The 144,179-nt window shown below is 37.8% G+C and overlaps 2 protein-coding genes across 2 annotated transcripts; both read left to right on the forward strand.

Moving 5' to 3' along the window:
- The first annotated feature begins 23,475 nt into the window (after window positions 1-23,475).
- Window positions 23,476-56,171, forward strand: LOC105470042 (carboxypeptidase B1). Its single transcript, XM_011721752.3, has 11 exons — window positions 23,476-23,584; window positions 23,692-23,767; window positions 30,197-30,321; window positions 36,738-36,837; window positions 36,926-37,027; window positions 37,876-37,977; window positions 40,850-40,960; window positions 41,049-41,139; window positions 41,784-41,986; window positions 53,412-53,496; window positions 55,799-56,171. Exons 1-11 carry the CDS (start codon window positions 23,514-23,516, stop codon window positions 55,984-55,986), a joined length of 1,254 nt encoding a protein of 417 aa, XP_011720054.2. The 5' UTR covers window positions 23,476-23,513; the 3' UTR covers window positions 55,987-56,171.
- Window positions 56,172-61,466: 5,295 nt separating this feature from the next.
- On the forward strand, window positions 61,467-93,815 carry LOC105470043 (carboxypeptidase A3). The gene is made up of 11 exons (XM_011721753.3): window positions 61,467-61,575; window positions 61,685-61,760; window positions 65,164-65,288; window positions 74,660-74,762; window positions 74,863-74,964; window positions 75,999-76,100; window positions 77,750-77,860; window positions 78,734-78,824; window positions 79,840-80,042; window positions 82,476-82,560; window positions 93,124-93,815. Exons 1-11 carry the CDS (start codon window positions 61,508-61,510, stop codon window positions 93,309-93,311), a joined length of 1,254 nt encoding a protein of 417 aa, XP_011720055.1. The 5' UTR covers window positions 61,467-61,507; the 3' UTR covers window positions 93,312-93,815.
- The last annotated feature ends 50,364 nt before the right edge of the window (window positions 93,816-144,179 follow it).

Raw genomic sequence — 144,179 nt, forward strand, 5'->3', positions numbered from 1 at the left:
ACCTTAGTTTCTTAAAACTGTCTGGTCATATCTGATTCTATGCACATTTTCAAACATGACCTTCCAGTCAAAAGCCTTGGCAATATAAGGAGTGTTTCCAATTGCATTCTGTTATAAAGATAATAAATTCTTATTGAACTTATAAAAATAACTATTGCCATAAAACAGAAATACTTGTAATAGCTTCTGAATTCTCAGGAGATCAGGTAAGGAGAAAAAATAAATGTTTACAAAATTCTGTTTACAAAAAGTATACTTTATCAAATTAATGTAAGCTATAGATAGTTCAAGACAATAAAATAAAAGGTTTCCTTAATCTGAAAAACAAAGCATTAAAAACCAGTAATGTTTCAAACAAAGAGGCCATGAAAAATTTACCCTCATTACTCCAATCAGTTCCATAAAATTAATTCTTGTTCTGTTTGATCTCGGTTAGCAATTTTGTGAACCCATCAGTTCCTTTATTAGAATTCTAGAAATTCTTGCCCAGTCCAATGGTGTGATCTTACAGTTAGCAGAATATGTACTCGTCAGAGTCTTTTCCATGAATCGCCTTGAAGATGAAACACTTCAAGATTACAGTTGCTTGCAGAAACTTCCAGGAAAGTACCAGAGTAAAACAATTAATTAGCTGTGAATGACAATATTTTCAATGGCCATAGTTAAAGATCTGATGAGAGTTAACTATAATAATGATGCAATTGACAAGAAAATTTATTTGTTTCTGTGACAGCATTTTAAGATAACTAGGATTTTGTCTGATAACGTTATACAAACTTCTAGGAATCAAATTTCTAGGAATTTCATATAATTTCTGAAACACATATTAATAACATATCCACATAATTCGAAGAAGGTGAAACATCATTTATCTCTTTTTGTTTCTTTCCAGACAGCCTGTCACCCAGGCTGGTATACAGTGGCTCAATCGCAGCTCACTGCAGCCTCGAACTCCTGAGAGGATCCTCTCACTTCAGCCTCCCAAGTAGATAGGACTGCAGGCACATGCCACCACACCTGGCTAATTTTCATTTTTCATTTTTTTGTAGAGACGGTGTTTTACTATGTTGCTCAGGCTCGCCTTGAACTTCTGGCGTAAAGCCATCCTCCTGCCTTGGCCTCCCCAAGTTCTGGGATTATAGGCATGAGCCACTGCACCCAGCCCATTTCTTATTTGACAATGCTTCCTATGCAAATGTAACATATCAAATAAGCCTAATTAATTTAATATGTCTCTTGTTAGGGAGAATAAATTTTTTGAGATAGTCAAGGGGCTCATCTGAAAAATCCTGAAGTTAATTCTAGGTTAAAAAATACTTAATTTAGAATTTGATTTAGGGCATTGGTAAAAATGCCAAAATGTTCAAATCACTTGAATCCATAGGATTACAGATCACTGTGAAATAATAGTCATTCATTTAACTAGAATGAGAATTAAAATACTTCAAAGGCAAATACAGAAAGTTACATAGCTGCAGGAAAAAAAAAATTTGCCCTTTTAATACAAAAGACTCAGTTGTCTTAAGTAATCAAAGACCTAATAATAGAAAACACAAAGCACAGAAAATTATTTTGATAAGACATAAAATCTTTGTTTTCTAGTCAGAGCCCTCTAAAGGTAAAAATCTTTCAGTGTCTCTTATCAAGAGCAGATTTAATGTTCTAAGGACTTTGCTTTTTTTACAGAGAAAAGCAGCTTCTAGTTTTATACTAGTAAGTTGTTGATAGTAAGACTCATTTTTAAAACTCTTATAATACATTTATTCAATTTTAACCAGCTTCAGCACAAAAGATAGTCGCTCCCTCTTTGACCCCTCCTCTCCTCCCCCACATAACTTTCTATATCCTTTCAGTTTTGTCCTTCATGTTCCTTTTTTATTCTAAAATAACCATTCCTTTCACTTTAATACAGAATTAATTACTCTCTTTTTCCTTTAACAAAACAGATCCTCTTATAACTTTCCTTACCAAAAGCACATCTCATTTTCCTTGTATACTTTGCACCCAAGAGTTGTTTCCCTTAATATTTCTAGTAGTTTTAATTATATATTAATCCAAATTTTTAACTCTAAGTAACTTTAATTTCTAGAAACATGTTCTTCCTCATAGTGTAATTTTTTAACTTGACACAAGACATGTTTAATAGCAGACCCAAATATCTTCGGCTTCTCTATACTATATGAAAACAAAATGCCAAAAGTATACAAATTTAAACTTACGCTTAGTAATTAGTGCATCAGTATTTTATCTTATTTGGAAATGATCTAGATATTGAATAAGTATCTATTTTTTAACTTAGCAAAACTTAAGAGTGTAAGTTACCAAAGAGATTTACAAAACTGTTTTTAAGTAGATATAACATAAAACGTAATTATTGTTTGAAAGCATATTCATAAATTCTTACCCCACTTACACCTGTTTAATTCACTTATTCTTCACAATTGTGCTTGGATTACCCATGAAATTTTCAGGGACATCGTTCAAAGTTAAGCATCATTTCAAGTTATTTCCCCATTAAGTATTTTCACTGCACATGCATGGTAGGCAGACATCATCAAAACAACAACTTAAAAGTTACATATATTGGATTTTTTGTTTGTTATTATTAAACTAACAATATTAATGTAGCCTTATCTACCAAAGACTTATCCAAGTCATGTGAACTTGAAAAGCATCTGGGTTAGTTCCTATACTTCTGGCAGTTTTAGGAATATTTAATTTTTTATATAAGCACTCATTTTTCTTTAAGCCAATTAAATAGAGCTCTTTTACAAATTAATTTTGGCAATGCCATCCAGAGTTAGGAAAATATCACATATACTAACATACATACAAAGACATATATAGACATAGACAGTAGTAGATCTTATAGCTTTCATTCTAAAACTTTAGCCACGTTCCAGGTACTATAATACAAAACTCACTAGTTTATAAAAGAATAAGCAGAATCCAAATTGTTTCTGACAAATGGGACAAGCCAGGGTTACCTGCTCAGATGGCCAAACCTTTCTACCACTATTTTTGGGAAAGACTTAGATTTTTTTATTTGCTCAATTTCCAAATAGCTTTTTTTCCTTCTGATGAGTCATCTCCCTGAAGTCTGCATTTCAAAAGGAGTGGTTCTCAGGTAAGACAAGATAGAACATTTATATCTCAAAGGTACAGAAAAAGAATGTAAGTTTCTCTCCAAGAAGGAGCCTTGGGGCACATTTTTCTATCATCAGAGCTCAATCCTGTGGAGGCTGTTGACTAAATTTTAAGTGCCGGTATATTTCCAGTTAACCTTTGTAGTCTTGGATAGCTGCTTTGGGGGATCCTGAGATCCATGAGAGCAGGATTCCAAAGCTCAAGTGACCAAGAGGCTAGAGTGGGAGGGAAAAGGTCCATCAAGGGAGGACAGAGGGATGGAGGAGGCAGAGGCTGAAAGGAGACATATCAACAATGTAAGGGAACTGATGAAAGATTTAAGGCAACAAAAGAAAAAAGAAGAAATAGAAGCAATGAGAAGGAAGAAGCCAACTTGGGGAGATCTTAAGTTCTTAAAGAAGCCAATAAAGTTCCATATTACCCTTAACAAAATTTATGCCAACAAGAGAGAAACCTGAAAGTGGGGGCAGAACCTACAGTTAGCAAGGGTTTGAGAAGAAGGGCTTCCCATGGAGGAATTCCTATGGGAGAAGCAGGATCAAATGGAGAGAACAGAGTGGCCTTTAAAAAGTTGCTCCTATCAGGCTATAAATATCAGAAACCAAACTTTTTTAACCAAAGGTATTATCTACCAAGCAACTCAGGATCAAAACCAATAAACCTTTTATGGCTTAACCACAGATATACTAGCCATCTCCAGAGGTGCAAAGATACCATCTCCGTGATTTAAAAGTTCACTTTCAGACATAGCCAAAAGAATCAAAGATCTCTGTTGCCACAGGTGGTTAAGGATAGTGTTTGTGTAAAAATGTGTCCCAGGGAATGTGGGATGCTTCCAATCACAGCCCTGCTAATTTGAAATACCACACATGCATTTTACTGGGATAGAATTTTCCCAGCACTAACCAAAAGCAATGAAGGTTGAGACGATGAAAGCCGCCTGTGGACTGGGACCTATTATTAAGACAAATTCCCCTGAGAGTTGGCACAGCGAACACTTTGTTTCTCAGGTTCCCAACCCAACTAACTTCCAGACACAGGTTGACACCTGCAACCCCACCCCAATGCCAGCAAGGACCAGAGAAAATATTTTTACCAGTCATAAAGCCAAGCTCTCAGGACATAAACAAGACAAACAGGAAAACGATGGTTGTACATTGAATGAAAAGGATCAATAACAAATGGGTACCCCAAGATAGAGAATCACATTTCGAACTAAATCATGCAAATGTTTTCCTCCAGCTAAAATGAATTTGGAAAGGAAAGGACAGGATAAATTTTTACTTTGCTCTCTTAAATGGGCACTACAGATAGAGATCAGGAAGAGCTGACTTTGATGTAAATTCTTACCCTTTTGCCTGCTTCTGCCATTTCCTCAGGATCCCATCTGTGGACTCTGAAGCAAATGAGTGTCCCAGAAAAATCCCATCTCCTTGTCACCAGAAATTCAGAGAAAGGAATAAGAACCTCTCTAGGTTCTTAGTAGGAACAGACCCATTACAAAAGACAGGTTAACAAGAAGTTTGTTAACATGTATATTTCACATATACATGGGAGACACCCAGGGAATGAGTAGTTGAGTAGTTCTCAAAGATGTGGCTTTGAATTTCAGCTTATATCGCAGATTTAACATAGAAAAGTACAAATAACCAACAAAAAAATGGTTAAGTAAGTAAAGCTTGTTAACTATAGATTCCTCCAGCATCACCCCCAGGACTATACGTGTTTAAAGTTGCCGTCAGTGGTTGTTGTTCTTCGTAGAACAGGGGCAAGATACCTTTTGTCTTTGTAAATCTTTGTTCTGCTTGTAGGCAAGTAGATGGAGGGTACAGAGTTTTCCTGTATCTACTTATTCTTAATTGCCTTCAGCTCAACAATTCTTTATATTTTGGAGTGGCACGTACTGGTCCCCCACACAATAATAGTCCATAATTTCTTGCCTCTGAAATTTATTTCAGCCCCATATTCAAACTCTCAGAGACATTCTGTCTCATTTTAAATAAAAATGCATCATTCACTTCAGTCTTGAAACTATCCTCTTTTAAATCACCCAGTGAGCATTTATACATTTTTAAGAATTCTGTAACTTAGAAATCAGCTAATGATATTTGCTCTTAAGAATGAGAAAGAAAAAAATTTTCCTTGAAATGTGTGTTAAACGTGAAAGAAAAGAAAACATAAATAAGGAAGAATGTTTAGTGCTTGCCCAGATTTTTCCTCCTTTTATTAGGTAGTCCAAAGTCCAGAATGTGTTAAGGTCTATGGGAAAATGTCAAGTATACCAAGAAAACATTTAGTTAGATCATAGACAATAACCAGCAAGAAACAGTTCCCTCTTCTTCACTTCCCTTTGAGGATATAACTAAAATAGCAAGAAAACAGAAATAAGTTCATAGCACCTAGTTGCCCCTGCCCAACATGTCTTCACCTGGAAAGTACAGAGAGAATTGAGCCAAAGAGAGGTAAGAAATAGTAAGAAAGCATCCAGTCCCATTAACTATGGTCACAGCTTCTAGGCCCAGCTGTACCGTGCAGGGAACTGTTTTCCTGGGAGACTGGCAGAGCTTGCAGATGTCAGAAGGAACAAGTACCAAGGAACTTTAAAGAAACCAAGCTACCTCCATTCAAGAAAAGCCTCCTACTCAGTAATTGCTGCCCTCTTAATAGGCCAACTGCTGTTGCCTTCCAGCTTGTCACATCTCAACCTCAACTCCTCAGATCATGCTTCAGGGCTTTTTTTTGCCCTGGGTACCGTTGTTCCACTTCATCTCACAAATCCATAGCTGCCTCCAAGGCCACCAACCTCTGCTCTGCACAGTTCCAGAGAATAATCTATTGCAGCAAGCAATGTGTTCATGCTGGCATTTAAGTGCCTCATTGTCTCTGGTATTGTCCTGTTATTTAATACCTTAATAGGTTCTTAAAGATGCTGCTGGAGCCATTCAAAAGCCATGGACAATGTCTAAGCTAAACATTCTACATATATACCTTTATTCCCTGATTTGTGTCTCCATCTGCATCCACAATCATGCTGAAGTTCATGTAAACCATAGCTTGATTTGGAAACAGATAATCATGTCAGTAAACCAATGGACCAGTGGTTCTCAATAGGGAGAATAGGATTTAGCCGTGAGGAAACATTTGGCAATGTCTGAAGGCATTATTGGTTATCACAGTGATATCACTGATATCACAATGATATAGTTTGGCTGTGTCCCCTCTGAGAAGAGGGCTACCATCCTCCAGTTAAATTGGACTTTAACTAGAAGTCCAATTAAACCTCTTTTTTTCCTAGTTTCAGGTATGTCTTTATCAGCAGCATGAAAATGAACTAATATAGTAAAATGGTACCAGTAGAGTGCGGCATTACCGAAAAGATACCCCAAAATGTGGAAGTGACTTTGGAACTGGGTAACAGGCAGAGAGGTGGGAACAGTTTGGAGGGCTCAGAAGAAGACAGGAAAATGTGGGAAAGTTTGGAACTTCCTAGAGACTTGTTGAATGGCTTTGACAAAAATGCTGATAGTGATATGAACAATAAAGTCCGGGCTGAGGTGGTCTCAGATGGAGATGAGGAACTTGTTGGGAACTGGAGCAAAAGTGACTCTTGTTATGTTTTACCAAAGAGACTAGCAGCATTTTGCTCCTGTCCTAGAGATTTGTGGAATTTTGAACTTGAGGGAGATGATTTAGTGTATCTGGCAAAAGAAATTTCTAAGCAGTAAAGCTTCAAAAGGTGACTTGGGTGCTATTAAAAGCATTCCGTTTTGAAAGGGAAATGGAGCACAAAAGTGAAGAAAATTTGCAGCCTGATGATGCAGTAGAAAACAAAAACCCATTTTTGAGGAGAAATTCAAGTCAGCTGCAGAAACTTGCATATGTAGCAAGAAGCCTAATGTTAATCCCCAAGGCCATGGGGAAAATGTCTCCAGGCCATGTCAGAGACCTTCATGGCAGCCCCTCCCATTACAGGCCCAGAAGCCCAGGAGCGAAAAGTGGTTTTGTGGGCCGGGCCCAGGGTCCCCATGCTGTGTGCAGCCTAGGGACTTGGTGTCCTATGTCCCAGCTGCTCCAGTCATGGCTGAAAGGGGTCAATGCAGAGCTTGGGCTGTAGCTTCAGAGGGTGGAAGCCTCAAGCCTGGCAGCTTCCATGTGGTATTAAGCCTGTGGGTGCACAGAAGTCAAGAACTGAGGTTTGGGAACCTCCGCCTAGATTTCAGAGGATGTATGGAAATGTCTGGATGCCCAAGCAAAAGTTTGCTGCAGGGGTAGGGCCCTCATGGAGAACCTCTGCTAGGGCAGTGCTGAAGAGAAATGTGGGGTCAGAGTCCCTACACAGAATCCCTATTGAGGCACTGCCTAGGGGAGCTGTGAGAAGAAAGCCACCATCCTCCAGACCCCAAAATGGTAGATCTACTAACAGATTGCACCGTGAGCCTGGAAAAGCCACAGACACTCAAAGCCAGCCCAGGAAAACAGCCAGGAGGGAGGCTGTACCCTGCAAAGCCACAGAGGCAGGGTTGCCCAAGATCATAGGAACCCACCTCTTACATCAATGTGAGCTGGATATGAGACATAGAGTCAAAGGAGATCATTTTGGAGCTTTAAAATTTGACTGCCCCACTGGATTTCGGACTTGCATGGGCCCTGTAATGCCTTTGTTTTGGCCAATTTCTCCCATTTGGAATAGGAGTATTTACCCAATACCTGTACCCACATTGTATCTAGGAAGTAACTAACTTGCTTTTGATTTTACAGGCTCATAGGCAGAAGGGACTTGCCTTGTCTCAGGTGAGACTTTGGACTGTGGACTTTTTGGTTAATTCTGAAATAAGACTTTGGGGGAGTGTTGGGAAGGCACGGTTGGTTTTGAAATGTGAGGACAAGAGATTTGGAGGGGCCAGGGGTGGAATGATAGGGTTTGGCTGTATCCCAACCCAAACCTCAATTTGAATTGTATCTCCCAGAATTCCCACGTGTTGTGGGAGGGACCCAGGGGTAGGTAATTGAATCATGGGGGCGGATCTTTCCCGGGCTATTCACATGATAGTGAATAAGTCTCATGAGATCTGATGGGTTTATCAGGGGTTTCTGCTTTTGCTTCTTCCTCATTTTTCTCTTGCCTCTGCCACGTAAGTAGTACCTTTCACCTCCTGCCATGATTACAAGGCCTCCCCAGCCATGTGGAACTGTAAGTCCAATTAAGCCTCTTTTTGTTCCCAGTTTCGAATATGTCTTTATCATCAGCGTGAAAACGAACTAATATACATACAACTTGAGCAGGTGGTTGGGTGGTGCTATCGGCATCTAACTGGCAGAGTCCAAGAATGCTCCAAAATATCCTACAATGCACAGGGCAGTCCCCAACAACAAAGAATGATCCAGCCCAAAATGTCAACAGTGCTAAGATTGAGAAACCCAGTAGTAATCTAACAAAATATTACTTATTCAGTAATTATTCTCATTTCTCATGTCATACATTCTTGAATAGAATTGCAGCACCTGACTTCAAATATTTAACAATGAAAAGAACCAGAATATGAGCCTGTTCTGCACACCTGCCATGCATACATTTAAAGCATATACAGAGTTCAGCAGTATCAGATAAACAAAATGTCACAAACATTGTCTACTCATTTTTTGGTTTGTTTTTTGGGGTTTTTTTTTTAAACAGTCTCGCTCTGTTGCCCAGGCTGGAGGGCAGTGGCACAATCTCAGCTCACTGCAACCTCCACCTCCTGGGTTCAAGCGATTCTTCTGCCTCAGTCTCCCGAGTAGCTGGGATTATGGGCGCCCACCACCATGCCCGGCTAATTTTTGTATTTTTAGTAGAAATGGGGTTTCACCATGTTGGCCAGGTCTCTAACTCCTGACTTCAGGTGATCCACCCACCTCAGCCTCCCAAAGTGCTGGGATTACAGGAGTGAGCCACCGCACCTGGTCCGACTCATATTTTGTTTAATTTCCAAAATGCATGTAAGCTACTGATATGCATAAATCATTAACAATTCATTTCATAAATGCATAAAATAGTGAAGGCACTAAGAGTTACTATCCATCTGTCTCCAGAATGGTTTCTCAGCCTCACTAAACCCTTTTCTTCATTGAACGTAATATCCCTCACTGTAACCAGGGAGAATGTATGAAGTCCCTCTTTCACATCAGGAGATCTGAGCTACACACCTGACCCTGTGTGGCCAGAATGGACAATATTCTGGATCCTCCTGGTATCTTTATGATGCTCCTACACTGAAGTATTGATTTTCGTGTATATTTGTTAGAAAAAAATGCTAAGAGGAAAGATAAGCAAACAAATGGTTTCAAAAATGGGTATAATGCAAGAGTGAGCAAGTGGAGAAGGAAGAGGACTGGGAGCACAAAGAAAGCGAGAGAGATTTTTTTAATCCTTTTTTAAATGCTTGTGTGAGAGATGTTGGGGGTAATTGGTTCAGCTGTGTTCTTCACCCTGCCTCTGAAACCCTGCCATGGCCGACAATTTGTGACTTGGTCCATATTTCTCTTGATCAACCTGTCACTCTGTCAGTTAAAATTTACCATCAAACACAACTTTTACCAACTGCTACCCTTATGCCCATTGGACTTACACCAGCTACACTTCCCAACATTTTATACTCTGAATTAAATTGTGTGTGAAAATTACCTTTTATTGACTTTAGTGAGTGCCTTATACAAACAACTGAGGGCTGATTTCAACTGCCCACTGCCAAAATAGCCCTCTGTCCCATCTGTTGGATGCACATATCATTAAGACTTTTATTAGCCTCAGAAATAGAGAACTCATTTTATGGTGTTAGCTAAAAAACCTGCAAAAGTCCGTGAAATGCAGCACTACTAGTCCCTGGTAACCACTGTATCTGAGCAAATGTTAAAAAACCAGGTTGGCATCAATATTAAAAGATAAAACCGTGTCCAAATGAGAGCACCAAGATGTAATTTTGTGTCTGTAAATTCATACTTTAGACTACTCAAGGAAAATAAACCTATTGCCCTTCCAAGAAATGAAGAGTTTTAAAAATGTAGGTGTTGAAAAGAATAAGAAAATGTCTTATTCTGTTTATACTGATTTGTTAAGAAAAATACTTGTCAAAGGACACAAAATTTAAGTTAGACTGAAAAAAATAAGTTTGAGAGATCTCTTGTACATCATGATGATTACAGTTAATAACAATATGTTGAATATTTGAAAATTGTTGAGAGTACATTTTTAATGTTTTCATCACCCAAAAAAAGACTAGTACTTGAAGTAATGTCTGTGTTAAATATCTTAGCCATTCCAAAATGTACATACTATAACAAAACAAGTAATACACCATAAATATATTTAATTTTTATTTGTAAAGTTATTTCTAATTTACAAATAAAAATTACATAAAAGAAATAAAGGGAAATTTCCTCAGAAGCACCAGGAAAATGTAAATTCTTAATGAAACCACTGGGGAGTAAAGACATGGCTTAAGAGTTACCATCAGAAGAAATCAAGAACTTTCTTAGAAAAGTAGTAAGAGGTTTAACCATTAGGGGCCCAGGGAGAAGTAATGATCTTTTACCAGAAGAAGAGAATAAAATCATGGAAGCCTAATATGGCTTTTTACAGTTCTGCTTACAATTACGCATTAAACAATTTACCCCTTGCAGATGAGTTCCTAAAGCCTGCTGAGATGTTGCACTCGGAGAAACGAGTACATGCTGTTTTTTCTTCTGTTGTGGTTTATTTTTATTAAAACAAAAACTTACAACAACTAAAAAAAAAAAAATCACTTTTGCTGAATTTTACTCTTTCCAAGAAGACCAACAGCTTGGATGAACATTTGTCCAATGTTTGTAGTAAGTCCGACCATAAAAGACAATGGCTTAGACATTCATGCCCAGTCAATGTCCTATGGGCTGGAATTCATAAAATAAAGGCAGCAGATGGCATACCTAAATTTAATTTGCTATTTGATTTATCCTTGTGTTACCACTCTGAAATGCAGATACCGAATGTTTATCTAATAACGCTGTTAGAAAACACAAGACCATGCTTCAAGCAAGTTTATCATGGAATCTGATGCTAGACCATCAATCCTGAGAATGAAAACTGAAGCCCGTCCACAGAGGCACTCTCCTCTGACTAAGTCGGACCTGTCAACAGCCAGTACTCTATGGTTCAGGGAAGGCATTTCATGTGGTTTAGAATCACTATTCTGGCTGTAATGCAATACCAGAGACCATCAAGAGGAAGAATATGCTTTTGATTCTGTCATTCCCATGTGAAATTAGAGGGGATATTTTTGTGTGCTTGGGTCTTATCTCCTAATGTTCACTGAGAAAATTGATGGTTGTTTAATTGTTGTGATCACTTTTCCTTGTGAGTTCTTCTCTTGAACATTATGCTACTGTCTGATTGTCCCTTGGCATGTATACATCACACCAATATTCTGGAACACCACATAATAAAATGAAAACTTTTTGAGTCTATGTTACTGCTCTGGCAGCTGTCAAAATAATTCTTGCTGACATCATGTTGAACAGACTTGCCTCGGAGTCAGATCAATGTTGGGGAGCATCATGCAGTGCTGCAAAATTAGGTCATTAATTGTGAAGCAAGCACAACCCTTCTTGCATTTGGAGATCAAAATTCTGACATAAAAGAAAATTGAACAATCAAAAACTCTGTAATCATCTTTTAAATCTCAAACAAGTTGTCAATTTAGTCATTTAATTTCCAGAGTTCTTTGGAAGGATTTTTATCACATAAAAGTATGGTAATATAATACCTCATTTTCCAAAGGAACTGTGAAACATCCCAACATTAAAAAATTTCACTCTTAAAGGGTAAAAATCCATGTCCTAACATCCACTGCACTGATCATATTTCTGAGCACACAAATGCCAACTTTTTCAAATGACTCCAGGAAAACTTATTGTCAACCTGTTTCTCTCAAGTATCAACCATGCTGATTATAGGTTTGCTTATAAAATTACCTCGTGGTAATACAGTAGGAAGAAACTAGAGTCTCAATGATTTAGAATTGGAAACAGAAAAAAAAAAAAGGAACCCAATCTGGTGGTTAGAACTGGATTGCCAAATGACAGCATCACCAGCATTATCTGTGTGCCTGGGGCTTGCCCTTCCAAACTAATTTTTAAAATAAATTGAAATTGAACTGGAGCCATGCAAAGTAGAACAAAGACCTTTCTGAAGATTCATATCAGGTAAACAGTAAACAGGTTGTCAGAAAATATTGACATTTGAATTGACTTTATGCTTTTATTTCCTATCCAATATGGCATTTTATATTCTTAACATTTATTTATTAAAACCCTGCCCTTTCCTCAAAAGGTTTTAAGGAGCTTTAATATTCTGTTACAGCATTTTAAGAATAAAAATAGTTTCCCCTTACCTTATAAACTGGAATAAAACAAATATTTCTCATATTTGAATTAAAAGTAGAAATGTACCTCTTCTTATACGTTTGTTTCCAAGAAAGATATTAATTTGAAAATATAACATGTAATTTATTTAATAATTCAAAATACCTAGGAATTTTTTTCTAAAATTTATTACCTATTACATGAATCAAAGATCAGAATCTTAAGATGGCCTATGAGAATTAACAAAGATAAATGTAGGAACAAAAATAGATTGATTTATTTGGCAGTATTCCAGTTTACCTCCCCACTCTTCTGTCCTGATTAATTGCCCTCAGTGAGGAGCTGGAGCCTAGTTATGCTGTTTTCTTAATTCCTGTTGATGGAGTGTTGATATAAGAATAGAAAGAGAACCAACTGCCTTTTAACTAGTCCATTTTTCATGTACTAATCAATCATAACTTCTCCATTTTAATTATCTCCCAAATTCCAAATAGAGATACGCTTGGAGTTTCCAAATATTTGCATGATTAAATATGTTTTCCTTATTTCAATAAGGAGCCTCAAATTGATGACTCAGGTGGTAAGATTTATGGAATGCAGCAATTGTGTTTATCTCCCAGCTTTCAAAATACTGGTCTGCAATTCAGTAACAAACAACAGTCCCACCAGAGATATGCAGACTATGCCCATTAATGATGATGATCATGTTGGAAATAAAAATAGAACCATATACCAACATTAGTAGATGCCAAAGAGTAAACCCAGCCAAGAAAATGTTTACTAGCATCTCTTTTCGTATCCATAAAAAGACAGTTTATTCAAATATTAAGTATAATTATACAAAACTAACAGGCCATGGGTGCACCTGTATAACATTTTCAGGTTGTTTTTGCCGTCCTTGGGGCAATACCAGCAGATCAGGTCACCAATCAGTTATACCCATCAAGTTACAAGGTAATTCTGTCTGCCTCACAAACAACTGGACAGTTCAGTTAAGAAAGGTCTATAAAAGGAGAATTTTTACTGAATCGACTGAAGCAATCAGTTGTTTTGATTGGATGCAAACAAACAGAAGTTAACTCTTTTCTGAAATTACTCCCCATTTAGGAGCTTGCCTCTTCTACAATATAAAATCCTATTGCCTTTTTAACACCAGAATTGAAGCAACAAGGTTCTATTTTCATAGTAATTGGTCTAGGAATTGATGATAGAATATGATGATGATGAAGAAGGAGGAGGAGGAAATAATGACAATAATAATATGAGAGGAAACATAATTTCTCCTCTTTCAATTGGGATGGATCCCTATAACAAACGATGGATTAACAAGAGAAAAACAAGCAGAAGTTTATTAACGTGTATACATCATGTATACATGGGAGCTACCCAAAGCAAAATGAGTAAATATCAAGAATATACATCTAAGAAGGTAGACTAAATACCATCATCCAGTGAAACAGAGAGAGGTTTACTATGCAGGTTTCAGTCAATACTTCTCTATTAATAATACTTCTAGTGATTTAGAGTCATCCTTCTCTTCCTGGCACAAAGCGGAGATACCATACAAAGGGAATTTTTTCAAAAGATGTAACTATTTTTACAAATGGTAACTTCTACTCTAGTTTTAGAGTTTCTCCTATGTCTCTTGTTTCCCATAATAAACTCAAAATAATCCTTAGGCTAAAGAGGCATATTTTGAGGTGGCATATTCGGTTCTTCTACAGTCATATTTTGGAATAGCATTTTCTGAACTTCATCAATGATAATGATAATAATGCAGGATTTCTTTTTTCAATTTTAGATTCAGGGTGTACATGTGCAGGTTTGTTACACAGGTGTAGTGCATGATGCTGAGGTTTGAGCTTCTGATGATCTTGTCACTCAAGTAGTGAACATAGTACCCAATAGGTAACTTTTCAACATTTGTCCCCCTCTACCTTTCCCTTTTTGGAGTCCCCAGTGTTTATTGTTCCCATATTTGTGTCCATGTGTACCCAGTGTTTAGCTCCCACTTATAAGTGAGAACACGCAGTATTTGGTTTTCTGTTACTGCATTAATTTGCTTAGAATAATGACCTCCAGTTGCAATGAAGTTTGCTGCAGAAGACATAATTTCATTTCTTTTTTATGGCTGTGTAGTATTGCGTGGTATGTATATACAACATTTTCTTTATCCAATCCACCGATGGACACGTGGGTTGAGCTCATGATTTTACTATTCTGAACAGTGCTGCAACACACATACAAATGCAGGTGTCTTTTGTTAAAATGATTTATTTTCCTTTGGGTATTTCCCCAGTAATGGGATTACTGGGTCAAATGGTAGTTCTATTTTTAGTTCTTCAGGAAATCTCCAAACTGCTTTCCACAAGGGCTGAATTAGTTTGCATTTCCACCAACAGTGTATAAGCATCGTTTTTTCTCTACATCACCAATATCTGTTATTTCTTGACTTTTTAACAATAGTCATTCGAACTTGTGTTAGATGGCATCTTATTGTGATTTTAATTTGCAAATGATGCGGGATTTCTGAAGGAATAATTTTCAGATAAAAATGTTCCTAGTTGTTTACAGACAAATTAAATGTAATAGAGTTTAACTGAGCAAAGAACAATTCGTAAATTGGGCAGTCTCCTGAGCCAGAGTAGGCTCAGCAACTCCGGCACAGTCACATGGTAGATTTACGGACAGAAAAAGAAAAGTGGCATACAGAAAATGGAGGTGAGGTACAGAAACAGCCAGACTGGTTACAGCTCAGCATTTACCTTATTTGAACATGATTTGAACAGTTAGCCCCCTTTGATTGGCCAAAACTCAGTTATTGGCACAAGTGTAGGTTACAGTCTGTATACACCTCTATTTAGTTTGTACTTTAGTACGTACAGGGAAACCTATAGGCCAAACTTAAAATATGTTAAGTAGTCAGCTTTAGGATTAACTTGATTTAGCATATTCAATATTTAACAGACACAAATACATGTACAAAGTACTTGAGCTTCTCCCAGTAATTGGAACTTCCTCTGACTTAACACAAAGTACTCATTCTCTGATTTCTCTCTCTTCCCTGGTATCATCTGGCCATTTTAACAGAGAAGAAGACAGCCTTCTGTTTACTCCTTACCCATCAGTTCTAAGCAGCACTCAGGTTGAGAAAATGGTTTTTCCAGAATCATCATTTGGCCCAGTTGTTAAACTCACACCCTAAAACAAAGAAAAAGAAGAGCCAAGAGAACTACTCCTTTAGTTTTTTTGCCTGTTTGCCTGCCTGGCACCGCAGGTATTAAAGAACACAATTAAGCCCTTTTTATGTCTGAATACCCCACAACACTTAGCTCAAGAACCTTACCATTGAAATCACAATAAATTCTTTGGTTTTGAACAAAACAGACCACGAATCCACAGGGCCAGATCTTTAAGTTTACGTAATTGTGATTATGTACTCTGTCTAAAGCGTCCCAAAATGTATTCTCAAAATAACTGGTCTGAATTGATGATTTTGAAGAAAATATTCCACAGCCAAATGCACTGAAATCATAGGAGTGGTCATAAGTCTTCTAATTTTAGCTGGACTTTGTTATCCAAACCCTCTACTGTGAGACATGCTTGGGAAGTAGCTGTATGGCAGAGTCCCTTTTTGATGATTTGTAATGCATATTAAAGACTCCAAGAAACCTTACACTAAAGGAGTTTGTTTTAGTTTAAAGCAAATATATTTGACCTCAGAACCCTTTTCTACTTAATATTACGGAATGCTTGGGGAAATCCTTTTCCAGAAATTGAGACATCACGTAGGATAAATTATCACACCGTGGACAGTTTAGAGAGTTTCCAAAATCTCACGCTGTTACATGAAACACAGACAGACACAAAGGTGCCGCTTGCCTTATTAATCACCAAAGCTTTAAGTAAAAAAGAAATGTAAAATATGTACATGAGACAGAAAGAAAAATTTCAAAATCTATGGAAAAAATATTGCGTGCCTGTAGAAGCCAAGGAAAAACTTCCCCTTCGCATTCTGAAGTTTTGCTGAAAAATCAACTCACAAAATGCAGATAACCTGGAGAAAAGAAAAACAGACCTATTAATGTGTATACAGGGAAGAACTACAGACTGATTACTCTCCACCTTCCAGTGGGGTTCAGAAGGTCAAATGCATCTTGAGGATACAGAAAGAATGAGGGCTTGGACTATGACAAAACAGGTTATGGGAGGGGAAGAAGAGGCAAGGCTAGCAAAAGTGGCCTTGTTATGCAGATGAAACCTCACAAGTAGCAGCCCTCAGAGGGAAGAGATAGCAAATGTTTCTTTCAGACCTTTAAAGGGGTCAGACTCTTCAATTAATCTTCCCTAGATCTGGACAGATGAGAGAAGGAAGGCCTCAGAGAAAAACTGGCTGCATCAGTGTGGATTCTCCACAGATGTAAACCTCCCCCATGAAAGACCTTGCAGGGTTACTTCTGTTTGCAGGCCTTCTGAACAGACAACTCAAAATATGTCAAAGAAGTGTATTTGGGGGAAAGATATTTTGATTTCCCTCACACCTAACAAAAATATTTTTTTTTAATTACTACCTGAAAATCTTAATTGCCCTCCCGTGGAATCACAGTGTATGGATTGAGATAAACTTTCCAGTGTGTTTACAGTTCCAAGTACAGCACACCACAAGCCATCCACAAATAATTATGTCGTCCTTTAGTGGATATTGGCCACTCTTTTTAGCTGTCCAGATCTGAACCCCACTCCCTAAGACTGGGGAATGCTCTAGCTAAGGAGTCATAGTAGGCAGAGACACTTCTTACCATCAAAGTTAAAGTCAGACTCTCACTTTCCCAGCCTCCTAGTAGCAAGGGCACTGACCTACGACTTGCACTTTGACTTGGAAGCTGGTGACAAACAGAAGTGAGGACTGCTCAAGATCTCTTCTGCAAAGGGTCGCAACAGCAGCAGCAGTAGTAGCTGCATTAAGTATTTTGCATGAGGTTTATGCCAGAGTCCTAGGGATGATCCCATTACGCTGGCCTAGCAAGCCAGCACATCCCACCATCCTGACCACAAGAATTGGTTCCAGATAGAGAGGCACATGTCCAAGAAGGTCCACTGAGATTCAATCTAAATATTTGGTTTAGCATTTGGTGGGGAAAGCCGCGCGCGTTGGCTCACGCCTGTAATCCCAGCACTTTGGGAGGCCGAGGCGGGCAGATCACGAGGTCAAGAGATTGAGACCATCCTGGCTAACATGGTGAAATCCCATCTCCTACTAAAAATACACACACACACACAGAAAAAGTAGCCAGGCGTGGTGGCAGGTGCCTGTAGTCCCAGCTACTCGGGAGGCTGAGGCAGGAGAATGGCATGAACCCGGGAGGTGGAGCTTGCAGTAAGCCTAGATTGTGCCACTGCACTCCAGCCTGGGCGACAGACCGAGACTCTATCTCAAAAAAAAAGAATTTCGGGGAAAAAGAAATTATCTTTTCAATAGGGTTACCAATCCACTAGGATACAAAGCTGTACTTATTAGTGGCCTTCCTGTAACTACATGACACAGGTGACCAAAATATAGAGGCCTAGGCTTAACAAATATTGTAACTGCCCAATGGGTTCATTTTGCTTACTGCCCAGATAGAGTCAATTTATTAAGACAGAGGAATTGCAATAGAGAAAGAGTTTAACTCACCCAGACCTGGCTGAATGGGAGACCAGAGTTTTACTATTAGTCAAATCAATCTCCCTGAAAATTTGGAGATTGGGTTTTATTTTTAAGGGATAATTTGTTGGGAAGGGCGTCAGGAAGCAGGGAGTGCTGATTGGTCGGGTCAGAGACGAAGTCATAGGGAGTCAAAACCATTTTCTAATGCTGAGTCCGTTCCTGGAGAGGGCCACAGGATCAGATGAGCCAGTGTATTGATCTGGGTGGTACTAGCTGATCCATTGAGCACAGGGTCTGAAAAATATCTTAAGCAACAATCTTAGGTTTTACAACAGTCATATTATCCCTAGTAGCAATTGAAGAGGTTTAGAGTCTTGTGGCCTCTAGCTGTAAGGTTCCTACGCCATAATTTCTAATCTTGTGACTAATTTGTTAGGCCTACAAAGGCAGTCTGGTCCCCAGGCAAGCAGGGGGTTTATTTTGGGAAAGGGATATTATCATATTTGTTTCAAATTTCAACTATAAACTAAGTTCCTCACAAAGTTAGTTCAAGCCTACACTGAGGAATCAGGAATATACAAGAACAGCCTGGAGGTTAGATGCAAAATGGAGTTTGTCAGGTCAGATTTTTTTTCACTGTCATAATTTTCTTGCTGTTATAATTTTTGCAAAGGTGGTTTCAATATCATCAACTAAACCTGTGATGTCAGCATTATTGCTAAACTTTTTAGTTATATAAATAACAAGTTCTCTCGTTTAGCTAGTTTACTTTTAATTTTGGTTGCAAACAAGGGGAACTTAGGGAAGTGAAGTGAAGAAAGAACCCAAATTGGGGTTGATGGATTGCAAAAGCTGAAGCTAGAAAGACATTAACAAAAGCCAAATCCAAAAGGCAAGGTCAGTGGGGAGGAAAATACATAAAACAGAACAGTGAGCAATGAGGTTATAATCTGGAAGAATCAGCAACAGACTAAAATGTGGTGTACGAAGCAGATTAAGTTATGATAATTTAGAACAAATCCATGAATAAGCAAATGTTGTGATGTATCATTTTTGTGGTACCCAAAGCATAGTGTAAAAAAGACATCCCATATGTCTATGACCATACCACCCTGAATGCACCCAGTTAGCTGATCTTGGGAAAAAACATTTTATGTGTACACCACTCGATCATTAATTCTGAAAATAGAGAAGAGTCTAAGAAGCTAAAAGGAAATTGTCAATTCTAAGAATACATACATGGGTCAGAATAAGATGATTTTATGACTTCAGATAAGTTTATAATTTTTATTTGATGTAAATTTTCATAACCAAAAGGGAATTCTGGAAGGTATGTTTGCTATTAACCCAAGGGAAGAATAAAATTTGACTTTCCTAGGAAAGCAATATTTGTCTGAATATTACTCTCCCTATAATGTAATTACTGAACAATGTCAAAATAATCTGGCTTTCTTGTGAAAATGTCAGATTGTCATTATTTCTATATCCTTCCACTCAACAAAGTACCTTGCACTTGCTAAAGAACAAATTAAAATGAATGAGACAGTTTGATATTTCGAGGAGCTTATAATCTCAGGGAAAGGAGAAGGTTTCACAAATATTCAACTAGACTACAGAAATAAAGAAACAATATGAAGAAATAAAATCAAAATACTATGAGACTGTGCAGAAAAGGAAATAATTAACACCCACAAAAGAAGCAGACTTGTCAAAGTCAACGAATTGCCTAAATTTTCAACTTTTTAATCAGTTGTGTTGATAGAGTATCAATATATAGACCATTTATATCCTTCATATCCAGAAGGTTATGTAATTGGGCTTTAATTTGTTTAATAAAAACACTTTCATCGAAGCATTGAGAACATCAACAAAACAGCTGTGGCTTTTTTTTTTTTTTTTTTTTGCAATTACAGCATGGTATTCAGTTAACTGAACAATGATTATTTTATATAAACTGCATCAGAGACAACTGAAGATGAAAACACTACCATCCTCATATATAACTAATTTGAACTGTGCAATGACAAGAACCTACATTAAATTTCCACGCCCATTTACAACCCCAGTACTGTAGCAGGCAACGTTAGTGTCTATTGAAAATGCCACCAGGACAGAACAATCAGAAAATATATTTAGTAGTGTGCTAACCATACAGAAAAAGATAGTATAAATAGTTTAAAAACATATCTTAGGCAGGCTTACCTTTCATTTTTTTCTTTCAAAGGAATGAGGGTTTACAGGGGATTTAAATGCTTTATAGACAAGGGGAACAACTTGTACTAGAGCCAACTTATCATTATCTTCTTCATCTTCATTTTTTCATCTTTCTCCTCCTCATCCTTTTCATCTTCCTCGTCTTCCTCCTCCTTCTTTTTCTTGCTTTTTTCAGAGTTAATGACTCCCTTTTTTGCTACATCAGGCTTTCCTTAGCTCAGTGTGCAACAATATCCTTTTCATATTATTCTTTCAGTTTCACAGCCTTTTTTTTTTGTAAGGCTGCTTGTCATCTGCAGCAGTGTTATTTTCTATCTCTCCCAGTTTCTTTACAACATTGCTGATGGATAGGCCGAGATGTTCTGCTTTGATTTGGGGGCAATACTCAGAACAGAACAGGAAAAAGGCTGAAGGTGGCCTCTTGGGTGCATTAGGATCCTTGAACTTATTTTCCCCCTTTTAGGAGGGATATAGGTTTTCATTTCCTTTTCACGAAGGCTCTGTCTGCCATTGCCATGTATTCAAATTTTCCTTTCTCTTTGGTAGAGAGGGTCTTCCATTTCTCTGAGTACTTCTTAGAAAACTCTGAGAAATTGACTGAAGCATCTGGGTGCTCCTCCTGGCAAATTTGCACAAAGAATGCATACGATGACATTTTGTCTCTTGGCTTCTGAGGATCTCCTTTGCCTATGTTTGGTTATTTTTCCCGTGAGGCATGCAGTTGTCTAGTGCCTGACCAACTCTCACTTGTTCTAGCACTTTCTCTATGGATCTCAAAGTATGGTAATGGCTCTTTAAGTTTAAAAAAAAAAAAATGTTGTACGCAGATTATTGCCTCAGGTGAAATGGAACAGTCAATACTGAAACTTAAGGAAACAGCTGCCTGTCTTTCTAAGGCAGACATTGATGGTTAACTATTGTTAACAATATTAACTATTGCACAAACCCTACCATGGCCTGCAAGGAGGAAGTCTAGGGTAATTCTACCATCCATAACAACCCTGGTCAGTGAATTGGGGCTCACCTTAATGCCTCCCAGGGCTAACATGGTGTTTAGTGCATTTTATGTGTGTGTATAACTTAGGATCCAATCTAGGACGTCTCTTTAGTCTTCTTTAATCTGGACTAGTATCTCAGCCTTTATCTTTCATAATATTGACATTTCTAGAGGGTAAAAGTCAGTTTTTGTGGAGGATGTCCCTAATTTTGGTTTGTCTCCTTGCTTCTCATGATAAACAAGTTTTTATAAAGGTTAAAGAGCCATTACCATACATTGAGATCCATAGAGAAAGTGCTAGAACATGTGAGAAAAACCTTTTCAACAAATAATAGTGGATCTACTGAATATCCATATTTTAAAAATGAATGATTCTCATATCTTACACTAAAGACTCATATCTTACATAAAGACCTCAAACTACAAATCTCTTATAAGAAAAAATAGGTGAATGTGTTTGAAACCTTGAGATAGGCAAAAATTCCTTTGAAAAAATGTGAAGGCATTAATTATAAAATAAAAATGTTGGTAAACAAGCTTTATCAAGATTAAAAACATCTGTTCATCAAAAGATAACATTGAGAAAATAAAAATGCAAGCCACATACCAGGAAAAATATTTGGAACACATATTTCTAACACAGGACTTGTATCCATACTATATAAAGAACAGCTACAACACAAGAATTAAAGCACAACCAATTTCTTTAAAAAGGCAAAAGACTTCAATAGATGCTTCACAAAAGAAGATTTGCAAATGATCAATAAACACATGAAAAGATGTTCACCACTACCAATCATCAGGGAAATACAAGTTAAAATAAGAATTAGATACCACTTTATACTCATTAGAAATACCAAAATTAAATACTAAAAATAACAAGGTGTTGGAGAGAACACAAAGCGACTAGATACTGATGGAAGCTTAAAATGGTACAAACCACGATGGAAAAAATGTTTAGCAGAATCTTATTGTGTTAAACTTAGATTTACACTATTGCTTAACAATTCCACTCACATGTTCACCCCCCTTAAATGAAAACATATGCCAAGTAAAGAACTTGTACAAAAATATTTATTGCAGCCTTATTAATAATAACACAAAATTGGAAACAACACAAATATCTCAACAGTAAAACAGCTAAACAAATTATGACATATCCATACAATGGAATATCACTTATTAATAAAAAGTAATAAACCAATAATGCCAACAAAGCCAAGCACAGTGGCTCATGCCTGTAATCCCAGCACTCTGGGAGGCTGAGGCAGGCAGACCACTTGATGCCAGGAGTTCAAGGCCATCCTGGCCAACAGAGGGAAACTGTGTCTCTACTAAAAATACAAAAATTAGCCAAGCATGGTGGTGCATTCCAGTAATCCTAGCTACTCTGGAGTCTGAAGCACAAGAATCACTTGAACCCAGGAGGTAGAGGTTGCAGTGAGCTGAGATCACACGCCACTGCACTCCCACCTGGGCGACAGAGCGAGACTCTGTCTCAAAAATAATATTAACAGTAATAATGGTAATACAAACAAAAATACTGATAAATCTCAAAAACATTATCTTGAATGATAGAAGCCAGAAACAAAGGAATATATATAGTATAATCTCATTTACATTAATTTTAATACAGGCAAAATTAACGTATAAAGCTAGAAATCAGAGTAACATTTGCCTGAGAGGAGTACAGAAATAGACTGGAAAAGTGCACAAGGGAATTTGTTAGGGTGATGAAAATGTTCTATATCTTGTTGGAGATGTTTATTACATGGGTTTATACATTTGTCAAAATTCACCAAACTTTACACGAAAATCTGCAGAATTTATTGTATGTAATTCTCAATTCAAAATGGAAAAAAATACAAAATAGATTTTATTTAAATCTAATTTACTCCCAGGCTATTCAAGTTCTGATATCCAAAATAAGTTGAATTTGAGAGTGTTTACTCTATTTCCACAGGTGTTGAGAGAGATACTCTCTCAGACTTTACACAGCTACCAAGGCAACAATGCCAGGAAAACTATTAATCAAGATATGGTAGCACCTGTTTGCAATCAGGAGAAGAAAGCAAAGAACACTCTGGATTATAAAAGCAGATGAGACCTACCCACGAGGCCTAGTCAGACACAATGTTGGCGCTCTTGGTTCTGGCAACTGTGGCCCTGGCATCTGCTCATCATGGTGGTGAGCACTTTGAAGGGTAAGTAAGCCATCTTTAAGGAGCAAGTCCTTCTTCCTTACTAGCCCCAAGATTTGGACACATCACTCAATTTAAATTTTCTGTGCTTCTACTATCTCACTATTCAGCGAAAAGGTGTTCCGTGTTAACGTTGAAGATGAAAATCACATTAACGTAATCTGCAATTTGGCCAGCACCACCCAGGTAAGTAACAATTTTGATTTGCTTCACATGTAATTTAAAATCTTAGATCGCACTGTGATTCCAACAATGGGAAAAAAAACATGAAATGTTAACTATAGCACTTTTGGTAGCAAGAAATAAAATCTTGGAAAACATTTAATGCCATAATGTCTTCTATTTCTGCCTAAATTAGATTGCCATAAGCCCTGTAGCATTATAAATCCATGGTAACTTTTAAAAGAGCTGACAGAGTGACAACTGGATGAGTTGGAACTGTCACGAAGGTCACAGAACATCTAATGTGCAGTCACTTTCCTTCTAAGGCAAAAGAGAAAAATGATCAACCTGGATATTACTGAAAAACTGGGCTTTTGTCCAACTTCAAATTCATTTCCACATCCCATGTATCATCTGTCCTCTTTGATTTTCTTTCATTCCAAATCAAACAGCTTGGGTTTGCATGACCTTGATTCAGGTCCCCCTAATGATATGACATAAGGGGGAAAAAGAAGGTAAAAAGCCATGAGTGATTTTCATACTTCTCTTTTGCTTTCAAAAAACTGACATCTCTGTGCTATTTTTTTTTTATCCACTATATACGAGGTGAGAACTGACATTTTAAACTGTATATATAATATAGCAGGAAGCTATTGCCGACCACAAATACAGTAGTTCCACTTGGGCCAATGCCATTTTTTCATAAATATATAAACTAAAATAATCTGCTAGCTTATACACACACACACACACACACACACACACACACATACACATGTATAGTCATTCTGTAGCTTTTAAGGCCTAGAGGAAGGAAGAAGAAGGTGGATAGTGTCATAATCACAGGCTCAGAAGTTCAGAATTGAAAGAAATATAAACTCATCTATTCTGGCGATTCACTCAAATCCAGAATTTCCTTCTGGGAAACAGCATCCGCAGTTGCTACCCCTGGTAAAACCTGTTTGAGTAATTCCGGGAATAGTTCGTTTACTACTTTTTGGAATAGCCCACTTGCCTTGCAAATCATTCCAACTGTTTGCTTCCTTATTCTGAGCTGAAAACTTCTTTCTCTAACTTTGACCTGTTGGGCTTAGCTGAGCCAAATATCATGTTACCTCTAAGATTTATCTTTTTCAGGCTTTCTGTAATTTTTCTTAAAACTGGTTTACAGACTCTTGATCATTCTGCTCACCTCTAGATACAGCTCAGTCTTTCTGTCTACATTTCTTTTTTTAAATGTAGTTACCAGAATTGACAATGGACCTCCAGGTGTGCTCTGATTAATACATACTACAGGGCCGTTGCTTGCCTTCATTTGTAAAGCAGACATTTATTAATGGTGCCTAAGATTCCTTTTAGCATCTTGGGCAGTCATAGAACACTATAAGCTTATATTAAATCTGTGTTCAATCAAAACCATTAGGTAAATTTTTTTTCCTCACATGAATCACCCTCGAACAGGGTATCCCTCCTTCTGTGCTTACCTAATTGACTTTTTTCACCTATATGTAGCATTTTAGATTTACACTTTTAAGATTTATCTTGATAGCTGTTTTCAGCATGTTGAGATCTTTTAGGAGACTAATTCAGTCATCCAGGGCAATAATTCTTCCCCCTAACTTTGTATCTCCAGCGAGTTTGATAATCATGCCTGTTCAACTTTTATCCTTGTCACTGATAAAAGAAAATATTAAGTAGGTCAGGAGTCACTGAATTAGAGGCTTTCTTCATGTTTCACTCATTCAGTACATATTTATCATGAATCTCCAATGTACCAGACATAATGTTAAGCACTGAAGTGATTCGTTAACCTAGTCTCCTTGCATGAGTTTACTCAACTACCCAAACTGGTGGGGTGTTACCTAGGGGTAACTCTGCCTGACGCTTTCTGGTTTATAAAGAAAGATATCAATGCAGAGACTTCATCAAATACTTTACTAAGATCAAGATTCAACATTCTACCAAGTTAGTGCTGTCATCCAAAAATAAGGTGAAGTTAATTGGGCCTGACTTATTCTTGCTTTAAACTATACTGACTCCCAGAGACCACAGCTTCCTTTTCTCAGCATTCACAATCCATCTGCTTCCAGTTTACTCTGCAGCTTTGCCAGAATCCATGCCAGGCCCCAGCAGCTCCTGCTTCTGGGCTTCACCTGTTTTCTTGTCTATAAAATCTAAAACTTGCTCCCTCTACTCCCCAGTGAGCCCTTCAAGCTCTGATTCTTCCAAGATTGCTGAGAAAGTTCTGCAATCACATCTGCAGTATTTTTTTTTAATTATCTAAAATTCAGCATTTCATAGTGGTCAAGAGCAGAGAGTCTGGACTCAGACTGCCTGGGTTCATTTCCTAGCCCTACTACTTGTTAGTCAAACTTGGACACCTCTCTGGGTCTCAACTTCCTCATTTGTAAAATGAAGACGATAATACTATTTTATGTAGGGGATTGTTGTGAGATGTAAATGAATTAATATAGGTAAAGCACTTAGAACTTAAATAGTAAGAACTACATGTGTTTGCTGCTATTACTATCATTAGGTCTGAAATTTTGAATACAATTTATATGGCTGGTATAATCAATCACCTATGTCCTCATCTACCTTGGGCCTCAATGTTCTCTTTCCAAAGAAGGTATTTCTGCTTAAATCATAACATGAAAAACTCTTTACTTATCCTTGTGGTAATTTCATCTCTCAGTAGTAATCGAATAAACAAGGGATAGTGTAACTCTCTCTTGGAAAACACAGAAGCCAAAAAAGAGTTAAATAGGGCTTCTTTCTTTCCTCTGGCTGCAGACATCATGGTTTAGCTCCAAGCAGTTGGACCCAACATATTTCTTCTTTATTCTTTTATTTTCAACATGATTGAAATGAGATTTTATTCTCCTTAGCAATTATGGGAACAGCATATTCTGGTCTGTAGCCTTCCTGATAAGATCATTACAAGGGCATCCAGTCTTTGTATTCATCCTTGGCCATGTGTCCTTCCTCTCAGCTTTTGAACATGTCCTTTTAAATGCTGAATATATTGGACAGATTTGTAACCACACTGTACTCCAGTAGCCCCTCTTTTCTCATCTATAATTGAATAGTAAGGATTTTATTTTATCTCCTCACAATCAGGGTTGTACTTTTTCCTTTATTGGAGGCATTCACTATAAAACCTATTCACTTTTCTCTGGACTGTCTTGAAGTCTGTGTTTCTCAAATTTAAGGTGCATTTTTCTCTATACCTAGAGTAACATGGTTACTGTCTTCCAATGTTCTTGTCATTCCTACTGTACCGGTAAGTTCCTCCCTGCTGTCTGGAATTGGGCCTTGAGTAGAAGTTGCTTTCTTTTCCAACAAAAAAGGAAAATTTCACCAAGATAAATGAAAAGCCTATCAGATGTTTGACTTATAGTCAAATGCAACATGAAGAAACAAATTCATGCAAATTTCTGAAGAAACAAAGATCCCCAACACCAATATTTATATTTTTATTGGCCAATCTTATTCCCAGAAAAATTTCAGGTTGGCATGCTACTTTATCTTGCTTTTGGGCTAGCTTTCCGAGATATTTTAGGAAGGATTCTTTAGTTGTTAGGCAGCCGACTGATTAAATTAATATAATGCTATCATTTAAAGATATCTCTTAATCATCCAATAAATGTTCTGTATGGTTCTTTGTCACATTTATAATTTTATAACTTCAGTTTTCTAACTTCATAATGTATAGTTTAATTCCCTACATCTACATCCTATATTTTACTCCATGTTTATATTTCAGACATACATCTCATTCACAAGGTCTTAGTAATTTCTGAAATTTATCACCTTATTACTTTGACTTTAATACCTGTATTCATATTTGGTGCACAGGTAAACACCTGTGAGACTATAGCATCACTCCTGATTTCTAGCCATGTTTCTCCTAGGAAGTACCAGAGACTAACTTCAGTATAGGGGGTCTGTGTCACACACGCGGCACTCCAGAGAGTTCTATGTTGACAGATTTGCTAACTAGTTTTCTCCATATCAAACTGAAATTTTTAAGCAACCTCAGGTTAGGTCTGTAAGTTTCTGTCAAACATATTTATGAGATTTATTTGCCCCCTCTTAAAGAATCCATAATGCTCATACCGTAATCTTAAAAGTAACACTTTCTCTACATATATACATATACTCTTCTAATACTTGGCAGAGCTAGGACCAATGGGTAAGAGCTTAGGAGGATACAGATGGCAATTTTCAGTTTGATATTAGAAAGAAAACCATTTATAATCAATTAAGCTGTTCTGAAGCGGCACTAGATATACACAAGGTTCTGCTAGAACCACCACCAAGAACATCATGCAGGCATTTGATGCTTTGAGTGGAAAGCTGGCATCTTAATATAGGCTCTTCCAAAGTAGACCCCGAGACAAAGATTCAAGGGAAAGAATTTTGTCTGGGAAGCGCAGGGAGCCCTGGTAAAGAAGTGGGGAGTGCTACATAGAAGTAAAGGCAGCCAACAAAGGAAACGGTGTTAAGCCAGCTACCAGAGGACAACTGGAGGTAAACCCACAGGGAAACGCTAGGAATGTGTACAAACAACACACTTCAGAATTATCCCACCTAAGAGGTGAAGGAGTTGGAGTAGTTCAACATTCGCTATTCAGGATTATTGGTTGAACCACAAAGAGTAATTTCCTTGGTACCTCGTGTCTACCTGGAGCTGAGAATTTGACTTTTCCCAGTTCTATAGGAAAGAACCCTCAGGCACAGAGAGCAGATCTTAGCAACGGGAGTACACGGAGCACACTAAAAGGTCCCCGCAATTATGTACCAGCAGGACACTGTCAGGTCAGCTACAGACACGTGGAGGACTCTATGTGTTTTGCCAATTCTCAACCTTGTCGTCTATAATAAAGACATCCCTCCCTCTCCCACCACACCATAGAATGACAGGTGTTTCTTAGGAACAAAATTCAGAGCTAAGGTTCAAAAATACGCTTTCTCTTATAATGTGCTTATCTTCATTGCCCTTCTCTCCACAATGTTGGCTAACTAGAAGTTGTCACCAGTCCCTTGCTTTCTCTGTCCTATTCTTAGCATGTCTTTATACTTCCACACTTCATTGAACCCTCTCATCCTTGACTCACTAGGTCACCTTCTACAGCCAATCCTTATCCAAACATTGATACTCTCTCCTTTCAATCCCTTTGTGACACTCACCTCACCTCATGCTTTTTTCTTCTGGAATGCCAGTATCCCTGCCTCCCATGGCCCTGACATTCCTTATGGGCCTGCTTCATGACTCACCACCTCTAAATATCTACAGTGGTTTGAAGCTTGCCAGGACAGAATATAGGTTACTGGGAGCCCCACAAGTGTATCTGAAACTGAGATGTCTTATAGTATTACCTCGTCAGTTTCTGCTGCACAGCCTCTAAGTCTGCGCAGACTCCCTTCCAAGTTTCCAAGCAGTGGTCCTAAATAGCACCATCAGACACATTTCTAGCCCCAAAGCAATGTGCAAACATCTGAACAGAGATTGGCTGAGACACAGGGACAAAGAAAGACCCAATGTCAGGCTGACCTCAGACTTCTAGGCTTCCACTTAGCACAAGCAAAGAAGAGAAAAACAGACACCTACAAGACGCAGTATGTTTTAGTTAATATTTTTCCACTGAAAAGTGATACTTAAAACCACACATCCACAGATTTTTTAAAAAATGCTGTTTTGGGCTTCATATTCTCTAACGTCTCCCCTATAAAGACAAAGGCCGTGTTTGATTTGCCCACTAATGTATTCCTAGTCTCAGACACAGAGCCTAGCATATCATAGGTTCTCAACAATAGTTGATGAGTAACAAAATAAATGAAAATGTCGGTACATGACTGGATCCCCAAGAGCAATTTGTTTCCAGCCACAGTGCCAATATACCCATTGTGAAAAGATATCATTTTTCTTCCTGATGTATCCACCAGAGGTCAGGGATGCTCCTGGTTCCGCATATTACTGTGACTTGCACAGAATTGAGTTCCAAGAAAAACGCATAAGTCCATTAAAAAGTAAAATAGCTTTACATTTCTCCATTAATTTTTGTAGTTCTAGTTAATTCATCATTCATCTAACACATAGATCCATTACCACAACACTACTACCCCAATAAGCTAGTGATCCAGAAAATCAATAAATAGAAAAGAACAGTTACAGAATACAACTAACTAGCATTATGGGAAATGATTATATGTTTTTTCATGTTCATTGATAATCAATCAAGGTTATATATGTATTTGTAAACAGTTTTATCAACATCTAACTGCTTGGTTCCAACCCTTGTTCACTCAAAGGAAATATTTTCAACAAATTTCATGAATGATTTGATTTTGAAAATAACTCAATTGAGTAGAGCAATAACATGCTCACAGATGATCATTCACCCATTGAATTATAGGTATCCAATATAGTTTATCTTGCCCTTTATTCAGATTGACTTCTGGAAGCCAGATTCTGTCACACAAATCAAACCTCACAGTACAGTTGACTTCCGTGTTAAAGCAGAAGATATTGTCACTGTGGAGAATGTTCTAAAGCAGAATGAACTACAACACGAGTAAGTTTATGTTTTATAAATATTAAAATTCTCTCCCATGCATGCTTTCATCTGAGCCTTTGAATAACTCTGGGAGGGTAGAAATGAGACCAAGACCATGCCTTCCCCAGGACCCCACAAATAGGTAACAGCAGAGCTGGCCCTGGATTCCAAGTCTTAAGACTTCAGTTCTGATGGATTTTGTGTTTAGCTATTGCTCTAATGAAAATGGTTTTTATTCTTGAATCCCAAGTCTTCTGCCAGATATCTGACTTGGTCCATTTTACAAGCAATGTATAGAGTACAGGCCTAACCAATGGATACTCTATTCTCAGCCAGACATAGTTTTAACCCCAAATCTTATCAGCTCTTCTTTCCAGGGTATTAGCCAGACCTATTGTGAGCTATGAGGGCTACTTATGCATTTTTAGCATAAGGATAAGGATAAGTATAGAGTCAGTCTGACTCTATGTCTCAGAATGGTCTCAGAATGACCCTTCTGTCCTTTTTTCTCTAAAGTCCCACCACTATGTCTAATGGTAGGAGAAGGCATGGAAAGAAAGATGCAAAGAAAAGACTAGAGTAGTTGGCTAAGCTGATCCTGTCTCCCTCACTGAATACCACTTTGGTTCATCTAGGTCTTTCATGACAAGAATGTCTTCCTAAGTAAAGGCAATTGTCCATTTGCTGATCCAACAAATCAATATTGAATGTCTACATGTATCAAGTTCCAATAAGGACAGATATGGCCTCACATCCTTTAGGGGAAAACAGACTTTAAATAAGGAATTGTGGTAGTATTTAATAGATGGTAAGAAGAGTAAAGAGCTGGAGTTCAGAAGAATAGACCAAGTCTAGGGGTCAGGGAGGGCTGTCCTAGGAAATGATTCTTCAGCTGAGAACTGAAAGATGAGTAGGAGTTGATTAGCCAGACAAAGACGAGGAAAAAAAAACCATACTTTAGGCAGAGAACAGACCATATGCTAGGGCTTAGAAGCGCGAGAGACCATGCTAACCCAGGACATTTGCATAAGAGGGAAGGAAGAAACAAGGTCTCTAGTACAAAGCAGAGGTCCTCTTCCAGTGGGTGGATTAGGCAGGAACAAAGACAAAGTCTTGGGCTCTGGTCCTGAACATTCGAATGTTTATCCAGCAATCCCCCATCACAAACTCAAGTCTTCATTATGTTTTGGAAAAATGTAACCTATATAATTTTAACAGAAATTTTTCTTGTTTTTCACATCGTAAAAATGTAAAAGAATAGTATCCGTGCCGGTGAAGATGTCAGAATTGTCACCTATAAAATCTGCACCTCCATTAGAGAAGTGGTGTAGCATAGTGCAACAAGTAAAGGCTTTGGGGAAAAAACAGACCAGATTCTAATCCTGGCTTTGCACATTGCTGTGTGGTTGTGGGTAATTTGCTCAACCTTTCTGAGCTTCAGCTTTCTCATCCATAAAATGAAGACATAATGCCTCTTTCAAAGGGCTGTTGTAAAAATAAAACAAAACAATACATAAATAAATTACAACTGGTATTATATTGCTGAGAATGCTACTATGGCTTACTGTTGTACAAAGAGGGAGATTATACATTTTTTAAGAGTCTACAGAAACTGCTATGTTTAACCCCATTATCATGCCTCACAAAGCTTAGTTATGTGCTTTCTGCCTGAGGGAAGTGTCAAAATGTGACCTTAAGAATTGACTGTCTTTTTACAACACAGATATAATCTAGTAAGTCTCAAAATGTGATTAAGACTCATGTCTATAACATTTTGCTCTTTTTATTATACTGAAAAGGACATCTAAAATTCTAGTCCTTGGAGCCTTCAGAAGCATTCAAAAAGATCAGTTTCTTTGTAATTCTTTAAGAAAAACAAAGATCAGTGACCATAGATTAACTCTAGCTACCTGAATGATGTCTTAATTCTACCCTTATCACAAAACAGTAAAATGGTTTCTGATAGAATTTCAATCTCTATTTATAATCGGATAGAAAATTCCCTTTCCTTTTTAGTGGTGAACTTTTTGGGAATTGTGTATGAATGTTGTCTCATCTAGAACATAGGACATCCCCTGAGGGCTAAGAGCTTGTTAATTTTTGCTTCTCTGTTCACTGCTTAGCACATTTGTAGCGTATAATTTTTGAAATATTAAATAATAATGAGTCCCTGGAAATCCTGGAGAAGCATACCAGCAATATCCTTGCTGGGGTTGCAAACAGTCCCTGTGCATCCCATTATTACCTCATATGGTAACTAACTTGCATTTAGACGATTTCCTGCTGGCAAAAATTTGCAGTAGTGTTTGTATATAACAAGAACCATCCGCTGCACACAAGTTCTACCAAAATAACTTCTCAGATTTTTCAGTGTTTCCAACCCTCTTCACCAAGACCTGTATTATTTGGCAGCTTTAATCAGATCCTAAATTATCATAGGAAAAAAATCAAAATGTGTGCAAAAGAAAGATAACTGTAGTTTTAAATGCCAACGTTTCACCCTTAGTAACAGAAAGACTAGAAATCAGATAGTGTAAATTTCCAACTTATGGTTATGAAGCTAAGTTGACAGAACCTTTAGGTGGCCTGCCCTCCATGGAATTCCTTGCTACAGACTGTAGAAAGATTGCCTTTGCCCTACTTGATCCAGGGAGACTGACTGTTGCTCAAACATATATCAGCATTTTTCTGCATATTTCAGAGGTATACAGGAAGGTGTCCTAGGATAGCAATAGGCACGTAGTAATGTTCTTTAATAGCAGTGGGCACAAAATCCAGGTACTGATCAAATATTCCATTTTCCAGACATCTGAAAGGGGGATAAAACTGAGTCATGTCTTTCTTTACTTCTCAGACATTGCATTCCTTGCTTTTTTGGGAGTCCCAGTTATCTAATTTGCTTGCGTGTTTAAAAAAAGAAAAAAAAAAAAGGAGAAGTTGGATGGCACTATAAAACGAGCATATAAAAGTATAAAACACTATACATGCTTCTCTATTTTGGAGCTGTGAGGCATTGTTTTAATCTTCTAGAATGGAAGCTCATTATTTAGTAATAATATTTTGTAATATAGCTAAAGTAGTACTTTGTCCTAAATCTAATAAAATCAAATAACCACAGAACTGGGAAGGATTATTTGAGGTCAGTCCCCCACCTTCAAGCAAAAGTCAGCACCACATTTCAACCGCACTCTGATGCTCTTTTGCAAGTTACTAGAGGATATTTTTACTCTTGGGTGTCATCTTCAATTTAACTAACTGGTTTTTTATGCTTCTTTGTCCTGGATATTGATGAAAATGTTTAATATTTAACATAGTAATAACTCCAACAGAATGTCTCTTAGTACCAAACGAAATGCCAGCCCCCACACAGTCACCGATCCTCCTAAATAATTTAAACTCAGCCGGTCGCGGTGGCTCACGCCTGTAATCCCAGCACCTTCGGAGGCCGAGGCAGGTGGATCATGAGGTCAGGAGATCAAGACCATCCTGGCTAACACAGTGAAACCCCGTGTCTACTAAAAATACAACAAATTAGCCAGGTGCGGTGGCGGGTGCTTGTAGTCCCAGCTACTTGGGAGGCTGAGGCAAGAGAATGGCGTGAACTTGGGAAGCGGAGCTTGCAGTGAGCCGTGATTGCACCACTGCACGCCAGCCTGGGTGACAGAATGAGACTCCATCTCAAAAATAAATAAATAAATAAATAATTTGAACTAAAGGGTTGGGTACAGGTAAGAGGATAGCAATATGTCTGGAAGCTTTGAAATGAAAGAGGATGTCATTTTCTGGTTCCTCTTGGATTTTTTTTTTCATTCCGAGAAGCTCATCCTTACTAGGTAAGATTTGTTCTTTCACATTATGATATCGAGACATAATTGTCTTCTTAGCAGTTTCTGTCGGTTGATTTTTTGTTGTCGTTGTTTCCAGGTTTTTGTCTTGCTTGGCTTGCTTTGTTTTGGTTTGGTTAGTCTGTTTTTGGTTTTTTGTTATCCTTGAATATCATTTTCCTGAACTATCTATTTTTTAGTTTTCCTGAGTTATGACAGTGGTAACTGGCAAATTTTTATTTTTTTCATAAACTTGGAAGACATGTATGTAAATGACTAAGGCTTATGGATTGGAATCAAGCCACAGCATTTTGGAATTGAAAAGGATGTTGAGGCCGGGCGCGGTGGCTCAAGCCTGTAATCCCAGCACTTTGGGAGGCCGAGGCGGGCGGATCACAGGGTCAGGAGATCGAGACCACAGTGAAACCCCGTCTCTACTAAAAATACAAAAAATTAGCCGGGCGCAGTGGCGGGCGCCTGTAGTCCCAGCTACTCAGGAGGCTGAGGCAGGAGAATGGCGGGAACCCGGGAGGTGGAGCTTGCAGTGAGCCGAGATCGCGCCACTGCACTCCAGCCTGGGCAACAGCGTGAGACTCCGTCTCAAAAAAAAAAAAAAAAAAAAAAAAAAAAAAAAAAAAAGAAAAGGATGTTGAATATTTACTAATCAAATGACCCCATTCTAAAACTTATGACATTAAGGTCCAGGGATCAGATGACTTTTCTAAAGCCAATTTATGAGTTGGGCAAAACTATGACCTTGATCTTTTGATTCCTTATTCATGATTCCTTCTACTTCCACCCTATTCCTTAACAATTCAATTGGGGTAGTGAATGTAATTGGGGTAGTGAATATAGTGCTGACTAAAATCACTGTTCCTAACTATAGCAGACTGACTGACATTCCCCAAAAAACTCTATATCCTAATCCCCAGAACATCTGAATATGTCATGTTTATCACAAAGAGGAATTAAGGTTATAGATGGAATTAAGGTTCCTAATCAGCTGATGTTAAAATAGGGAGATTATTCTGGATTGTCCTATAGGTCCACTGTAATCATGGATCTTTAAAGTGAAAGAGAGAGGGAGAAGAGGTCACAGTGATTGGACGTGAGGACTTTATCTGCTGTTGGAGCCTTGAAAGTGGAGAAAAGGGTATGGGCAAGGAATGCAGGTGACCTCTCAGAACGAGAAAGGGCAAAGAATTAGATTCTCCCCTACAGCTTCCCTCTTGATACCTCTTTTTTAGCCACACCTCATTTTTATCCCAGTGAGACTTATGTTGGAATTCTAACCTACAGAAGTATAAAATAATAAATTTTATATATTTTAAACCACTAAGTCTGTGGCAACTGACAGCAGCCATAGAAAACTAATACACTCACAAAGCATTGGCAGCTGTTCAATAGAAAATGATTTTCCATGGAATAACTTCTAAAATCTGCATTTTTTCCTTTTTAATTACTACCTTAAGACAGTTAAGACCTTAAGAAAGTGTTTGTCTTTTGCTAGGAAACAGATCCCGTTTAGTATTAATTTATTACACTTTCCAAAAACAGACGCAAGTTCATACCCAAGTTCACCAGTTGAAGGAGTGACCAGGAGGAAGGTTCAGAGGATGTCCCTGACATACTTCATCAGAATGTCCTTGGGGCAGCCAGAGGAGAAGCAGACTTTTGATGTGTGTCTGCAATTCTCTGTATGTCAGATAAAATCATTTCAAGGTTTAACTGGATAATAGAAATTTCTGCAAAGTGGCCTCTGTCTGTAATATTCACAGTACTGTGATCAAGGATACTAATGATCATAAACTTTTCTCTCTTCCAAGAATACTTTTCACTCAAAGTAGAAAGGGAAGTGAAGTCACACACACACACACACATCTTCAGACTGGCCTCATAATGGAAACTATCACCTGAACAATTCATTTATCTAAACAGGTAGGCCTCAAAGGTTTCTGTTACCACTTTTCATATTACCTTGCTACAGAGCCATTATTAGATTACTTAGACCACCCAAAAGACAAGCAAATAGAAACTAGTTCTTTAAACCCATTCTTCTTTTACCTAGTAAATCTTCAGCTTGTTAATATTTCTGAATTTCCAGACAAGATATTTTTCTCAGAACCTAGAGACAGTTCCAAAGTGACAACTCCTCCCATTTACCCAGAATTGAGTAGCTCTCTGGAACACAAGACTTTTAGTTCTAAATTCAGAAAAGTCCTGAGGAAGAAAGACCATAGATAGGCTTCGAGTACATACTGTTGTGTGGAAACCCAAGACCCTGACCCAAAATGTCCCAGGTACCACGGGCAACCATTTTCCAAGTTTAAGGTTCACAGATAGTCAAATACCTGAGGTTTGGGCTGAGGAAGTTCCTATTTTGCTTGCACTCTCCAGTATCCTTCTTCGTGACTTACTCACTCTTTACGATCAGTAACAGAATCTCCCTGGAGCAGCTGAAGGTCATCAGGAAGAACCAGAGGACGACATGAGAATTTATGGAGAGTGCACTGTGCCATCTGCTAAAGCAGCGGCTCTGGGGCTTTATGTGTGTTCACTGGGGAAAAATACATTTATGTTCATAGGAACACCCACTTTGGTTCGTTGCAGGGTACTGATAAGCAACCTGAGAAATGTGGTGGAGGCTCAGTTTGATAGCCGGGTTCGTGCAACAGGACACAGTTATGTGAAGTACAACAAGTGGGAAACGGTATGATGTGCACATGATTTAGACAGATATTACTTTGGGAATTGAACCAAGAATGCCACACTGATCTACAAATGATTCCATTTGGTAGATAGAGGCTTGGACTCAACAAGTCGCCACTGAGAATCCAGCCCTCATCTCTCGCAGTGTTATCGGAACCACATTTGAGGGACGTGATATTTACCTCCTCAAGGTAATCATTTTTAACCATGACCTTGCCATGTCTGAGGGCTTTAAATCAATGAATTCTAACATATGAACATCTATTTCACAGACATGCTTATCCCAAACATTGTTATAACTCTTTCCTGCCTACAACCCCGAGGGAACCAGATTCCCCAGCTTCTTTTATCATATGTGGATTTTTAAATCATTATTTTGATTTATTCAAAAGGAAAAATGCAATAAAATAAGAGAAGACCTATAAATTTAACCACATTCCTGTAAGCAATGTAAATGATTATCTACCTTGATGAAATTCTTCTTTCCCAGCTGTCGTTTGCAAATCCATTTGCTAAAGAGGTTCATAAACTTCATGTCTATCAGACAACATTACAAAGCATATCAACAATTTGTTTCTGTCATTTTCTAACACCATTTTTGTCATGTAATTCTAATGAAGGAAATAAAAAGACAAGGAATAAGTGAGAGAGTAGTAAAAATTCTTACAAGATTAGCAATAATCATGATTACTTCTAATTACTCATCCAGTTGTCTTGGTCATGTCACCTAATAACAGCAGCTGAAAATAACCTCCACATGAGTACAATTAAGCAGGGTAATCAAGCATCATCTGAAAATATGAGCTTGTCAAGCTTAATAAAAGTAATAAACAGCCATATAAGCTTTCAGCTCAAACATTGTGAGTCTAGAAGCGAGAACATACTGTGTTAGTATTATATTTTAAGTTAATCATGGGATCCAGCTCTTGCTGCTGTTGGGTTTCACTTGTTGAGTCTCAAGCCCAGACGGGTAGTGGAGGTTAACCCCTGAATGTCCTATGATGAATCATGGTTTTCCTTTTCCTTTTGTTTGCAATAGGTTGGCAAAGCTGGACAAAATAAGCCTGCCATTTTCATAGACTGTGGTTTCCATGCCAGAGAGTGGATTTCTCCTGCATTTTGCCAGTGGTTTGTAAGAGAGGTCAGTGTGTAGAGTGGTTTTTGGCAAAGAGAAATGTATGTTTTAATTTTCAATTAATTCCTTAAAACCTAGAGAGAATAATAACACAGAAAAAAATCCACAATTACAAGTTCCCAATTTTGGAAACTAGTTTCAGCTTCCACCAACAGACCTGTATAAGGCAAGATTTTAAACAGAAAATTCTATTTATGGGCCAGGTGCAGTGGTTCATGCCTATAACCCTAGCACTTTGGGAGGCCGAGACAGCTGGATTGCTTGGGCCCAGGAATTGGAGACCAGCCTGCGCAACATGGTGAAACCTCATCTCAAAAAAAAAAACAAAAAAAATTGTATTTATTTGAATTTCACTCATCTGAACTTTCTCACCCACATTTGGTAGAGAGTCCAACAGCTAGTATAGTGGTTGGTCATGTAAAACCTAATGGTTGTGGTTAAACCAATTGGATCATTATCTCCTGGCTAATAATAATTGTATACTTCAGAAGAAAAGAAAACAGTGCATAGTAGTCCTTACTCTAAATGATACTGTTTTTCATGCCTTATCATTCTAGTAACAAGATATATGTATAAGCCTTTTAAAAACAAGTTTTAAAATATGCATAAGTCTGTACTGATATGCATAGACGATTCAATAAATAAAAGAGAGGCAAAGAACAACTCCTTCTTGCAGAAGAATTACAACTAATATATGTACAAAGAATGAGCAAAACATAAAATCATCACTAGAACACCACAGCAATAATCATGTCAGGCAAATCCATGATGTATATAAAATTAGTGGGTAAAAGTTTAGGGAGAAACAGGATATTTGCACAGTCTCAAAGTTATCTCCTCCCAAAAATGTATTCATTAGAAAGGGAAGACTTACAGTGGATAAACCTAGCAGAAGGAACTACCTTAACAAGTGATCAAGGTTGACATCACCAGTAATAAATAAGACATATCAATATCATGTACCTTCAGATATTATTCAGTGAAAAGACATATCACATGGTGATATGTGGCATTCTTCCTTAAAATAAGTGACCTCCCTTCAATCATAAACAAAATTTAATTTTGAAAAATAATTTAGACAAACTCAAAGTAAGGGGCATTCTGCAAAATAACCTGACCAGAACTCTTCAACAGTATTAAAGTCATAAAACACAAAAAGACTGAAGACCTGTCACAGATCAGAGGAGACAATGGAGACAAGACAAATAAAGGCAATGTAGGATCCCAGATTGGAAACGAGAATGGAAAAAGGATATTAGTGGATAAACTTGTGAAATCTGAATAAAGTCTATAAATTAGTTTATAGTATTGTATCACTGTTAATTTCTTCACTTTGAAAATTATACCATGGGTATGTAAGATGGTAACATTCAGGAAGCTGGATGACAGGTATATGGGGAACTACTTTTGCAATTCTTCTGTAAGTCTAAAATTATTTCAAATTTAAAAGTTGAAAACATTGAAGTGCTTTAAATGTGTAAGAATATTATCATATACAACATAATTTTTGTGTGAAGCACTTCCGTATATATTTGTTATATAGTCTTGGTTTCTAGACATTATGTATCAGATTGGCATCACTTAGCTTCACTATGTAGCTCACCGTCTGCCTTTTAGAAGAGGATAACTGGACCTTAGAATGAAATTTTACTATTTTTCCAATTTGCAGATCATTAAAAGAACATGATTGTATAGCTCCTGTAACCTAAAAAGCACATGCTTGATCATGTAATATTGTAATTAATTTATATATATATAAAAAATTACTAATAGTATATAAAAACTGTTCACACATAGAAGTCTAATCTATTTTAAAGTTTATTCAAGTAAGCCTAGGGAAGGGTTGAATTTAAGTTTAGTATGATGCTGGATCAGAGGGACCATGACTAAGGGAACTTATTAAATGGGCATGATGTCCCTCATTCATATATAAATGTCTACATTACTTAACAGGGACAACAGGATTGTCCCTTCTTGAGAAAGACAACAAAGGAAACTCCCATCACTATGCAGCTTGGGGTGTTGGTGAGAGCCTCCCCAAAGTCCCTGAGTGTGAGCTTATTATGAGAGGCATTCTCATTATCTTGTTATATTGGACATTCCCTCTAGTGAGATCATCTACAGGAGGTTTCATAGAAAAGAAATACATTTCTAAATGACATTATTAGGAACACGCAGAGCTACCCACAGAACTTCTTACCAGAACTAGGTCTTACACTTATACCTTAGTAACTTTGAAAAAAGCTATTGTAGTTGTTATCTGAAAAGAAATGAGTATATATGTTCTTCAGAAGTCTTTTTTTTTTTTTTTTTTTTTTTTTTGAGACGGAGTCTCACGCTGTTGCCCAGGCTGGAGTGCAGTGGCGCAATCTCGGCTCACTGCAAGCTCCGCCTCCCGGGTTCCCGCCATTCTCCTGCCTCAGCCTCCTGAGTAGCTGGGACTACAGGCGCCCGCCACCGCGCCCGGCTAATTTTTTGTATTTTTAGTAGAGACGGGGTTTCACTGTGGTCTCGATCTCCTGACCTTGTGATCCGCCCGCCTCGGCCTCCCAAAGTGCTGGGATTACAGGCTTGAGCCACCGCGCCCGGCCTAGAAGTCTTTAATTAAATAAGTTTCTCATTAAAGTAAAAAGTTAAAATAAGAAGGATGCAATAGAAATATCCTGGAAGCAGAGAAGAATTAGAAATAACAATTATAAATAAAAATATTAAGTATTGGTAGTAATTTGCTGATTGCTTTTTAAATATTAATATTGTCCATCCTCAATAGGAAATACTGTTTTTGTTACCAAAGTTAACATTCAACAGTCTTTGTAAACTTTAACAGCATTATATGTTCCATTTTTCCATGACATTCCTCTTCATAATTCACATGCAGGCTGTTCGTACCTATGGAAGTGAGATCCAAATAACAGAGCTTCTCAACAAGTTAGACTTTTATATCCTGCCTGTGCTCAATATCGACGGCTACATCTACACCTGGACCAAGGTATATGCAACAATACTGAGAGAGGCTGATTAAATTAAAACCAACCTCTCTCTGTTATATTTGTCCTAACCATATAGTCCACTTTCAGAGCCGATTTTGGAGAAAGACTCGCTCCACCCATGCTGGATCTAGCTGCATTGGCACAGACCCCAACAGAAATTTTGATGCTGGTTGGTGCGGTAAGTATCAGTCTAACCATTTTGCATCTATCCATTGAAAAACATAACAGGAAAAATAAGAAAACACAATAGTGTCTAAAATAAAAAAAAAAACTGCAAAGTTTTATATTTTAAAGTTCTAACTTTCTAAAAGCACCAAAAAAAAAAATTTAATTCAATTAACTAAAACATATTGAGAACTCTGTTGTGTTCCCAGCTGTGCTAGATGCTGAAAATATAAGGCTGAACAAACCAGACATAATCCTACTACTCATGGAATGTATAGTCTAGAGGGGGAGACAGCCATTAAATAAGTCATTATTTACATAAAATTGTAATGCAATTAAGAATGATCATACTAAAAATGTTTTCATGGATATTAGTTTGTCCCCTGCTTATTAATGTTCTTACACTATATTGATACTACACGGAGACACATTGGTGATTCCACGTGCAACTTTTTACCATGTTAGCTTAAAAACATACCATCCTAATCCTGTGATTAAATGGATATTTTACTACATAATATATACATAATAGGGACAACTATAAGGCCTCCTTGATTAGGACTCCTATGAAAACAACTTTCTAATTTGAAAGTTTAAAACATCCTCACAAGAACCTTATTAGGTGATCCTTGCCATTAACATCACATGTTTTTCCAGAAATTGGAGCCTCTCGAAACCCCTGTGATGAAACTTACTGTGGACCTGCTGCAGAGTCTGAAAAGGAGACCAAAGCCCTGGCTGATTTCATCCGCAACAACCTCTCTTCCATCAAGGCATATCTGACAATCCACTCGTACTCCCAAATGTTAATCTACCCTTACTCATATGCTTACAAACTCGGTGAGAACAATGTTGAGTTGGTAAGTAGCAAAATAGTAGGTATGATATTTTACTGCTGAGATTTTTGAAATTCTAATCCTAAAAAAAAAAAAAAATCATTATAAGAACACTTTCTGCAAGTCCCTTTATTGATTTTTTGGTAGTAGAATTGAAAAACTTATTACAGATGTATAAGGAATCTGGAGTTGGCTAAAAGAAATATGATTTTCATACAGGAAATTGTTCCCCACATGTGATTTATTGACTAATCTTCAAAATGACAATAGTTCCATTTCCTCTGGCTTCACCACAATACTGACTTACATGATGATTTCAGATGCATTTGAGATAATCAACAAAGTTGCTTGATCACATACATATTTTTTTTCAGTCAGTTTTGTCAAGCTGCCCTGAGCTGAATTTGACACAGATCCAGAGCATAGCAGAGCATAGCAGATGTCATTAGGAATTTGTCACACTTGGGTGATATCAGGTTTAGTCATTAAATACTAAAACTGTTTATTTCACTTTTTGATTGGGTGAGACTCAAAAGTAAATCAATCAATGAACAAATAATGTGAATGAGTCTTTACCACATACAGGGCATAAAGCAAAGAAATTTAAGAATCTCTGACATCAAAAAAACTAGCAATCTTATTGAACAATCAAGACATAATCACTTGAGCAGTTAAATAATGAGTTTTCTCATTGAGAAATATCACGTCAATGAATAATTTTTTAAATAAGCATGTTTGAATCTTTCAAACAATATTTCATTAATTTGTGAAACATCTGGCTGCCAGAAGTTGGCACCAATAAACTAAAAGAGCAAATATAAGATTTAAAGCATTTGAGTTACGCCAAAAAAAAAAAAAAAATGTATTCCACTTAGACAATGACGTGCATATTTGGCTTACTTAAATGAATAAATTTGAAGACCCAGTAACTTTAAAACTGAAAAATGTTGTTTTATACTTTCAGAATCAGTCTTTCAGAGACCAAATAAAATATGTAATGCTGTAAATATTTTGAGAACAAATCAGAAAAATAACCCCATCTCCTAGAAAATTGATAGCTAATAGTTGGATGGGCCCTTTTCTTTAAAAAAAAATACAATTTTTCAAAAAGCTTTTCATTTTTCCCCATCCGTGGCCAATATATAGAAGTTAGCACCGCTAAGCATTTCAGTTTTTCACTTAAGCTCAGGCTGTCTGTGTTGCCAGTGGGCACTCACAGTCTTGCTGTCCCAGAGATGGGTGTGGTTGGCTCCTCATTTCTGTCCAAAATTTCTGGCCACCAGAAAAGGGGAGGTGGGGGTATGTAGTTTGTATAACTCATGTAAATATATTTAAGTTGTGCCATATCAGAAGAGAAAAAGCCAAAGCCATAGCTACATACTAATGAGTTAATAATTAAAATATAAAAATTACAAAACACATTGAGAGTAGCAATAACATATATATCCAGTTTGCTTCAGTATCAACTAGTTTTACACATAAATACTAAAAGACTAACACTAACAGAATAAACCTTAAAGTGTTCCTGGAAGCTGAGCTGCCAAAGTTTTCTTATTCAGTACATTTCCTATTCAAGGAATAAGTGTAAGCCCTTTTAGTGATGAGACAGCTTTGTTGCCACTAGTTGTATACAATAACAACGAGAATCTGGGCTACCCTAAAAGTCTCCAAATCATCCTTAAAAAAAAAAAAAAAAAAAAAAAAGGCAAGTAAGTCCTGCCTCTAGAATATTATGAATAATTTTTGCTACTTCCTAAGGGAATTTTCTCCAGCAAAAGAAGCAAGCCTCAGAGTTAGCAGTTTTAATGGGCCAATTCACATGTGCACCAAATGGTGTAAAACTGTTCCAACAGAACGTGAGTCACTGATACTCTTCCCTAAGAGTCACTTCTTTGTTTAAAGTCAAGGAGAGGTAATAGTAAAAGAGATACTATTCAAAATCCTGTCCTCCAAAATTGTTGTTAAATTCTAATTGCCAATGAAGTATAATAAGTAGAATTCTACCAAAGTAAAATGTTCATAATCTATTCTCAAAAGGAGAAAAAGCACAAGCCACAAAATAATCTTATTTTGGATGCTTGTTTCTACACACACAAAACTAAAAAGTTCAAATAAAAGTACATGCCACTTTTATCTTTACCAGAGTACAAGACAGGTGACTAAAATGCATAAATTGAATTTGATATATCAGACTCATTGATTTAAAAACTTTTAATTTCCAATAATTTTCTCTATTGATTAAGCTTTCCTCTAGTATCTTAAAAGAAACACTTAAATGCCACTAGTAAGTGGCATGCTACTTAAGGTGACTGTTATTTGATTATCTGATTCATTTGGTGTCTGAATTTAGTTTAGCACACCAAAGCAACTTTAATATTTTGAGTAGCTAGAGATCCTTCCAACTTTTTCTTGTATGGTAGAATTCCAATTTACTTACTTCCAAAGCACATTTTGCTAAAACAAGCTCATTAACTATAGTGCAATTACAAATATACGTATACACAAAAAAGAATATGACTCTCTCAAAAATATCAATCTTAACATTTTTAGTTTTTATTTGCAATGAGGATTTCAAGGGGAAAAAAATAAGCCTTGGTCTAGAAAAGTTAATTTTCCACCCAAATCTAGTGCCTCCATATTAATTCTTACATAGAGAAATGTGACTCTGCTGCAGAAAACAAAAGGTAGTAAAACATTAGGAAGATGAATTCTTGCGTCATACCACATTAAAATTCAAAGGAAACAATGAGGACTTATACAGCATTCTGCCAAGTCATTGGTATACATGGGATTTCTATTTTTCTTTATATCTATAAAATTATTATTATATTTATAGCAAAAAATATATATGTTTCAATGACAATAAGACTAGACTAAAGGAAATTATCTTGTCCTTATGTTAGCATTTTCAGCCCAAACTTAGGACATCCCATAAGCAGCAGTCCTTTGATATCTGAGTCATGACAAATATTTATGTGGCTTCATTTCTGAATGATTTTACATGTAGCTTGCCTAATAATTGCTCACATCATAAGACAACCTTCCGAAGAAAGAAGGGCAGAGATAAGAATGCAAAAGACCAATGAAGTAAAGAACAGGAAAAGTATTATATGGATTGCAGAGAAGACTACTAGAAAAGATATGTTTAGCAGAGCAGAAGGGAGATGGAATAACAAGAATATCTCACACATATAATGCTTTCCCATTTGCAAACTGATTTTACTCATACTATATTGTTTAAAGCAAGAATACAAAGTGCACTCTGAGCTTCTAATGGCCTCATAAACCGTCCAGTCTCTCAGTGTAGACCTCTTTAATATAAAGTGGCCACTACCGTCAAAGGAAGTTTTTTTTTTTTTTTGAGACGGAGTCTCGCTCTGTTGCCCAGCCCAGGCTGGAGTGCAGTGGCGCGATCTCGGCTCACTGCAAGCTCCGCCTCCCGGGTTCACGCCATTCTCCTGCCTCAGCCTCCCAAGTAGCTGGGACTACAGGCGCCCACAACCGCGCCCGGCTAATTTTTTTTTGTATTTTTAGTAGAGACGGGGTTTCACCGTGGTCTCGATCTCCTGACCTTGTGATCCGCCCGCCTCGGCCTCCCAAAGTGCTGGGATTACAGGCGTGAGCCACCGCGCCCGGCCCAAAGGAAGTTTTAAGACTTAGAAGAAAAACAATGAATTTAGATTTCCAAAATTCTAAAGGACAATGAAATATTGAATTCTGTGACCTTGTTATTGTCAGAGAAATTAAAACTGGGATAAAAGCCTTTCAAACCTAACCAAATGACTGCACTTATTGGGCAGGAAGAAGCACCCAATCTTTGGTACACCTCCTGCAAAGTTGTCTACATGACACTGTTAATAATAACAATAATAATAATAATACAACTTCAAAGTGAAAAATGGGAAGCCAGAAGAATATCCAGCCAACAAGTATCTTGTCCCTCTCCACAGATTAACAACGTGGAAAGCAGAGTGCACTACACAAAGGTGCCAATCCAGGGCATGAGTCTCGCACCATTTCTCTGCATTAGAAGCACAGAATGTTATGCCTAGAAAAGTCTTAGAAATTCTCTGGTCTGTTTCTCATTTTCCACCTGAGGCATGGAAGGCTTGGTGAAGCCAACACTAGTAGTCAGGGTAGCCCTGGGTCTAAAGCTACTGGCTCCTGAAGAATCTTCTAGGCTGCCTCAATTTCCAAAGACACACAGACACATATTTAAGTGGGTACATTCTATGGTGGTACCCCATAGAACTGCTTTGCAGAAGAACATTCATCAGAAAGTCTTTCATCCCACACAGTACATCATAATTACCTCTGCCTCTGGACATTACTAAAGATGTCCTCTGGTTAGCTGAGATGACTAACTTCTAATGGCCTAGTCTTTATGATTCTGGCCCATTCTTTTGAGAGATATATATATTCATTAACCAGGAAAAAGATAACAGTAACCAGAAGAAGAAATATGACAGACTTTCTAAAAAATTATTAAATGTGAACAAAAGATAGAAAGCTACTTCTAAATTCTAACACCTTCCAGTCCAGTGGCACCTCACTCCCTGCCTCTTAATTGAAGTTTTAATTAAGGCATTACTAAGACACGAGTCCCCTGCTCTCCTCAAGAATGTGAGTATAATGCAAGATTATGGTTAAAGATAAACCTAAAAATCAGAGGGAAAACTATTGTGATTAGAAGGCGGACAGTTGCCGGGCTATGCACACATCCAAGCACATCACCCATCACAGCCGCTCCATGTCCCTAATAGCAAGAGTAGCAAGTCACAATTCTGCTTTCAGGTGTGCTTATCAGCGGCTCAGGTGAACAGGGCTTTAGACACAAAATATCTGCTGCAGGAATTTTCTCCAAATTTATACTCTCACTTAAAAGACAAAAACTTTAAATGATAAACTCAGAATTTATTTAAGAAACTAGTTGCTTATTCACCATTATGCTCTTTAAGGGACTTCTTGGCCTGATAAAATTCTCCTACTAGGCCTGGTCAGTACATGGCTTATCAATCATCAAAAATTTCATAGCCAGGCCTGGTGGCTCATGCCTGTAATCCCAGCACTTTGGGAGGCTGATGCAGGAGGATCACTTGTGGTCAGGAATTTGAGACCAGCCTGGCCAACATGGTGAAACCTCTTCCCTACCAAAAATACAAAAATTTGGCTGGATGTGGTGGCACACGCCTGTAGTCCCAGCTCCTCGGGTGGCTGAGGCATGAGAATCATTTGAACCCGGGAGGCAGAGGTTGCAGTGAGCCAAGATCATGCCACTGCACTCCAACCTGGGTAACAGAGCAAGACCCCGTCGCGGAAGGAAGGAAGGAAGGAAGGAAGGAAGGAAGGAAGGAAGGAAGGAAGGAAGGAAGGAAGGAAGGAAGGAAGGAAGGAAGGAAGGAAGGAAGGAAGGAAGGAAGGAAGGAAGGAAGGAAGGAAGGAAGGGAAAAAAAGAAATTTCATTAAGCAACTATTAAGTGCTCATTATAAAGTATGTTTCCTGCCACTGAGAACTTACAATCCTACTGAAATGACTAGACTTGGGTACCAGAAACCATACAAAAGGAGAACAGAATTGGGAGTTTCCCATTAGTGCAGTAGTAGGAATTCAGGAGAGGAAAATGGCAATGTTTGCTGAAGCTACACAGTGAAGATCATAAAGAAGGGATGCAACTTGTTCTGAGCTTTGAAGTCTGGGCAGAATTTGAGCGGCAGAGAAAGGAATAGGACGTTTTAGGCAGAGAAAATAGCCAACAAATGAGCAATGGAGAAACTGAAAGATGAAGTTGAGGAAGGAAGTAGAAGGGGGTCATCTTGTATCGAGTGTTCTCCCTGGGGAACAGTCGGGGCAAGGGCCAATCAATGAGGTGACCAGGTTGTGTAGGCACTTGAATGCCAGGATGAATCCTGTGTCACAGTGGGCCCTGGAGTCAGGGGCCTGGAAAATAGGATTGTAGGTCCATTACAGAACTTCCAGTAGAATTTGGAATTCAAACAACAAATAATTTTTATTGTAACCATGTCCAAATATTTCATGGGACAGATTTCTACTGAAAAATTATTGTTCATCTGAAATTTAAATTTAACTGGTCAATCTGTATTTTTTCCTAAAAGCCTGAAAGTTCTTGGGATAAAGTGATGTTTTAGCAAAAGTGACCTAGCAGAGATGTTTAAAAGATACTTGTAATGTCATCAACAGTGAAAAAGACATTCTCATAGCACCTTTAAAATCAGTTGTCTTTCTTTTTCATCTTTTTCCTAAAATAAATTCTAGTTTACCATAATTAAATATTTTATATGACTTCCATTTCAACTAATTTTGCCCCCCACCCCCAGATGACATTTGGCAATGTTTGGGAGACAACTTTGGTTGTCATAACTGTCAAGCTCTACTGGCATCTGGTGGGTAGAGGCCAGGGGATGCTGACACACTTCCTACAATGCACAGAACAGCCCTCCCATGCCCAACAAATTATCCAGCCCAAAATGGCAAGAGTGCCAAGGTTGAGAAACTTGCTTTAAATAAAGATAAGAACAAAGTCACATTCCTGGACAAAGGCTCTGGCCTTTCACAGGATCTTATACTTTCTTCACAAAACTTTACAATGTTCTGCAAATTTCAAGTGCAAGAGAACCTACAAATCCCCCATTAGACAGTGTTTATTTATTTGGGAGAAACTCCACTTCTACCAGAAAAATAAATAAATACATACATACATTCTCTAGACTTTGCAATTTCAGCTGACTCACACTTCACATTTCCCTTGAATGTCAAAGAGCTTAAAAATATGTATGCAGATCAGTCCAATACAAAGTTTGGTTTTCATCAGTGAAAGCATTCCCACACTCCCCTGGGCTCTGTGGAAATCGGCAGGTCTGGTTCTCCTAAGTCAAACTTTTTCCTAACTCCTTGCCCTTCTCTAATCTCAGGGCCTCCTTTTTCTCAAAACACATTTGCTTTTTCAGGTCTCAAATGCTTTCTCCTTGGTGCCTGCTTATAGACCGTAAGGACTTCTTCTTTTGCACCAAAATTATAAAAGTTAAGTTTCTTATTGGTCCCTTGGTATAATTTACCCATTATCGCAGGACAGAAGGAAGGAAACTGCAGTTAAGGGTCATTTTGATGCTTCCCTTATCACAGATATTCACCCATAGGGATGACTAAACTCAGAACTTTCAGTCAGAAACAAAGTTCTACAGAAAATTTTCTTTAAATTGTTTTATACCTTATAGTTGGTTTGGAGCTTTTGTTTTCTTATACTGTAATAATGGGCCACTGGAAGATTGATGCTGGCCGTGTACAAGAGATTGGAGTGAGAACGATGTGCACAGTCACGAAAGGGGAGTTTCTTTATCATATATTCAATGGGAATGCAGGTCAGTGGAAAAGAATATCCTCTCCTTATTCATCTCACCAGGTCCTTGGAACTCAACGCCTGGAGAAACATTACACTAGCTCTTACTTTGTCTCTTGGGCTGTGAGCTAGACGTGACATTTTAGACTCTCTCTGTCTTTTGCTCTAGGACCAAGGCCTCTTTTTGAGGAAATAGATGACAAAAGAGAACATGCATAAGATGTGGTAGGAAATTCATAGCTAAGGATTAATAAAGGCTGACCATGTTTGGCCTTGACCGAAAGCAAAGTTTTCTCTGAGGCTGATTTATATTTAGCTTCCTTCTGTTCTTTACAATTGGTAAAACCAGCTCCAGCAACACTTCTTTTGAAGTATTGCAAGGCCACAAGGAGAAGTGAAAAAGAGCAGAGGATTTAAAGAAAGAAGAACCTAGCTCAAGTCAGCCACTTATGGGGCTGTGTGCCCTTGAGCAAGTTCTTTTATCCTCTGTGAGTTTTAGTTCTTTTATCTGTAAAATGGGGATAAAAATATCTAGCTCTTATCAAGAGCTCTTTGTAAAGCTTAAGTTTTTATGTAAATGTTAGTTCTGATTTTGAATCCACTGAGAAACAATGTAAGATGTCCCTCAAAAGAGAAGTTGTATAGAAATTGTCACTAATTGGAATTTCAAGATACGGACCGAGCTGTCTGCTGTGTCGTTGCTTCTTGGCTCTTCCATCATGTGCCCTCGTCTCTTTTTACAGAAACATGCAAGGGAACAGAGTTACCACTCTAACATTGTAGCAAATGCAAGAATTACCTTTCTCTCTACCATTCTTGGCAGGGGTCAGTCATCCAGGTTGATTGGAACATTCCCACTGAGCTTGCTGCCCCAGATGGCATTCCATTCTGCTAGAAAATTCTGTGTCAGTGAAATCTGGACAGATAATGTTGAGAAGATAAATGAGTAACATTTGTGAAATTATTTGAACTCTTCTAAAGAAAAGACACACACTGATTCCAGGGATTTTTGTTAACATAATTGGAATTTAAAATATGATATTTTACTTGATTAATGTCTGTTCTGACTTTTTTTTGTCTTTTGGCCTTGGAGGGGCTGAGAGAAAGGATCCATAGACTTTTTTTTAATTAATAGAAATAAGTAAAATGCACAGAAGATGTCAATGTCTAAATGTAGCAACCCATCAACCATCAATAAATGGTACCACTGCCCTCCCCAGAAGCATCCCCAATCTCCACTCAGGTGGGTTCAGCCTCTGCAAAGCTCAGCACTCTGCACCTCCACCCAAACCTTGACTATTCATAATGCCCCTAAGCCAGAGTGTTAGACTCAGTTGACTAATAATTTGCTAGGTGCTATGCAATCTGCTGAGGATACAAAATGAATAGCCAACAATTCCTTCCTTCAAGGAGCTCACCTGGAGAGGACATAGATGCAAAAACAACTGATTATAGCACACAGTGAACCCTGATAAAAGTGTGGGCACCCAACAAGGAGGGGTGCTCAATGCTTCCTAAGAGAGTAGAGGCAGTTTCATAAAGAAGATAACACTAAAACTGAATCTGGAAAAACAATAGCAATTATTCATATTAGCAAAGACAGAAAGAGGATTCCAGTGAAGCGAAAAGGGTACCCACAGTCATGGAGGTCAGGAGAAGCAGGAAAGGGTGTAGAGAGAAGTAATTCAGGAAAATCTACCTCAGGAGGAACACGAGAATACACAACAAATGATGTAGCCTGAGAGACAAGGCCGGACCTGGTTTGTAACAACTGTTTTTGCCAAAGAGGTTTGACATGATAGAGCCACCGAAGACGTGGTGATGAGATGATCTTCAGAAGATGAGAGATGAGGTGGATATCAAGATGAGAGAGCAACTGAGGACAAGAGCTGAGAACTTAGACATAAATTAAATGTTCCTCCAGTGTGAACCTGTGACAGGAATAAAATAACAACCTTTTTAAGCCCACATCAACCTCAGGTATTCCTTCAGCATCAAAAAACTAGAGCAACTGTTTCCAAAAGATGCCAGTGAAGGCATAGAGAGAACTCAGATGTCACTTCACATGCCCAGAGTGTGGTTTGAGGAAAGGACAACTAAACATTTTTCTGTGGCCTTAATGGAAATCATGATTAAATTGATAAGATAGTAAGTCAAAAGAGATAACAGATCACAAATAGCCCCCTTTGGTTTTGTCTGAAAACTGTATTATTGTATTGCACCAGTAAATATGTTGAGAGACTTGAACGACAATCAATCAACACGAGCCCAAAAGATAACGACAATGACTACTAAATCTTCTCAAGTCTTCGTAACTATTCATGTTTGGAACTAATCTTGAAGAATATTTCCACTAACTAAAAATAATAATTCAAGGCTTAAGGAAAAATTGAAGTAAAGCCTGAAGAAGGCAACCGGGGAAGGAATAAGAATTCTGTAAGATCAGAGGTTCTGCCTTCCAGAAAAATAACTAACTAGAGATTTCCTTTGATAAATGGCAAGTTAAAGAAATTGTAGAATGGTAGAAAATATCATGTTTACCTACAAAAAGAACTATTGCCTCACCATGTTTCACATCTCCAGAAGATGGTTTTAAATCTATTCTTAGCATTATGTAATGTTTAACTGGTTCTGGTTTCAATTGGCAGTGGAACCTAAGGGTTTAACCAAAGGGTTAAAAAAATCTAAATCTAGTGTCTTTGTTACAATAAGATTAAACAAGAGGAGCAATATATTTAGGCCACAACAGTAAATATTCCATGCAGTTAGAGAAAGCATGTCTTAGTTTATCAGTTTAGAAACAGGAAAATGGAACCCTAAAATTTGCAGGCACTGAACTAAAACCCTGAAAATAATGTTAGTTCCAGGAAGCTGATTGCATCATTTCAGTGGACCAGAACAGAAAATAATGAATTACATTTTATAACTCTCTTAAAGTTTTCTAATTTACCACCTGGCTGATGAAGTATTAATGCTTTAGGAATTGGAATCCTTGAAGTCTTATGGCCATGCCCTCATCAGTTTGACATAAGATTCTACTAAACTGGTTTCAACACTAGAATAAGGGAAGGAAAATTCCTACTTTGTAAAAATCATATTATTCTGATTTCATCACCAACCTCACAGTTTTCCAGGCATATGTAGAAGAAGTAATTATAATGCCAGAATATGAAATACAGCCAGTTTCATTACCGGAATGAATTATGGCTAATTCTCATGCAGTAAACAATTTGTTTTTCAAATCTGTATTCCCCAGACAGCTGAGCCAGGCCTTGCTTCTCAAGTGTTTTATTTAAATAGGCAGTATGTCAGTGGAGTTTTACCACAGAGTTTCTGAGTACAGAGAGCCTTTCCCTAGGAGTTGGGTGCAGGGAACCGGAGGGCAATGGTTCTTATGAGAAGGTGATGATGCTTCTAAGAAAAAAGATTACACGTAAGTTAATATTTAACAACTTTTTTAAATTCTGAAATTCAAATGTTCTGCATTTTGAAATAGAATGAATATTCTGTAACTTTTTAGTCTAAAAATTTTCCAAGCTGGAGCTACCACTTATCTATGGAACTGCCAGTCCTAAGCATTTCCATGCTGGCACTGAATGTTGCATTGACTAGCCAATCCTATGGGCAGTTTCTAATGCTCCTGCCCTAACTCACACAACCCTATCGTAACTTAATCTGGCTTTATAACCTGCACATTGCCAAGCGGTTTTTTTGTTTGTTTGTTTTGTTTTCTTTGGGTTTTTGCGTGCGTGTGTTTTGGTTTGTTTGCCTGCAAACAGGTAGACAACTTCTTTGCACAGCCATAAAGCCTTCCTTGTCTCCTGCTTTACTCTTACAAACTCTTACAAGACAAGATAAATAGAGGCTCAGAGTGAATGCTTGGGGAGGGTACTAGGGAAGACATCCTTGCACAAGAATTACTTGGATCATATCACTAAGTTAGGTAGAAAAATGAAAATGGGTCCTGAAAAAGCATATAATACTATCCAAATTGTTACTTTACACGCTTCGGATGCCTTAAAAATAAGGTACAGGGCATTTATTTAGCAGTATGCTTTTATTTATTTCCTTACTTATTGCTGTTTCTTTTGCAGAATACCCTGGCTAAAGCTGCTGTGAAAGAACTTGCCTCACTGCACGGCACCAAGTACACATATGGCCCAGGAGCTACAACAATCTGTGAGTCTTGGCTTCAGAACTGTGCAAAGAACCATGTGCCTAAAAAGCCAACAAATGGTTCCTGGGGCGTTTATTTTCTGATAGTTTAAAGCATGTGGCTTCTGCCTCACAACTAATTTTTCTAAAATATGTAATCAGTTTTCTGTTCAAAAAAAAAAAGGAGGGAAAGCCTGGACAACATAGCAACTTTGTCTCTAAAAACATTTAAAAATTAGCTGGTCACACACACCTGTAATCCCAGCTACTGAGGAGGCTGAGGCGGGAGAGTCCCCTGAGCCCAGGAGTTCAAGGTTACAGTGAGCTATAATTGCACCATTGCACACCAGCCTGGGTGACAGAGCAGGACCCTGTCTCAAAATAAAAAGGGAAGGGAAGAAAAATATCCTTTTCAACCCACAGAGACATTTGCTCTCTGTAAGTATTTACTGAGCACTTACTATGTGCCAGGGCCTCACTAGGCACTTAGAGAACAAGAAAGTAAGAACAGAGAGAAGAAAAGATGAAAAGAGAAAAGGAAGGAGAGAGAGATCAGAGCAGTCTTTAAAAAACTGGCAGTAGGGAAGCAGGAAAAAATACGCAGTCTTTTGTGATACAGGTGCCAAGTGCTGTGACATTAGGATGCACAAGGAAAGCACACACAAAGAGACCAACCAACCCCACAGTATCAGAATTAACTTCCCAAGATGATGACACCACAAAAGTTTTATTTGAAAGGACCGTTGCTGGAGGAAAATATAAAACAGAGTGTTTCCGGCCAGGCACGGCGGCTCATGCCTGTAATCCCAGCACTTTGGGAGGCCGAGGTGGGCGGATCACGAGGTCAGGAGTTCGAGACCAGCCTGCCCAACATGGTGAAATCCCATCTCTACTAAAAATACAAAAAATTAGCCAGGCATGGTGGCGGGCACCTGTAATCCCAGCTGCTCAGGAGGCTGAGGCAGGAGAATCACTTGAACCCAGAAGGCGGAGGTTGCAGTGAGCTGAGATCCTACCACTGCACTCCAGCCTGGGTGACAAGAGCAAAACTCCATTTCAAAAAAAAAAGACGAGTGTTTTGTTTTTTGTTTTTTGTTTTTTGTTTTTTGTTTTTTTTGGCTAAACAGACAAGTACCAGGGCTACTTGAGGCACAAGTCACCTTCAAGAGGTAGACACCAGTCGCTCTAATCAGTCACTCAGTGTATGCAAGCAAGTGGCTAGAGTGGTAGGGGCTAGACTCCAGAGCTGTAGATGCTGCAGCTTAGATCTCTCTGGAAGGCACATTCCACAGGCCTCATTTTCAATTTCTACATATATCTTCCTTTGCCTTCAAATGATTTCTTTCTGCCTGAGGTTGGAAAGAAATTGAAACACACACATGAAAAAAGACCTGGTCTCATCATCAAGTGGCCTCCAGTGCAGTTGGAGAGGCTCTGGTCCTGAGTTGTTGGAATTTATTTTAAGCCTTTATGCAGAATACAATTTTCTTTACTTTTATTATTTTTAAAAAACCGCTCTGAATCATACGAGGCATACTGTTTTCTTAAGGGATTTCTAGCAGAGATAGCCCACCTATTTATATATTGTGAACTTGGTGCATATTTTATTCAATTCAGCTAGGTTTCTTTTTCCATTACACTGTAACACCTTGGAGGGCAGAGCCAACATCTCTCCCTTGTTCTGGCATCTTCAGAGTTGAGGCCATAGCCTGCTGTTCCGTGGGGGCTATACAATTGTTGACTGAAAAAACAGATGAGTGAATAAATGAACAAATGAATTAATTAATACATATTTTATGTGTTAGTGACAACATGATTGTTATTGAATAAATTAACAACAAGTACCTTATCTACGCCAGGCCCTATGCTAGATAAACACTAAAAATACGAAAATGAAGGCATAGCCCTGCCCTCAGCTTCTTTAATCTTATCATTTGGCATAGTTTCAGCCGGGTTTAGAGTCTTCTCCTCTTGCCAATCATACACAGCTTTCCTTATTTTCCTGCGAAATACACATCCTTTCACATATCAAGTATAGTTCACCATAGCATACAAGTACACTGGGAATTTTGCATTACAGATTACATACTTTCTGAAGTATTAAACACATCATTTCTACAAAGTGAAGTGGTGATACGTTTAATAAGATTGGAGTAATTTTTTTAAAACGGCCCCCAAAACATTTATGATCCAGTTTACTAGAAAATTGGCCTACTCAAAATATTTTGCACAGTGAAACATTTGTAATGATAAAAAGAAAGTGGCAATTTTTTAAAGCTCCTTCCTAGATTTAAAGTTTTTCTTCATTGCTGTTTGCACATTTCAGATCCTGCTGCTGGGGGCTCTGACGACTGGGCTTATGATCAAGGAATCAGATATTCCTTCACCCTTGAACTCCGAGATACAGGCAGATACGGCTTTGCCCTTCCAGAATCCCAGATCCGGGCTACCTGCGAGGAGACCTTGCTGGCAATCAAGTACATTGCCAGCTATGTCCTGGAACACCTGTACTAGTTGAGAAAGCTGATGGCCTTGTTTCAAAATTCTCATTTTTCATTTCTTTTCTTTCTTGAATTCTTATTTTGGTTTGCCTGGATGTTTTACAGATCCCAATCTTTCTTTTAAGTTTCTGGGTCTATTAAACTAGGTAGATCTTTTCATATTGATCATAATAAAAGTGAATCATTACCATTGGAAAACCTGACATATGGTCTACTTCTTTGGGGATAAACCGATGTGAATGAATGACTAAGCAAGCCGTGCACAGTGAGGATTTGGTCAACTGTATAGGAGTTAACATCCTCGGGTGCTGGCCAAGACCATCAGGGTGCAGATGCACTGATTACAGTGGGAGGCTTGTGAGCTAAGAAGAAATGTAAAGGGAAATTCAGGACTATAAAACCTGGCATACATGAAAAGACACCATCTTTCTTGGTCTAGCTTTGGTCTCCACTCACTGAAGTTATTTTGTCAGCTGTCTACTACATGCCATGCACTTTGCTAAGCAATTGAAGATGGAACAATGAAAGAGAAAGATAACATTTCTGCCCTTAACGTGTGTATAGGCCCTTAGGAAAGACAGACATTACACAAATAATTAACTCATTAATTAACAATGTATTAATTAGTGATCTAATTTACGTTAATCAAATAAGTGCTGGATGAACTACACAAAAAGAACGTACAAAAAGTCTACCTGCTTGATGTAGGGGAGAAGCCTCCCTCAGAAGGTGCTGTAACCTGACAAATAAATCACAGTTAGCTGCACAAAAGGAGCACCCCTTCCAGGCCTGTGGCTATCCCGAAAGTGTAAGAAGAAAGCCAGTGAGGGTGAAATTTAGAGAGCTGAGGAAAGAAGAGCATGTGTACAGGCTAGGGAGGGTGGTAGGAACCATGTCAGGCAGAGCTTAGAGGTCATGTTAAGGATTGGGGACACTGGTCTAAGAACAATGAAAATCCATGGAAGATATTAAGTCATCCATGACATGGTCACAGTGTTTTTCGAACACCAACTAGGCTAGGGTGTGGAAAGCAGATCAGACGTGAGACAAGAGGATGCCACGGACCCTGACTCGACCACTTGGACCAACGAAAGTGGCAAAAATCACTCCAGGACTTGAAGTTTTCCAGGACTGGAATTGAACATACTAATGTTGGGAAGTATTGTGCCAAGTTCAAATTTTAAAATAGAATGAGATGTACTAAAGTTATGATTTAGAGGCATCTCTTACTTAAAAATAATAGACTATTAACTCATTACTTTATAGACTTTTTGTAGTCTACTTTCATAGACTATTAACTCATTACTTTCTATATGACTTCAAGAAAAATGAGACTCCATATTGGGCATGATATCTTAAAATATCTGTAACAGTGTTCTATTCATAAAGAGAATCCATTGAAGGAGCAACGGTTTGAGAAAGTTGTCAAGCCAAAGAATAATTAATTGCATTAATTGTCCACTAGATGGTAGCAATGCAGCTGCTACAATGTGTCACACAATCACCTTCAAACTCATTTAGTAATACATCATTTAAATAGAGAGACAGAGACCCATACGTGCAAAAAAAGAAAAACAAAATTCCCATTAATTTATCAGCAACATTGGTGGTAATTAAAAAATAGATGTAATTTAGCTAAATATTCTTCCTCCTACTCTTTAAGTTATATCAACTTTGTGTATTGGAGGGTTAACATAGCCATAGTTACCTGAGTGAGGTAATCTTGCTGGAGGTGTATCATTAACTCCTGTTCCACAGGAGACTCCCTTGTGCTATCTCTGGCAAGTAACACCAACCCCTGACTAAGGGATGCTATGGCCCAAAGTATGGAAATCTTGGCAAACCACAAAGAACTCTCCTAATTCCCTAAATTGAATGCTTTAAAATAGAAATTAGGAATATATGTGGGCTGCGTTTTAAGTTTTAAGGGTAGGAACAAAGAATAGGAAAGCAAATATACAAATATTCTTATTTGAAATCCCGTGTATCTGAGATGTCCTGCACCTGAGAATTTTTTACTATAGCCACTGTCTGCTGAAAGTTAACAGGAAGCTGGCTAGAATTTCCACTTGCCTGGGCAAAACCAAGAAAAACAGAAAGGGAAATCTGCCTTAGTCCTCACTGCAGTAGTGTCTGACCAGCTAATCAGAGACTGCTGTGAGTCCACCCAGCCTTACCCACCTGAGAACCCCAGGTTGGGGGGATACCTCTTCTCCCTCCTTTATCCCACTCCCACCCTGAGATCCCAGAGCAGGCCCTGAGCCTTTCCTTCAGCTCCAAGCTCTTAGCTCCCAAAGCAACAGTGAACCAACAGCACAAGAGTGGCCCCTGAATCTTTCTTTCGCAAATGATGTGGATAGAAAATAGCAATACTGATTTTCTTATCTGGATTATGGAATTCCTACATACCTAGAATCATATGCCATTTGTTCATCTTATTTTGCAAGCTCACCTATATCAATTGGTCAAAGAGAGAATTTCTAGAAGGAAAAGAAGGCAGACCATAGCAAGTTAACATGTTAATTTGGGGGCAAAAAAGGGTTCTGCTGAGCCTCTGAGGTCATCTCATGGGAGCAGATAGTTACTAACCCCCGCCACAAGGTCAGACACTGCCTGAATCATATACACCCGCATATCTGTCCTCAAATGCCACCTTTGCTGCAACTAATTAAGAAAAATTTCTCTGCAGCATTTGCAGAGTAGTTTTGTTTCAATGTTAAGAATCCAATGATCATAACTAAAAGCAACAATTTTTTCTTTCAATGTACCTTTTGTGAGATATGTAAATGTATTCCAGAAGTTTACTGGATTGAATTTGAAGATAAAAAATCATTTGGAAGAGTATTAAATCATACTTCCATTTTATTGTTTCTTTTCTTTTTCCTTTTTTAACTTTTTTCTGTTTTTACTGTTTTTTCTGTTCACCTTTTTAAGGCATCACTTCCATTTTCTAGGATATTTCTTGTATAGTGATAACAATTGAAAATACATATAGAAAAGCATAGCTAAACTATATGGTGATATTTTAAATCATGGCTAGACATACACTACTACAAATACCCTAGAAGTGCAGAGTTCAAGAAAGATGGGAAATTATGGCTGCGTGAAGTATTCACCTCCAACTTTTTAAAGAGGTTGATTTAATCTGTTAAACATCACGGTCTTACATAGTCAATCCTAAAATGATATGGTGTTTGACAATTATTCATCCTACCCACACATATGCCAAGACCTTTTATAAATCTTGATGCAGTAATATAAGGCTGCACTGATCTATGTTTGCCAAGAAATAGCACTTGTTCTGAGAAGAAGCTCTAGAACATTCTTGAAATCCATCTATTGTATTTTTCTTCAGAGGCTAAATGGATTGGAGAGGCAGTGGGAGTCTCAAATGCATCACATGTTTATATCGTATTCCAGAAATAAGAAATTGCCAATATGTAATCTATTAAGAAGCCAAAGATATACTTTTATTTATTAACAAAGTCTTATCCTGAGAAATACCAGGGTCCTCAAAGCACTCACCTAGATTCCCCAAATAAAATAAAAGTGTTCTTCCTACTTGACCTGAAAAACAGACATAGAAGCTTTCTCTACACAATTTTAAAACCAGTCACAGAGGAAAAGGCTTCAAGAAAATATAACAGAATTCTAAAATTAAAAGGATTTCTATTTTTCCTCTTTCAACTTTCCTGTATTTTCCCGAATCGTTTTCAATGGGCATTTATAATTTTTAGAATCAGAAAATAAAACTCTAAAAAACAAAGCAATAATATTTTTAAAAAATCTTGAAGTAGTCCACATTAAAACAAATACAGAGAGATATTTTATCCCTAAAGGTCACGGCCACCACTTTAATCTACCACATGATCTATTTTGATACCAGTTCTGCAGGCTGGCAGTGGCCAACTGTAAGTCTCTGTTAACAGCACATGAACATTTTATCAACTGTCTAGAGAGCATGGAGATGTTTCTTAGCACCTACCACAAAGTCTGTAACATATGCTATCTCACTAAGCCTCACAGCCACTTGTTAGAGTCACATTAGCATTCCCATTTTACAAATGAGGAAACCAAGGCCCAGAATAACTAGGCAGCCTGCTCAAGGTGATGTAGCTAGTGTGTGGGAGCCACATTGAAGTGATGTCTCTCGAAACCCAAAGTCAAGGTCTTTCTTTTGACTAAAGATACTTTTCCCTGGTCAAAAGTATCTTTAGTCAAAAGCAATAGAGCAAGCATTTGCTTTGGGAATTCTCAGTGCTGATGAGCTTGCCCAGTGTCAAGAATATGAAGGCACTTGTAAAACCCTCCTCTTCCTTACCTGCAAGGCTGGAGCCGGAAAATCCATTTGGGGAAATAAAAAAGTCTTGAGTTCTACCACACACCCATCAGACAGAGAAGAATGGAATTACTGCTGCTGGACATACAACAGGGGCGTGTCTCCAACCGCACTATTTTGATAATACACAGTCATGACTCAGAGAAGTTTTATATACAGTCAGCTATACATTTGTCAATGTGAAGAGGTGGTTTTCAAAAAGGAAATTCTAATAAGTTATCTGATTAGATAAATCCACTTACTCTTTTAGGTTACCTATGATTCTAGGTAAAGGTATTAGTCTCCCATAATTAATCAAGTTGTGTTCAAGACTAAAGATCCCTCCAGAGATGGTTTTAAATGATCTATAGGTGGCTTTCATTAATTCAACTTTCAAAAGGCATTATTTGGCAATTACAGCATCCAGGCTCTGAAGACAGTGTCCAATTAATAAACATTACAGTATTGATATTTTCTTCCTCTCAAGGAGTCCTCAAGTTGCCTTAGAAATAGGGCCGACTCTGAGGACAAAACGAAGAGAAGGGACAAAGAGTTAGGGCAGTGCTTTAGGTCTTTAGTGTTTATTTCTTCACCAAGAGAAGTACAGGACAAATGTAACAAAAATGTTATCGTTGTAAAATCTAAACAGTGAACACTTCAATGTTTGCCATAGTACTTACAGCATTTTTAGTACGTTTATATTTTGTAATTTAAATGTTTTTAATTTCACAACTTACATTCTAGCTTCAAAAATATATTTTACATTATTACAAACCACTCACCAAGATTTTATGGCCAGATACCCAAATTCATCTCAGTCTCCAAGTGCAAATTGTAAAACTGATTTCTTCCATCATTCAATTCAAGCAGAATGGTAGAGTAGTATTTTAGAACAGACAGAACTATTAAACCCCAGCTCTGTGAACATACTTTCTCTGTTACCTTGACCAAGTTATTTGCTAAAGGCATTTGCTTCCCATCCTGTGTCTGTAAAATGGGTATTTCCTATTGCAAAAGGTAGATAAGTAGCATGGGCTTGATGGGTTAGCGTTTTTCCCTCCCCAGCTAGAAAAAAAAAAAAAAAAAAAAAACCTAGTGTGGGCAAAGAAGGGGAACAGTTTGTGCAACAGAACCCTAAGAGGAAATCAGCTGCTCATCAAGATAAGGGCTGATGCATAAAACTGCCAGAGGGTCTCAAGGCAGGCAAAGAAGAATCATGATGCTCATCCTGCCCATGGGTTTGATTGCTACCACTCTTGCAATTGCTCCTGTCCGCTTTGACAGGTAAATCTTACTTCCTGTGTTCCAGTCTCTGTGTGGGAAGAGAACTAAAGGTTGTTTCCTTACAGTTCACTGTTTTTTGTTTTTTTTTTTTTCATTTGCCTTTGTAAAGGGAGAAGGTGTTCCGCGTGAAGCCCCAGGATGAAAAACAAGCAGACATCATAAAGGACTTGGCCAAAACCAATGAGGTAAGCATTTAGAGGGATATTTTATCTTTTCTTACTGTTCTCTAAAATATGCTTCTTCTTATTTTACTGTTAATGCCCACGGGACTACAAAAGACTATTGAACATAAGGGGAAAGCAGGAGCTATCTGGATAATTCAGCCAGTGGCCAATACTTCATCTGTTCTGGTTTTGGTCTTGGTTTCCACGACTACCACTTCTGTTTTTCCTCCCAAAAACTTTGCAAACACCAAGTTTTTTCAAGTAAAACTGTGAAATCAGGAGCTGTTCTTAGCCTCCTTATCAGGGCATCTTTCTCTTGCCTACTGGTGCCATTCCCTCTCCATTCTCCCCACTCCCACCCTCATCTCCTCTGGTGCCATAATTTCTCTTTGAGTACTAACTAAAAACGTTGAGGCATTGGCAAATATCAAGATGTGACCCTTTCCAAGAGCAGGTACATTTTCAAAAAAGACTTTTAAAGTTAGATCAATCCTTTAAAATCTAACAGTCTAAAATAATTTTATCATGTATTCAGCTGCTCCTAAATACGTTGTGCAAGCCACCTTACATATGTCATTTCAAATTCTCCAACAGATTCTCGATGTCAGGGTTATAATGTAACTCATTTGAAACAGAAGAGCTAAAGTGCAAAGACAAAAAATTAAATGACCAAGATTACACATCAGATTTAAACCCAGAACTGGATCTGGGATTTATTCCAGTAGAACACACTCTTATCTCTACAACAAATCAATCAAAGGCTCTGCCTATTCTAACTCCCAAATATTTCTCAAATCCACACATTGCCCTCCATTCCACTGCCACTGCCAACTTCATATTCACTCTGCCTCTTGCAAGGACAATTTCCATAGTCCCTTAGCTAGCAATCAGGGTTCTAGTCTTGCCACCCACAAAGCCAACTCTGCATTGCAACCTGATTGCTCACTCTAAAACTTGACAATTGCTTTCCTCCATTTGAGGGTCATTGCTGAGAAGCAGCCTAGTATGGAAAAAGCATTTTCTTCAAAGTCAAATGCTTACATTCAAATCCAAGCTCTACACTACCTCTGTAGCCTTAGGCAAGTTACTCAACATCTCTGGGTCTCCATTTCTTCTTCTATAAAATGAGGAGGATAATAATCATACCTACTTCCTAGGGTTGCTTCAAAGACTAAATAAGGTTTTGGTAGCACTCAGAAGCAGGCCTGCTATATTAAGCATCACAGAAGTGTTTTTTGTTTGTTTTTGTTTTTGTTTTGAGACAGAGTTCCACTCTGTCACCCAGGCTGGAGTGCAGTGGTGCAATCTCTGCAGCCTCCGACTCCCAGGTTCAAGTGATTCACCTGCCTCAGCCTTCCTATTAGCTGGGATTACAAGTGCCCACCACCATTCCCAGCTAATTTTTGTGTTTTTAGTGAAGACGGGGTTTTGCCACATCGCCCAGCTGGTCTCAAACTCCTGACCTCAAGTGATCCACCCTCCTCGGCCTCCCAAAATGCTGGCATTACAGGCGTGAGCCACCATGCCCGGTCAGAAGCATTTTCTGTTGGTATTCGTATAGCATTCAGAACCTTTTATGATCGGCCAAACTACCAACCTCTTCAATATCCTGCTCATCCACCTTCTTCCGCACCCTTCAAGCCCCATAAACACCAAAATCTCACCCACCTTGGCCCTGTACACCTTTTCTCATGAGGAATATGTTTCTCTCCATTTTGACCTGGGTAAGTCCTACTTATTTCTCAAGATCCAACTCAGGCAGTGTCTCCTGCAGGAAGTCTCTTCTGTTCATCAACTCTCATGACTCAGTTTTGGCTGCTCCTTGTGCTCCTGGAACACCAGATCCTTCCTCTGGCATTGGTTAACATGTGAGAAACGTGCATGTCTGATTGTGTTCCACACCAAACCTTTCACATGTCAAAAGTCCCTTATTAGTCTCTACAACTGTGGCACCCAGCTCTGTGCCTTGTGCTTAATAAATGAAAGTTCACTAAGCTCTAAGCTCCTGCGGCACATTACCCTGCTAGAACAGAGAAATGTCTATTTTGATAAGTTGGCTCTGCCTAACTTGCTTTTGCGTCACACTACATCTCTCATATGTCCAACTCATGCTGTAACTTTTTGATCAAAATAAACAAACATTGGTTGGTTCATAGCAGCCTCATATTGTCACTTGATTGACCTAGAGGTAGAGGGGGTCTCAACTAAGAAACAGCCAGGCAGACCTGGACACATGCACAAGCAGGGGTGGAAATTGAGCTTTGCCTTCACATTTCCCAAGCTGGGGACTTGTACTTCATTTAGTTTCACAATTGAGTATGATTTTGAAGAACCACAAGAACTGGAATCTTTTTAATGTTTGTTTTTGTTTTTGTTTTTGCTTTTGTTTTGTTTTTTGTTGTTTTTTGAGATGGAGTTTTGCTCTTGTTGCCCAGGCTGGAGTGCAATGGCGAGATCTCAGCTCACTGCAACCTCCGCCTCCCAGATTCCAGCAATTCTCCTGTGTCAGCCTCCCAAGTAGCTGGAATTACAGGCATGTGCCACCACGCCTGGCTAATTTTGCATTTTTAGTAGAAACGGGGTTTCTCCATGTTGATCAGGCTGGTCTCGAACTCCTGACCTCAGGTGATCCGCACCTCAGCCTCCCAAAGTGCTGGGATTACAGTCGTGAGCCACGATGCCCAGCCTCGTAATTATTTTGATCTGAATGCTATACTTCTGAGGTCATATACAAATTTTTGAGATTGTCAGCTAGAGGAAGAGAAAGGAAAAAAAAAAAATCTGCACCTGTTAAATGTCTTCATGCCCCAGATCTCAGACCTATTTCACAATCTTCACAGCACTTCCCAGTGAACTCTCATTTACCCCATTATTTTAGGAGAGAGGACTAAAATTTAAAGAATCCTAGTAACTTGCCCAAGGACATATTGCTAGAAAAATGACATTCCTGGGGGACTATCCCAACTGTCGGATACAAGACTTTCAGGATTTCCAGAGTTTATAGGGACATCAGGTTCTGAGGACTAACTAACCAGATATTTAATTTAAATTTCCAATTAGAGCCAGATTCTGTGGCTAGATGAATTGTGATCCCATTCAACCCCAAAATTGTGGAAGAAAAAAATTAATCAAAAGAGCTGCCCATCCTTTTTAACTTGATAGACCTGAAGTCCTTAAAAAAAAAAAAAAAAAAAAAAAAAAAAAAGTGATCAGGCACTAGGAAGGTTTCTTTCCTCCTCCCTAATATTCAACAGTTCTTAAGTATATTTGCAAAAATCCTATAAGCTTATTAAAAGAAAGGTCTATATCTTAGCTATGCTGAGCCCCAAATTCCTTTCACAGAGTATGAGACATGATCATTTCTTAATCAATATGTGTTGGGTAAGCAAATAAACTCTGACTAACATTGAGCTTATCTCTGCAGCTTGACTTCTGGTATCCAGGTGCCACCCACCACGTAGCTGCTAATATGACGGTGGATTTCCGAGTTAGTGAGAAGGAATCCCAAGCCATCCAGTCTGCCTTGGATCAAAATAAAATGCACTATGAGTAAGTCCTTGGCAAATATTGAAATGTGTTGGATTTCAAAGCTTCTACTTCTACCTTGAAGTAGAAGAAAGTATTACAATGGAACTATGTTTAATTGGGCCCCCCAAAACAAAAGCTCTTTCTATAAGATACAGATCACAGCTACTTCCAAACACATTATCGAAGCCTATTTACAGAGGTGATAGAATCAAACTTGGCAGTTCAACATCTACCTTACATTTGCTGTTAGCTATAATAATAACAATTACCTGTATCTACCATCTCCAAAACCAGCCCCTCATAAGCACAGAGCCCACATGAGCAGGCATGAATGGGTTAGCCACACGCCATCACTACTGACAGGTAATCGGCCCAGATCATGAGCTACTGGTACTGGCCTCCTTTTATGTATTTGAATTTCCCTGATACACAAAAGGAGACCAAAAAAAAAAAAGCCATTGGTATGTCAGAAATACAGCAATAAATAATTCTTTACGAAAAAATTTCTTCCTCAGAGAAAGCACAAGCAGAGCAGTCGAATAAGGTTTAAATCAAAGAGAAAGGAATCTCAAATAGCCAGAGATGCAGAAATGAGTTATTCTGGCCCCAAGGAGAAATAAGAGAAAATTTGAATATATTGAGCAGCAACCATGGGCCATGCACAGTCTGGGCCCTGGCCAGTGAACGAGAAGGGAGCCCAGCAATGAATATCATAAATCAATGCATAATTTAGAAATTAAAATGTGTCAGCCAGGCATGCTGGCTCACGCCTGTAATCCCAGCACTTTGTGAGGTCAAGGCAGGCAAATCATGAGGTCAGGAGTTAGAGACCAGCCTGGCCAATATGGTGACACCCCATCTCTACTAAAAATACAAAAATTACCTGGGCATGGTGGCATGTGCCTGTAGTTTCAGCTACTCGGGAGGCTGAGGCAGAAGAATCGCTTGAACCCAGAAGGCAGAGGTTGCAGTGAGCCGAGATAGCGCCACTGCACTCCAGCCTGGGCGACACAGCTAGACTCCATCTCAAAAAAAAAAAAAAAGAAAAGAAAGAAAATGTGCTTTTATACTTTCAAACATTTCATAGTTTCATGTACAGAGAGGTCCAATTTTAACTTCCCCAGGCCACGTCATGCCAGGATTCCCGTTTATTGAGACCCTCATTATCAAAACACTGCTAAACACTAGTTCATTTTTTTTTTTTTTTGAACTTGTCATTTTACACCTCTATTACCTGACTTGGTGCTTTAACTCAAAAGATCTGCTTCTGGCTGAGATAAAGAAAGATCCTATTAATGTCAGTGATGTTATACTGCAGAGCAGGATTTACTACTGCTCACCATAACTTGATTGTATTTATGATATTGCTACAATATTTCAAATAAATATAAACTCTAATGAAATTTAAAAATCACATACATAGGACAAGTAAGCAAAAAACATTCTTATTCATGGCTTTAAAGGTAACATTCTATTATTTGTGATGGTTATTGATGACTTTTTCGGTTTTGTTACTGTTTCAAGAAGGTTGTGGTACAAATGTAAAAGTTAACAAATTGAAAATACATAATTCAAAATTGATACCAGCTTTTAACTCTTTTAAATTAATATACTGATATAGGTTTTTCTGTGTTTTTATAAATTGCATCATTAAACTTAGACACTTTGAAAATATAACTACAAGACTGCAGAAATTTGTATTACATTATCTGTTTACATTAAGGTTCAGATACTGCATTGACTTTTTCATTTAAAAGAAATCAACCCTCTATCTTAAATAACCCCTGGTTATTGTGTGTTTTTTGGTTTTGTTTTGTTTTTTTTTTTTTTTTGAGACGGAGTCTCACTTTGTCACCCAGACTAGAGTACAGTGGCGCAATCTCGGTTCACTGCAAGCTCCGCCTCCCAGGTTTACACCATTCTGCTGCCTCAGCCTCCCGACTAACTGGGACTACAGGCACCTGCCACCATGCCAGGCTAATTTTTTGTATTTTTAGTAAAGATGGGGTTTTACCGTGTTAGCCAGGATGGTCTCGATCTCCTGACCTTGTGATCCGCCCACCTCAGCCTCCCGAAGTGCTGGGATTACAGGCATGAGCCACCACGCCCAGCCTACTGTGTCTCTTGATTCACTCACTTCATTGCCAACTTTCTAGTGTATGTGCCTAAATTATCACACTCTTCACTTTACCTCAAAAATATAGACCTGGTCTGGATTCCTATGATAAACTAATTCTTACAAAGCACTCAGCCCAAGCTAAAATAAAGTAGCAGTGTGGCCAAATTTTATATAATTTGGCTTGAACAGCAAGGTAAAGAATTAGGTATTATGTTTTCCTTAATAGCCCTCTAATGCAGTTATAATGTAGAAAATGTATCTAGAAAAGCTAGTTGTTTGGCATGAGCATGGATAGTGGAGTAAATCACTGTACGACATCTAAGCAGGCAGCTAGCATCCTTCTAATTTATCAAATAGCTCACATCAGCCTTTTTTCTCCTTTGGTCCTCTAGGCCTCTGCTAGCCTGAAATGATTCTCATTCAACTAGATGTCTAAATCCAGATCTTCAAATTAGTGTGTTTTTCACTTTATCTTATGACAAAGGAGTTTCTTGCTATCTACATCGAGAACCAAAGTGTTAAATTACCTATAAAAATTGGTTTTATCAAATTAAAACATGAATTCTAGAAAGTGGCCCAAATCAGTCACAGTTATGGGAAAGCCACATAATTAGTTACCTCCCTCAGAAATATAAATATGTAAACTGATATGTGCAGGCAAGAACTATTTAAAATCTTGTCTCCAAGTACTAATTATATGGATAATTTTATTTGCATATTAATTATATGTATTGCTTGGTGTCAGTCAGTAACAGAAAAGAGTTCTAAGAACAGAAACATCTGGTCGGATCCAGGCACCAGGCTGAATTAAACCGAGGCTGGTTTGACACAATGATTTACTTAGACACCCTTCATTAGATAGTATATATCAACCACTATTTGGTTTAAAGTATCTGTGTGATTTTTTTTAATTTTTAGAAAATTAAGTTAGTAAGCCAGATTTTATTTTAAAGTAACATACTTGTTTCCCTTTTTATTTATAAAATCATAAAAGTCCAAGTTCAAAAAACAAACAACATGAATATACTAACAAACCCAAACAGACTGGAGAACAAATATCAAAGGGAAAGCATGTCCATTGGACTGAGCCTCTGGGGAAGACACTATACTTGGATTCAGCAGTTAAAAATCCTAGTGTTTTTAACATTGTTTACATTTTAGATAGTCAATTTTTAACACTGTCTTTTCTTTGATAAAAGGTTAAAATTAGAAAATAAAGAGTTGTTAATGAAAGGTAACTCAGAAAACAGCTATTAATATAATAAGAAAACTCAAATGGTACAATTAAGTAAAATCTTACTAGGATCCATATAAGATTATGTGAGAAATGCAAAAGAGATCTATGCCAAACTAACACAGTGATAATCAACACCTCATATTAATGTCTACCTGCCTAATAATAATGTTCAGTCAGATACAAATTCATATTCCATGGATATACACAGTCCTATCAAGTGTTTCAATCAAATCATTCTAATGAGTCATTCATTTTTTTCTTCTGCTTCACATTTTTACATATTACTTACCTAAGAGTATAACAAGCATGTTATACTACAACATGCTACATGCTACAAATGTTGAAGTTACAATTGGTCATGTGACAAAAAGGAGTGTGGAAGGTAGGAAAGCAGGTTCTGAAGCAAGGCTATCTGGGTCCAGTCCCATTGAAGCCATGCATTAGGTATTTAACGTTGGCAATTTATTAAACTTTGCTTTACCTCATACCTCATCTATAAAATGGGAATAATAATGGAACCTATTTCATAAGCGTTTCATGAAGATTGACTGGGATCATAAAGTTTCTGTCTGCCTAGTCCTTTACTTCTATGAATACACACACATATACTGAAACAGGGAATAACTAGAGGCTATCACCAGATGCTCCATTTTCCTCCCAGTGAATAAATGAGTAGTATTCCTCAAACCTTGGGAAATCCATGTCAGTAAGTGTAGAGTTTGATGTGTGGTAATCAAATTAGGGAGTTACCAGGAGGATATTGAATCTTATAGAAATCCAAAACCATGCTTTTTGAATAGCACCATATCCTGATGTAATGTGGGCATCAGGAGAATCCAGTCCCATTTATAAGGCACCCTGACAGTGACTCTGCCTTCCTGAAACACCTTTCCCCAGTGCATACACATGCACACGCACACACACACACACACACACACACCCCAGAGCCTATGATGGTCACATACATTGGCCCACAGTTCTCCAGTCCTTCTTTGCTGCTTTCTAAAAGCAGCAAAGGATGGGAGTCTTGAAACTGTCAAAGTAAAATTTATCTCATCTCTTCTCTGAACCTCTTACTTGCTCCCTGATCTTGGGACACAGACTTCCATGAGTGTTGGTTGATTGGGCCAACCGTGCACCAACCTCCGAAGACTAAGGAGACTAGAGTCTGACGGCAATACCCAAGGATTTCATCCGGTGATGAAGGCACTATTGCACAATGGCTCACAGCTAGGGTGCTGATGTCAGACCCTCCAGGTTCAAATTCCAACTTCTGTATTTCAACAGTTGTGTCCATTTTGGAAACTGGCCAAACCTTCATAAAAACAAGGGCTGATAATGGTACCCAGTTAATCATGCTGAGTGATAAAATCTAAATACAGTGCCAAGAAAAGTGCCTGGCGCATAAGGAAGGTTCAGTAAACATTAACCATTTGTATTACTCAATCCCCAGTGATAATTATTTATCCTTTCACCTATATTTAGGAATTTTGTTAAACAAATTAAGCAAATTTTGGAGCACAAAATAATATTTGAGAAAAAGTAATTTGTTTTCATTTGTTTATGCCTGGCTGCTGGTTAGTGAAAGGGCTCGTGAAAATAACATCTGGCTCCAATTCTTAATTTCCAGCCTTAATTTCTAGTCCCTATCAGCAACAACCTGGCACCTTTCTGATGTTCTCATGCAGCTGCATCATTTGCGGAAAGATTGAACTTCAACTCACCCTGTTTTTTGTGTGCATATGTGTGTGTGTGTGCGTGTGTGTGTGTGTGTGTGCTGCTATTGTTATGACAAAAGCTAAACTGACACGTGTAAGTCTAAAAATATTCTTAGATACAAGCTTCCTGTGACTAATTAATACTGCCTTATGTTACAAATCAACCTCTGGGACCATAAAATTTCTCTTCTGCCTGGTTCCTCCACTTCTATTAATGCAGGTGGAGCAAAAGCCATGTGCCCTCTTTAGAGCTTAAAGCAATTAATTATGTCTGTAATGATCACCCAAAATATAATTTCAAACCTTCCCAGGCTTCATGTGAGTTTCAGTGCAACATGCTCCACCTGATTCCAAAATTGCTGCCACAAGTTTATTTTCTCAGAAATCCTAGATTCATCATAAGTCAAAAGCAAAGCATACAGTGAGTTAGATATAATATACATAATGTACATAATGATGTGCTTGTCAGTGCTGCTAATAGGAATCAATATTCATGACCAGTACTTGGTCCCATGTGCTAAATAAACTCTAATTAGGGGAATACGGCATTTGCGTTCCACATCAGAACTCAGATCAGTCAGTCAATCAGCAAGGAGAAACCAACAAGTAGAGGGGAGCTCAGCAGTGTCCGTATTATAGCTCATTATTGTAAGAAATTGAAGAAATCAAAGAGTCAAACATCAAAACCTGCTTTAAAAACGTGTTACGACTATAAAATGGTGGTCGATTTTGTGACCCAACTTCACTATTATTCGGAAGTTCAATGGGAGCCTGAGGCCACCAAGCACTTCGGTTTTACTTCATTTCATTCTCACCACAAGCCTGGTCACCGCAATTGTAAAAGTTGGAAAGCTGAGGTTCAGAGGGTAACCAAGCCGCCCAAGATCACATTTAGTATTATGTAGGCGAACTGGGGTTGGAACCCAAGAAGGCTGAACACAGGTCACTCACTGCTTCCTTATTTGATAAGATTTATGGTGATGGAAAGAGTACATGATATTGTCTCAAAGACTAGAATGAATATTTTAAAATAGACATTTTCCTGCATCCAGGACTCACCACTAACAGCAGAAAAAAAAATACATGTGCATTTCATTGCCAAGAGGTGAGTAATTCCTTTATTTATATAGTCAATGAGAAATGAGATAAACCAAATAAGAAAATTGTTCAGGCAAGTACAACTTCAAGAAATCCTTTCTTTAACATTTTTATTGAAACATTCCCATTATAAATGATAATTTTCTGCCCTGCAAAATAGAGTATATTGAATATGGTTTACCTTTGGGTAAATAATTATCATTATCAATATGAATTTTCATTCTGTGCTATGAGACCACTAACCCATGTTTTCTAAGTCCTTCTGTCTAGGGAGTTTTTTTACGTTTCTGTTTTGTTTTGTTTTTTTCTTTTTGCTGTCAGCTATCACCTACTGTTAACAGTGCACTCGCTGCTTGCTTTCAGCACGTCATTCTCCCTAGATCCAATGCATTCCTTCTAGGTTAAACAAGATTTTTAGAACACTATCTAAAATAAGACAAACAAGGCTTTTTGTGAGGGTATTTGTAAATCTCCTACAGCTGTTAAATAATATTTAACATATTAAGGAATCTAATAATAGGTTTTAATGCAGCCATACATCAATGGACAATAATTTGATCATATAAATTGATACTGCCATATTAATCTTAAAGTGGCATTCAACATCTTTCTTAACAGTGAAAGATAAGTTTTCCTGTAAAAAAAAAAAAAAAAGAATGCCCTCTATGGCTACTATTATTTATCATAGTTCAGAGAGTTTTCCAATGCAAAACAGCAAGGAAAAAAAGAAAGTTACTAAGAAAATTAGAAAGTATAGATACTGGCAGAAGAAATAACACAGAAAATACCCTAAAGACATAATTAAAATTCTTAAAAGTAAAAAGATAGTTTTTTAATCTAATAAAATAGCTAAGTATAATCAAAGTAAATGGTTTTTTAATATATGAATACTGTAATAACCAATTCAAAAATGTAGTGAGAAAAAAAGTCACTCGCAAAACTGGTAAAAAAAAAATATATATATATATATATAGAGAGAGAGAGAGAGAGGCAATCAAAATACATAACATTTTACTGAAGAATCAAAAAGATACAACTATATTATGTCTGTTATTAATTATAAAATTCTTATATTTATAATTTAATGTCTATCCAAAATCCTATTTTTTCTGATAATTCGAATTCCTAAAATGATTCTGATAAGATTTTTTTTTTTTTTTTTTTTTTGAGACAGAGTCTCCTCTGTCACCCAGGCTGGAGTGCAGTGGCGCAATCTCAGCTCACTGCAACCTCCACTTCCTGGGTTCAAGCAATTCTTATGCCTCAGCCACCCTAGTAGCTGAGACTACAGGTGTCCGCTACCACACCTGGCTAACTTTTGTATTTTTAGTAGAGACGGGATTTCACCATGTTGCCCAGGCTGGTCTCAAACTTCTAGCCTCATGTGATCCCACTGCCTCGGCTTCCCAAAGTGCTGGGATTACAGGTGTGAACTATCATGCCCAGCCAAGATATTCCTTTAAAATAGGTGAAATTACTCTAAATTTTTGGAAAAAAAGATACATTATCCAGTATTAAATTTTACTGTAATTAAATATGATTTGGTTTATATTAAGGCATAAGAAAATAGATTAATGAAGCAAATAGAAAATCCCCAGACAAAATAAATAAAATACTTTCATATATGATGAAGACGACATTTTTAAAAAATAAATCTTGAAATGAGGCAGTTTGTATTCAAATTCCCAACTCCACCTCATACAAACTGTGAATATTTAAAACCTTCTGAGTACTAACTTCCCCATCTGTAAAGTGATAATACTGACAAGGTTAATTAAATAATGTGTATAAAGCTGTACCTGGCCTGTATTACACATATGGATATCTGAATCCTAGTGAAAACGTCAGGTAGGCAGTTGGATGTGTAAGCCTAGGGTTCAGAGGAGAGTCTATACCTGGAGATTCAAGTATGAGTGACCATCAGGTGACCATTACAGCCATTGGACTCCATAAAATGATGACATGAGATGGCTCAGAAAGAGATGAAAATAGGAAGATGAGGCCGGGCGCAGTGGCTCATGCCTGTAATCCCAGCACTTCAGGAGGTTGAGGTGGGCAGATCACCTGAGGTCAGGAGTTCAAGACCAGCCTGACCAACATGAATAAACCCCATCTCTACTAAAAACACAAAATTAACCGGCGTGGTGGTACGCGCCTGTAATCCCAGCTATTTGGGAGGCTAAAGCAGGAGAATCGCTTGAACTTGGGAGGTGGAGATTGTGGTGAGCCGAGATCACCCCACTGCACTCCAGCCTGGGCAACAAGAGCAAAACTCCATCTCAAAAAAAAAAAGAAAAGAAAAGAAAAAGAAAATAGGAAGATAAGGTGTAAGCCTCTTGACCCTCAACATCAGTCTCCCAGTGATTTTTCCCATCTCTTATTTCGACCCCTCCAAATCTTGTTAGCCATTTTCTAGATACATCTCTATAGGCACATTATTTCAACACTTTGTACCTCATTTTTCTCATCTGAAGATAAGCATAATAATCTCATATGAAGATTAAATGTATTAGTAATGTACATATGGAGGTCAGAGCAATGCCTGGCACAAGGTAAGTGCTAAGTACCTGCTTACTATTTTAATTATCATTATTATTCAAGTTTCTCCCAGCTCTCAAGGTGTGAAATTATAAGGTATGGTCTGTAGATGTGTGCATGAAAGTATCCCTTGTTGCCTGTGTTTATGTGGACGTAGATGTGTGTGTGTTTTGGAGAAGGATGGGGAGTACTATAGCAGTACAATATGAGCCACATGCATAATTTTAAAATTCTAGTAGCCACATTAAAAAATTAAAAAGCAACAGGTAAAATTAACTTTAGCAATACATTTTTTTAGCCCAATATATCTGAAATATTTATTCTATACAATATAAAACTTATTAGTGAGATAATTTATATAATTTTTATACTATCTTCAAAATCTGGTATATATTTTACACATATAGCAATCTACTCTTGGACAAGCCCCACATCACATGTCCTGTAGGCACATGGGGCTAAAGACTATCATACTGGACAGCACAGCTCCAGATAAATGGGGAGATCAGAAGCCAGACATATGACATGTCTAAAGGAGATAGCTAGAGGAGAATAATGAAGAAACAGAGCAAACTTGATTAAAGATACAGGAGAAGGAAGAGAAGTTTTCTGCAAATGAAAGATAACTGTGTTTTCCTTTCTCATGATAAAACATGTATTTTATCATTCCCCTGTCAAACAGAATCTTGATTCATGATCTACAAGAAGAGATTGAGAAACAGTTTGATGTTAAAGAAGATATCCCAGGCAGGCACAGCTATGCAAAATACAACAACTGGGAAAAGGTACAGTATAAAATGCCTGTACTTTTTAAGCTACCCTTAATATTTATTGTCATTTTATTTTCTTTTATTCTAATTTTGCAAGATTGATTTTGCTCTTAAGATAGTGGCTTGGACTGAAAAGATGATGGATAAGCATCCTGAAATGGTCTCCCGTATTAAAATTGGATCTACTGTTGAAGATAATCCACTCTATGTCCTGAAGGTAAAAATAATTCAAGAACCACTAGTTCTTATTATTGTTGAAAAACATTAATTTAAAAGTTACTTTGTAATACAACTGAGTCATTTTTGAGACAATACATATTATCTCTGAAAGACTATTTAAGCTCCAGACATCCATTAAAGAATAGAAGTGACAGGTGCTTTTGGTGGAACCAAGAAAGTGTCTGGATAAACATTTGTCAGAGATTGCACAGTGGACAAACCCAAACAAATATTTCATCACACTGCTTTATTACGAGAGTCTGTGATGTCTCTGGTATAAAAAACTCAGCCCTTAAAATGCAGCGAAACTGATGAATGAATGTCATGAAAGGAATTTAAATATCATAGCCTCATAGGACTGTAGAACAGTATATTAGGCATTTCAACCCTGTATTGCTGGAGGGTTCCCTAAAACAGAGCCAATAATTTCCATTCTGTTGCTGCTGGATTTTTGCACATCCAAAGATACTGCTCCCTGAAGCAGCCACTTAACAAGTGAGAAGCCCATCCACATCCTGAATCCCCATTCATTCATTATCTCCAATCACCCAAAACAAATCTGCACTCTCTTCAAAACGGCAGCCATTCAAGTAACCAGTACTAATTCCCTTCCCCACTCAACACAACACAAGATCTTCTCCACTCCAGGGTAAATATCCCCAGTTTACAAAACCAGAAAAGCAAAAGGAAATGGCAGAAACAAAAGTGACTTTATAATCAATTTCTCAGAACACAGGATGTTAGTAATAAAATAAAAACAATGGACTACAAATTTTTTTCAAAATCCTACCAGCTGCCCTGACACTAGAAAAATTTTTTGAAAAATATACATTGTAATAGATTATGAATTATGGATAGACATTTAAGGATATGTCCCGTAGTCCCTTCTGAGAACAATATGTGCATACATGGTTCTCATTCAACAATAGACAGGGGAAAGAATTGCTTTGCGAATATGAATGAGTTATTGGTCAAGAAGGGATCAATGTGTGAATTTGTTCAAAACAATATCTCAAGTTTATTTTTAAATAGATTGGAAAAAAGAATGAAAGAAGAAAGGCTATTTTTATGGATTGTGGCATTCATGCACGAGAATGGGTCTCCCCAGCATTCTGCCAGTGGTTTGTCTATCAGGTAAGCGAATCAGAAGACTCTCCCAATTCTCCTTTGACTGTCTAGTTTCCAGCACTTCACTGAGTGGCGACATCCTTTCCAAACACGCAATTCCACTTAGCTAGAAGAGCCCACACTTGGTGCTGGTCAGGGAAGAAATGCTCTGAATTTTACTCATCATTACAGTTTTTATGAAATTGACACCTTCCCTTCAAATAATTCTTAAACTCAAGCTAAGAGTTTATGAAACTCAAACTTTTCTTGGGCTATCATATGAAAGTTTTTCCTATAGTCAAGTGTGGAAAATCTGAAACAAACTTCACATAACCTACAAATGTAATCTTTCTTCAGTGAGTTCAAAACATAGATATTTAATTTTAATTCCTGTTTAGATAATACATTGGTCACACATGTACTTGGAATTTTCATATTTAAGTTTCCTTTCTGAGTGTAAAATAACTCACTCTTTTTTTTTTTTTTCTTTTTTGAGACAGAGTCTCACTCTGTCACCCAGGCTGGAATGCAGTGGTGCAGTCTCGGCTCACTGCAACCTCCAATTTCTGGGTTCAAGCGATTCTACTGCCTCAGCCTCCAAAGTGGCTGGAACTACAGGCATGCGCCACCACGCCCAGCTAATTTTTGTATTTTTAGTAGAGACGGGGTTTTGCCATGTTGGCAAGGCTGTTCTCAAACTCCTGATCTCAAGTAATCCGCCCCCGTCGGCCTCCCAAAGTGCTGGGATAACAGGCATGAGCCGCCACACCGGGTCTATAATTCACTTTTTTAAAAGGTTCATCTAGTTTATATATTCAATTTCCTTTCACTCTATTGCCAATGTATTTTGACTCCTAATCATATTTTAATTTTCTCTTTCTGTCAGCTTTTGCATATTGCACTGGTGAAATATGTATAACAATGGTTTTCTGGGCATAGATACTTTTTCTAGAAAAGAATCCACCAGGAAGTAACCTGTAGTTATTTTTGCTCTCCCAAATGAGGGCCAAGAGCTCCCCCTACTCAACACATAAAGGAATGCACATCACAGGTCTACAAAAAATCTCTTGTCTTCAGTTCAGATACACCTGGAAGGGACTTCCCAAGCGTGGTGAGAGAGATTTTAGGTAGCTACAGAAAGTGCATGTGATTCGAGAAATTTCAGTCAGATATGGAAAAAAAAACAAAAAAGTTGTTCAATCTCTGAATTCTTGGATATTTTATTAATACAAATTTTTTTATTTAATCCTGCTTATAACTATCTCACAAATTCTCTCCAATCTTTTCATATTCCTGTGCTTACAGACTCAATCTATATAGTTACGTAAAGGATGTGAGAGAATCAATTAAAAATAAGTAGTACTACAAATTTTCCATTTGGCTTCCAATCTTTCTATGAAACATCTCTCTCATGCTACCTTTAGAACACTACAGGTCTCGATAATTAAATGCTCCTTTAAAGACTGTTCATTTCCATTAATGTCATTAGTCTAAATAAGTTAGGTTTTTTTCCCCTGTAATCTACATGGATTGTTCATTTTTGTTCATTTTAAGGAAAATATGTTTGAAAGCATGTGATCTTGGGAAGTGATTCAAGTTATTACTATTATAACCACAGCTTTCCACATAATAGCTAAACTTCATACCAATAGCTTAATTTTTTTCTCCTCCTACAGGCAACCAAAACTTATGGGAGAAACAAAATTATGACCAAACTCTTGGATCGAATGAATTTTTACATTCTTCCTGTGTTCAATGTTGATGGATATATTTGGTCATGGACAAAGGTACTGCTCTCTACTCTCTTGTATGCATTTAGATATTATTTACTGGCCTTAATACACATTGTTATGCATTCAGCTTAGGGTTTAGGTAACTAGTTAATGTTAATTCAGAAAATTATATTTTTTTAAATCTCAGTTTCAAATTAAGTATGATTTCTTGGTTGCATAGGTATCCTTGAAATAATACAAAATTTTTGCTGCTGAAGCTAGTTATGTGGAAAAATGAAATAAAGTAGTAATTATAGAGGAAATGTATGATTGCATTATATGATATGGCATAACTAGCTAAGAATAAAGTCAATTAATTGATTTTAAAACAAAAACCTTTGTATTTCATCAATTTTGAATAGAATTTGAGGTAGAATCATTGTATCAAAAAAGAAATAAAAGAGAGATACGGATACCCATTTGTCTTTTCACAGTACATTTTATTATCCTGCTTTTGCTAAATAAGAACTCTCAGACAGACACTGTCACATCAAGTTATTTTCTGCAAATAATGCTCCAACAGTAAAAATTTGACCTGCATTATATCTGAATCTATATATGGTGAAAAAGCTAATGAAGTTATAATTTAAATTATGGTTAATTTCAGAACACCATTAGTCATCTTCTAATACTGAGAACTAAACAACAGTGTTTAAAATTAACTGAATTATTTCAATAAAGCCCAAGGATATAATATTAAAAACCATGATTCTGAAAATATTACAAATTATAAGAAAACAATATTTTTTCTTTTTATAATAAAGGGCCTCAAGTTAACTAGATAGATTTCAAATAAAGTTGCAGACACCTGCAGAGAGAATTTGAAATGATCAAATTGAAAAATGCAAACTGATCTTGTGTAAACACTTACATCATTCAATCTGGCAGAACCGCATGTGGAGAAAAAATCGTTCCAAGAACCAAAACTCCAAATGCATCGGCACTGACCTCAACAGGAATTTTAATGCTTCATGGGACTGTGAGTAGCAGATTTGCTATCAAGGAAAATTGCTATAAGGAATATTTAGGCCCCAAGCTTAACTAAAACACCTACTTGTTCAGTAAAAATGGTTATGCTTAGAGTGAGTGTTCACTTTTGTATCTGTAACATGAAAGACAATCATCACTACCATTGAGGGATGTTTTGCTGTGTGGAAGGAAATGAGGAGGAACGGACTGTTTATCAAACCATCTCTTACTACATCTAGTTTGCTAATAATTAAGCACAATCCAAATGTACAAAAATTCAGATAATCTGAATAAAGACCTCAGATTCCTCTGCTTCCTGATGTGAGAAATGTCAGCAGTTAAAAGCAACATAGAGACGGTTTTTCAGATATTTAGTGAAAAGAGTCATCTGGAGCAAAGAAAGTGAAAAAGTATAATGGAAATACGATGATAAGCAGAGGCCTGCTACATCAGACGATGCTTTAGTTGCTATACAACTATGACTTTATCACTGCCTACTTTCAAGGAGAAATTACCATTGCCCCAATTCATATATTTCTTCTGTGCCTAATTTTGTTGAAAACATCACCTGAGCTCTTAACTGTATTCTGCCATAATGAACATGATAATAGCAGCAGCTACCCCTAATTGAGAGCTTTCTGCTGAAAAAAGCTGAAGAAACTTTTGCCCAGAGAAGGTAATTCACACCAGCCCCCAGCGCATTAGAGCTGGGGTTGAATTAGAACTGGAGTCTATCTGGCTCCAAGTCATGGGCTGCTGCTGATTTATTATTCCTGTGGCCTTGGGAAAGGACAAGGAAATAAACAAAGCTCAGAATATTCCAGTGGGCTAAGTCTGTTACAATCTGGCATGTGTGTGAAATGTTAATCTGTAGTGACTATGATACAAGGGACATTGAAGCAGCCCTGTAAACATGAAAGGCAAAAACATTTAAACCATTCTGTGAATCTATAATACATTAGAAGAGGCAGGAGCTATATGGATGGGGAGCAGACTATGGTCTCATCCACTTATGTCTTCTGCAGCCATTCCTAATACCAACGACCCATGTGCAGATAACTATCGGGGCTCTGCACCGGAGTCCGAGAAAGAGACGAAAGCTTTCACTGATTTCATTAGAAGCCACCTGAATGAAATCAAGGCTTACATCACCTTCCATTCCTACTCCCAGATGCTATTGTTTCCCTATGGATATACATCAAAACTGCCACCTAACCACGAGGACTTGGTACGTAGACAAAAGTTTGCGCTTAATGCATCGACACCACCATTGACTTTCAGTCTATTCTTCATTAACTAGAGTATGTTGAAAGAATTTCACATTTTAATGTCAAAGAAAAGAACTAATGAAATTTGCCTCGAAGTTAAAATCATGATCTTGAATTTTTCATTGACAAAAGTATATAGATAATAAACTCTTTTAATGTGATTCTCAGGAGGAAAAACAAATCGGGAAGAAATGTCTATGCAAGGCACAATAGAAGCCTATTACGACACAGTTCCCTGTGGGGTTTAAGAGTTACCATGGGTCGTACGGTAAAACCATGCATGGAAAAAGCCTAATAGAACAGCAAAGACATTCACTAGTCCTGCCCCCCAGATATCAGATTTAAGAAGATACGTTGTATTTTTATCCTCCTGATAAACTTGGAAAGTATACTTTTACTATCCAAAGAAGACTATAAATGTTTGTGAAGCTTCCTCACTAAGAATATGTTATCTTTCCAAAACTATGATCCATTAAGCACCTTTTATTAATAAAAACTGATTTGATAATGTGAGCTTTAAAAAAAAAGCCGGGCGCGGTGGCTCACGCCTGTAATCCCAGCTCTCAGGGAGGCAGAGGCGGGAGGATAGCTTGAGCCCAGGAGTTCGAGACCTGCCTGGGTAATATAGCGAGACCCCGTTCTCCACAAAAAGGAAAAAAAAAAAAAAAAGACAAAAAAAGTCTGCATATGGGTTCCAATGAATCACAGGAAGTAACAGAGTGAATGTGTGGATAGAGGGATAAATATTTTGAATTGCTATAGTAGAAAATAAATAAAACAGAAAAAGTTTAGTGGCCCAGATCTCATGGTGATTGGCAAATATAGCACGTCCGGTAACAGCTGTGGTTCAAATACTGCCTCATAAAATATTTTAAAATTAAAAGGTTACAATTTTCATTTTGACCTCAGTTCATTGTGTTTAGCACAACAGCATTTAATGTTAATTGGAGCAGAGATCTGAATCAGTCATTAAAATCATCTCCATATATACAACAAAGAAAACATACCAGCAATATATGGCCCATAGTCATTTATTATCCAATCTATGTGATAATCTGAGTGCATGAGTTCAATTAATGCATACAAATGTACAGCACTGTGATTTCAATCCACTGTTAGGAAAATGACATTATGGGTTAAAAAAATGCTTATCCACAAAAAAAAACACTTTGAGTAAAATGAGAGTTCTTTGCATAGCAACTAAATTGATTGAGAAAAAGAAAAATTCTTGGTTATATACATTACACATATCATCTTTTAAAAATCTTTACTTGTAAGTGCAAATATGTTAGTAACTATATTCCATTAAAATTCATTCTGACAATCACTCTCATAGCACAAAACACTAACGTGTATTAAAAGGTCATGACAAAATGCCATTCTGAAAGAGACACCCTAACTAACAACTATTTTAAAGAGTGGTCAACCGCCCTTCTTCCCTTGGTATGCTGAAGTCAGATGAGTAGAGAAGATCCTGTAGCAATATGAGCCTGTTAGGGACCAAGGAATGTAAAACATGGAAGAAACTAGAGAAATCGTCAGAAAAGACAATTATCTGAAGCCAAAAAATATTGACAGGAAAAATAATGTATATTTTATATTTTAAAAGAAAAGAATGAGGAGATAGAGAGAAAGAAAAGGAAGGGTAGAAACACAAAATGAGATATGGCATTACTGTATATAATTGACAGCATATTTAAGTCTTCATTTTTTAATTTTTATTTTTTTAGACGGAGTCTCACTCTGTCGCCAGGCTGGAGTGCAGTGGCGCGATCTCGGCTCACTACAACCTCCGACTCCCTGGTTCAAGTGATTCTTCTGCCTCAGCCTCCCGAGTAGCTGGGACTACAGGCACATGGCACCATGCCCAGCACATTTTTTGTATTTTTAGCAGAGACAGAGTTTCACCATGCTAACCAGGGTGGTCTCAATCTCCTGACCTCGTGATCCACCCACCTCGGCCTCCCCAAGTGCTGGGATTACAGGCATGAGCCACTGTGCCCAGCCAGGTCTTCATAATTACCACATATATTACTGAAAATAAGTTTCTCATTTAACCATTTATTTTCTTTTGATCTTCAAATGCCAAATAACTAGTAAATTTGACTTTTTTTCATCCCTAGTAATTTACATATTTACATATATATGTATGTATGGGCTTTGGTTTTGTTAAAACCAGGAACTGAATTCCGGCTTCACCAGTTGCAAGTAACCAGGAAATAGTACTGTCCACCTTATAGGGTTGTTATGAGTCTTGAAACTCAAAATCAAGGGCTAAGCACAGTGACTAACCTGTAAGACTCCATTAAAAAATTGCATACATCCATAATTACATATTATTTGGTATTTACACAGTATTCTATTATTTCACTCTAACTTTCCTTTCTCTCCAGGCCAAAGTTGCAAAGATTGGCACTGATGTTCTATCAACTCGATATGAAACCCGCTACATCTATGGCCCAATAGAATCAACAATTTGTAAGTCATTCCTCTTATTTACTGAGCCCTTTCCCTTAATTATTTTTTATAAATATTAAAGAAAATCATAGAATTTGCAATTTATGTTAGAGCATCTGAAATTGCTAATTTAAATTCTACTTTTTACAGGATATTCTGAATTATATGTGAATCTAGGTGATAGATTCTGCCCTTTTCTTGGGATAAGATTTTTCTAGAAACAAATTATACTGAACTTTTACAGGGTTACAAGGTCAACAGAAGCTATTAAGTCAAGACAGATTTACAGTTTAATTCATCTACTTTCCTGTTTCCCACCTCTACCACCAACAAGGTTGCACCCTTCCAGGAACTAATGAGAATTCACTGGAGCGAGAAAAAAAAAAAAAAATTAGCCAGGCATGGTGACCTATGCCTGTAGTCCCAGCTTCTCGGGAGGCTGGGATGGGAAGATCATCTGGGCCTGGGAGGTTGAAACTGCAGTGAGCTGTAATTGCGCCACTGCACTCCAGCCTGGGCAACAGAGCAAGACCTCATCTAAAAATAACACACAAAAAAAAGTAGTTGGAGCAGAGTCTACATTTTTTTAAACCATTTAACTTTAACTGGACTCTTTCTTACTTGCCTTGTCTGCATGTAAGTATGGTCTATTCCCTAGCTCCCGATAGGAAAACAGATAGAAAATCCGTTTCAGTCCCTCTGGTCATATAAAACAAGTTATTTGTCCTTCTCACTTGCTCCTTCTCGCTATGTTCAACTGAAAGCTGTATGGTGTACTAGAAAGGAAATCACAAGACTCTAGTTCTGTCACTTTTGTTTTATATTCTCAACACCATTTCTTACTCTTCACTATTTTTAAATTTGTGTTGTCTGTGTGTTTTTAAGTTATTGACTTGGATTTCTTGGCCTTGATTTTCTTGTCTCTTGTTCTATATACAAGGAATCAGTAATTTTTTTTCTGTAAAGGGCCAGATAGTAAATAGTTTTGTGGAGGTACAGTCTCTGTTGCAGGTACTCAACCAGAGCATCATAGCTCAAAAACGGCCATAGACAATAAGTCAGCAAATGGGCATGATTGTGTGCCAATAAAACCTCATTCACAGAAACAGGAGGCTGGCTAGGATTTGCCAACTCCCATACTTTATACTAAATAATATCTGCAAATATTTATAGAGTCTTTACAAGTTAGGCACTGTGCTTACCCTTTGATTTTCACAATCTCAAGCCTCATGACAACCCTATGAGGTGGGGAGTACTATTTCCCAGTTATTAGTAACTGGTGAAGCTGGAACTCAATCTCAGATTTTAACAAATAAAAGCCCTGATCTTGCCCATTGCACATACTGTTTGCGTGTTTGGATTTTCTATTTTCAATGAACAGCCAAAAAATCCATTTGAGTATCACCGAAGACCACTAACTCAGATCCTGGGAAGTAAGACCACTTTCTACTCTTATAGCACCTCCCACTAATCTTAGTTTGGGAATTATTTAGTAAAAATACCTTTTCTCCAAATCAAGTTCAAGCTTCAGTTCTTAGTCTCAAAATTTATACAAAATTCCCCATGAAACTTCTCAAAAGCAAGAATTATGCTTTGGATTTCCTCTTAGACCCTATAACATATAGTACAGTGCAGGGCAAGGAACAATAGCAGAATTAGTTCCCATAAACTTGCTCAATGATAATGGTGTCCTGGCTTATTCACAAGAAGTAAATGTGGGTTGAAATCACAACAGGACTGGACTTGATTAAGCCTGCATCACTCTGTAGACCAAATATCCAACATTTTTTAGCATTAAGACTGCCTTTTAGCTTTTAAAACTTTCATGAACAACCCTTCCACCACCAAACATACACTCATATTTTTATTACACTTTTAGAATCTGTGCATTAAAAAATATATATGTGCATATGAATCCATGGATTCCTTGCAACAATTTTACCTGGTCCTGTTTTGAAGTCACTTCTGTAATCCAAGCTAAAAGTATAAACTTGGAACTGAAAGTCTGCATCCTCAGGAATTGCTATGGAATTTGAAAATGCTGGAATCAACATATACTGTTTCTAGGACTTACTTATTAGAGGCTTCTTTGGCAGAACTGGAAAATGACTAAAAAATGGAGAAGTCCCATTCCTCAAGCACATTCATTAACAATCACCTATCAACCAGTCACTGTTAAAGTGCTGAAGAGAAAGTGTAGTGATACAGATGATCCCCAGCATCCACACAGATCTTGCTACAGCCTAGCCATGCTGGGGACTCATTACATGTACAGGTCGATGACAACAAGATTTCAAAATAGATGTTATGTATCCAACTATGTGAGTGGACAAAAAGTAAGCAAAGTAAAGAACAAAAGGACAGACTAGAACATCAGTTCAAAACGGCAGCCCACTTGGTAGATACTAATAAATAGCAGGGCCAGATAGGCCACCCAGACACCATGTAAGAGCAATTCCTCTAAGCAAGAAAAACACGTGGATAGTCTTCGAGGCAAAGAACAAAGCATTGCAAACAGGAACAAACTTTGCAAAAGGCAATTAAAGCATCAAATAATTATCCGTGTGTGTGTGTATCTACAAAAGTATGAGAATACAGAGCTGTGCATAGCATTGCATTAAGATCTCTTAATGAACAAAAAGGTATGGTGTACCTAGCTAGCAGGCTAGCATTTTGGAGCTTTCGGAGATAGATGAGAGGACTTAGGACACAATAAACTACTCTTAAGGAAGTCACATGCTAACTGGAAGGATCGGATAGCCAAAACTACTATAGCAATGCCATCATGTGTCACTTTCAAAATGGAAAGATAGGGTCAAGAGGGATTACTATTCTGTTTAACTGTGCAGCATTATTTAAAATTTTTATTACATTATACCAAAACATTTTAAAGGCATTGAGATTTAGAAAGAATTGCCTTTGTCCTGCAGTGCTGCAGCAGCTTGATAAATGATCAAGATTTCTAGGACAGACTGCTTTAATAAAGCATCTGATAGAATGTTAATCAAACATTCATGAGAAACAGAGAGTAGCAAAGTAGTTGACTTGGTAAGAATAAAAAATAAAAACGTGATTAAAGTTTAGTCATTCCAATAACCTGATGTCACTTAACTTGTCCCCAGATTTAGGAGCAGCATCTAGCATTTGTCAGTGATTTCCTCTCTTTGACTTGATGAAGACAGAAAAAAAGGCACTGGGGCAGCATTTTTTAAACCCAACTTATGGAGGATCTCTGGACTTCAGAAAAAAAATATGTTTGCTATTTGAACATGAGAGGCAAACATATCAGATAAGTTAAAATCATAAATTTTGAAACCAGGGAGAAACACAGGCAATGATCTATTACATGGTTCTCAAGCCTGACTTCCCATTAGAATCATCAGGAAGCTGGCCAGGCGTGGTGGCTCACTTTTGTAATCCCAGCACTTTGGGAGGCTGAGGTGGGTGGATCACAAGGTCAGGAGTTTGAGACCAGTCTGGCCAACATGGTGAAACCCCGTCTCTACTAAAAATACAAAAATTAGCTGGGCGTGGTGGTGGGAACCTGTAATCCCAGCTACTCAGGAGGCTGAGGAAGGAGAATCACTTGAAACCGGAAGGCGGAGGTTGCAGTGAGCCGAGATCGCACCATTGCACTCCAGCCTGGGTGAAAGAGCAAAACTCCATCTCAATAAATAAATAAATAAATAAATAAATAAATCATCAGGGAGCTTTTAAAATGTGTGAATGATTATACCCCCACCCCCAGAGATTCTGATTTCATCAGTCTGAGGTGGAGCTCAGGCACTCAATTTTTTTTTTTAAAGTACCTAAAGTGATTCTAAGATGAAACTAGGGTTGAGAATCACTGATCTAAGCAAAACCTCTCATTTATAGACTGAAATTCAGATACAGAAAGGTTTCATCACTTTAGAGCAGAACAAAAACAAAAATCAGCATTCAAGACCAGAGTTAAAATGATATACCTACCACTTTGCCCCAAAGCAGCAATATTAAGATGGCACAAAAATGTAAATAGTAATGTTTAATGTGAAATGATTATATTTGCATATAAACACCATATCCAATCTTTCATCATCTTAGAAATAACTAAACATAGTACTTCGTGAGCAAGAATAGTTATTTGAGTTGATAAGAACCAAGAAGATTGCATTAGTAATAAAATTTATCTGTGAGTCACATCATGAATTAAAAAGTTAATTTCAAAGTACATTTCTTGTAGCTTCCTTCATGGACCAAAATTGCTAGATCTGCCACTGGTTCTCAACCCAGTGCTCTTTTTTCCTATTCTACATATTCTACTCCTTCAGAATTTACATTCTGAAAAAGACAAAGTTAAGATTTGTAGTTCATAACACCAGATCTCTCCTTACTAAGAGACATTCAAACTGATACTACAGAGAAAATATTTCCGTTTATGCCCATGTATCTCTGGCTTCAGCTCTTGCTTCAAATATAATTTTCACTTAATATTAATATAATAGTACAGGTTATTATATTGAATACATTTAAATAATACTTTTTAAAATGATACAATTTTTTAGAAAACACTGTATCAAGTAAGCAATAAATGCAGCACACATTAAATCACCAGTATCACTTTGTATGGATCCCTTTGGGCTGAAATCAGATTTCTAGTTTGGTACAGTTTCATTTAGATTTGTTCTGATTGAATTTGTTGCAACTAATATTGTGCCTTGAAATAAGTAGGAGATATTTTCTTAATGTTGAACATACTCAGAATATGCTGTCAACAAAAACGAAATTATTTTATAGAACTGAGTAAAGACTTGTTATTGGCTAGAATACAGAGTGGCACATAGGTGGCACAGTACAATGATTAACAGCATGAACTCTGAAGACACAGCCTGGGCTTGAATCCTGATTCAACTGTCTACTAGCTATGTGTTTTTCAGCAAGTTCCTTACTCTGAGCCTAAGTTTCTTCTTCCATAAAATAGTAATTGTTACTTACATTTGGGATAGGAATTAATTAAATGAGTTAACATGCATAAAGCACACAGAAGGGTGCTTGGTATTTAGCAAGTGATTGTTATTATGTTTTATAAATGCATACACATGCTTTAGTGGGTACACATGGAGATAAAGAACAGGCTAAGTATCAGGTTAAACCAATTAAGTTCTGGCCAGGCACAGTGATACACACCTGTAGTCCCAGCTACTCAGGAGGCTGAGGTGGAAGGATCACTTGAGCCTGGGATGTCGAGGCTATAGTGAACCATGATCATGCCACCACACTCCAGCCAAGGTAACAGAGCAAGACCCTGTCACATACACACACACACACACACACACACACACACACACACAAATTCTCTATTTTTTTCTCAAAGTAAAAACTTGCAATATTGTATTTATTTTGTGCCTTAATATAGTTTTTGTTTGCCAATTTAAGATCTAGAAAATACGAAATGTATTCTACTTCATAGTATCACATGATTATGAAAAATCAAATTCCATATATTCTCAATGACCACTATTAATCTTAATGACAAACTTCACATAAAGTAAATCTCTCAAAAGAAAATAGTCATGCCCTTTAACCCTTGGAAATCACAGAAGTTTACTCGGCTGCAAATAGAGAGCTACTTCAACTAGAAACTGGTCAATTTTATTAAAATTGTCTAGCATATCCTAAATTACAAGACAAAATTCCTATTTACTTTACCTCCTTTGCTACCAAGCTCGCATCTTAGCATGGTTTCTTTCTCATGAACTTAAATCCAACTAGCTAAAAGTGGCATCTTTTTGATCACAGAAGCCAGTATCTGTATTTCAGCTCACATGCTCCATAAATTATATGCAATATTTGACCCTGTTAATAACTCTTCTTCTTGCCATTCCTTTAGCTTCCTTGACTTTGAACTCTACTAGTTCTCTTCTTCCTCCTCCTCCTCTTTTTTCTACTCTCTTGCTGACTGCCTCTAAAACTAGATATTTTCCAAAAAATAGGGTACAATATATGGATACTTCCTCAGGTTCTCTCCTCGGGTCGCTCCTCTTACTTTTGACTCTCCTCATCATGAAATGACCTCTATCCCCACAGGCTGGAATCCCTCATTTGTTACCTAGGGCCTCAGGCAATCACCTTTTAGCCACTAAGTGAACCAACCAGACCAAAATAGCAGTGCAAAGCCTTTGAAAACTATATTGTCAGCTGAGCACGGTGGCTCATGCCTGTAATCTCAGCACTCTGGGAGGCCAAGGAGGGAGGATCACCTGAGAACAGGAGTCCAAGACCAGCCTGGCCAACATGGTGAAACCCCGTCTCTACTAAAAATACAAAACTTAGCTAGGTGTGGTGGTGCACGTCTGTTGTCCCAGCTACTCAGGATGCTGAGGCAGGAGAATTGCTTGAACCTGGAAGGCAGAGGTTGAGCTTCAGCCTGGGCAACAAAGTGAGACTCCATCTCAAAAAAAAAAAAGCAAAACTGTCTAGGTGTGGTGGCACATGCCTGTAAACCCAGCACTTTGGGAGGCCAAGGTGGGCAGATTCCCTGAGGTCAGGAGTTCAAGACCAGCCTGACCAATATGGTGAAACCCTGTCTCTACTAAAAATACAAAAGTTAGCTGGGTGTGGTGGTGGGCGCCTGTAGTCCTGGCTACTTGGGAGGCTGAGACAGGAGAAGCACTTGGACCTGGGAGGCAGAGGTTGCAGTGAGTCAAGATTGTGCCATTGCATTCCAGCCAGGGTGACAGAGCGAGACTCCATCTCCAAAGAAAAAAATATATATACTATATTGTCATCAGTATCACAAGACACAAAAGTAGGCCAAGGGCCTGTTTACTAAACCTAAACAGGGTGACTACCTGCTAAATTGAAGATTTAAGTTACAATTTATTATTTAATGTAATAGCTAAAATGTCCAGAATATAATCAAAAATCACTTATAATACTAAAAACAAGAAAAATTACAGCTTGAATGTAAAAAGACAATCCATAGATGCCAACGCTGAGATGATTGGAATTTCAAACATTGGAAAAGAATTTCAAAGTTGCCATCATAAAAAAAAAAAATGCCTCAACAAACAATTATAGGTGGCCTTGAAACAAATGAAGAAATGGAAAATATCATCAAAGAAATATAAGATATAAAAAGGAACTGAATGGAAACCATAGAACTAGAAAATACAATAACCTGAACAACGAAAAAACTGGAAGGGCTTAATAGAACAAATATGACAGAGGGAAGAATCAGTGAACTTAAAGACAGAACAATCGAATTCACTCACTCTGAAGACAGAAAATAAACAAAAAAATAAACAAACAAAACCTCAGGAACAAATAGCATAATAAAACATCCAACATTCATGTCATCAGTCCAAGGAAAATATAGATAAAGGGAACAGGGGCTGGAAAAAAATGTTTGAAGAAATAAAAGCTGAAATATCCTACATTTGACAAAGACATAAACTAACATAGTCAAGTAGCTGAGTGAAACCCAAACAGGAATAACCCAGAGAAACTCACATCAAAGTATATCATAATTAAACTTCTGAAAACTAGACAAAGAAAAAAAACATAAAAGAAATCAGGCCGGGCGTGGTGGCTTATGCCTGTAATCCCAGCACTTTGGGAGGCTGAGGCAGGTGGATCACAACCTCAGGAGATCAAGACCATCCTGGCTAACACGGTGAAACCCCGTCTCTACTAAAAATACAAAAAATTAGCCAGGCGTGGTGGTGGGTGCCTGTAGTCCCAGCTACTCAGGAGGCTGAGGCAGGAGAATGGCATGAACCCGGGAGGCCAAGTTTGCAGTGAGCCGAATCGCGCCACTGCACTGCAGCCTGGATGACAGAGGGAGACTCCATCTCACAAAAAAAAAAAAAAAAGGAATCAGAGAGAAATGATCTAGAGTTAAAAACAATTCCAGTGACAGCAGATTTTTCATGTGAAACCATGAAAGTCAAAAGGAAGTGACATTTTATCAAGTGCTGAATGAAAAAATCTATCAACCCTAAATGCAATAAATTCAATATCCAGCAAAATATTCAGAAATGAAGGAGGGAATAAAGACATTCTCATACAAAGGAAAATCAGGAGATATGTCTCCCGCACACCCACTCTTAATGGCTAAAAGAACCCTCTGAACAAGAAGGAAATAATCACAGCAAAAGGCTTGGAACTGCAGAGAGGAAGGAAGAAAAATGGATTCAGTATAAATAAATTAAATAATAGACTTTCTTCATATGATGATTGAATCAAAAATTGTAAGTTTATTTGATGTGATGTTCAATGTATGTAGAGAAGTACTCAAGACAATTGTACTTTAAAAGTGGGAAGAGAAAAAGGATCTAAAAGGAAGTAAAGTTTCTATACCTCGCTTGACATAGTAAAATGTCAATACCATTAGACTGTGATAAGTTATATATGTGTATTATAATATCTGGAGCAACCACTAAGAAAACTAAGCAAGTGACATACTTTAAGACATTATAAATCAATCCAATGGAATCCTAAAAATGTCATGTAACCAAGAGGAAGGTGGAAAGCAAGAAAAGAAAAATAAAGGGATAAAAACAGAAAGAACAAAAAAAGAAATAAAATAATAGCACAGTTAAGTCATATCAATAATTTACCTACATGCACTAATTAAAGACACATGGGCAGAATGAACTTTTTAAATTGTAATTCAACAATATGCTGTCTATAAGAAACTCATTTCCAGTATAACAACATAGATAAGTTGAAATGAGAATGATAGAAAAGATATACTATGCCATTAGGAAGAATAGCTATATTAAGTATCAAATAAAGGGAATTTCAGAGCAAAGAAATTTGCTAGTGACAGAGACATTAACAATGATAAAAAGGATCCATCCCACCAAGAAAATAATGATCCTAAATGTGTGCACACCAATTTCACCCATGATGTCTATGCCAATAATTTAAATATTCATTTTTCCAAGCTCTTTCTTGAATGTCTTTTTGATGTTAAACGTATCACTTCGTCTTCCTTTGCCTTTTCTTTTTCCCATCCTAGCGCTGAGTTCCCATTTCTTTTAGCAGTATGTTTTTCCCAGCTACCCAGATTGAAACATCAATCATTTTTATCAAATCCCAATGTTTCTTACATGGAATCCCTCAGTTCTATTTCCAATGTGGTGACTCTACCCTAGTTCAGGCTTTCATTTCACAATACCTCATAACTGGTTTCTATTCTTTTCAATCCAGATTAACAATCCTAAAGTACTAAAAGGCCTCCAAAAGAAAATTTAAACACCTAGTCCCGATTCACAAGGTTTTCCAAGTTTTACTCACAAACTCCCACTGCTGCCGTTGCTCTGGTCCAGCTGGATCTCATTAGTTTCTAACAATGCCTCCATGCTTTTCTATCCTTGTAGTTCACCAACCAGAATTCCTTTCTTCCATCTCCAGCTGAAAACACACTAGCCTTTCTTCAAGGTTCTCCTACAATATCACCTCCTCCATCATGAAGGCAGTATTTGAGCTGGCACTGGGCATGAAAGGCCATACTCCTCATCAAGAATAATCTTTTTTTCTTTTAAATCTTGATAAAATATTGTACCTTTTCTTTGGTACTTAGCATATTCTGCTCTGCCTCTATTGACTTATACCTTGACTTCTGCCTCCTAAATTGTAAGTTACTGAAGACACCAGTGGCATCTTCTGGATTTTTGTACCCTGCAACAATTACTCTCCCCAGTGCCAAGAAATGTGTCCTGTAAATATTAAAGGTTTAATAAATATTTGGTGACCAATTTAAGAGCCAACACTATCTCTTTTCATCAAAATATCCCTTCTCTCTTTCTTCATCAGTTTTGAATTCTTTCAAATTTTCAAACCTTTCAGACTGTTATTATTAAACTCATTACTTGTCCTAGAACATAAACACCTTCCCATACAAAAAAAACCCTTTTATATCACATAAAGCAAATGTGAGCACATAAATGCAATTATTATATGTATATGCACTTGTATATGTATACAGCCTCTAGATGTGTGTTATGTGCATATAACCTTTAGAAGTGTGTTGATATTTCCAAACTTTTTATCAAAAAATAGAACCTTGAGTTAAATTTCATAAAAGTTTACATGGAAACTTTGAATTAGGAAATTAAATATGTCTTTAAAATAACTAAATTACATTTTCTTGGTCTTTTGACTATGAAATAGTTTACCCCAGCAACATGAAAAACAAGAGACCTAAGCTATTAGAAGAAATGCAATTCTATTTATCTTGTGTGTATAGTTTTTCCCTGGTGGTTTTTAATGACCAGTGACTGCTTAGCTGGTTTCCTCAGCTGCTAGCACTTGCTCTGAACACGTCTGCAACAATGTGTGCCTAGGAAATAAACTCCAGTTAGTAGTGACCCAACCAAAATGTAATATTTTAAATGCAGCACACACTTGGTGGATTCCAAAGTCATGATTATGCTTTACTATGCACTCTGTACTATTCAGACCACTACTCTCATTCATGACTGCAATTAACTGTATACATAATTATTTTTTATTGCTAATTATACACCACTGATTTCCACTTTTAAAAAAACATTAGCATTTGTCTCTAATTAAATATTTACTGCTTGTGTTTTACAGACCCGACATCAGGTTCTTCTTTAGACTGGGCTTATGACCTGGGCATCAAACACACATTTGCCTTTGAGCTCCGAGACAAAGGCAAATTTGGTTTTCTCCTTCCCGAATCCCGGATAAAGCCAACCTGCAGAGAGACCATGCTAGCTGTCAAATTTATTTCCAAGTATATCCTCAAGCATACTCCCTAAAGAATTGCCCTCTGTTTGGAATAAGCCAATTAATCCTTTTTTGTGCCTTTCATCAGAAAGTCAATCTTCAATTATCCCCAAATTCAGCTTCTATATCACCTGAATCCTTCTCTCGCTCATTTAAGTCCCACGTTATCACTGTTTGCTTTTACTTACTTTCAGTAGCACCATAACGAAGTAGCTTTAAGTGAAACCTTTTAACTACCTTTCTTTGCTCCAAGTGAAGTTTGGACCCAGCAGAAAGCATTACTTTGAGTATTTTGAAAGGTGATACACAGTGGGGCACAGAAAATAAACGAAAACCTTCAGTTTCTCACAGATTTTCACCATGTGGCTTCATCAATTTATGTGCTAATACAATAAAAAATAAAATGCATTTAATGCTTTAAAATTCTTCTTTTTATGATAAACTATATTCTCTGTATTTCTCTATAGCATTAATAATCAACATTAATGCCAATCAGTCTGTTAATAAGAAATAATATCTTCAATTTTCAAAAACATAATTTGCCTATTTTTTTCTGATAGAAGTAGACATTGTTTATATCTTCAAAAAAGCAAAAGGATGTCCTAACAGGAAATAAAATGGTTCATATAGAGAGGAATCTCAGTCCTTTAAACAACCGATCCAGTTCTCATCAGCATAATGTACATTAAATTCGAAATAGTTTAATTTAACCTGCCATAATCAGAAGAAACCACCTGCTAAAACATCTCTTTGCCAGTACAGACACAGACAAGACAGTCTGGTCAGCTGTGACCCCTGCCCTCCTGATGGATAGAAAGGAAACCTGGAAATGTACTATAAGTTGAGGAGAGAAAGTCATGTAGACCAAAGGCAATCAGAGTAACTTGCTGCATTTGTACTATTTATACTCCTATTATTTAAGATGGTATTATTGGATAGCTTCTCCCCAACACCAATACCTCAATGTGTGAACAAGTGGCAACAGTGGTAGTGTTTACATTCCCAAAATCCAGACACAGATGCCTACCACTGGACTGACTATAATTTGAGGGACAAGTAGAGAGTTCCTTGACTTCCAGTAAACTTACTTCTTAGAACACCCTAGACAGTTTTCAATGATTGGGAAAGGTCCTGAGAAGTTAAGTCAATAAACAATCTGGGACATGCCTCATGAATCCTTTAGGGACCCATAAAAGACAGGATGCCATCAAAGCTACAAGATGATGGTGTGCTGTGATAATCATGAGGTAGATAAAAGTTTCCCATGCAAAATTGTCCAGGAAAAACAAATGTAAACTAACAAAATTGCTTTACAAGGGGAGGAGGGGAAGGTGACAGAGTCACGAAAGTAAAAGACAAAAATGTGGCTATGAGATTATATTGTCTCTTTAAAAATATGGTATCTATATCTAAATATTTAGCATTCCAAACTAGCTTCAGAACGTGGGAATGTAAATTTGTTTCATTATACATGCCATATGGGAATTATATACTCACTCACACTTACAATGAGAAACGATTGAAGTATATTCTAACCCTAAAATTCGTATAAATACCTCTAATTCCATTGAGCCTTTAGGTGGAGGGGATAAAAGAGATAATCCCAATTGCAGAATATTGTCACATGTCCAACCATCATTCAGTTTATAAAGACACAAACGTTGTACACACTATTTGAATTATTATGCAGCTTAATATTTTTTTCTCAATCAGAAAAAGAAAAATTAGCCTGAGTGGCTAAAAATAAAAAATCCTAACAAGATCTCATCCTAACTAAATAGTTTCTGAATGGCATCTGAGGGCATTTACTTCTTTGACTGCATATGAATTGTGAAAATAAATATGTGAATACAAATATCTACATTAAAGTTAAAACACTAAATTTTTACCTTATTTATGAGAAAGTTTGAGTGGTAAGTGCTGTGATTCTTCCCTTTTAATTTTTCATCCATCAGTAAAAGTACTTTGTACCCAAGTTACAAGTTGTGCTATACATCACAATATTCTTGACAGAGGCCAGGCACAGTGGCTCATACCTGTAATCCCAACACATTGGGAGGCCAAGATGGGAGGATCACTTGAGCCCAGGAGTTCAGGACAAGTCTGGGTGATAAAGTGAGACCCTATCTCTACAAAAAAAAAATAAAAATAAAAAATTAGCCAGCTGTGATGGAACATACCTGTGGTCCCAGCTACTTGGGAAGCTGAGGCAAAAGGATTGCTTGAGCCCAGGAGGTCGAGGCAGCAGCGAGCCAAAATCATGCCACTGCACTCCACCCTGGATGACACAGCAAAACTCTGACTCAAATATACATATGCACAGATACACACACACATACATATTGTGTATATACATATATACACAAAATATATAGGTGTATATACATACATACAAAATATATATGTAAAAATATATATATCATTCATTTTCCAATTTTCTTACTATAAAACTCAAGAGGCATTGTTTCATATTTTGAAAATGTGTTCTGTTATAGCAATATCTAATTGTTGAGGTGCACATCTGAGATGTACATCTGTTATGAAAAAATGAAACATCTTATTTTTACTCATGCAAATAAATGTTTCCAGTAAGCCTTATGACTCCAAACTGATCTTTAAATGTCATATCAGAGGTCTCTTCCCCACATTTGACACATTGGATATGCTTTTTGACCACAGAAGTGCTCACTGGCTAAGTGAACATTAGGCTTACTAACAAGAATATCTGTTTCTCATTTAACACAAACGTTTATGCCTGATTTTCTTTAGATGAAAAAATAAAGAACCCCCAAAGAAACTTAGAACATATCATTGCAAAGACACAAATTTTCTCTGTTCTCATGTTCTCCCTAGACTCTTTACCTCAAAAAAAAAAAAAAAAAAAAAAGTTTAAATTATTTTGACCTTTCTAAAGGGACGGATGTTGGGCTTTTCTGGACATGGGAAAAGGTCAAGGACAGAGAACTCTTCTTGGTCCCACCATGTGGTTCCCAGTGCTATAAACTAACCTTTTACCTTTAATATAGAAAATGGAAATGGGAGGTTTTCTAAAAGAGAATATGCATTGGTCCCCCAAATCTACAATGAAGTATTGCAGTATTAAGTCAATGTTAAATTTCCCAGGATATAAATCATACAAAGCAGCAGTAGCAAGAAATGTACTTAAATACTCACTTATTTGAGCATCTAAAAGAAGCAATGGAGTCTAGAAACTGTTCCTGACCACTGACCCTCAGAGACTGCATATTGTTCTCTAAAATCTCTCCTCTTTTCCTTGCCCTCTTTCTTCACTCTATTCTCCCTTATAATAGGTCTCCCAGTTTTGAACCAGGCACATGGCCATACATATAAAAGTTCTATTTCCAAACTCCCTGCAAATAGAATCGTAGGGCTACTCAAATTTTCTCATAAATAAAATAAAGTTTTAGTGTTTTAACTTTAATATAGATATTAGTCTTCACATGTTTATTTTCACAATTCATACGAAGTCAAAGAAGGAAAATACTCTGGGATGCCATTCACAAACTATTCAGTTAGAATGAGGAATGATCCTGTTAGGATTTTTTATTTTTAGTCACTCAGGTAATATTTTTTTCTGACTATGAAAAGAAATACGAGGCTGGGCGTGGTGGCTCATGCCTGTAATCCCAGCACTTTGGGAGGCCGAGGCGGGTAGATCATGAGGTCAGGAGATCTAGACCATCCTGGCTAACATGGTGAAACCCCGTCTCTACTAAAAAATAAAAAAAAATAACCAGGCATGGTGGCGGGTGCCTGTAGTCCCACCTACTCGGTAAACTGAGGCAGGAGAATAGTGTGAACCCAGGAGGTGGAGCTTGCAGTAAGCTGAGATTGCACCACTGCACTCCAGCCTGGGTGACAGAGCGAGACTCCATCTCAAAAAAATAAAAATAAAAATAAAAATAAAGAAGAAAACAGAAATATTAAAATGCATACTAACTCAAGTAAAATGGTATGTAAAGCTTTTGTACCTTTTATAAACTAAATAATGGACACACACAAGACAATATCAAAAATTGGACTATTCTAGTCTATGAGTTGTAAGAAGAAGCATCATATGGCAAAGTCCAGAAAGCTCACTTCAAAGACCTCTGGAACACTGTGGCTCTTTTTTCTTTCTCTTCTTTTTGGCTGCAATATAATTGTGATGGCTGACGCTGAGCAGTCATCTTGAACCACAGATGATCTTGAAAACTAAGGCAAAGAAAATGACAAAAGGAGCCTGGGCCTTTTAGGACTTCACCAAGCAGGGATGCTAATCAAGGCTTGGACCACCTACCTTAGGATTTAAATATGAAAAAGAAATGAAGGTCCTCTTTAGTGAAACCACTGTTAATTTGGATCATTATTCTTTACAATCAAGCCTAATCCTAACTGATGCAACAAGCCAGAAACAACTGGTATAACAGTTCCAGATGGGTCACAGATGGAAATCCTTGGAGGATATGTAGTGTTACGCAAAATCACAGAGCTAGAAATCAGGAGGTTTGGGCTTGAATCCTGACTCTACTACTGAATGATATCTAGCAAGACACTATCACCTTTTGCCTGCCCTGCTTATCTCGTAGCTTTTTGTTAAAATTTGAGATCATAGATGCTCACCAAGTTAATCCACTAATTTCCACTTTGTCTTTGGGACAAAGTAAACTTGTCTTAAAAGGAGTTGGCTCAGGTGGTTCCTACTTGAGGTAAGTGTTGGATGGTATCAAAACAATGGGTGCAATTGCTGCTCTCAAGTGTGGTTCTTCACCAAGTTCCACTACAATGGGGTATAAAGTAATGTGTGCATGTGCATGTGTACATTTTCCTGTGTGCAGAATTTTCATCAGATTCTTACAATATGGGAGTTATGGACCCTCAAAAGTTTAAGCACAATTGAATGTAAAACCAAACATAATTTGAAATCATGTTTTCACACATTAAAGTAAAAATTAATTTCAACTCTGGAGCTTTTGATAGTTATTTGCTCCCTTTTTATTGTTGTTTCTTACTATTGATTTCTTCTTTGTTTTATGATGATCTTTTGAAAAAAATATATAAAATTTCCCTTAGATGACTGGAAAATATAAAACAGTTTCACTGAACAAAACCAGGAAAATTAAATATCTCAAAATTGTATGAAATAATTAAATTCTGCCAACTTATTTGTAATAATATTGCGGTCTTTACAAATGATGTAATATTTTTAACTGTGCATGCTATGATATTTTGAGAGATCCTTACTTATTTCCCTCAAAAAAGTTAACCCACCGAAATGGGAAAAGCAGCAGCATTCTTTTATTAGGGAAGAACAAACTTATGGAGAATTATGTAAAGTTAAGATTACCTCTGGTTGCAGAAGATGCCTCCTTTTCATTCAATTGGTGACATACAGAAAATTATGGGTGGAACTCAAATTAGGGGAAAGAAATACATGGCCCCTTCCAAACTAGAAGATTTTATTGCATAAAACCACTTTGAAAGCTACATTTTCTAAATAGTTAGACTAATAGGAATACATGGCAATATTTCAAAGATTATGGCTTTACACTTCTTTCTCCTCCTTTTTAACACAATTGTATTTCATGATTAAAATGCCAAGCCACTTTTCTATAATGAGTCATAATAGCATCTTGAAAATTTCGGCAGCATATATATAGGCTACTGTCAGAATTTTCTTAGGCAAAGCTTTTGGGAGACTCTCTTGCATTTCATTGTCACAAGATCCATTATACCAGGACAGATCTCAACCTCCCTGAGTAATATCTATCTGAGGGTTATAATTTTGTCATAAAAATTTACTCTCACATGAACTTAGCATAAAAGGTCTCCGTCCAGAAAACAGGAATTGAAATGGATATATTATCACTTAAACTGCTTTTTCGCTCACTTATCCTTCAATTACAAGCCTCAAGTTCACTGGTGTCAAGAGAGGTTAAACCAGAAAAATGTAAAACAATTTTTGAAATATGTGAGGGAAATTTGACACTTAACATTCCAAATGCATTATTATTGCCATGGTATCACTGAAATGTGCTATTGCCTCATTTTACATGGTGGATTAAAAGCTTAAAAGACTACTCATGAAAAAAAAAAAAGATCCATAGGTACCATTTCATATATAAAACAATTTGCAAGAACTCTGATTTCTTTTCTTATTCAAAAAGCCTCCAATTTCTTTTTTTTTTTTTTTAATCGCTGCTTTGCAAAACTTAAATTTAAAGAGATAATTAAATTTTCACAGGGCAAAGAATGGGGAGGTGAGAAAGGCAAGTTTTGAGAACTGCAATCATATTGGCAGTAATGTGCTTATGAAAAGTAACATTTGCATAGTAGTGGTAATTTTTAAACTGCCTTCGCATGCACATCTGCATTTGATCACAAGTCTATGAGACTAATTTGGGGGGAGGTTATTATTATCCCCTTTTATATATTAGAAACTTATGACTCAAAGTACTTCAATGACTCACATATATAAAGTTGCAACTTGAAAACTAGATCTTCCCACTTTAAAATTTCAATTATTTCCATTACACTACACTGTCCAATGGTCATCACTTCTCTATAAGGCAGAAACAGCAAGATTGTCCAGTTTATGAGTCATCAATTTAAATTCTAATTGTCAAGCCATGCTAAAGGTACATCGTCATAATGACCCATCAGACACTCTTCTGAACCAGGGATTCTCACACTTGAGTGTGCATTGGAATCACCTGGGAGGCTCACTAACAGACTGCTGAGCCCTACTCATGGAGTTTCATAAAACAATAGGTCCTGGATGGGGCACAAAAACCTGCATTTTTAACGAGTTCCCAGGTAATGTTGATGCTGCTAGTCCAAGAACCACACTTTCAGAACCACTGATGCAGAATAATTTTAAAATTTTCTCCTATTTTTTCAATTATTATTTCTTCAATTTTGGTGATCTTTATTTATTTATTGCAGTTTATTGGCAAAAAAATAATTTACTCATAGGTTTTATCTTTAATTAAAATTATAGACAAATCAAATAAGAGAAGAAATTAGGATAACAGTTCCATTTCAATTCCTATCTTCTATTAAAATGTTTGCAAAAAACAAAACCAGGTGCGGGAACACAGGTTTACATATTTTAAATCCATTACACATTAAAATAGTTTAGAAATATACAGAAATAATTAAAAATAATAAATAGTCCTTGCTTTGATGTGTTGATTCCACAGATTTTAAGGTAACTGACTGTAATTTTTATTATTCATATTCATATTTTATATTTTATGTATTAATCTATTGAATTTTAAATGTTTTAAGTTTTATGTTAAATGTCATATCCAAATCCACTTTGGGAACATAAAAAAAATGTAACTTCTGCCCAGGGGTGGGTTCATTATGGCTACATCCAACTGAGAAAACTCTGGCTTGAAAATCATTATAAAAATTCCTTTGGTGGTGAGCAGTCACTTTCTTAATAGTAAAACTGGGAAAATTCTGTGAGAAATATTTGCAGAAGTATTTTTGGAGGTAATAGCGTTTGTTTCATGAAGAGTAAGGAAAGATTCCAACTGGTATGATTCTTTGGCTGTCATACAGACAGGGTTATGGGATAATCTGAGGACTTTCTTATGTGCAGGCATCCCCTGATATTGCCACTTGACAAAGCTCAATTGTGTCTGCTCCAACTGATCTTCTACAAAGACAGAGAAATGAAGAAAAGGTAAGAAACAAATCTAGGCTTTTTGGCAGAAGACTGGAAAGAGAAGAATCAGGAAGAAAAACTTAATACAGGGGCCAGGTGCAGTGGTTCGAGCCTATAATCCCAGCACTTTGGGAGACTGAGGTGGGAGGATCACCTGAGGTTGGGAGTTGGAGATCAGCCTGGCTAACATGGTGAAACCCCGTCTCTACTAAATACACAAAATTAGCTGGGTGTGGTGGTGCACGCCTGCCATCCCAACTACTTGGGAGGCTGAGGCAGGAGAATCGCTTGAACCTGGGAGGCAAAGGTTGTAGTGAGCCAGGATTGCACCACGGCACTCCAGCCTGGGTGATGGAGTGAGACTCTGTCTCAAAAAAAAAAAAAAGATTAACGTAATACAATCCTATTCTCCCTAGCCCCCTGCCCAAACTTCCACTTTCTCCCAAAATTATCTAAATAGTCTGCTTCCCAGCCTCATTGCAACCCAACTGTTCATTGCATTTGGTCCATAGAGAGCACATCTTTGAGATGAGTTGCCTTTCCTCAGGCCTTGGATTAGGGTAGCCTCATGATTTGGCATGTCCAGTATATTTCCTATTTAAGGATTAATTTTTTAATAAAATAACTTTATAAGAGTTAAAGATCTTTTATTCCTTTATCTTATTCTAAACCTAATATGTTTCTGGTATACATTTTGGTTTTCGTTGTTGTTGTTGTTGCTGTTGATATTTTGAGATGGAGTTTCACTCTTGTTGCCCAGGCTGGAGTGCAATGGCGTGATCTCAGCTCATTGCAACCTCCGCCTCCCGGGTTCAAGCGATTCTCCTGCCTCAGCCTCCCGAGTAGCTGGGATTACAGGCACCCACCACCACGCCCAGCTAATTTTATATTGTTTAGTAGAGACAGGGTTTCACCATGTTGGTCAGGCTGGTCACAAACTCCTGACCTCAAGTGATTCGCCCGCCTCAGCCTCCCAAAGTGCTGGGATTATAAGCATCAGTCACCACGCCCGGCCTCTGATAAAAATTTTGAAAGACTAAATAAGAATACAGGAATGACCGTTGAATGTACAACAGATGTTGCATACAAAGACTTTGTAGACACCCAAAGGCAGGTTTGAACACAGGCTTCACCACTTACTAACCATGGTCCATCAAACCATCTATGAAATTCAGATAATGGAACCTATGTCTAGAGAATATTATGAAGATTACAAAAGAAGTATATAAAACATATGGATAACCAATTGTCCCAGTTTGCTCAGAAATGAAGGATTTCCCAGGATGCAAGACTTTCAGTGCTAAACCAAAGCAGTTCCAGGCAAACTGGAATGGTTAGTCACCAAGTAGCCGTGAAATGTTTCTCAAGTAAAAATAAATAAATATTAGGACTCCTTTTTCTTCCCTTCTAATTTTCTAGAAGCTATTTTCATCAGAAAAAAATATAAACTATATTGATCAGCAGCCATTGCTTTGCTATCATGTATTACATACTTTACACAAATTATATCAATTATTCTTTAAATAAGCCCTAGGAGCTAAATGCCATTTTAATCACTCTTATTGTGACAAATGCCAATACGGAGGCACAGAGCAGCTAAATGTCCTCCTCAAAGTCACATAGGTAATAAACAGTAAAACAGAAATTCAAGTCCAAGTAGTCAAGTTTAAAATTGTGTGCGCTAAACTCTTTATTCAGACCAACAAACTTAGCATCACCTGGAGCCTGCTGGAAATGCAGGATCTCATCACCATTCCCACCCAAGACTAACTGAAGCAGAATCCATGCTGAAATATAACGCTACATCACCTGGGACTTTTACAGTTGGAAATCATTTAGCATCTTGAGCTATAGAGAACATTAGCAAAGTTCCGTTTCATGCCCCTGATTTGAGGTCACAAATCTAATGCCCAGAACCTCTAAAAAACACGAAAAAATTAATGAAGGAGACTAAAGTTGAACTAAAGTAAAACTCACCTCTCTGAAAATCTAGCCAGACCTTGGACCACGAAGTAGACTTAAACACACTAAGAAAACCTGGAACTGAAACAGACCCAAAGAGTGGAAAGCACAGACTCAGAGTGGTGGCAGTTGTTTTCCTTCAAAATATACCTGCTTAACACATGACCGAAACTGTACTTTTGTCCTAAGCCAATGCATCAGGAAGCAGGGAGAGAAAGAGACTAAAACATTAAAGCATGTTGAAAACTAACTCTGAGATGATCCACTGTTTGTGCTGTTCAAGTTCACAGCTTTGACATAAAACTGAAAATATGAGGAAAATTCATAATTAGGAAACTTGCTTATGGTTAGCATGAATTTAGAGTTTTAAATATAAATATAAATTAACAAGTATTTAATGTTCTTTTCAAAAGCAAGGTCTTAGTAGCAATAATCTATCAAGCACTCTTACCAAAAGCTGAAAGCACAGCAATAAAATCTCATTCAGCACTGAAACCAGACACACAAAGTCAGAAGTGATGAAGTCATTATCGTTTGCTAGATTAAAAACACTCAGTCTCAGTAACAACTCAGATCCAGTTCAGAGTAACAGCTTCAGTCTATCAGAGTAAATATTTTATGTGCCAAAATATGTTGGGTACACAGTCTGTACCAAATTATGTGCTTAATTAGCTGCATTTCATCAGATGCCTTTATACAGAGGCTACCTCTTCTATATGACATATTTTTCTATACAAAGTGAATAAAATAGTCCCTGAAAACAACTGCATTTAGGAAATAAGACTGTGATTCTATTTTCAAAATTCCTCAGCTAAATCTAAAAATTTTTTCTCATGGTTTTTCTTTTTTAAATAGTGCATAAATATCTTATATTTTCATTAAATTTAAATTGAATTTTTAGGCCGGGCGCGGTGGCTCAAGCCTGTAATCCCAGCACTTTGGGAGGCCGAGACGGGCGGATCACGAGGCCAGGAGATCGAGAGACGATCCCGGCTAACACGGTGAAACCCCGTCTCTACTAAAAAATACAAAAAAACTAGCCGGGCGAGGTGGCGGGCGCCTGTAGTCCCAGCTACTCGGGAGGCTGAGGCAGGAGAACGGCGTGAACCCGGGAGGCGGAGCTTGCAGTGAGCTGAGATCCGGCCACTGCACTCCAGCCTGGGTGACAGAGCAAGACTCCGTCTCAAAAAAAAAAAAAAAATTTAAATTGAATTTTTAAAGTTTTAGTATCAGGAATCACAACTGACATACTAAGCTATATTAGAAGCGAACTGATGTTTCTAAAGTTTCATGCCAGAGGCTTTACATCAGGATTTTATTTAATCTCCCAACAACACTATGAGAGAGATATACTTAGCCACCATTGATAAAGAAAGAAACCAAGAGTCTGTAAGAATCGAAGAGAAGCACTGGTGGTTTCACCTGGTGGCAACATTAGGATTTGAATCCAGGTCTGAGACCCAAGCACAATGCCTTCCAAAAGTGCCTATAAGTTATTCAAGGCCCCTGGGGTTGAAAATAGTAAACTGTTTTCCCTCTAACAAGCAGGAAATTACAGACAACATAGACTTACAAGGGATGAGTAAACAAAGAGAAGTTTTAATACCCTCCCAAACTCCCTTAGACCCTTAACTCCATCCACCATAGCCCAAGGGGGAAAAAAAAAAAAACGGTTACAGCTCCCAGTGATGAAGAAGAGGGGTCATGGCTCCACCTAGTGCAGATCCAGCCAAGAAAGCTGGTCAGCCTTATCCAACACGGAAAGGACAGCAATTTCCTAAACAAGTTCCCAAACATGCGACACAATGGCTTGGACCAGAATGCACAGACCATAGTACATCCAGCTGCCCAAGGGAGTGAGCTACCAGGTTTTTCTCCTTTATAGATTCCTCTGTATCTGGAGCCTTTATCCGAAGCATTCAGCCAAGCATTCAGAAATGGAGTTCCCCGTGTCCAAATAACCCACCAAGCCTGTCCAAGGACATTGCTAAATGTCAGTCACCCTCTTACTAAGCAAACATAGCATTGGTACCTACAGGTTTCAACAAACTTACTAGACAGTTTGATTATCACAAAGGAATAAGACCGTGTTTTAAAATGACATTTTCTTGAAAGTCTCAGCCTCCAAAAAACGTCTTATCAACTCAACTTGCTTAATTCAAATTCTATCCATTCTTCAGGGCACGCTCAGGCCTGGCCTCCTTGTGGGACTTTTCCAAAAGGTTCCGATCCATCTACACTCTCCTCTCTCTCAACTGCTCCCAGAGTTTGAGTTACTGTCTTTAGTAAACTGCCTCTTGTGCGGATTTATCCCCAAGCATGCTTCTAAACTCCTGGAAACCGGTCATAATCACACAGACCTTTTTTAATTCCCCATAGCACTTAACACATCTTGGACGTAGTAAGAATAAGGCTGATTCTGGCAGACTGCTTCAGCAGGGCCTCCTGGGATGGCAACGCCTAGGTGGAGTGACCACAGTCCAGAACTGGTGTGCAGAAATGTGATCTGGAATAACAGCCTCTCCCAAATAAATGCATGTTAACCAGACTCACTAGGGGTTGACTTCCACATGAGATTGCCAAATTATTAATAACTTACTATAGGCTGGCCGTGCGCAGTGGCTCACGCCTGTAATCCCAGCACTTTGGGAGGCCAAGAAGGGCGGATCACTTGAGGTCAAGAGTTCGAGACCAGCCTGACCAATATGGTGAAACCCTGTCTCTACTAAAAATACAAAAAGTAGCCAAGCACGCTGGTGCTGGCCTGTAATCCCAGCTACTCGGGAGTCTGAGGCAGGAGAAGCGCTGGAACCTGGAAGGCAGAGGTTACAGTGAGCCAAGATCATGCCCCTGCACTCTAGCCTGGGTGACAGAGCAAGACTCTGTGTCAAAAAAAATAAAAAATAACTTACTATGGGCTGATAGGGGTTTAGAGTGAATCAGAGAATGTGGAGTAGATACATTTAAGATAGACAGAAAGCATTCATCCCAAGCAGTTGTTAAAGAGGCAGGAATGCATATGGGATGGGAAAGCATACGCTGTAAAATCATGCTGTCTCAACTTTATACATTTTGATCTGGCAAGTAACATGGAAAAAGAACAATACCAGCATAGTGCTTTCCAGTGCTATCTTTTTATCTTCATCACTGTTCTTTGTATTCAAAAAATAAGGGCATCTTTGCTTTTCTACCTCAGAGAGCCTAGAAGTGGTGGGTGGGGGACAGTAAATGCCCCCAGGGATGAAGTTAATCCCCCTAGAGGGTCACTGCTTCCAGTGACCATGTCCTAAATACGTATTCACATCTTTGTCTCAGACTACGCTTTCAGTTGATCTAAGGAGGGGAATGCAGGCAGGGAAAATTATCAAATTAACCAGAAGAGATGAAAAACAGGTTTGTGCTATTAATTCACGCCGTCATCCAGGCCCTAAGTATCAATTTGTGAGAAACTTTTTACTCCCTATAAACAGAAGTTAGTTAATTTGCAGCAACATATGATTCAACTGAGAAAAATAATACAGCAGTTTGTTTGGTCAAATATAGGATGCTGAAGAAACTCCAGTGCTTATACTACCAATGCCGAAGAGATCAAGATCATGACACAGATTACAAAAAAACAGCCTATACTGCCGGGCACAGTGGCTCACTCCTGTAATCCCAGCCCTTTGGGAGGCCAAGGCAGGCGGATCACGAGGTCAGGAAATGGAGATCATCCTGACTAACACGGTGAAACCCTGTCTCTACTAAAAATACAAAAAAATTAGCCAGGCATGGTGGCGAGTGCCTGTAGTCCCAGCTACTCTGGAGGCTGAGGCAGGAGAATGGCGTGAACCTGGGAGGCGGAGCTCACAGTGAGCTGAGATGGCGCCACTGCACTCCAGCCTGGGTGACAGAGCGAGAGCGAGAGCGAGAGCGAGACTCTGTCTAAAAAAAAACAAAAAAAAACAAAAAAAAAACAGCCTGTACATACAACACTATGCATAATTGACAATGACAGTGTTGTTATATTTAATTTTTTAATAGACTTTATCTTCTAGAGCAGTTTTAGGTTCACAGCAAAACTGAACAGAAAGCAGTGCTCCCTTCCCCCACAACACACAAACTTATCCATCAACAATATCCTGTACCAGTAACGTTGTTATGTCAATCAATAAACCAACATTGACACATCACTGTCACCCACAATTTAGATTAGCTTCACTCTTGGTGTTGTACATTCTATGCATTTTATATTTAATTTCAGTTATTTACAAAATGGTACCCAAAAATGATATATTTCCCCAAAGATATGCTCAAAACTAACAGATGGATTGCCACTGAGCTAACAGAAAATCTTCCAGAATAGATTTTCAGGATTTCACAATAGATATCCAGGAGCCCTATACAACCACTAATTAGGTTTGTTCTTGGTGCTTTACAGGAACATGTATTAAGATGGGGAGAGAATAAGTTCATTGAGAAGTACAGAATCAATCCCATTGGTTTATCTAAAGCATTGCAAATTCTCACATTTTCAATCAACAAACCATTTAAGAACTGTCTGAAGATGGATAAAATCAATATAACACCAGCAAAACTTTCAGAATAGTTACCAGCTTGGAAGAAAAGGCAAGAGACAATGGTGGAGCACTCTTTTAAGAAATAATCCTTCACCAATGCTCCTGATGCCTCCTGAAGAGTGGGAAAATATAGATACTGATGCCTCTAACTGGGAAAAAAAAAAAAAAAAAAAAAGATTCACAGGAGCAAAATTCTAAATTTGAAGGTACTTCAGAAACAACATATGTATTGTGCTCATATTCGCATTTGTATGCATGTAAAATTGTGATATATACTTTTGAAAACTTGTCTAAGTAGGTCTAAAAGAGGCTTTTAAGTATAGAATTAAAATCTTAAAGATAAAAAGTTTTAATCTTATTGGTAGCATTTTTTTCTTTCTTGACAGAATTGATGGCATCTTAAACTCAGTAAAATAATACAAATACTTACAAAATTACAGGAGGATCTGTGGGAGCAAAGGTCTACTTTCAGAGGTCAGAAGGCCGAAGGAATCACAGCAAACCTCCGCTGATGTTGTCAGCTCCCTGCAGCACCAAAGCAAAGGATCACAAAGGAATGCTCAGGAGTCAAGGTAAACCTCATGACTACCATTTGCCACTTACCTGCCCACCTGCTGTCAGAGTAAAACCTTCTCCTAATTTTCCACTTTCCACATCCCAAGTGTTTCTCATTAACAGAATCTGAACCGGAATTCCACTGGCAAGAGATTCTGGGAAATGTTGTTCCTAGACTTCTCTCCTAAAATGTAATACTGTCAGCCCCTTTTATATAAAATAGGGATGGGGTTGATAGCGCGTTAACAGTAGACAATCTGCACCGTTGCTTTGAGGATTCTGATATATTGGATTATTGTTCTCAATTCTTCACTCACTCCTCAATAGTTGGATACTCACAATCTTTCCCATGTGATTTTGTAGTGCCTCCCACTGGGAGTGGAGCACATATCCCAGCCCACTGCTGTTGGGCTTGGTCAGGTGATTGCTTGGGCCAACAGAAGTTAGCAAATATGAGGCAAGCAAAGGTTTTACACGTGCCTGTGTGGTTTGGCTTCCCTGCTTGAACATCCATAATCTTCTATTAGAAGAGCATGCCCCTGGCCAGGCACGGTGGCTCAAGCCTGTAATCCTAGCACTTTGGGAGGACGAGACGGGCGGATCACGAGGTCAGGAGATCAAGACCATCCTGGCTAACACGGTGAAACCCCGTCTCTACTAAAAAACACAAAAAACTAGCCGGGCGAGGTGGCGGGCGCCTGTAGTCCCAGCTACTCGGGAGGCTGAGGCAGGAGAATGGCGTAAACCCGGGAGGCGGAGCTTGCAGTGAGCTGAGATCTGGCCACTGCACTCCAGCCTGGGCGACAGAGCCAGACTCCGTCTCAAAAAAATAAATAAATAAATAAAAAATAAAAGAAGCGCATGCCCCCAGGTGGCTTATGGCACTGGTAAAGCAGATGAAAACCCAGCCCACAGCCCGGAGCCAAGGCCAGCCCATCCTGAAACCCAGCTGAGCCCTCAGACAACCAGAGACCCAAAAAAAATTAATACAAGGATTAAATGTACAATATTGAAAAGAGTGCTTCACAAATATTAATCATAATTTTTTCAAGACTCTTATAAATTATATCGTACTATAAAAATGTAACACATTCAGTCTTTGTTTAAAGACAATAGCAGATATGAAGTGCTGCAGGACCCTTAATATGTTAAAAAGTTGCCTTTTTAAATTTTTCCAAATTAAATCTAGTTTGAGCGCCAAGCGTTAGGGTTGCAAGAAGTCTAATAACTGTCCTTTTTTCATCCCTGTTGCTCTCTTGCATGATAGAAACCCAGGGACTTGAATGGCTCCAGAGGGGAAGGACCAGACTTTCAGACAACTTATGGAAATAACTTCCATAAGTTCCATACTTTCAGACAACTTATGGAAATAACACAAATTTCAAAAAAATATTTTGTACCTTTCTGGGACACCTAATATTTCAAAATATATGATTACTACATGTTCTCTACATTGTCAGAATCTGAAGGAGTAAATGTCATCCATTGTCTTAATTTATATTTATATTCCTAATTACTTAAATTAGAATTAGAATTAAGAAGATTTTACAGGGCTATTTGGAAGTAATAGTGCTTTTAAAAAAAGGAGATGGTCTATCACCATTTTAATTTAACGTATCCTTAAAAAATGTAATCAGAGTAGTGTAAAAAGACAGAAGAAGATTTGTCTTAAGTGATATACATGCATATGCAATTAAGTATACATCAGAATAAGTGTATAGAAAACCATTCAAAGAGTAACATCATTCTTTGAAGGGTAATTTGGCAATACTTATCAAGAGCCATAAAGTGTTTGCATCCATAGACCTTGAAATCTCATTCTTAGGAATAAATCTAAACCAATAAATCAAAAGAAAAAGAATATATGTATAAAGATGCTATACTCATCTCTAGCTATAAAAAGTAAAAATAATTTTTCTACAGTAAGAGAGTTTTGGTAGGTTTGGGTATATAATTTTTTTAGAATATTAGGCATTCTAAAAAATATACATGTCTAAAAATATATCTAAAAACACACACTGAGAAGTACAAAAATGAACAAAAAGGACAAACCAAAAGAAGTACAGTCAAAATAATATAAAGTAAAAAAACAGTAAAAAATATGATTGCAGTTTTTTACTGAAAACAGTAAAAAATGTGACTGCATGTGGTTAAAGACTGGAAATAGAACACAAAGAGCTTGGATGTAATATTTTACATTTACAAGTATATTTATATTCTAAACACGTTTTATAAAAATAAAGCCACACAAAACTATGTTACTTTGTATTGAAAAAAATATATATTGGCTCCTAAAAATAGTAGCAAAGGTGTGGGTAGATCCATTTCTAGATCCTACTAGGATCATGAACAAGCACTATTATTGGCGCTCACTCCCAACGTCAACCAAACAGAGAATGAAAGGTATGAGAAATCCCTGAGATAAAGGCAGAGGGTTTTTTTGAACTGATGTGGGAGTGAAGGAATGGATTTGTCTAGCACAAGAGACAGACCAGTAGAATATAGAAAGGATAAAATAGAAAAGATGCTGTTGGGGCAAACGGTTCACACCCCACACCTGTAGCAACTCAGGTCTCTCATCCAAGTGATCTCAAAAATACTAGAAAATCACTGACAGAAGCCACTCTGTGAAAAAGGAAGTAGTGACTTTGGGAAGTTGCTATGCTTAAGGAAGATCCCCACTTAAGTACTTTTTCCTAAGGAGTCAAAGATCAAAGTGCTTTCTTTAGTTGTTTTTTAGAGGAATAATTGACTCTGGTTCTTCACTGCCTGGGCCTCTCCACATTAGGGCTCATGCTTGCACCCCACCTGCTTTCCCTGAGCTAATTGTGGTGACAGATGCAGAGATCCAGCCTTTCTTTGTATCACTGCTTGACAGAGTTGAAAATATCCCCAGGAAAGACAAGCCCCCACAAACCCAAGGATAAGATAATTGAGGAGTGCAACTATCTGAATTTAAGATTGTATCCAAAGCAAATATATTTAAATCAATAATTTTAAATCACTTCAACAAAATTTTTAAAAGGAAAGAATGTATTAATATGATTTTTAAAGATGCACAGAGAAAAGAAGGTACTTTAAAGAGAAGTTTGTAATAGTTAAAATAAAGAGCACAAAGATAAGATACATTAATAAAAGCACACCATTGATGAAGGAAGAAGATTTTTAAAAAAACATAAATAGGTATAAGAATAGGATCCCGAGTGTTATAATTCAAATAATAAAAATCACAAAAGAGAGGAAAATTTAAAAGAGTAAATATTTGGGCCGGGTGCAGTGGTTCCTGCCTATAATCCCAGCACATTGGGAGGCCGAGGCAAATGGATCACTTGAGGTCAGAGGTTCGAGACCAGCCTGGGAAACATGGCGAAACCTTGTCTCTACTAAATATACAAAACTTAGACAGATGTGGTGGCTGTCGCCTGTAATCCCAGTTACTCGGGAGGCCGAGGCACAAGAATCACTTGAACCCAGGAGGCAGAGGTTTCAGTGAACCGAGATCGTACCATTGCACTCCAATCTGGGCAACAGAGCCAGACTCCATCTCAAAAAAAAAAAAAAAAAAAATTGAAGAAATAATGTAGATAGATGTCCCAGATTTTAAAAAAGATAACAGGCCCAAAACTGAAAGAGTCTATAGAGTGCCAAAGAAGAAACAGAAAGAAAAATCCACATCACATAATACTAAATTTTAAACATAAATATTGTCTAAGAGACAAAGATAAAAATGAAATTCTAAAAGCCAACAAAAAGAAAAGCATACTATATGAAATAATTTAATAATTTAATTTGAAGAATTAAATAATTTAATTCTTTTTCCTGTGGTATAAGAATTAAATTGTTTAATTTTTAATTAAATTTTACCATGGGAATAAGAATTAAATTATTTAAAAGCAAAACTGACTTCAAGAAGACCGTGGAAGCAGAATTTCCAAACTACTGGGGAAAAAAGAACTTAGAATTTAGAATTTTATATCCACCCCAAATATCAGTCAAGTCTAAGGGCTTGATGAAAATATTCTGAGGCATATAAGACCTCAGAATATTTGCTGTGCAACGACCTATGTTGAAAACATTGTGGGGATAAAATTCTCAAATAGAGGAACAAACAAACACAAGAGAGGTGGCAAGTGATATATAAATAAAAGAGACCAAACACCTTTGTGTATTTGTTTGCTATCTTAGAAAGAGAAAGAAAGCTATTACAAAAGTAACAGAGGAATCATATTTATAATAACTCCTAATTAAGAGAGTCAAAGGACGAGGAAAAAATAAATAAATAAAAATAAAAAATATATTTATATTAAAAAAAAGTTTAGGTAATGTTAGTATGTTGAAGGTTGAGTTCTCACAAAAGTGGTGTGAGAACATGCTAACACAGTATTTCTCAGACTGTAGTCCACCAAACTGGTCTGTGAACTTTTCATAAGTTCTTGACAAAGAAGGATCTTGCACCAGAATGCACATTAACTTGTTACTAAGCACACCGCTTAGTTCAGTTGACAGGATTTTCATGTAGAGACTTTCTCAATGAAGGGAGCAATGCTTTGATATACATTCTGGTATAAAGTGCTTATCTCATTGTGAATCAGTAACAGATAATTCCTGAATCAGCATTTTGGGCAGATACAATAGCAATTTAAAGCAGGGGGGAGGTGAAGTGGGTAAAAAGAAGTAGAAACAGAAGAGAAAAGACTGGATGCAGTGACTCATGCCTGTAATCCCAGCACTTTGGGAGTCCAAGGCAGGAGGATCACGAGGTCAGAAGTCTGATACCAGCCTGGCCAACATAGTGAAACCCCATCTCCACTAAAAAATACAAAAAAAAAGTTAGCCAGGTATGGTGGTACGCGCCTGCAGTCCCAGCTACTCAGGAGGCTGATGCAGGAGAATTGCTTGAACCCAGGAGGCCGAGGTTGCAGTAAGCCGAGACTGTGCCATTGCACTCCAGCCTGGGCAACAGAGCAAGTCTCCGTCTAAAAAAAAAAAAAAAAAAAGAGGAGAAAAAGCAGAAGTAATAAGATATTTAAAACTGTTCCAAATATGGGAATTGGCATAAATGAATATAAACTAAAGATAAAATTCACATTTTGGGTTTTATAAAAATCTAAACTAAGCTGTTTATAAAAGACTTACCAAAAGCATATGAAAACACAAAGATTAAAAGTAAAAGGATAGAAAATGAAACATGAAACAAATACAAGCAAAAGAAAGTTGTTGGCCAGGCATGGTGGCTCATGCCTATAGTCCCAATACTTTTGGAGGCCAAGGCAGGTGGATTGCTTGAACTCAGGGTTTTCAGGCCAGCCTCGGTGACATGGTGAAACCCCATCTCTACAAAAAATAGAAAAATTCTCCAAGCATGGTGGCACATACTTGTAGTCCCAGCTACTTAGAAAGCTGAGGTGGGAGGATCCCTTGAGCCTGGGAGGTGGAGGTTGCAGTGAGCAACAAGGCAAGATCCTGTTTCAAAAAAAATCAAAAAAGCTGTTGCTGCTATACTAATAACATAAAATAAATGTTAAAGTAAAATATTATTAGAGGACAGATAATTCAATTTACTATCTAATTCAATTCTCCAAGAAGAAAAAAAGTAATTTTAAATGCGTAGTTACCTAATAAAATTGCCTTAAACTATATGAAGTAAATTTTATTGAAACTTCAGGAACACAGTAATAAATTCATCATTGGAATGAGGGATTTCAGCACACCTCTCTCAACTATTGACAATTTAAATAGGAAAAAAGGCAAAGATATACAAGATCTGAACAACACAATTAAAAAATTCATTAAAAAATTAACCTAATGAACATATATTGACTTATATATCCAACAACTAAAATAGTACATATTTTTCAAGCATATATGAATATTTATAAAAATTTATGATGATTTAGGCCATAAAGAAATCCACAATAATTTTATTTAAAAAAAGCATGCAATGAAGTTGGACAATTATACAAATATAATTTTTTTAATTCCTACTTATTTAAAAAATTTTTAAAAATCTTGATAAATAACTAACAAGTTAAAAATGAAGTCATAATGGAAATGTTAAAACATCTAAAACTGGCTTAAAATTTTTTTAACTGCATATCAAAATTTATGTGATGAAGCAAAAGCAGTGACATAAGGGAAATTTATAGCTTTAAACATAAATATTAGCGGGGAAAAAAAACAAAGCCTCAAAATTAATGAATTGATTTCCCATCATTTGAGGTTAGAGGCCAGGCCTGGTGTCACACACCTGTAATTCCAGCACCTTGGGAGGCTGAAGCAGGAGGATCACTTGAGTCCAAGAATTTGAGACCAGCCTAGGAAACATGGTGAGACTCCCATCTCTACAAACAGTTTAAAAATGAGCCAGGCATGGTGGCATGTGCCTATAGTCCCAGCCCCTCCGGGGGCTGAGGTAGGAGAATTGCTTGATTAAGGCTGCAGTGAGCAGTGATCATACCACTGCACCCCAGCCTGGGCAACAGAACAAGATCCTGTCTCAAAAAAAAAAAAAAAGAATTTAGAAAAAGAACGATGGGATAAAACTAAAGAAAATACAAGGAATGAGGTAAAATAAAATAATGATAAAATAGAGAAGACTAACAAAGCCAAAAAATCGCTATTTAAAAACGTAACAAAATGAATAAACTTTGACAAAATTATCACAATAAAAACAGAGACGGCTCAAATGATTTCAGAAATTTTTAAAAACAGAAAAAAAATTACTACAGAAAAGTTAGAAGTTACAAAATGAGTTCTGCTTTCAAACAGACTGAAGAATCAAGGCCCAGATTGACCCTCTTACCAGAAACAACCAAAAAAAAAAAAAAAAAAGTCACAATATATAAAACAGTGGTTTTCAGATGTTGATCATCAGGCATAATTGACAGTGATTCCTCCTGAGAAAGGAGGAACAAATGAGGGAAGTCTCACGGTTACCTCATCCTACTGTCTGTAGAGTTTTCAGGCTGCAGCTTAGGCGGGATCTGTAGTATCTAGATCACATTACTAGTGGGAATGTAAATGAGTGCAACACTGGAAAATAATTTAGCATTTTATTGTATAGTTGAAGACATATGAAGCTTGTAGTCTATCAATGCCACTCCCAGGTAGATATCAAGAGAAACTCTTTAACATATACAACATGATACATGTACAAGATTGTTCACAATAGCAAAAACATGGAAACATCACAAATCTCCTCCCACAGAAGAGTAGATGAATAAACCATGTTATATATCTACAGCAGTCAAAACTAATAAATTATACAGAGACATGCTGCCATATGGATGAATTCTAGCAATATGATACTAATGCAATAAAAGAAATTTCCCAAAGAATACTTTCAGCATGATACTATTTTTGTAATGATAAAAAATAAGTAAAATAAAAGTGATATAGGAACAAATAAAAATGTAATTAATCTATATTAAAAAGAAAGCAGCTTCCACTTCCAGGAAGATAAAGTATATGTACTTTTTTCCTCATCCCTCTCACCAAGCACAATTAAAAACCCTGGATATAACATATAAAACGAATATCAAAAGACTCTGAAAGGGAGAGAAACTAAAGGAGACTTGCTTGGAATGTTGGGCTCAAGGAAAACAAGTGGTGGGTACCATGAATGTTTCTTCTACTAGACATAAAACTGAAGAAGCCAGCAACACAGAAACACCAATTGGGGACAGAGGGGAAAAAAAAAAAAAAAAAGAAAGAAAAAAAAAAAAAACGCCCTAACAAAAGAATACCCTCGCTAGCCAACAACAAAAAACTTGCTAGGAGACAGCCTAGCAAGACAGAAAACCTGTAGGCAATAATTGCTGTACTTTAGCAAAATACCACAGAAAAACTATGGTTTGCCCCATGCCAGTAAAGGCTGAGTGAGGAAGTCTAGATTTCCACCCCTAATAGGAATACTGTTACCAAACCAGAGAGTACAAAATGAAACCGACTAACCAAAATCCCTCATGAATTTAGATGTAAAAATCCTTGACAAAATATTAGCAAATAGAATTCAACAATATATAAAAAAATGATATATCATGAACAAGTTGGACTTGAACAAACTAAGAAAGAAAACTTCCATTATTGTATCAATAGATGTAGAAAAATCATTTGACAAAATTCAACACTCATTCGTGACAAAAACTCTTAGCAAAATAGTACTAGAGGGAAACCTTCAACTTAGTAAAGAGTATTTATCACCAAAAAAATCCTTACATCTAACATTATACTTAATGGTGAAGGGCTGAATTTTTTTCCCTGAAGACTGGGAATAAGGCAAGGATATCTGCTCTCACCGCTCTTATTCTACATAGTGCTGGAAGGTCTAGCCAGTGCAATAATGCAAGAAAAAGAAATAAAAGCATGCAAATCAGAAAAGAAGGTACAAAAATGTCCGTATTACAGATGACGTGATTGTCTACGAAGAAAATCCCAAGGAATTTCAAAGAAAAAAAAATTTACAAATAAAGAGTGAATTCAGTAAGGTTGCAGAATATAAGAAAAATATACAAATATGAGTTATATTTCTACATACTACCAATGAACACTTGTGGACACTGAAATTTAAAAGTATAATATTTACTATTACACAAAAAAATTAAAATTCTTAGGTGCTAAATCTAACAAAACATGTACACTACTTGTATGCTGAAAACTACAAAATGCAATGAAGTAAATAAGTAAATAAACCTAAATAAATGGAGAGACATACTATGTTTATGGATTGAAAGAATCAACTTAGTAAAGCGATCAGTTCTCCCCAAATTGACATACAAGTTTAATACAATTTCTATCAAAATCCAAGCAATAATTTTTATGGATGTAGACAGGATTATTCTAAAGTTTGTATGTAAGTGCTCAGGAACCAGAATAGCTAAAACATAACAATTTAGAGGTGATTGTCAGCAAGATGGCAGAATAGAAAGCACTGGATCCTCCTTTCCTCCATAACACACCAATTCAACAACAATTCACAGAACAATCCCCTTGTGAGAAATAAAGAAACTAGTTGAGAGACTCCTGCATCCTGGGCAAGGATGAAACCAGCCACACACAAGCCAATAGGAATAGTCAAGATACTGTCTAGCCATAGCCCTACAGCTGGCGTAGCACCATATGACTGGGAGAAAACCCTCAGCTCCTAACTTCTTCCTGTGGAAAGATAAATATTCTGATCCTTCTGGGAGCTACCCAAAGCACTATCTTCTATTTTACCTGTCTCAGAATACTGACAGGAACCACCATTCTCTAGTCACTGGAGGCCATTGGGAAAAAAAAAATGCAGCTTGAATTAGCAAACTAGCACATGCCACAGCCCCACTCTCTAGCTCAGTGCAAAGCAAGCAGGTAAAAAAAAACTCAGCTTCCAGCTTCTCCCTGGAGAGGGGAGGAAATAACTAACCATACATTCAATATTCTTTTTTTTCTGTAGGCTACCCAAGGCACTACCTTCTGTCTCAGGCTACTGAATGAATGCAGCAAACTCTAGATGCCTGGGGGCCACTGGGAGAAAAGATAATGATTTAAACTATTTAGAATGAAGTTTTGAGAGACCTGCAGTATTTCTGGCTGGGCTGATTGGTCAGGGTCTTCTGTATCAGACTAGTCCCTGAAGACTGATAAGGCTATGTATGAAAAGTCTATAGCTGGCCGGGCGCGGTGGCTCAAGCCTGTAATCCCAGCACTTTGGGAGGCCGAGACGGGTGGATCACGAGGTCAGGAGATCAAGACTATCCTGGATAACACGGTGAAACCCCGTCTCTACTAAAAAATACAAAAAACTAGCCGGGCGAGGTGGCGGGCGCCTGTAGTCCCAGCTACTCGGGAAGCTGAGGCAGGAGAATGGCGTGAACCCGGGAGGCGGAGCTTGCAGTGAGCTGAGATCCGGCAACTGCACTCCAGCCTGGGCGACAGAGCGAGACTCCGTCTCAAAAAAAAAAAAAAAAAAAAAAAGAAAAGTCTATAGCTAATATCATACTTGGCAGTGAAAAAGTGAAAACTTGTCCTCTAGGGTAAGGATTAATTCAAGGATGCCCACTCTTACCACTTCCATTCAACATAGTACTGGAAGTCCTAGCCAGAGCAATTAGGCAAGAAAAAAAAGAATAAAACTTATCCAAATGGAAATGGAAGAAGGAAAATTATCTGTTTGCATGATCTTTTTTTCTTTTTTTCTTTCTTTCTTTTTTTGTCTTGAAACAGAGTCCTGTTCTGTCACCAGGCCGGAGTGCAATGACACAATCTCAGCTCACTGTAACGTTCACTTCCCCAGTTCAAGTGATTCTCCTGCCTCAGCCTCCTGAGTAGCTGGGATTGCAGATGCCTGCCACCACATCCAGCTAATTTTTGCATTTTTAGTAGAGACAGGGTTTCACCATGTTGGCGAGGCTGGTCTCGAACTCCTGACCTCAGGTGATCTGCCTGCCTCAGTCTCCCAAAGTGCTGGGATTACAGACATGAGCCTCCACACCAGGCCTGTTTGCATGATGTTATATATAAACACCTTAAAGATTTCACACACAAAAAAAGCCTTAGAACTTACAAATAAATTTGGTGAAGTTGCAGAATACAAAATTAACATACAAAAATTAGTTGTGTTTCTATACACTAACAACAAACTATCTGAAAAGGTTATTGGCAGAGCAATCTTATTTACAATAGCACCAAAAAAGAAAATATTTAGGAATGGACTTAACTAATAAGGTGAATTACTTCTCCGTTGAAATCCATAAAACATTCATGAAAGAAATTTTAAAAGACACAAACAAATGGAGAGATATCCACGTTTGTGAATTGGAAGACTAATGTTAAAATATCTATGCTATCCAAAGAGATTTACAGATTCATTGCAATCTCTATCAAAATTTCAATGACATTTGTATAAAAATAGAAAAAAAATACTAAAATTCATATGGAACCACAAAAGACCCCAAACAGCCAAAACAACCTTGAGAAAGAAGAACAAAACTGGAGGCATAACATTTCCTGATTTCAAAACATATTACAGAACTACAGTAATTAAAAGAGTTTGTTACTGTCATAAAGACAGACATATAAACCAAGGAACAGAATAAAGAGCCCAGAAATCAATCCACACATATATAAACAACCGATCTTAAAAATGGATGCCAAGAATAAACAATAAAGAAAGAATAGTCTCTTTAACAAATGGTGTCGGAAAAACAGGAAAACGACATGAAAAAAGAATGAAATTGGACCGTTATACCACACACAAAAATCAACTCAAAATTGATTAAAGACTCAAACATAAAACCTGAAGCTATAACACTCCTAAGAATATATATAGAAGGAAAACTTCATAACACTGGTCTTAACAATGATTTCTTGGATATGACACCAAAAGCACAGTCAACAAAAACAAAAATAATCAAGTGGGATTATATCAAAGAGAAAAACTGTACTACAACAACAACAACAAAAAAAACAATTAACAGAGTCAAAGGCAACCTACAGAATGGGAGAAAATATTTGCAAACCGTATATCTGATAAAGGGTTAATATCTAAAATATATAAGGAACTCCTTCAACACAATAGTAAAAAACAAAAAGAACAAATAACCCAGTTTAAAAATGGACAAAGGACTTGCAAAGACATTTCCCCAAAGAAGACATCCAAATGGCCAATAGATATAATATGGAAAGATATTTAACATCACCAATCATCAGGTGTGACAATATGATATAATAAAAAATAGATTTTGGTCCTTATTCCTAGCTCCTGAACAGAACTTCTAAAACCCTTGTAATTTCCTTAATGACAAGAACAAAAGTAGCACATTTTGTCATAAATTTGATTTTTGTCCCCAGTTTTTAAAATAGCTCCAGAGTGGTAAAAGTGGAAGGAGCATCTTTTGTTGTTCAGTACAAGCCCCTTTCAACCACATCTGAGTTTATATTAATGAGATGACTTCTGGAAAGTCCCTGAGAATGGGGGCTGATTTCCAGGGAAACCAACCATATGATTAGAGAGTTGTGACTTTCAGCCCCACTTCCCCCAACCTTTGGGGAGGGAAGAGAGACTGGAGATTGACCTAAACACCAGTGGTCAATGATTTAATCAATTATGCCTACATAATGAAGCTTCCATAGAAGAAAAAAAATCAAAAACAAAAGGATGGAGTTCCGAGAGCTTCTGGGTTGGTGAACACATAGTGATACTGGGAAATGGCATGACCAGAGAGGGCATGGAAGCTCTGTGCCTCTCCCCAATACCTTGCCCTGTGCATCTCTTCCATCTGGCTGTTTCTGAATTCTATCCTTTTATAGTAAGTCAGTTGATGCAGGGCAGGTGATCCCCAAAACTGGGGAAAGCCCAGGGGGGTATTTGGCTTTAACCAGGAAAGAATTCAAGGGCAAGCCAGTTGTGTTAGAAGCAACCTGAATTGAAGTGGCAGTGTACTGTACAGCAGCAGCACTTGCAGAGCAGGGCTGTGTACCCAGAGGCAGTGTACCCAGAGTAGCAACTCAGAGGCACTTCCACAGTCATATTTATACCTGCTTTTAATTACATGTGTGTTAGATAGCAACTTGAAGTGGCAGTGTACAGCAGCAGCACTTGCAGAGCAGGGCTGTGTACCCACAGGCAGTGTACCCAGAGTAGCAACTCAGAAGCACTTCCACAGTCATATTTATTCCTGCTTTTAATTATATGCAAATTAAGAAGTGTATTATGTAGAAATTTCTAGGAAAGGGGTGTTAACTTCCAGATCATCGGGTTGCTGTCATGGAAAGCAGCGATAACTTCCTGACACAGTGCAATGTTGCTATGGCAATGGTAAACTGACACAGTGCACTGGTGGGCATATCTTATGGAAAGCTGCTTCCGCCCTGTTCCTGTTTTAGCTAGTCCTCAATTTAATCCGGTGCCGGAGCCCTGCCTCTCTAGTCAAGTCCCACCTCCTATCTCACAGTAATCTAGTAAGTAACTGTTTTCCTGAGTTCTGTGATCTATCCTAGCAAATTATTGAACATGAGGAGAAGATTATGAGAACCTTTGATTTATAGCACAAGTAATAATGTGGACTTGTGATTGGCATCCAAAGTTAGGCTTTTGTGGGACTGAGCCTTTACTTTTTAGATCTGATGCTAATTCCAGGTACATAATGTCAGAATTGAATTCAATTGTAGGACACCAAATTGTTATCCACTGTGAATTGGAGAGTTGGTTGTTATGGGGAAAAACCACCCCACACATTTGGAATCAGATGTGTTCTGTGTAGGCGTAGAAATAAAAGTAGTTTGTTTTTGTTTTTATAGAGAAATGCAAATCAAAACCACAATGAGACATTGCCTCACACCTGTTGGAATGGCTACTATGAAAAACATAAAAGGTACAAATTGGAGAGGATGTGGAGAAATTGGAATCCTTGTGCATTGTTGGTGGGAATATAAAATGGTACAACCACTATAGAAAATAGTGTAGAGGTTCCTCAAATATTTAAAAATAGAAATACCATATGATTCAGCAATCCCACTTCTGGGTGTTTATCCAAAATAACTGATATCAGGGTCTCCTAGGGATAATTGCACTTCCGTGTTCATTGCAGCATTATTTACAATAGGCACAATGTAGAAATAATCTAAATGTCCCTCAATAGATGAATGAATAAAGAAAATGTGATATATACATACAATGGAATATTACTCAGCCTTTAAAAATAAGGAAATCCTGCCATATAAGAGGAAATTATGCTAGCTGAAATAAGACAGTTACGGAAAGACAAATACTACGTGATACCACTTATAAGAGGTATATTAAACAGTCAAACACATAGAAGCAGAGTAAAATGGTGGTTGCCAGGGCCAGGGAAAGGGGGAAATGGGGAGTTGCTAATCAACAGGTGTGAAGTTTCCATTATGCAAGGTGATTAAGGCACAACATTGTGCCTATAATTAGCAATACTGTATTGTACACTTAAAATGTGTTAAGAAGATAGATGTCATGTTGAGTATTCTTACCACAATAAAAAATATATAATATGATTCACCAGTTGCAGTTCTGGACATTTATCCTAGAGAAATGAGGACATATTCACAAAAAAACTGTACATGAATATTTATAGAAGCTTTATTTGTAATAGCCCAAAACTGAAAACAACCCAGATGTCATTAAACGGGAAAATAGTTAAACTGTAGCACGTCCATACCATGGAAACTCAGCAATAAAAAGGGTTGGACTATTAGTAAACATGACAATCTGGATGAGTCGTCAGAGAATTATGCTGAGTGAAAAAAAATACTAAAAGGTTGTTTACTGTTTGATTCCATTTATATAACATTCTTGAAATGACAAAATTACAGAAATGGAAAATGATCTAGTGGTTATTAAGAGCTAAGGTGGAGGGCAGTATAAAGTTTTGTGACTATAAAAGCGCAGCATAACTTATCCTTGTGGTGATGGAAATGTTCTGCATCTTGACTGTATCAGTTTTAATATGGTGGTTGTGATGTTATACTGCAGCTTTTCAAGATGTTGCCATTGGAAGAATCTGAGTAAAGGGTACAAGGGATCTCTCTGTGTTTTTTTTGCAACTGTATGTGAATCTAGAATTAATAGAAAATAAAAACTTTGAAAAAAAAAAAGGAAAGCAATGGAATGATCAGTGCTGGTCTCAGGAAGATGGTCTTCTTGTGTAGAGGAATTCAGGGGAATGAAGGAAGGGAAGACCATGTAGTTAGACGTAGGATATTGTCCTCTTGTTTTGGGTGCTAAGTTTACAGGTGCTTCTTATATTATTGATAACTAAGTAAATAATTCAAAGCAAACGTTAAAATAGAAGACATTGGTTTTAAATTTTGTCTCAGTGTCTTATATTCTAAATAAAAAGTTGTGGCTAGACAATGCTATGTATGTATTCAGCAAACTTTTATTTTTGTCTCAGGCACAGGGAAAATCTGTATTTCCTATATTCCCATGCATCCAGGTGGGACTGTGTAACTCAGTTCTGGCTGATGGTATTGGCCAAAAGTGAAGTACATGATTTCGAGTACTGCCCATAAAACATCCTTTACAATCTGCCACCATCTTCTTCCTTCATTCCCATGGCTGAAAAGGTGGTAGAGCTGTACAATATAGGAAGCCTAGATAAATGAATTTACTGCCTGGAGGAGAGCCACGCAGGAAAGCCTTCCGACCAGGAATATCTGCATTGAATTTTGCAGGAGCTAAGAAGAAATTTAATTGAATTAAACCACTGTGATTTGAGCTTTTATTTATTATTATAGAATAATCTAGCCTTCCCTGACTAATATAGATGCCAAAAAAGATTTCCCCTGAAAAAAAAAAAAATGATGGAAACTCAAAATTGTAAAGACTAAAATGGCTGATGAATTGCCCAAATCTGGGAAAAATAGCCACTATTGCAAAGTCCTTAGAATTAGATTGAGAAATATAACTGGTGATCCATGAATGTGTTGGCACTGGGTTGCAGCAAACCTGATGGCTGAAAAGAAGGTAGAAAGATGCTTTGCCCCTCCCAACTGTCTGCTCTGGCTCAGAAATGCAAAGACACTGCCAACCAAAAAATGGAGCAGCCATTCCTCTACTCTACAGTGCTGCTTTCAAAGCTGCTTTTAATCAGTTCTGTTCCCTCCCCCTCCACCTCTATCCCATTCTTGCCAGATTTTTTCAAGTTAAAAAAATATATATACACTTAGGAGACTGAGGCAGGCAGATCGCTTGGGCTCAGGAGTTCGAGACCAGTCTGGGTAACATGGTGAAACCCCATCTCTACAAAAAAATACAAAAATTAGCCAGGCATGGTTGCACATGCCTGTAGTCCCAGCAACTCAGGAGACTGATGTGGGAGGTTCACTTTAGCCTAGGAGTTTGCAGTGAGCCAAGATCACACCTCTGCACTGGAGCCTGGGTGACAAAGTGAGATCCTATCTCAAAAAATATATGGATATAGACATAGCTATATTTGGAACCCCCTTTGTAATCTTCCCAAATTCTTCATCTGTCCTCATTACCCTTTTCTGAATATGGTGCCCATTTTTTTCATGTTTTCATATTTTTACTACATGTGTATTTGTCCTAAAGTAATACATAATAGTGTGGAGTGTATTTTAAAAATTTACCTGAACGTGAGCTGCATTAGTCAGGGTTCTCCAGAGAAACAGAACCAACAGGACACAGACAGAAAGACAGACAGGCAGATCTGGAGATTTATTATAGCAATTGGTTCATGCAATTATAAAGACCAAGAGTTATAAATATCAATGTGAATAAATGTAAAAAGTATAGTGTCAAATGAAAAAATAAGTTGCGAAAGGATCCATAGGATAGGATTCTATGGTTGCTAATTTTATGTATCCACTTGACTGGGATAAGGGATATCCAGATAGCTGGGAAAAGCATTAATCTCTGAGTGTGTTTGTGAGGATATTTCCAGAAGAGACCACTGTTTGAATTGCCGAACTCAGTAGAGCAGATGACTCTCCTCAGTGTGGGTGGGCATCATTCAACCCATGGAGGAACTGAATAAAACAAAAAGACAGAGGAAGAGTGAATTTGCTTTCTCTGCTTAAGCTGAGAGATCCATGTTCTGCAGTCCTCAGACGTCGGAATTCCTGGTTCTCAGTCTGTTAGACTCAGACTGTGTCTAACACTAACCCATCCCTCAATTCTCAGGCCTTCAGACTCACACTGAATTACAGCAATGGTTCTGGTTCTCCAGCTTGCAGACAGCAATATCATGGGACTTCTCAGCCTCCATAATCACGTGAATCAGTTTCCAAAATAGCTCTCCTCTTATATATCTGTCTGTCTGTCTATCCATACATCCATCCATCCATCCAAGTCCTATTGGTTCTGTTTCTCTGGAGAACCCTAATACAGAATGCATATTTTATAAGTTTGTTTTCCTATCTGAAAATTACTGTTTGTCTCGTCACTGATTTAGGTATTTTCTTATAACATTTCATCTGGCTTTTTAATTTTCTTCTTTAAAAAGTCTTGCATTTTTTAGTTTGTTCTTAGGCACTTATTTTTCCTGTGTTGAATGATATTATGGTAGCTAGTCTTTTAAGATAGCCCTCCAAAGAAATGTGCCTTCTGCTCTTGGTGCCCTTACGCAGTCTTATTTCACATTGATTTTGGACTAGTTTTATATCAAAGGTATATATATAACAGCCTCATAATATGTTTTGATAGCTCTTCCTCTTTTTCTGTTCTGTGGAAGAAGTTGCATATAATAGAAATTATCTGATCATTCTTTTTTTAAAGACAGTACTTTCCACTCTTGAGGAGCTTCCATTATTAAACTCCTTTCTTAAAAAAAAGTAAATTTTGATACTACATAACAAATTGTTTAATCCTGTTCTCTAGAGCTAGAGATAGTTCCAAATGAAAACTTCAAATATTTTGGTGTGGCTATTGTACCTCTACCCACACCCAAAGATTTTTTTTTTTTTCATTTTTGAGCATAAGTAACTGTAGTTGCGTTAACCAATTTTTCTGAAGGCTGTGAATACATGACCTCATCCCCCTCCACCAGACATGCTCCTGTTTATTGCACCAAAATTCATGAATAAAATTACAAAAGAAAATCATCTAAAAGATGGAATTGGCATGAGAGATGTGATCAAATAACAGATTATTATAATTGTCCCTCTTCTGTTTTTTAGTATGTTCAACATTTTCCACAAAAACAGTATAAACACTAAGAAAAAATTATAAGGAAAAATTAATTAACAAAAGGGAATGATATTGCTATCTTAAATCCTATATATCAAAGAGCTGTTTTGCAAATATTCAGTCATGAGAAGGGGCATCATTATTGGTAATAAAAGTAGCCTTCATTAGCATTGTGTTTTCCATGGCAGTCACACAAAATAAAAATGAAAAAAAAAGTCTTGAATATACAGAAGTTCTACATCCATAACACATTAATAATTTTTAACTATTGTTTCTAGACATTTGGTTTATACTTCATCCTAAGACCTCCAAATTCTAAAATTAAATACATTTATGAATTTTACAATATGCCATTTGTGTGATTCTATCTTCTGATGGCCCAATAGTGATAAGAATGTTGAAAATCATGGGTTTATTTCTGAAATTAACTATCACTATGTGGCCAAATTTGCTTTTGGTAAATATTAAGCAATAAGAAACCTAAGATTAGATACAGTCTCATGTTCATTCAGACAACGAGAACAAAGATCATTTGGTCGTCAATTAATCCAATAAGTATTAGTTTGAACTCCATTTCCCCTAGGATGAAGGACTCTAACAGAGGATCTTAAATGCATTTCAAAAGGCTTTTTAATATTTACAGGAAAAAAAATAAAATTTTCTTCTACACAATTATCTTTTTAAAATCAGCAATATAAAGAATGCTGGAAATAATGCTTTACAAGAAAATCTTGAAATAATAGTTTGTGTTATTAAACAAATGTCTTAAGTTATCTGGAAAACATCAGGTATTCCTTCAACTTGAAGTGCTTGGCAGGGCACACGGGGCTGCTAGGTTGGGAATAGTAAATGTGACTTCCATTTTTTGAATCCCAAAGATTAGTAACCTATGAAGAAGGCATAATCTTTCAAATTGTCAGTCTAGTGTTTTTTATTAAAGGCTTCTTTAATGGAAAAAAAGAGATAAGCTACTTATGTCCCTCCGAGGTGCTATAGATAGCACTTTGATATTGCACTATTGATCAGAATTTATCTTTATCTGAGCCAAGTACAAGATAAAACAAAATTAATTTCCTTCAATTCTCTGTCATTGAAAATATTTGAATATTGAATTAGTCAGGGTTGTCTAGAGAAACAGAGTCAATAGTAGGTGTGTATATAGAGAGAGATTTGAGGAATTGGCTCACACAACTGTGGAGGCTGACAAGTCCAGACCTAAAGGGTAGGCCAACAGTCCACACCCCCAGGAAAGAATTAATGTTACAACACAACTCCACAGACAATCTGCTGGTTAAATTCCCTCTTCTGGATAGATCAATCTTTTTTCTTAAGACCTTCAACTGATTGGATGAGGCCCACCCACATTATGGAGAGTAATTTGTTTACTTGAAGTCTACTGACTTAAATATTAACCTCATCGAAGAAATACCTTCACAGCAACATCCAGACATGTTTGACAAAATATCTAAGTACGGTAGCCTAGACAAATTGACACATAAAATTGACTATCACATATATTCTGATATATTTCTGAATGGATTTCTTAAAATATATGAAACTAAGCTGAATGCGGTGGATCACACCTGCAATCCCAGCACTTTGGGAGGCTGAGGTGGGTGGATCGCCTGCAGTCAGCAGTTCGAGACCAGCCCGGCCAATGTAGTGAAACCCCATCTCTACTAAAAATACAAAAAATTAGCTGGGCATGGTGGTAGGCGCCTGTAATCCCAGCTACTAGGAAGGCTGAGGCAGAAGAAATGCTTGAACCCAGGAGGCGGATGCAGTGAGCCAAGGTTGCACCTTTGCACTCCCACCTGGGCAACAAGAGCAAAACTCCGTCTAAAAGAAAAAAAAAAACATATATATATATATACACACACACACACACACACACACACACACATATGAAACTAGTAAAATACTTCACGAAACATTTCTAGCAAGAAAACAAAAAACTAGCATCAAATATAACAGGATAAATTCTCTAGTATAATCAAGTTAAAAATTATTGCAAATGAACAATTTCTGATATTTCTAGATTAAATACAAAACAGAAGAAAATGACAAAATTTTACATCTCACGTTGTCTGGCACCCAACATGGAGTTTGCAGTGTCATGATAATTGACTTTCACCGTCTGTAACCTTGCTAGGAGGTTAGAAAGGTCATTCATACTAGTACTTTTCCTAATCTACTTTTTTCAGTTTGAACTATATTCTTTTTATATCTGAATCTCAAGGGGAAAATATTGACTACCTAACAATACCATACCAATTTTTTATTTCTATTGAATATAGAATCTTTTTCTTGTTCTAGTATTTCAAGAACTGAATGGCTGTTGAACACAAGCTAAAACCTGCCATCCTATGATCACAAAACTCAAACGGAATCCTAAATAGTTTTATTGATGTTTGGCAGTTATAGCTGGGTTACTTTACTGCTGGTGTATGCCCCACATATTTCTTCTTTAAAAGAAAATAATTTGAAAAAAATGTATCCATTGACACCCTGCTTTTCCTGCCAATGATCTAAGTGACTATAACTATGCTCTATTAGCTCTGTGTATAATGTACCAAATTTGCAGACCAGTCAATAAAGAATTGTACAAGCCCTTGTTGTGTCTGCCAGCAAGAGGCAGATGACTGACACCTGCTTTCAAGTTTCCCAAGGATGAGAAGGTTGGTTTTCTTTCTCCCCGCTGTTCCACTGTGTGTCAGTATTAAGCAGACATACCCTGCATATTTATAGGTAACTGCTCAAGCTAAGGGCCTTCTGCATTCTTGGCTCTTAGCCCCACCAAATGACATCCCATCAGTGGAATTTTTTTAACCATCCCCTTGAACTTTGTGTGGATTCTCACTGACTCGCTTTGTACTGGTTTTCTTTTCCCTCTTTTTCTAATTTTTAACATTTTGTTTTTATTTTCTTTTTAAGATATTTCTCCAAATCCATTTTTATTCTTCTAAACTTTTTAATATTGTTTTACCTTTATTGTTTTCAATTCCTTTTCTTAGTCCTTAATTCTTTCTACGTTTGTGTTTTAAACTTTTATAACATGGATTTTAGTCTTTTATGTTAATCTTTTGTCTCTCATACTATTATATTTTTAACTTATGATTCTTTGTATCTTTATTTTAAATTATTTATTTTATCTATAATTTTAGTACCCAATCATTTGTCTTTATTGAGACTTAATCATCATGTTTAGATATTTTTCCTTTTCATTTATTCCTGCATCTCAGATTTTTGTAGTAATCTCCTCATAATACTTTACAGTAACAAGTAGGAACACTTCCATGAAGAGAGCCCTCACTCAAAACGGCTGAACAAAATAAAGGGTTTGGGGGGTGGAATATATTAACTCACATTACTGAAAATGACAACTTGTAGGCTTGGTTTTAGACGTGGCTAAATTAAAAGTTTTGAAAACTCATCACAATCCCGTTCTCTCCATGCTTCCTCTGTAATGCTGCATTCTAGAGAGGCTCACCAGCACTACCTACAGGGCGGCGGAGTTCCAACCTACTACATCCTTTCTCATTCAAGTTCCTCAAAAGAGAGAGGCACTTCTCCTTCTGGGTCAGTCCTACCTAAGAAACAAGGATTCACCTGAAGCCAGAAGCAACCAATGTGACCAGGTAGAGTTTATTAACTGACTCAGACCTATGTCAAGTGTCTTCTCCCAGAACAGAGGGTGAGGCAGCCTCAGCCAAAGCAACTTGATTGATAGCAGAGGAGGGAGGCTCCTCAAAATGAGAGAGTATGGCGGGTAAGCAAAAGAAAACCGATAGCTACGAAATCTAACATCCTTTTCTATTGTCTTTAAAATGCTTCTCAGGATTCTTGATCTTGGAATTGTCAAATAAGCCTACAACACGAGAGGGCAAGCTGGAGACCTTGTTTCTTTCCTCGTTTACAGGAGCCTCTTCTCCAGCTCCCCATAGCGGGTGCTCTAGCATTTTCGGGGATGATTCTCCAAAAACAAAAACTTTCCAGAACTGTAAGTCTTACCAAACAGCTGAAACATTGTTAAGTGTAACAAAGTAGCTTCTTGACATGTCACACCATCCAGGCTTTAAACAACAACAAAAAAAAGCTTCAGGTATTCCTTTAACATTAAAATGTTAAAATCCAATGGAAATGGAGTCTGTATGAGCCAAAAGGGGTGGATATATGAGTCCTTCCTTGCAGAGATGCCCTTTATGCAACATCACTAGCCTGATCTCAGAACCAGAGGATCAAATGAGTGAAAAACATCAAGATAAAGCCAACAGTTACACTTCCTAGCTCTGGTAGATTTCTTGGAGTATACTCCTCAACAGCAAAGACTCCTTTTAAAATTAGGCAAAGGCTGCATTTTTGACTAATTTTATTAGCATTTTGTAACTTTCTCCTTTCATCTTTTCAAACATTAGAGAAAACAACTGTGGCAGGTATTAGTGTGCATTAGCCACCTTCGTTGCGTCTAGGCTGCTGTCCTATTTTGCACCTTCATTTCATCAGAACTCCTTTCCTCCTAGTCTAATTCAGTTCCAGGAAGATGATAGAGTTATAACCCCTCTCAAGTCACGGTCTGCACACAGAGAATACCTTTGTGATGATTTTATTATTTTAATTTACTCAACACCCTCAAGAATAGAATTAATCATGTACAGGGAAACGAACAACACATACATAAACTTAACACATACGTAGAATACAATGACCTCTTACTTTTCTTCCTATTTTTCTTGAATCCTTTCCTGGTATTTTAGGGGTGATTTCTATTGCTTAAACATATGAGTGAGGAATTACATCAAATGTCACTAGCCAAACTATTGTGCATTGCCTCTTGACTTAATGCTTTCTACAATTATATAAATCCCAAACCCCATGGTTCAGCACTGAGCCAAAAACATGCCACATCTACATGACACAGAAGAGCTTAACCTTGAAATGCACCATACCAAATGGAACCCCATTCCTTGCCAATAGCTTTGCAGACATCTGTCACAACATTTATCTCCCTTCAAGCAACAGCATCAGTGGCTCACAATGGTTTCCTACATTCCAAGTCTCTGGTTTCTCCCACTCCTACAGGTCTTCCTCCATATTTATAGAACAGGTTTCCACCTCAAACCCAGGAAACTCCAGCTTCTTCCTATTACATGTTTCCCTGGTTCACCCTACAACAATTATTTTTCCCACTGGTAAGAAACTCCTTTAACTTAGAATCGACATGTTTTTCAGGGTTGCTTCTTAACAGCATTCCCCATTAGGATCATACTGTTTTAATTACTTTAGTTTTAAATTGTTTGAGTATTTTTAAAGTAATATATCTACATGGTATTTTTTTAAGTTCAAAGGGGTTCAAATGACAGTACATTTTCTTCTCACACCAATTCTCATCCATAACTTCCCCTTCCCTAAAGATAATTCCTAAAAACAGACTGTGGTGTTTTCCAAGATATGGTTCCATATTCATAGAGAGAAACAGATATTCAATTTATTGAGAAATACCAATTTGGTGAAGTTTAAATTGACATAGCTTTATTTTTTCAATCCCCATATTCATCTGAACTCTGAAAAAAAAAGAAAATTTTTCTATGTAACTTCTTAGGCAGATCCTATAACTTCTTTGGCACTTTCAGTTAAATCCACCTTGTTTTGATTTAGAACTCCCACCTCATATCCAATTTAAATTTCATCTCCTCTCTTCTCCCCAGTGGAGCTCTCCTGGGGTTGTCTCACAGGACTTGGAGTTAGGAAGAGGCTGATCTCATTCATTGGGTAGAGGAAGAAGGAGAGAGTCTGGGTTTTTTGTTTGTTTGTTTTCTGTATCAGGCATTTCAGATTGAGAACTGAGGGGGCAGAAGAAATAGGAGAAGCAGAGACACTCTTGAGTCGTTGGTAACCAGTGGGTGCTTGGAAGGCTCCTCTGGCATTCCTCTGGCTCAATCTTGTTCCACCTGCTATTGGTAGCCTCTGCTAATGGAGAGGTCTCTTCATATGTGGGATGATTTCTTTGGAATGGTGTTCAACTCCACCATGCCTTCCTCTGTTGTTAAAAGGCAGCTCAGAAAGTGGCAGACTCACCAGAAGACTAGGCGCCTGTTATGGGCTGAACTGTGTCCTCCCAAAATTCCTGTGTTGAACCCCTGAAATCTAGTATCTCAGAATGTGACTGTATTTGGAGACAGGACTTTTATGTAGGTGATTCAGTAAGTTAGGGTGGGTCTGAATCCAATCTGACTGACCTACCGGATCCTTTCAAAAGAGAAAATCTGGACACAAAGACATGAAGGCTGTAGGAACCCAGAGGAAAGATCATGGGAGGACACAGCAAGAAGGGAGGCATCAGCAAGCCAAGGAAACAGGCCTCAGAAGAAACCAACATGCTGACACCTTCATCTTGGACTTGTAGCCTCCATAGCTGTGAGAAAATAAATGTATTTTGTTTAAGTTACCCAGTCTGTGGTAGTTTGTTATGGCAGCTCTAGCTAACTAATACATTCCCCAGCCCCTATATACCCACTAGGACCAGAGGCTGCCTGGACAATCTCATTCCCTGTACTCAGAACTCACCCTCATGCTCTTTTACATGTAGATCCAATACCCTGTAAATAAGTCTTCCATTTTTCCAAAGGGCATGAGGAGCCTCAGATGGCGTTGTTCTATTCCTTTTCCCATACAAATTATCCCCGCATCCCTTCTTACCTCTCTGCAATAAATGACTCCTTCAGGCCTACTGCTTGCAAGAATCTCTACATAAGAAGTAATCCCTGGGTTCAGATGGCCTCCAATCCCTGGAACGCCTGTTAAGCTTTCCCAAGAAGTAAACTTCAATCCGATTTGGCAATACCATAGTGAGCCTTCAGATAGAAATGCCATCCAGCCAGGAGAGAAAATGCCAGACTCACCCCGCTTCTTACAGGAGGCCCCATCACTACAAGTGAGTCTTCTGAAGCCCCTTCTACATTTCTTGGAAGACAGAATCTTGACAACTGGACCTATTCTCTAATCTTTTTATATAAGCAAGCAGGAGCAGAGGTGATGGTTACTCTTGGTAAGTCCAAAGGGAAGTGTCTGACCTTAATTGTCAGACACCTGAAAGGCAATCGAAAGGCTCTTTCAGGATGCGGGGACAGAACACCTCTTTGTTCTCAACCTTGAGTCTTGGTCTCCAATTGGAGGGCAATAGGAAAAGTCCAACTTCACACACAAGTATATATTTCACATTTTTAAATCAGAGGTGAAAAGAAAATGTAGTTTATTTGGACTATAACTGATTTGGTCTTCAACTTCAGCCCCTACCTTCTAAACAGTGAGACACAAATCAACTTTTACTCCTATCTGATTTGAAACTTTATCCAATGTCTTCATTTAAGTTGTACCCTCAAGTAATGCTCAATATCTTGAGATAACTGCTCGGTGTTTTGCTACGATAAACAATATTCATGTCACTTTGTATACATGTATAAGTGTATCATCAAGTAAATTTCTAGAAGTGGAATTTCTGGGTCAATTCCATTCAGTAAATTCAATAAAAAGTCAATAAATATTGAGAAACTATTTATAAATATATATTTGACACCTTAACAGGCACTGTTCAGAGGTACATCAATGAACAAAACAAAAAAGTAAATATCTACACTTGTGGAGCTTATATTCTCATGGTGAGAAACAGGTAACACAATAAATAAGTCAATCATATAGAACGTGAGAAGACAGTAATCGCTACAGAAATGAATGAGAAGAGTAAGAGGGAATGGAAGCAGGAAGTTGTGATTTTAAATTGAGTGATCAGGAAAGGCCGCATTGAGAAGGCAACATTTCAGCAAAGACCTGGAGGAGGTGAGGGATGTGGTCCTGCAGATAACTAGGAAAGCCTATTCTAGGCAGAGGGAACATTGACTCCAAAGGCTCTAAGATGGAAGGATCGCTGACAAATTCAAGGAAAAGCAAGGGGACCACTGTGGCTGGAGCAGAGGGAACCAAAACAGAGTAAGAGATAAGATTAAATTGGCACTAGGGTCGAGTTATGTAGGGCCTTGCGGCCCAATGTGGGAATTTTGGCTCTTGCTATCAGTGAGATGGGAAGCCAATGGAAGAATTTGAGGAAAACATGAAACATGATCTAGCTTTTAACATACTTTCTGTGACTGTGTGTTGAGAGTAGACGTTGGGGACAGGGTGATAGAAGGGAGATAGGAGAGGAGACCAGGTTAGCAATCCAGGTGAGAGAGGTCTTGGCTCATACCTGGAAGGCAGTGGGAGAGGTGCAAAATATGGTCAGAGTCTAGCTATACCATATTTTGAACGTATGTGATAGAGGTTGCCAAAATGCCCCCAAAGGGGTTACACCAATTTATCTTCCCACCAGCAGTGGAGGCTCCCTGCTTACCCACACTCTGGCCAATGCAGCACATTATGAAACTCCTGAGGCTTTGTTGCTCTGGTAGGTAAAAAAGCAGTGCCTCATTTTTAAACTTAATTTGTATTTTTCCATTTGTGAGTGAAGATAAGTATTTTCCACATGTCTATAAACTATTTGTATTTGTTTTTACCTGTTCATGTCCTTTGTCCATTTTTCTGGTGGGTTGGTGATGTTAAAAATCGATTTGTAAGAACTTTTTCTATATTAAAAAAATTAGCCTTTTATCTGTCATCCTTTCTCAGTCATTTCTCCTTGACTTTTTCTATAATATTTTTTCCGTGTATACATTTTTACCCTTTACATACTTAAAATTACTGATCTTCTCTTTTAGGATAACTTCTTTAGACAAGCATTTCTTACCCACCTATACTCCTCTCCCCAATGTCTCTTCCGAATACAGTAGTCCTCTAAGTTTCCAAAAGAAAGATCCTCATGGTCAAAATGTCTAGAAATAATTGTAGCCCCATCCCTTTCCTAGAGACTTACAATGCACATGAGGTTGTTTTCTTATTTGTCTTTTGTTTTTAATGTCTCAGTAAAGAAACATCAAACCACAAACCACAACCATCACCCCACTGTTCTCTTATTTTCTATTAAGTTCCATAGAACTGGTAATACTTAGAATATGGTTTGGAAAAATACCACATTAGATATTCTAAAATCTATCCCCTAGTCAATTCAGCCATGAGTAGTGCTCCTGGATTACATTCTTTTGCCTACTCTCTCCCTCCACATGGCCCCACCCCACTCCACCCACCCAGATCCCTCCCTGTCACCAGCAAATGTGTGCTGGGCACGTGTAGTGTGGCTCAGACTTGTACATGATTTCGTCTGACCTTTTCAAATTCATTTTCCTTCTGTCCTTCCCTCTTCATCCACTTATTTTGTCTCATTATTTTGAATTTATTTTGCTTATACATGAGACCCCCTTTTAAATTATTTCTGGAACAAGGCAGAGAATAAGTAAACATAAAGAAATTCCAAGCCGGGCGCGGTGGCTCACGCCTGTAATCCCAGCACTTTGGGAGGCCGAGGCGGGCGGATCACAAGGTCAGGAGATCGAGACCACGGTGAAACCCCATCTCTACTAAAAATACAAAAAATGAGCCGGGCGCAGTGGCGGGCGCCTGTAGTCCCGGCTACTCGGGAAGCTGGGGCAGGAGAATGGCGTGAACCCAGGAGGCGGAGCTTGCAGTGAGCCAGGATCGCGCCACTGCACTCCAGCTTGGGCGACAGAGCAAGACTCCGTCTCAAAAAAAAAAAAAGAAATTCCATCTATGTACCACAAATATTGGGCTAGTATGTAAAGTCCTGAAGATATAAAGATAAGCTTCTTGAAAGGGAGGAGCCTGCCAAAGTGAAGCTGAAGTTTTGAGAAAGTGGATGCGGAAGGAAAGAAAGAACCCCTGGCTTCAGCAGCATGCCATGGCCCTGGAGTCACACAACCCCCAACAGCAGTTGCCCCCTCCTGTCCTCATCTGTCACAAGGAGAGTAGGGTCCACCAGAAGGCATGCAGGACCTCTGCTATGGTCAGGAGAAAGTGAGAGAAAGTTGAGATTGGAGGGGACCAGGGCTGGAGGAATTGACCCAAATTAGAAACTTTAGTGCCGCATTACCTGGATTGGAATCCTGATTCCATCACAGACCGGCTATGTAAGCAGCCCTCTCAGAGCCTTAGTATCCTCATCCTTAAAAAAAAAAAATGGCTAAGAACATAGGACTTAATGAGTTGGCACACATACACACTTAGAGCAGCATCTGGCATAAAGAAAGAACTAGGAAAAGGAACCCAGCAAGAAGCATTAGGCTCAGGACAAGGAAAATGGAAATCAGAGGAACTGAAGAATGCAAAATCGTTCCATGCTTTGTTTTTTGATTTGTTTGTTTGTTTATTTTGGAATGATCGGCAAATTGGGAGAAAGGTCCTAAGCACAACAGGATACAACCAATCCAAACCTAGGAGTACAGGAGCGAAAATAAATCTTGTGAATATTAACTCAGATTCAGAGCCACTGCCTTCCCAAATGATGCCTTTCTGCAAATCAGCGGGGTGGGGTGTGGTGGGAAAGCCCCTTCTCCAAGACATTTCCAAGCCACTCACCAAAAAATTATTTTAATAAATATACAAATGTACACTGACGCTAATGTGGAAGAGTTCCCAGTGTTGTTCAGTGTACATCCTAAACAACCACACACCAGCCCTCAGTTCTGGCTGAAGTTTGTTTTCCTCTCTTTATGCAATATGTTAATATATTCTTTATCATGAAATGTTTAAACAACAAGAAACAGGAGAATAACATAAGCCATGTTCATCTTTCCTCCTATTGTGGCAGGCTAGAAATTTTTAATGCTTATCAATTTTTCAAATAGATTCCTGGAAATGTATTTCACATGAGATGTATCTACTTCAAAACATAATTTTGAAAAAAGGAAATTAGCTCAAAAATTCAAGTTGTGGAATAAAAGTAAAAAAGGTTGACTACGATCCAATGTTGGAAAAGCTGTGTTAGTAACTCCATTTTGAAATTAACTTCTGGAGAGATTTAACAAAACCTGAAAGACTTTGAAAACATTTCTGCAACAATTGAGGTCCGCAGAAATATGACAGGGCTTGAAGTAGTTTGGCTGAAACAAACACAAACTAAACTTCTGGTTTGAGTAGAGGTTTTTTTTTCCCCCCTCAAATTATTTTCCTTTCATCACAAAATAGCAAACCTCTTTGTTTCATGCATCCAGCTGAGCACCCATAGGCATTCATTCTGGTTTGGTCTTGGCTAAATGCAGAGAAACACAGTGGACCTGTTTCAAGTCGACGCTGCCGAGTCGTCATGAATTCATCACTATACTGTCACAAATGTCCTCCTACAGTGCTTTTCATTGCCTAGTGGTACCAAAAGAAAAGAGCCAGTATTGTTTATGAAATGGCTGTGAAACAGATATTTGATTCCTTTTTTTCCCCCTCCGAATCTGTTATAAGCAACGGAAGCAAAGGAAGGAGGAAGAATAAGAGAAGGGCAGGCACTTCAGTGGTGTCAAACCGGGCCTGAAGGAGAAGGGGAGACAGAATAGAAGGAAAGAGTTGAAAGAGAAAAGAAGAAAGGTAGAGGAAAAGAGAGAAAGACGAAAAAGTTCTTAGTTCTCCATCCACAAACCGGGATATAAACAGACCCTAATTTGGAGGATGATTTTTTTTTTTCACTTTTTCACCTTAAACCACAAATGTATACATCTTAGTAAGTTGTGATCCATATTTTTACTATAGAACAAGCCCTATACTCATCTGAGGATTTCTTTCCCAAAGTTATGCTACTTCAATTTTTATCAGAACCTCTGGGTAACCAAAACAGGGGGTAAGTTTGAAACTGTCTTGGAAAAACAAAATGTTGCTCCATCTTGCTCTACTCTCAGGGCCTGGACTGGGATGAACAACTCGAGGATCTGTGATGCAAAACTGAAGGAGGCACTCTCTCTCAGGTGCCTTCCCTGCACTCCTGCACTCTGACTGTGGGCGCCTCCTTGAATTTAGCACCTGGCTGTCTCGCTTGCCTCACTCTATTCTGGGCCCTGCCACCCAGTCCCACAAGTGCTCCTCTGCCCTTGCAGGAATCTGTGCTCTTTCTCTCACTTCCAACTAAAAACCAGTTGCAGCGGCTCCCTTCCTTTCTGAATCTCCAACTCCTTGACGACTTCCCACTTTATCCCAAGACTTAGTCTCACCTCCCACAACCAAGCCTCTTTTGTCCTTAGGAATCTATGGCTGAGTTTTAAACAAGCCACCAAGAATTTTAGAAGTTAATAAGTAGTTCCTGGGCCTTGTTTTGATTCAAAAAAAAAAAAAAGTTGCCAGGCACGGTGGCTTACACCCGTAGACCCAGTACTTTGGGAGGCCAAGGCAGGTGGATCACTTGAGCCCTAGTTCAAGACCAGCCTAGGCAACATAGCGAAACCCCATCTTCACAAAAAATGAATCAGACATGGTGGTGCACGCCTGTGGTTCCGGCTACTCAAAAGGTTGAAGGAGGAGGATCACCTGAGCCAGGGAGGTCGAGGCTGTAGTGAACTCTGATTGTGTCACTATACTCCAGCCTGGATGACAGAGCGAGACTCCATGTCAAAAAAGAAAAAAAAAATCAATAAAAGAAATTTTGTGTTACCCTGTGAAACTATGAAACCACCTTTAGTGATTTCATGCCCTAAAAATAAATCATCCAAAGTTCTTTCCAAAACAGATTTGTACCTAAGGATGACAGAAAGTCTAACATGATGTATCTTTCTACTTACTGATTAGATTACTTTATTAGATTAGATCCTGAAAACAGTTTTTTAGAGGAAAAGATAATGTCACAGAGACACCTCCTGGGGTTTTCTTCAGTCACCCAAAACCATCCCTTTTCCCACTCAACTTTCTTCCTTCCCTACAGGCAACTGTTCTATACCAGGCCTCTCTTAGAGAGGCATGTCTTACCCCTCAGGTGTGCGGAGAAACACGGCTTCTGCTGGAGATGGAAAAAGGACTCTGGGGAAGACAAGATGCCTCGTGTCAAAGCAACAAGGTTCCAGTGAAGAGCTGCAAGCCTCAGAGGCAGGTAGGCAGAGCCATTTCTTGGTCCGAACATCTTTCTTCTTCGGTCCCCAGCAAATTATCACAGTGAACTGTCAGCATTTTCCCCACATCCTCCAGAAGCAGCCTCTGGATCCTAAACACAATTCTTCCTTTGATTGTTTTGATGACAGTGCAACAGCAAAATGCTGTGGCAATCAAAACTGCCTGAAAACAGCAGATTAGCCGTTCCAAGTTTTAATTGAGTTAATCAAAGAACTGTCAGCACAGATGCTGTCCATGGTTCTCCTAGAGATGAGATCTTGATGCTGTGTCCTTGAGACTTCTCATTTAGAGGGCCTCTTCCAGACAGAACTGTGGGATATTCACAGGAGTGACTTCTACATGTAGTGAGGTCGAGGATGAGGATAGCAATGAAGATGCGCCAGACACTTAAAAACACTATCTCATTTAATTTTCCAAAGAGTCCAGCCAGACACATACCAATGTCCCCATTTTGCAAACGAAATTGAGGCTCAGAGAAGTTTTATGGTCACTCAGCTAGGAAAAGCTGGAATTAGAGTTGGGGCGTATGTCTAATCTTCTTAGTCTTCACACTCTTTGCCTTTGTTCACCCCTCCTCATTGTTTCCTCCCATGTGCAATGTGCCTAATACTCTTCTCAAGAGCAAACATGCTTGGTTCGCAGCTTGGGCCTTGGCCTTTCTTTTCTGAGCTTGAATCATAGGCAGCTAATGCTAAAGGGGTCTTCTCACACTGCTTTATGCAATCCTCTAAATTATGATGAGAAAACTGAAGAACAATAGATTAAATGGCTGTACCTCTAGTGAGCCATTGAATCAATGTCGGCACTAGGACCACCATTGACTCTGGGGCAGTATGCTGGCACTTCATAGTGCTCTTAAAGTTGTGCAAGGGTCAGGCATGTGCTTCACACCTATAATTCTAGCAACTGGGGAGGCTGAGGCAGGAGGATCCCTTGAGGCCAGTAGTTCAAGACTAGCCTGGGCAACCCCTTTTCCTAAGAAGTTGTAAAGCATAGTGGTGCACACCTGTAGTCTTAGCTACTCAGGAAGCTGAGGTAGAAAGATCCCTTGAGCCTAATAGTTCAAGGCTACAGTGAACTGTGACAGCTCAAATGCACTACACCCTGGGTGACAGAGCAAGATCAAACTTTTAAAACATATATATACATAATACATATTTTTAAAGCTTGTACAAGGAGAGACTCATGTCATGGATGTGGGGAGCTGATTCTCTCAAGCCCCCAACTTTTCTGGGACACAGAGGTAAGTGGGGAGCTCTGCAGTGACAGTGAGGGGCAGCACTCACATGTCAATCATGTTTGACTCTGGCACTTACTGTTACTTTTCAGCAGAGCAATTCTAGTCACCAAAGCCCATAGAGAAAGCAGATATTAAACAGAAACAGATTTTCTAGCACTTTTTCTGCGTCCGTTCTTTCATTTTCTTCTAGGACTTTCTGGTTCTCTCATCCTGGAATGTGGCAGTACAAGGTTTAAACTACTCTCCAAATCACCACCATTCTCTACTTCTTCAATTCCTTATTACCAATTTTCCAACGTGGCCCCTTGGGCTGAGTAGTCCAGTCTATATAAACCCCACACACCCTCTACAGGTGATTTACCTTTTCCTAGATGACTGACTTCTCCCTCTAGTACCCCCCCTCCTCAGTTCCGCTAAGCCAGAAGTTAGAGTCACAAATGTCTTCAGGAGCTAGGAAGATAAAGAGAAATGTGTGAAGTGCCAGGTGTATGATAGGGAATGGTGAGGAGGGTAGCAGACTAGAAGGTGCATGCCCCATCTACAGAAATTCAAATTTTAAAAAATATAAAGCATTCTGCTGACCAAGTAGAATCCGTGTACAGAACTGGATGCAGTGGCTCACATCGGTAATCCGAGCACTTTGAGAGGACAGGGCAGCAAGATAGCTTGAGGCCAGGAGTTTGAGACCAGCCTGGCCAACATAATGAGACCCTGTCTCTACAAAAAAATAGAAAATAAAAAAATTAGCTGGGCATGGTGGCACACAACTGTAGTCCTAGCTACTCAATAGACTGAGTCTTGAGTAGCTACTCAGGAGGGCCTCTTGAGCCCAAGAGTTTCAAGCTGCAGTGAGCTATGAATGAGCCATTGCACTATAGTCTGAGTGACAGAGTGACAGCCTGTCTCCAGGAAAAAAAAAAAGAATCCTTGTGCAGCCTGGATTCACCTGGATTCAGTGGGAACCAGTTTTCAATCTTGTCCTCCTCTAACCTGTAGGCATTTCTTTCTTTAAATCCTTTCTCAAAGTCAAATTTGTTTCCTGAGTATTTTCTTTACTAATCACCACTCCTTTACATCCCTTTAAATTGTATATACAAATTGTACCCTTTTATCTGACTTTCATATTTTGTGTATTTTAAAGGCAAGAATGGTTTATCTATGTTTGATAATGTCAACTTTACTTGGGGCCCTACCTCAAATTTAGTTAATCGGAACCTCCAAGGAAATATAGTGCAAAGCATACAAGTCTTATAAAAGAACTCTTATTTGGTACAAGTTCTATTCCTGTTTACCTTTGTGTCACTGGAATCTTTGGAAATTCCTAACAATGGGGCAGAAGTTAGTTTTCTGCATCCCCATAGTTTGGAGGAAAGGGAAACATTCTGTTGTTAATTTGCACAAATACAAATAAACCATATGGCTTTCTGAATGACTGAGTCACTATGACACCCAGCCAACTATGCCTCAACCATTTCTCACTTGTCTCCCAGAAAGCTGTCAACACAGTTCATCTTAATGACTCATCATTCTGTCATCTGCTGCCCTCTACTGGAAAGGAATACATATAGCCGACAGTGTGCTCCAGAATCCAGACCAACCTCCATAAAATAGTAACTGTCACACAGAAAAATCATCCCTACCTCTCTGGTTGGAGCGTTGGAGTGATATAACAAAAACATGACAAATGTCATGTAACAAAAACATGTCATATAACAAATGTCATATTACAAAAACATGACAAATGTCATCCCTACCTCTGTGGTTGGAGTGATAAAACAAAAAACATGACAAATTACAGAAGAGTCAAGCTACAGGTTTTTTATTATGGAAAGCTAAGTTTGCGTTGAAGTAAAATAGACAGGAATCAATGATTCACTGGTGGAATATGAAAAAAAATGAGGCTGGGAAGAAGCCAGAATGAGATCTTTACGCAATGCAACAAACGTGCCATTTTTTAAAAAATAACTTTTATTGGTGCTTTTTCTTCATTATAAAACTATACGAACTCTACAGGACACATTTTTAAAATTATATAAGTATGTGTTTATCTTAAAAATTATAGATAAGTGACCAAATAAAAATTCAACCATCCTCTATTAAAGAAACACTACTGGCTATATTACAAATATATCATTCTAGATATTACATAATGCATAGGTAAACATATGATTTTGTTTCAAGAAACATAAGGTCTGGCTGGGCACAGTGGATCACACGTGTGGTTCCCAGAATTTTGGGAGACCAAGGCAGGTGGATTGTTTGACCCCAGGAGATCGAGACCAGCCTGGGCAACATGGTGAAATTCCATCTCTACAAAAAATGCAAAAATTAGCCAGGCATGGTTGCACATGCCCATAGTCCCAGCTACTTAGGAGGCTGTGGTGAGAGGATCACTTGAGCCTGGGAGATGGAGGCTGCAGTGAGCCAAGATCACATCACTGCACTCCAGCCTTGGTGGACAGAGTGAGACCCTATCTAAATATATATATATTTTTTTTAATTTTATATCACATTGTGCACATTTATCTATCACACTTTGCATCTCATTTCACCCTCTGCTTCCTACAACAGTATGCTGAGGCCCTGAAAGGATACCTGTTTTCTGAAGTCATTATCTACCTTTATGTTTCAACCACTCAGAGTGTGAGCTCTGTGAATGTGCTATGACAAGCAAAGTTACCTGCATTTCTCTTTGGGGGCCCTCTTTCATCCAACTATTCCAGTTGACAAACAAGTGACCAATCATAGCGTATTTTATTTCCCATATCGTAGTTAAAATAATCAATCTGGAAAATAAGTTACACTGTGTAATGCAACTATACTCATCATGGTAAGTTGTTTAATTGTTTAAGATCTACTGCAGCACTGGATTTAGACTTTTTGGATATGACACTCTATTCCTGCCTTAATAAATATTTTTAAAGTTATATCTATATGGAAGGGGCATTTTTCCTAAAAATTAGGAAAGACATTTAGCTCTCTTGAGAGAAAATTTCAAAAGCAACCAATCTGCAGTTATCCTAGAAATGAAACAGGATCCTCATTTCTCCAGGCATGTGTGGTTTGTTCCCATGTTATACACACAACAAGAAAAAGAGCAGCATCTACTTAAGGAAAAGCCCTGATAGTAGGAATGAAAGACAGCATGACCAGATTTAATGTTAAAGCAAAACTAAAACCTCCAGGATGGTACTTAAGTGAGCATGATGGGAACGTATTGTTTCCTTATAATGATTTTAAATGGAAATTACAATTCAATCACAAATAAAAGTAAATTGTAGACAGTGAGGCGAACAAATCTGTTTCACTCGGATTCACGGTGATTATCAAATTAGCAGCTACTCATTCACCACTAACCATTTTCACTCTCTCAGTCTCCCTAACAGCCCTGAACTACAGCTTCATGGTGATTGCAATGGTGGCAGCTCATCAAGTCTGTATTTTAGCTGTGCTTTTATCTTCCATGTTTTTCTTGCTCGTTGTTTAGCAAGGTAGAGGGGGAAGAAAAGCACTGGGAGAGTGAGAACGAGTACCTGTGCCTGTTTTAAAGATTGTGCAACACCAGGTGAAGGCCTAACATCTGGCTCCAGGCTGCCCTCCTGACCTGTCTCTAGTACCTCCCCTTCACCAATCCCACTCTAGCCACACTGGTCTCCTCACTGTTCCTGCACACACCAAGCACACTCCTGCATGGTAGCAATAATACCCATCTCCCACAGCTGTGCTGAAAATAACAGGAGATGATGGATTTGAGCACCTCCTGAACTGGAAAGTTCTATATAAGCACTTATTATTAGTGCCCCATTTCTTTTCTGAAAGTGAACTCCTTGTATTTTGAAGAAAGAAAAATTTTTAAATAGTAATAAAATTCTATTTGTGTTTAGAACCCCAGACAGTATTTCTGAATCAGATTGAACAAATCAGTTGCTTTCCTGTTAACTCAAAACTGTATGTCCATTTTTATCTCTAAAGGTAGTGCAAAGGGAAACAAATAGAATTTAGCCAATACTTGTAGCCGATCTAAGTAATTCCAAATTCCAAAATTCAAAATATTAACAATAGCTAACTGCGATTTGGCCGGCATCGCCCCGGCGCCGCCCTATGGGCAAGGGGGCAGCCTCCCGGGCTGCGAGTTTCCTGAACGTCACCCCTGGGCCCGCTGCTCCATAAGGTGGAAGTAGCTGCTCCGCCCGGGGCGCATGCCCAGGAGCGCAGACCGGTGGAGGC

This window comes from Macaca nemestrina, chromosome 2 (assembly GCF_043159975.1).
Source record: "Macaca nemestrina isolate mMacNem1 chromosome 2, mMacNem.hap1, whole genome shotgun sequence".
Lineage (NCBI taxonomy): Eukaryota > Metazoa > Chordata > Mammalia > Primates > Cercopithecidae > Macaca > Macaca nemestrina.

Bases quoted from the DNA above. Each gene is read 5' to 3' on its own strand.
- LOC105470042 (XM_011721752.3), top strand. From the start codon at position 23,514: ATGTTGGCGCTCTTGGTTCTGGCAACTGTGGCCCTGGCATCTGCTCAT. The intron at 36,838-36,925 runs GTATGATGTGCA...TCCATTTGGTAG, and splicing joins AGTACAACAAGTGGGAAACG to ATAGAGGCTTGGACTCAACA. The intron at 41,140-41,783 runs GTAAGTATCAGT...ATGTTTTTCCAG, and splicing joins TTTTGATGCTGGTTGGTGCG to AAATTGGAGCCTCTCGAAAC.
- LOC105470043 (XM_011721753.3), top strand. From the start codon at position 61,508: ATGATGCTCATCCTGCCCATGGGTTTGATTGCTACCACTCTTGCAATT. The intron at 74,763-74,862 runs GTACAGTATAAA...TTTGCTCTTAAG, and splicing joins AATACAACAACTGGGAAAAG to ATAGTGGCTTGGACTGAAAA. The intron at 78,825-79,839 runs GTGAGTAGCAGA...TGTCTTCTGCAG, and splicing joins TTTTAATGCTTCATGGGACT to CCATTCCTAATACCAACGAC.